The following is a 144,179-nucleotide window of genomic DNA, read 5'->3' as shown; positions in this document are numbered from 1 at the left end:
CCGACAATGGCAGAGGATTCCTTTACATTGAAACAGACAAACTGGTACACAGTTTACCTGTCAGCATTTTAACCGTTTTTATCCAGCTGCTAAGTAACGTTATCTGCTATCAAGTATAGTGTTAAATAGCCTCACATGCGGCAATGTTTACATTGCTTCTAACATAAGTTTATGAGCATCAGAGAGAAGCATAGACATTTAAGTGGCACCACAATCTGCGTTGTTATTTGTGTCAGATACAGATGACACTGTTAAAGACGGGTGACCAGTGTGAATAGGTAGACTGTACAGCCCTATCACGCTAGCTGGTACTTGCTCATTACATAGCAAGGTTACTCATGTTATAAATGAAAATTTGACTGGGTCTCCATCTCGACATGGATGATGGTATGGTATTACACAAATCAAGGACACGTAAATGGGAAATACAAATAATCTTGCCTTGTAAAAAATACTCGCTGCAAATCCTGGAGTACTTGGAGGGCTGCCAGTCCTTTCGGCTGATAGCAGCAACCCATCGCTGCCTTCTCTCCCCATCAAATGGGATTCGATAAAAAGATATATTGGCTTTACCCTGTCTATTAGCACAGACCACGGCACAACACGAAATAACCATTTTATTACAAGAACAAACACAAACACGTACTCGTTTGGCTTGCTGTCCGTCTACAGAATAGCTCTTCCGCCGTCCATCATGGCGTTCAGAATTCGAGTGAGTAGAACGTGACGTCACTTAGAAAGGGTCTATATCAGTGCTTGCTGCACACTTTAGTTGAGATGGGATGAATTATTCATAAAACAATACATTGCAATATGGTTTCTTGCAATACTTTATCAGTAGGCAACCCTGGCACAAATGCAGATTGCAGTTTGCTTTACTGTATACCAAAACAAGTATTTCGGTTATTGAACAGCTAAGAGTCAGTTTACTCAACTCTAGTTCAGTTTGTATTAAACTTGTGCGAGAGCGATTCAAAAGTATGTGGAACTGTCTGTTCGCTCTAATCGCTCTCGCGGTACTTTGATATCATACACCAACCGGTCTACAGCAGCGCTGTTTTTTTTTAAGTAAAAAACAAACAAACAGTGAGCAACTTGAAGTTGGCGTAACCTGAAGGGGCGTAGCTTGAAGTGGGCGTAACTTGAAGGGGCGTAACTTGAAGTCTTGCAGGTTGCAGACAGATTCTTTTGAAAAATGTATGTGCCCCTCTCTGATAATTGTAAATAATAATAATTATTATTATTAAAAATAGTATAATAGATAACAATACACTTATATACTATTGCCACTTACAATAGTAATACAAAAAATATTATATAAAAATTTTTTGGGTGGAACACGGAAGCATTTGGCGGAGATGATGTGGTAGGTGGAGTTTCCTTTGCAGCGCTATGTACGCAGCAGTTCGCTGCGAGTCTTCAAATTACAAGAGCAGAAGGTAACGTTAAACTAATATGGAAAAGTTACATCCGGCCAATTCCAGCGTTATGGACGTGACATTTGCAGTCAAAATGTAAAATATAAATTCTCAGAAAATGCATTTAATACCAATATATTTAAACGTTTGTTTATATGTCCATACTCCCTTAATAAAGGAGTCCAGAAATTAGAAAAATATCAGTCTACACATGCGTTTTATATTTAATATGAGGGAAATACACATGCGTTATGGATGTGACAAAAAAAGACGTGAGTTTGTGGGAGACTACATATTTAGGAGAGGAAGGAGCTCCATGTGACATTCCTGGATTTGGCTAATGCATATGGTTCAGTGCCACATGATCTTCTTTGGGCAACATTTGATCTTTTCAGGGTAGCGATGTCAATGACAAATTTAGTGAAAGCCTATTTTGGAGATTTGCAATTTATTTTCTCAACTCCACAATTCAGCACTACCTGGCATTGCTTAGAGGTTGGAATAATGGCAGGATTCACCATTTCTCCACTGGCTTTTACCATGGCAATGGAAGTAATCATTAGGGCATCAAAATGGGTAGTAGGAGGAGAGCGCTTGGCGTCTGGGATGCGACTACCACCAATCAGAGCATACATGGATGACATGACAACCATGACTACAACAGTAGCCTGCACTAATCGGTTATTGGGTAAGTTAACCAATAACATTGAATGGGCACGAATGCAATCTAATCCCTCTAAATCAAGGAGCATCTCGATAATTAAAGGCAAGGTAGTAGATAAAACATTCTTCATTAATGGTGAGGCAATAACAACAGTATCTGAGAAGCCAGTAAAGAGTCTTGGGAGATGGTACGATGGGGATCTAAAGGACACAGTTCGAGTGGGAGAAGTTAGACAACAAGCAGTGGAAGGGTTGAAGAGCATAAACAGCTGCGCTCTTCCAGGCAAACTAAAACTCTGGTGCTTTCAGTTTGGTCTACTGCCAAGGTTGCTGTGGCCACTGACTGTGTACGAGGTTTCTTTGACAACAGTGGATAAGCAGGAAGCGTTAATTAATTCATATACCAGGAAATGGTTGGGAGTTCCACGCTGCCTCAGCAGAGTGGGACTTTATAGTAAAGGAATATTGCAGCTGCCAGTCTCTGCTTTAACCAAGGAGTTTAAAGTGCGCCAAGGTCAGACTGGAAATGACCTTAGTAGAGTCATGCGACAAATGTGTAAGGGAGGCACCACCTGTGTTCAAAACTGGTAGAAAGTGGTCAGCAAAGAAATTTGTGGGAGAGGCAAAGGCTGCCCTTCAAATTAGTGATATTGTGGGATAGGTACAGCATGGAAGAGGGGGTTTTGGGCTCAGTTTAGCTCCTCCTAAATGGCACAAGCCAGCCCCAGCTCAAAGGATGAAGCGGATAGTCAACGACATGCGAAAGCAGGAGTAGAGGATGAGGTGTATAAAGGCCATTTCCCAGGCCAAGCAGGGAGAGTGGATGAGATGGGAGAGTGTGGAACAACGCAAGATGGGCTGGCAAGACCTCTGGTCAATGGAAGAGAGTAGGATCAGTTTCCTTATCAGGTCAACATATGATGTTCTCCCATCACCAAAGAACCTAAACCTCTGGGTAGGAGAGGATCCCTCTTGTTCTTTGTGTACATCACCTGCCACATTAAGGCACATTTTGACAGGATGTAAGGTAGCTCTTAGCCAAGGTCGGTTTACTTGGCGCCATGACCAAGTACTCCGAGGTTTGGCTTTAGCATTGGAAGACAAGCGTAACATGACCAATAAGTTGCCACCTGTTCTAGCAAAACATTACACACCGAAGACAATATTCCTCCGCCCAGGCGAGGAACCACCAAGAAAAGGTGTTAAAACCAATTCTCACCCAGGACAACTGGAAGCTGCTAGGGACTGGAAAATGCTGGCTGATCTTGATCAACGGCTTATTTTTCCACCTGAGATCGCCACCACTAACCTCCGACCAGATATTGTTTTGTGGTCTGGATCAGCGCGCATTTGTTCAACTGATAGAGCTAACAGTGCCATGGGAGGATGGTGTAGATGAGGCATATGAGAGGAAGAAACTGCGGTATGCTCAGCTGGCCACTGAAGCAGAACAGCGAGGATGGAGAGTCCAGTGGAAGTGGGTTGTCGAGGATTTGTGGCACACTCTACAACCCGGTTCCTCAGAGATGTCGAATTCAGTGGCCAAGAGTTGCGTCGCACAGTAAAGAACTTATACTGAAGCAGCAGAGAGGAGCAGCAACTGGCTGTGGTTGAGACAGAACGATTCTGGCTGCCTGTGTAAAGGCCGCCACGCTACGGTTTCGAAGAATTCTTGATGAACTTGAAGAGTCTGTTGATTTATTTGTATAGTTTGCATAGTAATTACAGTTATTAAGTTCCTGTGTATTTTGCGTGAATAAGGATTGGTGTTTGGTCAGATATTGTGTTTTGCGGTAGTATGCCATACGGAACCGTTGCCACTGGCCTGCTTTAACGACGGCAGTGGGGCTCGACAGCCTTAGTCAAACGGGTTGGCGCGTATGGTCGGGTTACGGAGAGATTGTGAGAGGTTGTGGTTAGGTCACATGTGATCTACGAAGAAGGAGCAACCTCAGCAGTAGGAAGGATGTAAAGGTAAGTAAGCTGGGCTGAGTTGAGTGGGGGACGGAGGGGGGTGACTCTGGGACACCAGAGTCACTGTCAAGCCCTCTTAAGGTGTCGTGGGCTAGTCGAAGAAACACTGAGGACGGAAGGTGCCCACTTGAATACCCTAGAGATGTCCCCCAATCCAGACGGTTGTCATGGGGCTACCGCTCTGTGGTTGCAGCCATTGTGTGTGCTGATGCGCAAATACACTGCAGCTATTAACACAAGACAGAAGGAGATTCACATCACCATATGGAAAGAAGCGTAAATGGATGGAGAAGCATAGGTTACTGTAAAGCTACGTCTTAGTTGGTGCTTATCTTGGCGAAAGCCGAGTACAAATCAGCATGAAGTTATAACATCTACTCTCGTGTAATGGAAATCTTTGTAGAAATTCTGCTAATTAAAATGCACAAGCCAAAAGAAGTAATACCAACTGAAGGGATGAGTGTTAGCTTTCTATAGAACATAATTTATTTATTTTATTTTATTTTTAAAAACATTGTTACGGATGTGACATATTTCCGTTATGGACGTGACAGTTCCTAAATCGACACTTGGCAGACGCTGGAAAATCAGAGAAAATAATTTAAAAACTTGAACCTACTTGTGTGTCTCTGTTGATTATTTGAAACAACAAACATCTGAGACATCAGTAAGGTAAGGCTGCACAATTAATCAAATTTAAACTGAAATCGCAGTGTTATAGATTAGCCTCCATTCACGCATATCTCTCATGCTGCTCAAATTTAACCAGCGTGGGCATATTCAAAACTCAATTCGGGCATGATATTGGTTGATAATGTGGTATTTACTATAGACCCCGAAAGATACGGAATTGCTAAGATACATCAGCAGCTATTTTGTATTTTTATCATATTGATATTCTCCGGAGTCGAGTTCGCCGGTTTCCCCTCAGTCCAAGGTTAGGTGAATTGAAACGCTGTCCGATTGTAAAAGTGTGTAGACCTGTGTCTATATAGAACAAACAGTCTGGAGACCGAATTGTGTCACAATTATCGCAATATTATGTTTTGTGTCAAAATGATCGCAATGTTTATACTCATTTTGCGTTGTTGAATGCGCAATCGTGCTTCAAAATAGCCACATTATTGCAATATTAGCCAATGCATTGTAAGAACAATTGAAAAGTTATTTTCTTAAGTCAAAATCACAATGACTACTTAATTTCAGTAGGCCCGATGTATGTGTTTGCCAAATTTATTATGGTTTGGATGTAAAGATCTCTTGACCACAGAGGGCGCGCGCTGGAAAGAAAGTTGTCACGAAAGGCGCGTCTCATATTTCTCTCGCTCTCTCTCTCTCTCAGAGACTGTAATAATGCTAACATTATGGTACTAGTATTAATTGATTTCTAAAATGTTCTGATGTACAGTAATAGAGATCAATTTAAATATGCAGGGTTTTTTTAACAGTAACAACATGTTGAACATGTTGAAAGACCCGGGTGGGTTTAAATAAGTTTGACTGCTTCCCACTCCATTTCAAGCAATAGATCGATTTATGTTGTACAGTTGATGAATTTATCTTTTCGTATTGATTTAATCAGAATGCTTCTTGATTGCCTTTGTTATGTGTCATTATATTGCTCGAAATAAATTCATTCATTCAACAAATATACGCGCGTGTCAAATCATGCATGATTTAATATGAAGCGTCCGTAACAGTCACGTCCGTTAGGCATAATTAGGTTGTTTAGAGCAAATAAGTGAGATGAATTGTCAATCATAAGTTTCAAATTAATTATAATAATTATTATTATACAATATAAACTTTTTCTTTAAATCGTTACGGGCGTGACAAATAACTGAAGCGATCGTGACTTCCTAAATATAACCTTTATACATTTAAAGGGCAATGCAGTTATAACAAAGTGGGTGTAATAAACCCTTTTATGTTGCAAAAGAATACAATGTCCATTCTTAAATATGTTCTTTGAACTTTAACTCAGACTATTAGTGAACTCCTTTACAACTATTCGGCAGCCATGCTATACACACCCTTACTTCCTTTTTCGCCTTCCTCCTACGTTATCAGTCACGTCACACACTCAGACATAACTAATCATTCTATTACATCTCCCCCTTTCAATCTGTTGTTTGCCTTATAACAAAACAAATGCTTCATTGTTACTTCAAGCATACATGCAACATTTAGGCAAAACATTTCCTTCCATATGTAGAACATACAGTCTCAAATAAACCCGTATTTACTTGGGTTTACTGTAAACTGTCTCTCTTAACATTTCTCAAAGTACCTATGCTATGTGTTTCTGTCTCTTATGTTTCTTTCCTCATTTATAGGTCCAGGACTCGTGGTGGTCTGCTCATCCTGCCAGACCTGGTTCTTATCAGTCCGTCAGGAGATGGATTTGTTCCATATTGTTCTGGAACATTTGGTGTTTTGACAGCACTCAGTGATGTTTGTAGTCCGGTCTCATGCTGTGGGGAATTTACAGATGTTGTTATTAGTGCTTTCTCCACTGGCACTTCCTGTAGGTGGCTTCTGTTTCGGCGCAACATACCCCCTTGCTCTGTCTCCAACTGATAAGATTGTGGTGTGACACTCCCCTTCAGTTTTGCCTTGATCTCCTCTGCTGTAGTTAAAACAAACCTTTCCCTTTTGACAGCTTTATTTAGCTTCCTGAGGTCAACACATATACGCACCTGTCCAGACTTTTTAGGAGCTGGCACTATCGGTGCACACCACTCTGTGGGCTCCGTTACTTTCTCTATGATGCCCTCGGCTTCCATCCTGTTCAGTTCCTCCTTCACAGGTGTCATGAGGGGGATTGGGATCCTGCGCGCAGCATATACTGCATAAGGCTGTGCATTTTCTTGTAACGCAATCTTCACTGGCTGTGTTTTTAGCAAGCCAACCTCCATTACAGCACTGTGCACCTCCAGGATTCTCTTCACCAGCCCCATCTGCTCAGCTACTGTTCGACTAAGTAGGTTGCTAGGGGTCTCTCCTCTGATAACATACACTATGAATGAGTACCGGTTATTTTTTAACTTTGTATGTGCTGTAAACTGACCGATACAGTCTAGACGGCCACCTGGGCTATTCAGTACAGTCTTAGCAGTGAGCAGTGTTTTCTCAGGCTTGAGCATTCTAAATGCTTTTTCAGTCATAATGCACACATCAGCACCGGTATCTATTTTAAAGCTAACCGGTGTACTGCCAATCTCTAATTGTACAGTCCATTCATTGCATGAAGTTGTGCTATTAACTGAACCCAGAAAGTGGTAATTATACTCTTCACAGTGTCTTACTTCACTCACCACTTTGCTCTTGCACATCTTTTCCCAGTGTCTCATTTTCCTGCATCTGTTGCATGAGGATTTCAACGCTGGACAGTCAGATTTTTTGTGCATTCCTTTTCCACATCTGCCGCATATTTTCTCTTTTCCATTTTCTCTGGCATGTTGTTTAAACTTTGTCCCTGGAGCGTGTTGCTTCCGATGTGTGTATCGTGTATGTGCTACCTCTTGAACAGCGCACGCAGCAGCTTCTCCTTGCGCGCTAACTTGTGCTTTCACCTCCTCCGATTGGCGGGTTTCTTGCACCATCGTCTCTAGTGTGAGATTTGAAATTAGCTGCAACTTGCGCGACAGCTCCTTGTCCTGGATTCCTACCACGATTCGGTCTCTAATGTGTTTGTCACGAGCAGCCCCAAACTCGCAATGCTCTGACAGTTCATAAAGGGAGCGGATAAAAGATTCCGCTCTCTCTCATGGACGTTGAACACGCTGATAGAAGCATGCTCTTTCGTGTATTACGTTTGGTATAAAATACGAATCAAACTTGCCAAGCACTAGTTCGTAATCCTCGTCATCTCCCTCCTCTTCGAAGGTGAATGAGCTGAAAATATGATCTGCTTCGCCTCCCAGGGCATAGATAAGGGTGCTTACTTGTACACTGCCGTCCTCTTTATCCAGTTTCGTCGCCGTTCTGTAACGCGTAAACCACTTTTTCCAGTCTGTCCATTCCACTGGTCTCTCGAAGCAAAAGCTTTCAGGTGGGTTAAACTTCGCCATCCCGACAATCGGCACTCTGACACCATGTAATAAACCCTTTTATGTTGCAAAAGAATACAATGTCCAGTCTTGAATATGGTCTTTGAACTTTTACAAAGACGATTAGTGAACTCCTTTACAACTATTCGGCAGCCATGCTATACACACCCTTACTTCCTCTTTCGCCTTCCTCCTACGTCATCAGTCACGTCACACACTCAGACATAACTAATCATTCAATAGAGGGAATGCGCGTGACGTCACCGTCAGCTGGAGTGATTGAGGCCACGCGAACTGAGTGGCAAGAAGACTGAGCGGCAGCATTGGTTTTCAGCGTGAATGACGTGAAAAACACAAAAAACACATCTAAAACGGGAAAGAGCTTTGCGATTGTGTCAATATGCTGAATTTAGTGGTAAAATCATTCTCTATATATTGTATTGTTATATATTGCAGTGACAACTCATCAATCAAATATTTACCACTGTATATTCTGTATAATTTGACATTTTTAAATAAGCACTGACAAAAAACTATACAAGTTTTAAGTCTAGACGATATGATGATATATATAACATTGATATAAGTGATCACCTGGATTTAGACCTGCCTATATTGTATTTATATAAAGCGTTCACAGGCAAATTTGCTGTATGTATTTCCCCGGTGTCAAAATCAGGCACATAAATGTCAGGAAACACGATTCCTGGCTGCATGTCAATATCCATGGATCACTGGATCTTTAGTAAGTTGTAAGGAACACTATATTGAGTCCAATCTTTAGTTTAAACTGATAATCGTTTGTTTTACTTGCCTTTTCGCAGTTTCCCCTATTAAATCCAGTCACGCAGCTGCTCTTCTGCCACTCCGGCTGAGGGGGCGTGTTCCGGCGGGAAAGTGACGTTAATGCATTCCCTCTATTACAGTGGGTGCATTTATCTCAGTCATGCTCCCATCTTTCTGCAAAATGCTTACTGTCAACATAAAGTATAAAAAAGGAGTCTTTGATCTCTCTTTTTAAAGCATGAAATATGTTTGTTTGAAAAAGCAATTTTAGTATCTGTGCACACATTATCTGAGGTGAATAAACACAGACATTTTATAAAAATGTACATGACAGCACATCAATAATAAAATACAGACCAAAATGGACAACTTAGAAAGGGTTTTGATATTTTGATAATAACTTTATTTTTTCATGGCAAGGTTGACATTTGCATGGAATCGCCCATCCTACCATTCTACTGTAAAAAAAAATGATTTCAGTCGCATTCTAAGTCTGACAATGTCATTTGTTTTTATCCAAGGCAACATCTAGTGAAATTAAATCTTAAGCCCATGTCCAACTGTAATCTGTAAGGAATTTATATCTTTGATTTCATAGTAACACTTTACAATAAGGTTCATTTGTTTATTTTTCATCTATTAACTAACATGAATTTTAGCAAACATTTTAATTGTATCAACATCTTTTCATAGAATGCCAAGGAAATAAAGGATAAAAAACAAAAACAAACAAGGAAGTCTTCCGCCCCTGCCCCTGAGGAGGTCTGTGCATGCCACTGAGGTTATTAGCCACTGGATCATATCCTTGTACAGTCAACCCAGCTAACACACAATGTAACAGTTACGTCCTTGCTGCCTTGCTGCCTTGCTGCTGGTTTGTGTCTGTAGCTTTGTATATCTTTTATGTTTTTAATCATTATTTACTACATTTCCCTGTTGTTTTATACTGCTAAATACAACTTACTCAACATCACATATTAACCCGTCATCGCTAGCTTCAATCTTAATCGTTGCTAGCTCAACAAGTTACTAATTCGCTAGCCTGTTAGCGTGCCATCCGTGCGCTCTTTATTTTTTTATTTAGCTTGCGCGCTCGCGTCTTTCACAAATCCATCAAAGCTGTGGTAAGTAGAATCAGTCAACAAACATGGTGAGTCATGTCATCTTCTCCTCTTATTGTCACTTGCATTTCATGTAACATGCATAGTATAGCCTTCTCCGTCTGCATAGGATTTACATGCGATAAATGCAGGGAGATAGTCAGGCTGACGGAGAAGATTTCAGAACTAGATACACGCATCCAAACTTTAGTTGAGGTTAATTGTAAGAGTGCAAGGGCTTTGGATACTACTTTGGATGCGATTAGCTTAGAGAACACTGTACATTGTTCGGTTCCAGCTGAAGTAGAGCCCGTGCAGCAGGGCAATTGGGTGACTGTGAGGCGCTGTAGTCGTGGGACAAAACACCAATCTTCCGTTCCGATTACAACATCAAACAGATTCTCCCCACTCAGTGAAACACCCACTGAGAATCTTGTTGAATGTGCCCTAGTTATTGGCGATTCTATTACACGGAACGTGAAAATAGAGACACCAGCCACTATAGTCACATGTTTGCCGGGAGCCAGACCGCGTGACATCAAAGCAAATTTAAAAGTGATGGCAAATGCTAATCGTAAATTCTCTAAGATTATTATTCACATCGGCACTAATGATTTTCAACTTTGCCATCGGAGATGACTAAAATTAATGTTAAAGAGGTGTGTGAACTCGCAAGTACGATGTCAGGCACTGTAATTTGCTCTGGCCCCCTTCCTGTTCGCAGGGGTGATGAGATAGTTAGCAGATTTTCATCACTCAATGGCTGGTTGTCTAAGTGGTGTCCGTAAAATAATATAGAATTCATAGACAATTGGAAAAGTTTTTTGGGCAGACCTGACCTGTTGAAAAGAGATGGTATTCATCCCTCCTGGGATGGTGCTGCTCTTCTCTCTAGTAATATGGCACATAGTCTTAGAGCTGAAACATGACAATCTGGGGCTCAGGTCAGGAAGCAGACAAACTGGCTAAATCGTTCGTCTGCCAGCTGTCTCACGTCACCAAGGTCAGATAAATCCCATCACATAGATGCTCTTTCACATAGATATCATCATATAGAGACTGTGGGCCCTATCTTGCACCCGGCGCAAATTACTTTGTACACTGACGCATGTATCATTCCTATTTTGCACCCGTGCAAAGTGGACTTTTCCCTCCACAGACACACGTCGGTTAACTAAGAAATACACTTGCGCTCCCCGGGGCGGTTCAGCTTAAAGAGGAGGCGTGTTCCGGCGCAAACTTTCCCTCATGCTATTTTGCTGTTCTATAAAACAATTGCGCCACTGACCAGAAAAAACCTAGTCTAAAGTATGTGGCGCGTTGCGCGTACATTCAGATGCTATTTTAAGTGCGCATGCTTGGCCATAATACAAAGTGTGAACAATGCGCATACATTGTAGATGATTCTCTCATCTACACAGATGCATTTAACTTTTTGCAAATTATACATTATTATAAGGAAAAATATTAAACCATGAGGGAAATCATTGTTGTGTCCATGACGATAGGGAAAATAGGCATAAAGCTTACACATTTACCCAAATTATTATATGCATGTTTAACCGAAGCTAATTTGGGTGGGTTTGTCCCAACCCCAATGTCACTTCTCTTTCTTTTACGGGCCTGGCGAGAACATCGATCTCCTCGACTGAGAACCGATTCTGAAGCGTGCCTGGTAAATGCACCGTTATAATAGTATTGCGCCATGGAACACGCGCATCTCGTTCATCATGCTCTTAAAGGGAAAATGATATAAAGCTCTTATTGGTTTGTTTCCCGTTATGCCCAAACCACACCTATGAATAATGAAGCTACTTCAGACCAACCCCTTTTAGATTTGCGCCAGGCGCAAGAGGCATTTATCCCGCCGGGAAAATAGCCACAGCGCCGGGATCCGCCCACAAAGTTACTTGCGCTTTGCGCTTTGACACTTGCGTTTCAGATCGTTAAAATAGGGCCCTGTGTCTGTTCCCCGAATTAGAAAATACAAAAAACTTCCAAACCCATCGAAGGGTAAAAATTTAAATGATGTTCAACAAATAAAAAACAGAAATAATACAAATGAACAAATGATAAAGCTTGGGTTGCTGAATATTGGATCCCTTACTTCAAAAGCACTTATTGTTAATGATATGATTACAGACTACAACCTAGATGTGCTGTGTATGACAGAAACCTTGCTAAAACCAAACAATTACATTATTTTAAATGAGTGCACCCCGCAAGATTACTGCTATAAACATGAACCTCATCTGAAAGGCAAAGGGGGTTGATGATGCTGTAATTTATAGTAATATTTTCAAAATTACTAAGAAGTCTAGTTTCAAATATAATTCCTTTGAAGTGTTGGTGCTTAATGTAACAATATATAGTGCAAATGATAAATCACGTTTGAGATTTGTGCTGGCTACTGTTTACAGGCCACCAGGGCACCATACAGACTTTATCAAAGAATTTGCTTGCTTTCTATCAGAGTAAGTACTGGCTGCAGATAAAGTCCTAATTTTTGGTGATTTTAATATACATGTAGATAATGAAAAAGATGTATTGGGATTGGCATTTAAAGACATTCTTAACTCTATTGGAGTTATACAATACGTGTCAGGACCTACTCATTGTCGTAATCATACTCTAGATCTAATATTATCGCATGGAATCAATGTCGATGCTGTTGAAATTCTGCAGCAGAGCGATGAAATCTCACTATCTAGTATCATGAAAACTTAATTTAGCCAAAGCTGCAAAGCCGACTCCGTGTTACAAATATGTTAGACCTATCACTTCTGCCACAAAAGAATGCTTTATTAATAATCTTCCTGATCAGTGTCATCATCTCAGCATCCCAGATAGCGTTGAAAAACTAGATATTGCGACAGAAACTTTTAACTCTCTCTTTTCTAGCACTTTAGACACAGTTGCTCCGTTGCGCTTAAAGAAGATTAAAGAAAATAGTCCAACACCGTAGTACAACAAGCACACTCAGGCCCTAAAGAGAGCAGCCAGGAAAATGGAGCGAAACTGGAAAAAGAAAACAAAACTAGAGGTCTTTCGAATTTCATGGAAGGAGAGCTCGATTGCATACAGAGAGGCCTTAAAAACTGCTAGATCTTCTTATTTTTCAACCCTATTAGAAAAAAAAATAAAAACCAAGCTACTTATTCGAAACAGTTGCTAAACTGACAAAAAATAAAGTTTCAAGACCAGAAGTTTGCAAGCAGCACAACAGTAATGACTTTATGACCTTCTTCACTTATAAGATTGATAATATCAGGGAGAAAATTATAACTATGCAACCGTCTACTACAATATCGCATCAGAGGTGCAGTGTAGTCTCACTGACAAAAATTCGATTCATTTATTGCTATAGGACAGGAAGAATTTTCTAAACTCGTTAAATCATCTAAATCGACAACATGTATGTTAGACCCTATACCGACTAAACTATTGAAAGAGATGTTTCCAGAGGTCATAGATCCTCTTCTTAATATCATTAATTCATCTTTGTCATTAGGATACGTATCAAAAACGTTTAAACTGGCTATGATTAAACCGCTTGTTAAAAAAAACGCAACTTGATCCCACAGAATTAGTCAATTACAGGCCGATCTCGAATCTACCTTTTCTGTCAAAGATACTAGAAAAGGCAGTATCTTCACAACTATGTTCCTTTTTAGAAAGAAATGGTATCTGTGAGGATTTCCAGTCAGGATTTAGACCGTATCATAGTACTGAGACAGCTCTCATTAGAGTCACAAATGCTCATCATCCGATCATGGTTGTATATCGCTATTAGTGCTACTCGATCTTAGTGCTGCATTTGACATTATCGACCACAACATTCTTTTAAATAGACTCGAAACTTATGTTTGCATTAGTGGAATTGCACTTGCATGGTTTAAATCATACTTATCTGACCGTCATCATTTTGTAGTAGTAAATGAAGAGATGTCTTATCGGTCAAAAGTTCGGTATGGTGTACCACAAGGCTCAGTACTAGGACCATTGTTGTTCACTCTGTACATGCTACCCTTAGGAGATATTATTAGGAAGCATGGCATTAGTTTTCACTGTTATGCTGATGATACTCAGCTCTATATTTCTTCACACCCTGACGAAACTTACCAATCCAAAAAATTAACGGAATGCATAGCTGATATAAAAAACTGGATGACTAGTAATTTCCTACTACTTAATTCTGAAAAAACAGAGATTCTAATTATTGGACAAAAAACTTCCTCACGTAATAACGTCTCGGTTACATATGGTAACCCTCGTTCCCTGAGGGAGGGAACGGAGACGTAGGTCATGACTGACCAATAGGAATCTCGCTAGAGAGGCCAATCTACTTCGAGTGAAACTAAAACAAGCCAATACACATTGGCGTGCAATCATTTGCATCAGCTGCGCGCCCTCGTTAGCGCGGGTATAAACGAGCAGCTGGTGCGATTGCACACTAGTTTTTTGCTGAGGAGCCAAGCCTGAGAAGCTGGCCGCCCCGGCGGGCGGCAGCGGATGTGGCGACGGGACCTACGTCTCCGTTCCCTCCCTCAGGGAACGAGGGTTACCATATGTAACCGAGACGTTCCCTATCGGTCAGTCACTACAACGTAGGTCATGACTGACCAATAGGAATCCCTACCAAAGCGCCACAGCCGCTGCACCCCATCCAGCGCCCCCGTGCAAGCCTCTACACCTTCTTGCCTGGAAGGACGATAGGCGGAGGCTTACACAGAGTGAGTCTGACACTGTTGTTCCGTAATAACCCATACAGTGAGATATTGGATAACACTGGGAAAGCGTGCCCTTTCTGTTTAGGAAGGAACGCTGCGGAAGCCACTTCTTCAAAGAGTTATGTGGAAATGCATATGGACTAGCCGAAGGCTGTACTGCATATGAAATAAAGGGTGACTTAGCCCAAGGGAAAGACACGGGCTTCCGATAGGAGCAGCCGTGGAATATACACATATGGGATCCCCGTAGGGTCACACAAATGGAACCCAGCCCAGATCCGGTTCTCAAGGATTCAGCGGATAAGGGCCTGGCGCCGGACGCTCCGCCAAGTCCGGGCCGAGGGGTTTTGGAGGACTCAACAGGTTTTACTCTGGAGCAATAAGGGTGCACAGTAGGGTGCAGCAAGCCGACAGAGCCAGACCTCTCAGTGCTTCTACCCGTCTAGGGTGAGAACACGGGAGGACACCGGCTCTACACGTAGGCTATAGTATCTATTGAACGTGTTATGTGTCGCCCAGCCCGCAGCTCTACAGATATCTGTTAGCGAGGAGCCACGTGCCGGCGCCCAGGAGGATGCAACGCCTCTCGTGGAGTGTGCAAGCAACCTGAGCGGGCAGGGCACGCCTTGTGCTTGGTAAGCCAAGGCGATGGCATCCACTATCCAGTGGGCCATCCTCTGCTTGGAGACAGCCTTTCCCTTCTGCTGGCCTCCGTAACAGACAAAGAGCTGGTCTGAGGTCCTGACGCTTTGAGTTCTGTCCACGTACATACGCAGAGCGCGAACGGGACAGAGCAAAGCCAGGGCTGGGTCTGCCTCCTCCAAAGGCAGCGCTTGCAGGTTCACTACCTGGTCTTTGAAGGGAGTGGTAGGAACCTTGGGCACATAGCCAGGCCGGGGTCTTAGTACCACGTGGCTGCCACCCGGCCCGAACTCTAGGCACGATTCGTCGACCGAAAATGCGTGCAGGTCTCCTACCCTCTTGACAGAGGCCAGTGCAACCAGCAGCAAAGTCTTCATGGAAAGAAGCTTTAAGTCTACTGACTGCAGAGGCTCAAAGGGAACATCCTGAAGTGCTCGAAGCACCAGGGAAAGATCCCAAGAGGGTATGGAGGGGGGTCGAGGAGGATTTAATCGTCTCGCCCCCCTAAGAAACCTGACGACCAGGTCGTGCTTTCCCACTGCTTTGCCATCTATGTGGTCGTGATAAGCTGAAATAGCGGCAGCATGTACTTTGAGGGTGGAGGGAGACAGTCTACGCTCCAACCCCTGCTGCAAGAAGGAAAGCACAGACCCTATCGGACATCTTCGGGGGTCTTCTCGGCGAGAAGAACACCACTTGACGAACAGGTTCCACTTCAGGGCGTAAACACGTCTCGTGGACGGCGCCCGTGCTGAAGTGATGGTGTTAAGTACCTCAGGGGGTAAGTCACCTAAAACCTCCGCGTCCCGTCCAGGGACCAGACATGGAGTTTCCAGAGGTCTGGACGCGGGTGCCATAGGGTGCCCCGTCTCTGAGTCAGAAGGTCCTTCCTCAGAGGAATGGGCCAGGGAGGGACTGTCACAAGGAGCATGAGTTCTGGGAACCAAGTCCGGGTGGGCCAATAGGGAGCCACCAGAAGGACCTGCTCCTCGTCCTCCCTGACTTTGCACAGTGTCTGCGCAAGTAGGCTCACTGGGGGAAACGCATATTTGCGAAGGCCCCGGGGCCAGCTGTGTGCCAGTGCGTCCGTGCCGAGTGTTCCCTCGGTCAGGGAGTAAAACAGCTGGCAGTGGGAGGTCTCTGAGGAGGCAAACAGGTCTACCTGAGCCTCCCCGAACTCTCTCCAGATCAGCTGAACCGCCTGGGGGTGGAGTCGCCATTCTCCCGGGAGCACAGCTCGTGATAGCTCGTCGGCCACACGGTTGAGCAAGCCGGGGACATACATGGCTCGAAGCGACCTCAGATGCTTCTGACTCCAGAGGAGGAGATGGCGGGCGAGTTGCGACATGCGACGGGAGCGTAGACCACCTTGTCGGTGGTCGCAACGGTCGCAGTGTTGTCCGTACGGACCAGCACGTCCCTGCCCTGTAGCCGTCTTTTCAAGCGGGTCAGGGCGAGATGTACTGCTAGCAACTCGAGGCAGTTGATGTGCCAACGCAGTTGAGGGTCCGTCCACACCCCTGACACTGCATGCCCGTTGTACGTGGCACCCCAGCCGGTGGCAGAGGCATCTGTGAATACCACAGCATGCCTGGACACCTGTTCCAAGGGGACTCCTGCCCGCAGGAACGAGGGGTCTGACCACGGGCTGAAGGTCTGGCGGCACGCCGGTGTGATTGCCACCCGGTGAGTGCCATGACGCCACGCCCATCTCGGGACTCGGCCGTGAAGCCAGTGCTGAAGCGGTCTCATATGTAGCAGGCCGAGCGGGGTTACCGCTGATGCTGCTGCCATATGCCCCAGGAGCCTCTGAAAGAGTTTCAGTGGGACCGCTGTCCTGCCCTTGAACTTGTTCAAGCAGTTCAGCACCGACTGAGCACGCTGCTCTGTGAGGCGCGCTGTCTGGGCGACCGAATCCAACTCCATACCGAGAAAAGAGATCCTCTGCACAGGGGAGAGTTTGCTCTTTTCCCAGTTGACCTGAAGACCCAACTGGCTGAGGTGCCTGAGCACTAGGTCCCTGTGTTTGCATAGCTGACCTCGAGAGTGTGCTAGTATGAGCCAGTCGTCGAGATAGTTGAGGATGCGAACGCCCTGTTCTCTCATGGGAACAAGGGCCCCCTCCGTGACTTTCGTGAAGACACGGGGGGACAGGGACAGCCCGAAGGGTAGGACTTTGTACTGATATGCTCGACCCTCGAACGCAAAGCGCAGAAATGGCCTGTGTCGAGGAAGAATCGAGACATGAAAGTACGCGTCCTTCAGGTCGATCGCTGCAAACCAATCTTGGGGACGGATACATTCGAAAATGCGTCTCTGCGTGAGCATTTTGAACGGTAGCTTGTGGAGGCTCCGATTCAAAACTCGCAGATCCAAGATCGGTCGTAACCCACCACCTTTCTTGGGTACAATGAAGTAGGGACTGTAGTGCCCTGACCTCATATCGGCTGGAGGGACCGGCTCTATCGCATCCTTCGCCAGTAGGACTGCGATCTCCGCACGCAAGACATGGGCATCGGCTGCTCTCACTGTAGTGGAGTGGATGGCCCGAAACTTGGGGGGACGCCGGGCGAACTGAATCGCATAGCCGAGCCTGATGGTTCGAATGAGCCAGCGAGACGGCCTGGGGAGCGCTAACCAGGCTCGCAGAGACCGTACAAGCGAGACCAAAGGGACCGTAGGCGTACCCGGAGTGGGGCAGCGAGGTGGAACACAGGGACGCAGCTCGGGAGGCTCTCTCTGGGAGGCGGCCCGTAGCGGGGTCTGAGTGTGCTGTGCAGCACTTACCTGGTTCCACGGGGCAGGAGGTGCGGGAGGCGGCTCGATGGCGTTCTCGGACCGTACGCAGCTGCCGGCTGGCGATAGAAGAGGCGGATGAGAGTGGTGAGGATTCTGACCCCCCACTACTCTCCGGGCCCTCTTCGGACCCCGAGATGATAGAAACTGCTCTTTTATTGAAAATTTGGGTACCGCTGGTTTTAAGGCCAGCGGCGGAACACAAACAAAACGAAACAAAGGATTTTCCACCCGACCCTCTTCCGGGGGAGGGAGCGATGCAGTCATCGTCTCCTGGAGAGCAGTCCCTTCCACCTCTGGGTCGCCCGTCCTAGGGCCGCTTACCTTTGGCTTTGCCGCCCCTCTTGGCGGGGGCCTGGACGGGCGGGGCGCCCTGCCTGCGACTGGCTCCACGGTGCCGCTTGGATGGAGGCTGCTGCTGCGGCGCGGGAGCAGGGGCAGACGCAGGCGGACGCCCACGGCGACGAGCAGACCGAGGAGCCGCGGGCGGTGGGGTGGAGGCAGCAGCTGACCGCCGCGGCAAGATGTGTCTAATGGCCTCAGTCTGCTTCTGTACAGCCGAGAACTGCTGGGCGAAGTTCTCGACCGCGTCGCCGAAGAGGCCGGTCTGGGACACGGGGGAGTTAAGGAACCTGATCTTGTCGGTCTCCCGCATGTCAGCCAGACACAGCCAGAGGTGGCGTTCCTGGACCACCAGTGTGGACATCGCACGACCCACTGACCGCGCAGTGACCTTCGTCGCACGGAGCGCGAGGTCAGTTGCGAAACGAAGTTCTTGGAGAACTTGTGGATCATGACCACCCTCGTGCAGGTCCTTCAGTGCCTTGGCCTGATGAACCTGCAACAACGCCATGGCGTGCATGGCAGAGGCAGCTTCCCCACAGGCCTTGTAAGCCTTGCCGGTCAGGTCCGACGAGTACTTACAAGCCCGGGAAGGAAGACACGGTTCTCCACGCCAAGTGGAGTTAGGGCACAGTTGCATAGCAACGGCCCGTTCCACTGGCGGGATACGCATGTATCCCTTAGCTGCCCCGCCATCAAGGGTGGTGAGGGAGGAGGATCCACCGAGACGGTTTCTGGCAGTAAAAGGTGCCGTCCACGTCCCTGTGAGCTCCTCATGCACCTCCGGGAAGAAAGGCACTGGGGTGGGTTGCTGAGAACCAGCGCGCGCCACCCCGAGATACCAATCGTCCAACCTCGAGGGCTCGGGACACGGTGGAGGGTTCCACACGAGCCCGATCCTGTTGGCGGCCCGGGAAAGCATGGCCATCATCTCCGGGTCCGACTCGGGCACCGCTGGCACACCTGAAGGAGGCAGCGGCTCCGAGCCGTCATCCGCGGAGAGGTCTGACCCACCCTCCGATGCAGCGATCGACATCTGGTCGTCGCAGGGAGCGCCGAACGAAACGACCGGTACACATCTCGAGGACGGTCCAGAACGTTCCGTTGGCAGCTCAACTGGTTGCGGAGCATGAGAGGAGTGAGGGTTCCTAGGGGGTTGGTTCCCCGAAGGAAGCGCGCTCACTGTAATCCTCAGGTCACCCGTGTCACTGCCCGAAGCAACCCGCGAAGGGGGGTTGGAACGAGGTGCAGGCACGGGGACTCCGCCCCTTTGCAGGAACGTGAGTCTCGACCTCAGCTCCGAGATGGTCATCTTCCCACAATGGGTACATGACTCATCCACGAACGCTGCCTGTGCGTGTTCGAGGCCCAGACACACAAGGCAGCGATCGTGACCATCCCGCGACCCCAGGTAACGACCGCATCCAGAAACACACAGATAGAATGTCATCTTGAAAAAGACGCAAACTATCTGTGTAAGCTCTTTTAGAGACTGCTCTCCTTGGTGCTGAAGCACGCAGGGGAACGGTCACAGCGAACACAGACAGGAATGTGCACCTGTCTGTGCGCGATTCTCTCTCGCTGGTCTTACCAGCCGTAAAAACGGCCGTTGAGCGCTTTAATCGCGCACCTTACCAGCCGTAAAAACGGCCGTTGAGCGCTTTAACCGCGCACCTTACCAGCCGTGAAAACAGCTTTTTTGTTTGCTCAGTTTTAAAACAACAAACAAAGAAGAGAGAGAGAGAAGAGAAAAAGACCGCTCGCGCTGTTGTGCCGTCACGCCCGCACCAAAGTGGAGAGATCCAGAAGAGACTTGCTTTCAAATTAACTCTGTTCAGGATACGAAGTGCTTGGCTCCGAAGCAAAAAGCTAGTGTGCAATCGCACCAGCTGCTCGTTTATACCCGCGCTAACGAGGGCGCGCAGCTGATGCAAATGATTGCACGCCAATGTGTATTGGCTTGTTTTAGTTTCACTCGAAGTAGATTGGCCTCTCTAGCGAGATTCCTATTGGTCAGTCATGACCTACGTTGTAGTGACTGACCGATAGGGAACCTAGAATACTGTCTGACACTTGATGGCTGCTCTGTCAAGTCCTCGTCGTCGGTTAGGAACCTGGGTGTGCTCTTTTATACCAATCTTTCATTTGAAAGTCACATGTTTAGTATCTGTAAAACTGCATTTTTTTATCTTAAAAATATATCTAAATTACGTCATATGCTCTCAATGAAAAATGCAGAACAATTGGTTCATGCGTTCATGACATCAAGGCTAGATTATTATTGTAATGCTCTACTGGGTGGTTGCCCTGCACGTTTAATACATAAACTACATTTGGTCCAAAATGCAGCCGCTAGAGTTCTTACCAGAACCAGGAAGTATGACCATATTAGCCCGGTTCTGTCAACACTGCATTGGATCCCTATTAAACATCGTATACATTTTGAATTATTGCTGATTACTTACAAAGCACTAAACGGTTTAACTCCGCAGTACTTGAGTGAGTTCTTAACGTAATATACTCCTTCACGTCTTTTGTGATCTCAAAATTCTGGCCAGTTGATAATACCTAGAATATCTAAATCGACTGCTGGCAGTAGATCCTTTCCCTATTTAGCACCAAAACTTTGGAACAATCTTCCTAACATTGTCCGGGAAGCAGACACAGTCTGTCAGTTCAAATCTAGACTAAAAACACATCTCTTTGGCTTTATAGACTTATAATATACATTATAGACTTCTGTAATTAAATTTTAGGCTGCATAGTTTAGATCAGCCGGAACCAGGAACACTTCCCATAAATCCTGATGTACTTTGTACATCATAAGAAGGATGGCGTCTACGCTAATATTAGTCTCTCTGTTTATTCCGAGGTCTACCGCAAACTGCCGGATCCAGGTGTAACGAGGGGTCTGAGGCAGTCGGATCCATTTGCAGTACTTTATTGAAGCAGGTAATGAAACAAGGAATTACTGACCTGAAACACCAAGGGAACATGTAGCAACATGCAGTGTGGCAAAACAGGGGAATTTTGGGCGTACTCCGCCCAGACCAGGAAGCGACTCCAGTCCTGTTGGTTCTCGTGATAGTACGTTCGTAGAAAGCGAATGAGGTCCTGGTTCATCCGTTCAACCTGACCATTAGCCTGTGGATGGTATCCAGAGGTGAGGCTGACGTTGATGTTGAGTTTGGAGCAGAGTTCTCTCCAAACGCGTGAAGTGAACTGGGGACCACGGTCGGAGACAACGTCCTCGGGGAGAGCAAAGAGACGAAATACGTGATTGAGAAGTACCTCCGCAGTCTGCATGGCAGTGGGCAGTCCCTTCAGGGGGATAAATCAACAGGATTTGGAGAAGCGATCCACGACTGACAGAACTGTGGTAAATCCCTGAGACGGAGGCAAATCAGTTACAAAATCCACGCCGATGTGGGACCATGGGCGTTGAGGCACTGGAAGTGGCTGTAAGAGACGGGCAGGTTTAAGGTGGGAAGATTTGACAGTGTTACAGATGGAACATTGATGAATGAACTTGATAACATCAGCCCAGAGTGTGGGCCACCAGTAGCGGTTGGACACTAGCTGTACCGTAGCAGAGATCGGGGGGCACGAAAAGACGACCCTCTGGACATTCTGTTGGTATTGGACGAGCTTGTTGTGCCTCGGTAACCTCCGAGATGATGTCCCACTGTACAGGGGCAACGATCAGTGAGGAGGGAAGGATGGGTCCTGGCTTGGAGATTTCGTTGAAATCCTTGAACTGGCGAGACAGAGCATCAGCCTTCCCGTTCTTGGACCCAGGTCTGTACGTGATCGTGAAATTGAAACGAGAGAAGAACAGTGACCAGCGAGCCTGACGAGCATTCAAGCGCTTGGCGGACCTGATATATTGTAAATTCCTGTGGTCAGTGAGGACGATGAAAGGTTGACGTGCCCCCTCCAACCAATGTCTCCACTCCTCCAAGGCCGCTTTCATGGCCAGAAGCTCCCTGTCGCCCACATCATAATTGTGCTTCGCTGGATTAAGCTTGCGGGAGTAGAAAGCACAGATAAACATTAGCGGGGTTACCGTGGCGCTGGGACAGAATCGCACCCACTCCAGTGCTTGAAGCGTCAACCTCAACGATGAACTCCCTCTCTGGGTTAGGATGATGGAGAATGGGTGCGGTAGTGAATCTCGCTTTCAGCCGGGTAAACACTAAAGTGCACTCGGAAGACCACCGGAAGTGCTTCCCTCCCCCCTGGAGAAGAGATGTGAGAGGGGACACAATGAGACTGAAATTACGAATAAACCTACGATAAAAGTTGGTAAAGCCCAGAAATCGCTGTAATTCCTTCACAGAAGAAGGTTGGGGCCCGTCCACCACGGCTTTGACCTTGCTGTCATCCATGAGAACCCCCTCAGCGCTGATGACATATCCCAGGAAGGCGATCCGGGTCTGATGGAACTAGCACTTCGGAGTCTTGGCGTATAACTGATTCTCAATTAAGCGTTTGAGAACGGTACGCACATCCTGGATGTGTGCTTCGAGGGTCTCTGAAAAAATCAATATGTCGTCAATATAAACAATAACCCTCTGATTCAGCATGTCACGGAAGATCTCATTAACAAAAGACTGGAACACAGAAGGACTATTAGACAGCCCGAACGGCATTACCCGATACTCATAGTGGCCTGTGGTTGTAGAAAAGGCCGTCTTCCACTCATCACCCCTCCTTATGCGAATGAGGTTGTAAGCGTTTCTCAAATCCAGCTTGGTGAAGTAACGGGCTGAGCGAAGCATCTCTAGAGCTGCAGGGACTAAAGGCAAGGGATAACGATACTTCACAGTTACCTCATTGAGACCTCGGAAATTGATGCAGGGCCGCAGACCCCCATCCTTCTTCTTAACGAAGAAAAACCCAGCGGACGCGGGAGATGTGGAAGTGGTGATGAAACCCTTAGCAAGCTGATCCTCGATATATGATTTCATGGCCTCAGTCTCTGGTTGCGACAGTGGATACACACGACCGTGCGGGGGAACGGCTCCGGGTAGAAGTTCAATCATGCTGTCACTGGACCGGTGCGGGGTTAGGAGTGAAGCCTCTCTCTCGCTGAAAGCCAGGGCGAGATCATGGTAGACCGCGGGAACTCCTTGCAGGTTCAATTTCTCGGAGGAACTGTGGCTCGATTCAGGACCACGGAGAGAAGGCAAGCAGTGAACCTGACAGAAAGGAGACCATTGAATAATTTTCTTCTCGGCCCAGGAAATCTGAGGGTTGTGTCTCTCCAGCCATGGCAATCCCAGAATTACTGAAGGGGTGAGCTGATCATGTAAAACTGAATTCTCTCCGTGTGACGAGACCCGAAGTTGAGAGTAAGAGGCTGCGAGATGTATTGTACCTCCCCTGTCCCCAGGGGGGGTCCATCCAGGGCTGCCACTGCCACACGAGACTCACAAGGGATGAGAGAGAGATGATTTGACAAGGCAAACTCTAAATCGACAAAATTCTCCGCAGCTCCAGAGTCAATTAAAGCCCTTGTTTCGCAAATACTTCCATTCAAACTAAAGAAAACTTAGAGAATGAGAGAGTTGGGAGAACTAATCAAGGGACTCACAGCAGAAGGATCTCTGGATCTGGGTCTCACAGGACAGGAGGCTCTCAGATGGCCGGCTTGAGCACAGTACAGGCATAATTTTGGAACTCCCTTGACTCAATGCGAGAAGCAGTTCACCTGGATCTTTGCCACCCGCGGGATGTTCAAACACCTCTCTGAATTGAGACATAAACACATTATAAGAGGGAAATGTGTGCTGACCTCCCAACCCGAGACCGGTCACCCATTCCAACGCTCTCCCGGTGAGTAGAGAACAGATGAACGAGACGCGGGACGCATCAGTGGGATAAAGCTGGGGTTGCTGGTTAATGAACAGATCGCACTGCAACAGAATCCTTTACACGGAGCCGGTGAACCGTCAAACTTCTCAGGGAAAGATAATTTGGGGTTGCTTGAAGTTGTACTCACGCTTGATGTTGAGGGAGCAGGTGCAGCGGAGGCTTGAGCTTGATTAGCGACCGCATTCTGCTGAGTGAGGGTTCGCACGGACCTCACAAGATCTTCGGTGAGATTCGTTAACTTGACCAGCTGTTGTTGATGAGCGATTAACACAGAAGCTTGGGAAGAAACCTCGGAAGCAAGACGCTGGAGGTCTGCTGGATCCTGTGGTGGTGAAATCATCTGTAACAAGGGGTCTGAGGCAGTTGGATCCATTTGCAGTACTTTATTGAAGGAGGTAATGAAACAAGGAATCACTGACATGAAACACCAAGGGAACACTGTAGCAACATGCAGTGTGGCAAAACAAGATTTCACAAAGGAACAAAGAACTGAGCAGTCCAGATAAAGGGCAGGTAATGATTAACAGGTGGAGGTGATGATACTGAATTGAGAAGCCAGGCAGGGCTGGATACTAATGATAGCAGCGGGGAGTGATGGGAAAGGTAGTTCTAGAACTCAGGTGACATGGAGCGAGTGAGACCGGAGAGAGGTGAAGGCGCACGCTCAGTGACAGCCGTGCGCTCTGTGACACCAGGCCATATCCAGATCTGATGAAGGACCTGCGCCTGCACACGACGACAACACATCCCTGAAGTGCCAGCCTCATCAACACTGTGAAGGCCTCATGGACACCTCGACAAACTCGTCTCCATACCGGCGTGATGACTCTGACCCCAAACAGATGAACTGGATAAATATTGTGAAAGTTCTGATCTCATCTGACTTCTGACCTGATTATGCCTGAATCATAATCATACAATGTTTGTTCATTGGCCAAAGGAGGACTGGCCCCCTGACTGAGCCTGGGTTCTCCCAAGGTTTTTTTCTCCATTCTGTCACCTGATGGAGTTTTGGTTCCTTGCCTTTGTCGCCATTGGCTTTCGGCTTGCTTAGTTGGGGACATTTCATTTTGTATTTAACAATACTATTACAACATTATTTTCCTGTTATCTCTGTAAAGCTACTTTGAAACAATCTCTATTGTAAAAAGCGCTATATAAATAAAGGTGACTTGACTTGACGTAATGTATTCATACTTTTTGGTCACGTCATGACTTTACTAATTGACAACGTAACTACAACGTCACATGCTTGTAATTTCATTACCATCATATTACCAACCCACTACGTCGTCAGTACGTCCTCCTAAGGTTATAAGATAACCAACAACGTTCCAGATACGTACTCTATTTGTAATAACTTGGTAATTTCATGACTTACTGGCAACGAAACTGCAACGTCACGGGAACGTAATTTCATTACCATCTTATCAGACTGCATTTCTATGAAATATTTGTTTCAATTGTTTGTTTAGTATTTGTTTCGTATGTTTGAAAGACAATAGCAAGTTTAAATGTACAAAAAACGTTAATTACTGTGTTTACCAGCAAACATGAGACACCAAACCTGCAGATCATTGCATCAGTCCAGGACATAGGACTATACAAGATGTGTATATTTGTTTTTGTTTTTGTACATCTGTGGACGTTCAAGACGTAGCTACAGGAAAACAACAGTAAACGTTGTGATCAAATAAGAACGTAAAGTTGCGTTATGAGTATGTTTTTTTCAGCAGCAACAAATAAATACATTCAAATAGCACGCATGCTTCACTTTTTTCCTGCTCTTCTAAACAGAAATAGAAAAATCGTAAAGGGTCAGGAAAAAAACCTATTTAAATATATATATATATATATAGCCAGTCAGTGCTTTCATAGCCAGTGCTTTTTTATATTAAAAATAAAGTCAAAAGCAAAGTGATGGTATAAAAAATATTTTTGAATAAAAAGGTTGTGTAAACTTGTGTTAAATTCTTAAACTAAGTGCCACTTTGTCCCACTATCACGTGCAGGGGGGCATTTTGCACGTGAATGGGTCATAGAACTACACAATAAGTTATAAATTCATGATTTAATATTAATGATATTTTAAATTATGTTATGAGGTTTAAAGATGAACTGAACTAAAAAAATCGACGTTGATACTTGTTGTTTATGACAATTAAAAGTAAATTACACTAAAAATTTTAACAAAAAATATCAATAGCTTTTTTTAAGCAACACAAAAATTGCGCTTGTTAGTATAAGCACGCTGGCAATTTCAATGACGTCACTGGCATGGTAGGACCCACGACAGCTGCAGGTCCTATAAACACAGACGAAAATGAGCACTTTTAACGGCATGGGTTACGCATTTGAGCCTGTGAGGGACAGTCCAGTAGTTTCTGAACACCACCACCACATGGAGGATCAGTTTCAGGCTCCACATACAGCACAGGATCGTTTGGGGCGAAGTGACTGGTGTGGGTGTGGGAGCTGCCGGAGCATGGACACTGCACGGGAGTCAATAGCATAGACAGTAAAAGAAATGGACACAGCGACCCCATGGATTTCAACGGAGAAGACTGAAGCCCGATTATTGCACATCCTGCCTGATGGCTGAGCGACTGCGCAGGCTCAAACTGAGCATGATGACAGTCTGACAGTTGTAAATCTTCTAGTAGCTGTGCCAAGACAAATCTGTATCACCTAATTCCTCAAAAACGTTGTTGAAATATTTTGTCCCGTTGCTTTAATGGTCTCTCTATTTATGGGCTTCTCCCTTGACTTTATGCCTCTATGTCCCCCCCATTGCCTCATATACAGTAAAAGATTGCCTGCGAGCTTCTCCTCCTGTCTATACGATAATGTCTCTATTGTGCGACAGAAAGTCGCGTGGTTATGACGCAATCGTTAGCCTATTTTTACAAAAACAGCTTCTACGGGGCCATAACGTAAGATACAAAGTAATGGAGCCTTTTATACATTGTCGTGTTTCTTTAGAAATAAATAATGGACAAATTAAGTCTTTGGACGCCTCAGATGTAAAGTTATTCGCTGTCAAAGTGACGCCAAAGTGAATGGGAGTCAATGGAATGCTAACAGCAGGTGAAGTTCTGCTACAATGGCGGCTCCAGCGAGGCTTCAGTTTCCAACTGATGGATTACCCCCTTGGTCAATAGGCTAGTTGCACGTGGCCGCCATGTTGGATTTCCGATCAGCGAGTGTGCGGTTGGACACTTCCAGTCTCGCTTTACGCCGGTGCAGGGAGCCGGAGAAAACCAAAAATGATCTCTTATAGTTGTTTATAGAATCGATTATATCACTTAAAATACTACTAAGATATATAATACTATCACACGAGCAAATGGCAGTTAAATGCATGGATGCATAGTCAGATTAATGAATGAAATACAACTGTTCACAAACAGAAGATTGTCTTGGACTGCACGCAATTTTTAGGATTCAAGAAAGGCGACTTGCCTTTCAGAGGGTGACAGCCTCATATCATATCAGCACTTCATTGTTGTGTGTCGTTACGTTTCGTCACGTTACAACAAAGCTTTCATGCATCCCCGTTGACCAAAAACACCCTGTTCTGTAGTCAGCATTACTTTATTTGGTAACATTATTATTGCTAACTGTTTGAGTTTTAGTATGTAATTTAAATGCATATAATTTTCAGTGTATTTCACCTATGCGTTCTATGCTATTACTTCATTTATTTTGTGCAAGTGAGATAAAGAGCATCTATTTCATTAATCATTATCTGTCTGGTGTTTATAATACAGTATTTTACTACGTGTAAAATATACACAAACTTAGCAATATTAAATTGTTTGTGTTAACTACAGTTAAAAAATTTAATTAATCGCAATTATTAAGATTTTTTTTCACCGTTGTTTTTATCTGTAAAGATAATTTATGCAAAGAAAGCATGTATGTAAAATATGTGATGATAATATGGAGGGAGCAATTGATGCAAGTAAGTGAAAATTTATGCGCAGAATTGAGAAAATAGTATTTATGGAGATAAATTGTAGCCTATCACACAGCAAACGTGTGAATGTTCAAGCGGTATTTTATGCAAACAACTCTGATCGTAGATGTTACTCTATATTGACAGTAGGCATAATTCTCATTGCATGCAGCATGAGTCCAAGACAATCTTCTGTTCGTGAACAGATGTATTTCATTCATTAATCTGACTATGCATCTCTGCATTTAATTGCCATTAGCTCGTGTGATAGTAATATATATATCTTAGTAGTATTTTAAGTGATATAATTGATTCTATAAACAACTATAAGAGATCATTTTCGGTTTTCTCCGGCTCCCTGCACCAGCGTAAAGCGAGACCAGAAGTGTCCAACCCCACACTCGCTGATCGGAAATCCAACATGGCGGCCACGTGCAACAAGGCTATCTGTTGCAGAGATGTCAACTTGGAACATTTGTTAATGGGCGAAAAATGCATCACCATGCACCGTTCATTTCGGATGCTGTGCGGTAAGAGAGACGTATTGGAGGTGGCTATGCTTTCTCTAAGGGATGTACGAGCTGGAGACGCTGGAGCGCCCCATAAGTAGTAGGTATGTACAGTGTATTTTTCGAATTGGCGACTAGGCTAACTTTAGGCTAGATTAACTTGTTATATGCTTTTCTCTAGACTGTTTAGGTTAACGGCGTACCGGCAGTTCACTCTTTGGGCGAGGGGGCATTTGGGAAGGAGGAATAGGATTCCGATCCCATCCTGTGCTGTGAATTAAATCAGGGATCTTTTCCCCTCAGCCGAGTACCAAGGATTCGAGTATGCGTTGGACTTGTAACTTGGCTAAATAAAACATTTGATGCAGACATTATCAGACGCTTCATGTACTCATTGACTTTTTCAACACGTCTCTCGTACCTAGGATTAAACACTAGAAATCACGACTAGATTAATTTTGTTGACAAGGCAGGGGGTAGAGAGAAAGAAATACAGATGATCAATTTGGTCTTCATTTGATATGTTTGATAAAGGAGTAAAGTTAGCCTAGCTACATTCTTGAAGTTATAATCAGCTAGCTAGCTAAATACAAAAAGACAGCAAGCTAGCTTTATATGAATTTTATTGACAAGGCACACCATGGCAACACTTTTTTTGTCATTTGTTTAATATTTACTGTAAGACATAGCAACCATTTTATTTTATGATAGACACATTCAATTATTGAAAGAGGAGGCATACCATATCAGCAATGGCAGTAATGCAAGGGGTTTTTGGTGTTCAGAAAAGTTGACATTTAGTCATCATTTTATTGGATAATATCAAATAATTGAAAGGTAACTTTACTAAGTATATAGCAAAAAAAACAAAATTTGAACTGATATTGCCATTTGAACTGAAAGAATATGGTTATGCAGTAGGACTATTATAGATAAACAGAACTATCTATATATGATGTTGTAGGGATTATACAATATATGTTAAATTTGATTTTGCTTTGACGGTTTTTTTTCTACTACGTGAACCGGCTTAGGTGTTTTGCCACAGAATGCTCTTTGTCAGGTTTGGTAAGCCCTCTGTTTTGGCCCAATGTAGGGTGAGCTTCCTGTTTCTGTTCCTGTATGGCAGCCTGTATGGTGCTGGACTCCCTCCGTCTTAAGATGGCTCAATTGGCCATATCCTTTCGGAAACTGTAGGCTTTCTGCTCTTTTATTTGTGCCACCACGTACTGACCGGCAGCCTTTGAAAATTGTTGCCTAAATCTGTGTCCACCTGTCTTGGTTGTTGCCCTTTCTCTCTCTATGTTGTTGTTGTCCAGTGCAGCCAGGCGAAGACACACTTCAAAGCTTGCATAGCTGAAGTCCTTTCTCTTCATTGCATACTTATTATAAAGAGCATGGACACTCTCTAATTCACCTCTGTGGATGCCCTCTGTCACTCTGTCAAGATTTTGGAGGAGCTGCCTGTTCAGGACAACCTTTTGGAGGCTATTAAAGGCTGCAGAGTCAGGACGGAGCCACGGGCGCCTGCTCTCCTCATCTGGGGTGTAGGGAGGGTGGTCACATTTTGTTATTGTTTCCCCGGTCACCCAGTCATGAGCATTTGTTATGTGGTGTAGCAGAGATATCCACCTTTCCCTGAGTCTTACTCTATCTCCCCCAGAAGAGGAAACAGAATACCACAAGTGATTAGTTATCATCCGGATCCACTCACTCAGGTCAGGATTTTTGCATCTTAAAATTTTCTTTTTTACATTCTTGACAATGTGCCACAAATCATACTCATGTTTGATTTCCTGGTGTTTCTCTCTTAGTACCTTCTGTACAGATGGGTGGCAGTCAGTGGCCAACACAGAGATGGAGACTCCGTGGTCCGCAAGGTTGGCCAGGCATCTCTCCGAACCATCTACCTCGAGCCAGTAGCTATTTTTCACATCAGTCACCCGCACAGTTTCCTGAACCACGATCATCTTTGATTCTGTGTCAAACAGAGAGAAGGTGCCGAAGGTTACATTATAGCCAGGGCTGTCATCCCGCATGTTGTAGAAATTTTAATAGTCATTGATCCCAAACAGGTATCATAAGAGAAAGAACCTATTCAATGTATAAAAGTATATGTGTGTACGTGCTTGTGCGTGACTTTTCAGGAACATATGGGACAGGACCTCTGACCTTAGGGACGGTCAGTTTTGGCCAGTTTATTTCAGTACCAGTTTGTGTCTTTAAGTAGAAACTGAACAGCAGTAAGGACCTTATCTGAGTGGGTGAAAGGTACAGCGGGTGAGGAGGAACCTTGAAAACAGTATAAAGGCTGTCTCATATCTTCCTGTTGTGTGTCACTCTCTTGCACAGCGTAACTTCTGTGTACTAGACTGAACCTATTCTTGCAAGAATAAATACTTTTCTTTTTATTAATTTGACTCTGAGTGTCTCTTACGCAGTGATGATGTTTAATAGAATTTTTGCCACAACAATTTGGTGTCAGAAGTGGGATTCCTTGGAAGTGCCTTCTGGACCTGAGAGCGGACGGTGTTTGGCCACCTGGACTGAGCAGTTCCAGCTCTACCTCGTAAGCTTGAGAAAGAGGGGCCGAACGCTGTCGGGTCCGGGAGGAGCTCCACTGGAATCAAAAGAAAGCGAACCCGTGGCAGCCAACATATCTCTGGTAAGAGACGTCTAAAATATTTTCTTTTGGGGAAAAGTATTTTGTTTCGGGTATAAAATGTGAGTGAACCATATTGGCTGAGGGCTGTTTCTGTGGTACATAATCTGAGATTAATTGAGATCTATGTATAGATCAAGAGGTTTCAAACAGATACGAGAGAAAATTATCTGAGATTAATTGAGGTCTGTAACAGATCAAGAGATTTCAAACAGATAGGTAACCTGAAAATTAGTTGTTCCACGACGGAGCAAATTGTTTTTAGGTACTGAAGCTAATTAGGGGGAACCAGAACAGTTTTTGGTAAACCTTAATTAGGAGGGCACTAATAGTGCAACCCGACCGATTTGGGTTAAAAGAAAAAATCGGGTTTGTTGGGGACGCCTAACAGATCAGGAAAACGCGCGTTGAAGAGAAATCCACAGAGAACAGAGAAGCAGCCAATATGGGGAAGTCTCAAGGTAAGCATGCAAAATTTGATACACCGGTTTTTCTATCAAATGAGAAAATGATGGGGGAAAATTTATGTTTTAGATATTGAAAAAACGGAGAAAATACCATGATTTCCCCAGGGAGGGAACACTGAGCACAACTAGACTGAAAGTAGTGCGAGAATCAGTTGAACAGGGCAGTGAGAAACAAAAAGGTTGTTATGGCTGCATTCAACATGAGTGATTAGGCAGATAAAAAAAGTTGAACTGCCAGGAGAAATAAAGTTTTTACTTCTTCATCCAGTAAATGGAAGCATGACATTAGATGTCTGAGAACTTAAATTTACATGATAAGGATTGAAGTAGCAAGCAGCTATAAGGCTGTCTGTGTGAAATAGAGGGAACTGTAAGTGAGAGACTTAATGGAAGAGGGAAGTGAAAAACAAAAAGGTTGGTGTGTGAGATATGTGTGTGGGGATTGTTAGCAAACAATCATGTACTGGTTAGATAATGAAGGAACTGGCATGTAGAGAAAAGAAAGAATTAGCATGTAGAACAGAGGATGCAGAAGGAACTGGCATGTAGGGAAAGATGGAAGAAATATAGTAGAAAACTATATGTGATGAAAATAAAATGTCTGACAGAATTTATGGAAGTCAAATTAACTGTTCAAATGGTATGAAAAATGAGTTTCAGAATAAAAATAAGGCATTGAGTATGATTAACGGGGATTAATGTGATATAAAGATAAGGAATGTTTCATTAAGCAAAATGGGGAAAAACTATATTTTCTGTATTAAATTCTATATTTTAATGGTAAAATAATGATTGAAATTAGGTTTAATTTTAAGTTTGACAACCATTGTGTTTTGAACCTAGGGTCCAGCTATGCTGGAGGTACAGCAACAGGGTTTGCTTATTCAGCCCGGTTTCCGGATATTAGATATATACTTGTTCTGTAATTAGGGTTGTTGATGATAATACCAAATTAGTAAAATGTAAAGACAACTTTGACCAAAGATTCTGGAAATCAATAATGTATAATGTTGGATATTTTGTTGATATTAAGTCATTGAAGACTAAAGTTAAACGAAAACTTTGTGAAAACAACATAGAATATTTTGAGCATTTCGATGCAGCTTATGAAAATTAATGTTCTGCCAAAAATAATGATAAAGATTATGATTCGGCTATTGGGATTGAATCCGCCACTGGTGGACTGTAAAAGAATACAGAGAACTGCTTATCAGCTCTGTTTGCATTCCTGAATGGGACACACTGCTTCAAGAGTGTGCAGTAAGTTGGAGCCGACAGAGAGTGCTTTAATTGTGGTCAGCAAGACCATTTAACACGTAAATGCCCACCGAGAAGGTGTAAAAACAAAGTGTAATTAAGTGATATAAATTTCTGGTGTTAATGTGGGCTTGAAAGTAGATCAGTGTTTAATATGATGATATTAACATTTTCGTCTGAGAAAGAACTAGAGATAAAAACAAGGTCAAGAGATTGAAGTCTTAAAGTGAATCATTTTAAAGAAAAGATCTATAATAGTAATTTTTAAAAGTGAATTGATGAATACAGGTTGATGTAAAATTAATGACTCCAACAAATGTGAGTTGCAAAATATATCAAAGTAACTAACAGGATGATTGTGTTGTAATTAAACATTTAAAAAAAGATTTTAGAGTATATAGAGAGACTAATCTCACAGATGATTTACAATAACTGCAAAAGTATCACAAGCAGAGAGTGCTTGCCTCGTCAAAAAGTAAATCCTAATTGGAGATTGATAAACTCCAAGAGAAAACTTAAGTAAAATATTAAACTATGGTAATTGAGATTGAGAAATGTGAAACGTTATTGAGAACTAGAATAATTATTTTTATGTAAGAACAAATAAGCAGAAGTAGTAGGCTACTGAATTAACGGTTGCTAAATGTAAAATGTGTTGAAAGGCATCTGATTAAACAAACAGCTTGAAAAGTTGACCATGAAAGAGCTAGAAGCTGATGTTTTGCTTTCAAAAGATGAGTCTGCTATTGGCTGTAATGAAACAGTTCGCTTATCTAAATCTGATGTGTGCTGTGGCTGAAACAGCCAGTGCGACAGAGACTCAATCTGAATGGAAATTTGTAATGTCTAGATTCCCTGACGTGGGCAAAGGACAACTGTAAAACTATGTTTATTTGAAAACACATGTAATTTCTGGCAAAGATGCCTTAAGCCGGGATAGAGTTAAAAGATGGTAGATAAAAGTTTGATGTTAGAAGTATATGAGAGAGCAGTGTACCAGTCCGAATGTCTCAGAGTCTCTCTAAATTCAATGAGTCAGCTAAAAGCTGTTATCTGTGATAATAAGTGAAGCACAGTGTTTCAGTTGAGAATCATAGACACAGAGATGTTTAAAGAAACAATTGCCGTTCAGAGGGCAATTTGTATTTGTAAATGTTTTAAATGTAAAACTGAATGACTTTAAAGAAGTCTTTAAAATAATAATACAGACCTTAAACGATGGAGGTGACATTTTGATTAGCGTATTTTAGGACCAGTAACAACTTTGTCTCATTTAGTCTCCACCATTCAGGACCGATGGCTCTGGCTACAGATGAAGTACACTGAATGTACGGTTGTGATCTAAATTCACTGAGTATAGTCTAAGTAGCTAGGTTGCTGCTTTTAAGATAGTTAATAGATTTAAGTGATTAAATACTGTTGTTATTAACCTGTCTCCCTGTGAACACTATTAGGCAATCGGAATGGCTCTGGTGACTCTTGAACGTGCCTTCCCTAAGCTCCAGAAAACAGCTGAGTTCTGTTGAAGAAAACTGATTGTATTGGGAAAGAGCGGTCACCAGTGTGTACGTGTGTACGAGTGGCTACTCAATGACGGGATGATCTTCCTGGCCAGGGGACAGCCTAACGCAGGGGGTCACGAACATTGGGCACCTCCGGATGGAGGTGTTATTTGTGAGAAAGGTATGAGAGTTGAGCGCTGATTACTGGAGGCCACCGGGGTCAGCAGAGCATTGAGAGGTGAGATGGGCTGTGAGGTGAAAATTAATGTTACGGCAGTCTGACCCAGAAATGTGAGTTCCTCTATACCACTCACCAGAAACCGCATTGATTGTATGGCTTGTTTTTCATTGTGACAAGTGTCTGCAACTATGCCAGGGGACGACACCCTGAAGAGAAGAAAATTAAAGATAAATAGCTAACGGGAGTGGGCTTTCAGGAGCCAGCTGATTCCATGAGGTGATTGCCATTATTTGCTGCGGAGACAGTAACAAAACTTAATTATATGAGGGACATGATGTTGGTTGCCATATGGGTAAGTAAAATGTATAGAAGAGTTAATTTTGAGCTAATATGTCTATAACATAGTTTTAACTCGTGAAGGGCGTTGGACATGGTGGTGGCTAAAGATGAAGACAGCTTTGTAGATTTGAGAAAAGTCTGGATAATAAAGCTGAATGGTAAAAGGTTAATGTAATGACTTTAATATTACATTTTGTCTAAATAAGCAGTCTTAGGAGGCTGTTGAAAAGATTATTTGTTTATAGTGAGAGAGACTGCTTGAGTGGAGGAAGGGATGGTAACTGTGTCTGTCTTTTTGTTATCGGCCTGCTAAAGAACAAAATAGTGATAATGAACCAAAACAACCCAGCTGACTTTTCTAAGATGAAATTGATCATGAACAGACATGCTTTGTAACTGGTTAAGAGACCATGTAAAATTAGGTAAAACCTACAGTAAAATGTGAAGTTTAAAATCTTACTTAAAATTTAAATCTTTTTAGAGATGATATAATGAAAAGCGAACATTGAAGATGAACAGTTAAAATATGTGTCTAATATGTGTGTGTGTGATGGTGACTGCACTCTATGTCTTGTATGGGTTAGTTTGGGGTACGAATACTGCGTCTGAATAGTGTGTAAATTGTGTCATTAGCCACTAAAATCTGGTAAGGCAAATGACAAATTTTAAAGAAGCTGTTAATTCTGTTGAGTCCATTTGATGAAAAGATAATGTAGAACATGGGGCGAGCTTTAAATGGATTAGTTATCCAGCTCTGTCTGCTACTGGTAATTATGAATCAATCTATGGATTAAAAGCATTTATGTAAATTGGATTTGTGAAGTGGTAGATCGTCGTCCATAATGGGTTGAGATAAACTAAAATGTTATAGATTTGAAGGCAATAACAAAGTGACATATTGGCTAAGTCAATATCAAATTATCCAGAGAGTCCTTCACATTTATGAATATTGTGAACAAAAGGGGGAAAATGTTGTTTGACTGACATTGACCAAGTCTGTACAGCACGACCTGACCTGACAGAAACAATTGATGACTTTGAAAATGTTAGTGGATGACGGGCTTAAGAGACCAAACAACAGGCCTGAAAAGCAGGATACACTGTAAGACTGAGGGCCGTTGCCCTCCAAATACTCTGATAAGAAGATGTGTTTGTGGCTTTAAGTAATATTTTTGTTTCAAGAGGCAGAGAAAGATGTCTGAAGGAAATTTGTCTGAAGGACAACGTTTGGGTTAGTGATGATGGCAAACTTTATCCAAACACCATTACGTTAGATTGATGCAAGAGTTGAATCATTGCATCAAAAGGGGGATGGTAACAATTGGTAACAATTTTGATAACAATTGACAAAGTATGGTTTACTAGGGGACAATATATGTTGGGAAGACACTGAGCTTGACTGGGTAAAAGCCTGGCAAGAAGCCATTCTTCTCCCTAACAAAATTGCTGTCTGTAAGTGTGCCGCACACGCTGATAACAAAATTGTAGGACTGTTTCAACAGGAGACGCCAGGGCAGATGCAGCAGCGAAGGCCGTGGCAGCACAGCAGACAAAAGAAACTACGTGTACTTTACTATCTGAAAATAACCTCGACATTTGTTTTTCTTTACAGAGCATGCAGACTTTTGATGCAGGGCAGAATGTGCCAAATAAAATAATGGTTATGGATGAATTTGACTTACTATCCTGGCCTGGGTTATTATTGTGGCAGAAAGAAACAGGGCCACACCTGCACAGCGCATAACTTAAAATTTTCCTTTTGCAGGATGTCAGGATGGATTGAATCAAACAGAACTGATTCTGTTCTAAATGTATAAATGTTGTCTTGTTTACATGAGCAAAGTGGGTTGAAGGTTTTTCAGAGGAAAAGAACTCTGAGTGCTATTAAGTGAGGAAGAAATTATTTAGTGATAAGATGATTTGTAAAATGAGAAGAAACAGAGTTGAATTGGACAAGTGTTGAGAATAAACTTGAAATTCTTTATGCATATCATCAGCAAGGTAAACAAATGGTGAAAATTCCACAGGTCACACCAATAGGCACGACCGGCCAGACAAGCGGTCACTAACAAAACCTTAAGGTCTTCATTCACAGGTCAAAGCAGGAGATGGTTCACTCCAGTAGGGGTACATCGTGATCTAAGGGGCAAATCTGGTAATGATCAGAAAATGGTTGGAGAGTGGGACACCTGGGTCGAAGCCTCTCACCTTAGACTACACCGACAGGCCTCAACAATCAAATATGAGGACAATGTGAGGGGTCAAAGGCTCGTGCTAGTAACAGCCTCCCTCACCGGCGAGGGAAAGACTACGGCAACGACTCGCAAAGAGTCACCCTGGTGAAGACGGAATGTCCATGGGGCAAACGAAGTGACCAACACACCTGAAGGAAGATTCACCAATTAATGGTTTGAGTTTAGCAAAAGAATCTGTTTTTGTGATGAGTTTGATGATTTTATTTGATTGAATCAAAATATGGCTAGATCAAATGATTTGATTGGTTAAAGATTCATTAGAAAATATTTCAGGTAAATTATAGGGATTATTATTGAAGAAACTTGATGATTAGGCTTTCCATTAAGGGTAAGAAAGGCCGATCATGGGAGAATATGTATGGTAATAAGCTAAAAGATGGTCCGTATTTGAAATATTAGATTTAATTTTGAACAACTACATTGGTTAAAAGAATGGATAAAAAATATAAAACCTTTTCTGGATAGATTTTATTAAATATGGTGTTAAATAGAGCTTACTAAGTAAAACCATTGGCTGAATCGAGTTAAAAGTTAAGAAAATATGGTTAGGAAAATGGAGGCGATGTATGGAAATGGGCGTGGACTGATGGTAAATGGATAAGATTGGTTAATCTTTGGGGGGTTGGGGGTACTGTACTACCAATTTCAGCGATAGGATTATCAATATTGTTATGTTTACCATGAATTATAATGAGTGTTTCCAGCTCAGTACAGAGACTGGTTAAAGCTGGGATGTCTGTTCAGTAGGATGAACAAAATATGATGATACAAGTAGTGGGAGCTACTGTGACATGTGTTAAAGTGTGTTTCCTTTTCTTTTTCTTTCTTTCTATGAATGTTTTTGATATGAACAGAGGGTTAAAAGCTGTGGTTATCCGCTATGTGATGACGTACAAGGAGAGGGGTCGAATTGAGGGATTTTATTCTACTTTTATTTCTTCGTATTTCTTAGCCTGTTGAAATGCCATGTGGGTTTCAAGATGTGTAATGATAACCAAGGTGTTAAATTGATGTGTTTCCTACTTAAACTATACACTATTTCTTGTTTATACTGAGGTGACTGAGGGTCCGACCTAGGTCGGGAGTGCAATAACAGTGCTTATTCATTCAGCCCGGCCTCAGATAAAGTCTTTACTTGCTTGCTAATAATTAAGGGACTATCCCCACAAAAACAGCCTAAGCTTTTTACTTTTCCAAATGTTATTTCACAAATGTTTAAGAGAGTGGTCAGTTATGTGAAAACCAGAGATGAAGAGTATAAGTGTGATGAAATGACTTAAAATTTGTTCTATTATTTTTATTATTATGATTGGGTAATCTGAATGATAAAAAGGGGGGAATTGTTGTAGAAATTTTAATAGTCATTGATCCCAAACAAGTATCATAAGAGAAAGAACCTATTCAATGTATAAAAGTATATGTGTGTACGTGCTTGTCCGTGACTTTTCAGGACATATGGGACAGGACCTCTGACCTTAGGGACGGTCAGTTTTGGCCAGTTTATTTCAGTACCAGTTTGTGTCTTTAAGTAGAAACTGAACAGCAGTAAGGACCTTATCTGAGTGGGTGAAAGGTACAGCGGGTGAGGAGGAACCTTGAAAACAGTATAAAGGCTGTCTCATATCTTCCTGTTGTGTGTCACTCTCTTGCACAGCGTAACTTCTGTGTACTAGACTGAACCTATTCTTGCAAGAATAAATACTTTTCTTTTTATTAATTTGACTCTTAGTGTCTCTTACGCAGTGATGATGTTTAACAGAATTTTTGCCACAACACGCGCATCCCCTGAGACAGTGATCGGCTTCTCACTCACAGCACTCATGACCCCCTCATTGTGGATAGCCCAGGCATAGTTAACCTCCGGTATGACTAGGCTTTCTGGATTTTATACCACTGCCTTTCTGACATGGCCTCCAAACCAACTGTTTCGCATACCTCTAGGAAAGGACTGCACTCATTCCCTGTAACAAACACAGCAGCCAGAACTGTGATGATGCACTCCATGACTCCCCTGATTTGATTTTGTGAATGCCAAATGTAATTATGGCCATCCACACAGTGTGTTTTTACATTCACTCCAAAACCACTGTTGGACAAAGCTGGTGGTTCTTCTAGGCATTTGCCACAACCCTCCCAGTGACAGATGGAAATTAACATTAACAACTGCTTGTTAGAGACAATGCTTTTTCTTTGCTCAATACAGTTTGTGTCTTCCTTCTCTACATCACTCTAACTGGCACTGTCATAACTTGAGAAAAAAGTCCTCATCGTGGTCCTCAAAGGACACCTCATACTCCTCTACTTCACTGCAGCTTTGCTCAAATGACACTTCCTGAGTGTGCTATGGTGTTGAGGATCTGGGGACTGATTTGTTGTCAGGGTGGCCAAAGTGTTCCAAAGCAGGGCAATAGAGATGGTCATTTTGATTTGATTTGATTTGATTTATTTCGGATTTAACAGACAACATAATCCAAAGGATAAACATGTTAAAGTGTAAACACTTATTTCCAACATGGTCCTTGGTGTTAAAACACTTAACACAAAACAAATACCTATTACAAGTCAAAGACAAAAACATTCAGCACAAATCATCCAAAATTCAAAAAACATTCTAAAATCATAAATTCCTAAATCACATAAAATAATCAGTCTACTCTAATTAAAAAGATTGGCTACTCTATTCCATAAAAAAGCCTTAGCCTGATGTCTAAAAGCCCCTCTAGTATTTACATTTGTGGGAAAGTGGTAAGTTATTCCATAATATTATACCTGTATAAAAAAAGAACTTCTAGCTGCATTATTGACTCTGGGCACTTTACAAGAACAAACACTGGCCCTAGTGTTATGATTATGCTGTGTATTAACCATTTTTATATGGGAGTATAAATATTTGGGAGCAGAGCCATTAATGACATTATACATATGATTCAGCTTTAACTGCTCCACTCTAACATGTACTGGCAGCAGTCCCACCCTTTTAAAAGCGGATAACATTATTTTGCATCACTTGTAGACTGTTTTTAAGTTTAACTGATAATCCACAGTACCAAGCAGAGCATGCATAATCGAAATGACATTGAATCAATGATACGACCAGTAATTTCTTGATAGAAAAATCTAAATGCCTTGTACTGCGATACAAGAATTTCAGTTTACCTGCACATTTGGATAATATTTTGTCAGCAATGGATTTACAGTTTAATGACTGCTCTAATGTTAACCCCAGGTATGTAACACTTTTCTGAGACACTATTTCAGTGCCATTGCATGTGACCGTAAGTGAATTTTTTCTAGACAACTTACTTTTTGTTCCAAATAAAATGGACTCAGTTTTTCCCAGATGTATTGAAAGTCTGTTGTCTATAAGCCACTTGCTAACACTATTTAATTCATTACCTAGAGTCTTCTCAATCTCACTGATATCATCCCCAGAGACCAACAATGCAGAGTCATCAGCATATAAAAGCAACTTACATTTCACTGCAGCTGGCATATCATTGATATAAACTAAAAATAAAAGGGGCCCAAGGATTGAACCTTGAGGCACCCCACAAGTAATATCCTGAGGATCCGATATGGTCCCATCAACATCACACACTTGAGTTCGTCCAGTGAGGTAAGAGGTGAACCATTTCACCGCAGTATTTCTGAAGCCTATACTTTGTAGCTTTGATAGTAATATTGCATGGTTTACAGTATCAAAGGCTTTTTGCAAATCAAGAAGAATCATATCCCACATACTTTCCTTCATCGAAGTTTTGTCGAATATAATCATATAAATGAATAAGACAGGTTTCGAAAGAGTATGCTGCTCTAAATCCCGACTGAAGTTCATACAGTAGATTTTGTTTGACAAGATACTCTTCAACCTGCTCATACACCAAACGCTCAAACACCTTCGATATGGCTGTCAGAATTGATACAGGCCTATAATTACCAACATCTGACCTACTATTTTTCTTAAAAAGGGGGACTACCCTAGCCCTTTTCATATCGCTTGGAAAGATACCCTGACTTAAAGACAAATTTATTATATGGGTGAGTACCCTAGAAATTACATTTGCACTATCACTCAAAAATCTGGACGGAATAAGGTCCTGTCCAGTTGCTTTGTTAGTTGACAATGTTAATAGACACAATCTCACCCTCTCCTCTGAGACAGGGCCAATCTCAAAAGCATCAGGAGTAACATGTTTATTTTTATAAAAAGAATTTACAAACGATGGGCCATATCTACCTGACACACTCGCCAACTTATCAACCAGACTGGCAGCAACTGTTGTAAAAAAGGTATTAAAAACACAAGCAACCTGCTGTTTGTCAAAAATCATTTTATCCTCAATAGCTAACCCAATATTACCAGACTTAGATTTAGATTTTCCTTTAACGGCCATATCACTAAGAACTTTCCATAGCTTTTTGGGCTGATGTGAGTTTGCCGTAATAGCATTGGCATAAAATTCGGACTTTGTTTTCTGTACCTTGTAACTAGTCTGATTACGAAAATATATATATTTATCGTAATCACAAGACAAAGTTGACCTCTTAAACTTTCTGAACCATTTATCACGTTGTCTAATGAGATCCAGAATGTCAGAAGTCATCCAAATTGCACTTCTCTGTTTAATTCTGGTCTCCTTCATTGGTGCAACATTATCCAGAGCGGCTAAAAAGTGCTGTTTAAACAAAGACCAAGCCCCATCAACATCATTGCTTCCTAAAACATCTGACCAATCCCTCCTGGAAAGACTTTCTTTAAATTCCTCAGCTATATAATGTTTTGTGCATCTGTACCTAATTGAACTATGGTTACCAGTCTTCAATAGTGATTTAGATATTTTGCGAGTGCAAAAAGTGACGTTGTGATCGCTCAAAGCAATATCAAGGACACCTGATTGAGAAATATTTTCACGTTCTGAAACTAATATTAAGTCCAATAGCGTTTGACTGTTAACAGACACTCTAGTAGGTTCAGTGATTAACTGTTGTAGGCCAGACACCTTGCAAAAAGTTAAAAAAGATTCTTTCAAGCTATTACTACGAGGCTGTAGTACATTTGTGTTAAAATCACCCATAATGATACATTATGCGGGCTCCTCGTCCGTGACAGGCAGGTCTTCTGGATCGGCTGCAGAAGCTGCAGCAGCCGCGTCCTGTTCCTCCATCAGCCAAATCAGAAGACCTGCCTGTCGAGGACGAGGAGCCCGGACTGGCTCGAGTTGAGGCGGACTGGTAGTGTCGTTCTCCCCGCTCGTGTCGGCAATCCGACATTTCACTATATTGCGGCTCGTAAAGATAGCCACGAACATCGGATTTGAGCAGAAGACTTCAAAATCATCTTCTTCCATATCATGTTTATTTCCTTCCATCATTGTCGTAACTTCCCATCTGGCTCCACAGTGCTTGTTAGCTTAGCTTCCAAACAAGATGGAGGATATTGCTATTGCTAAATATCCAGCTCCAGATTGCCAGTACTGCGGGCACCAATAAGTTGAGGAAGCTCAGGAGGAACTATTGTTGTTACTGTTGTATTGTTGAACTTTTATTGTTAACATAATTATTTTTGTTGATATCATTATTGAAATAAATGGTTCACATTTACTTTGTTTTCCTTATTAGTGTTTTATTCCACGTGTATGTTAGATAAATTTGGACGACCAACATTCCATCAGTGGAACTAATATTACTAACCTACTGTTACCTTACATGATAAAATACAACAACATAATAGTAATGCCTACATTGTTTTATTCTTATTTTGCAAATCCAAATTAAATTACAATATTCGGACTGAACATTCAACATAAATAGAAACGAGAAGTAATTCAATAATGATTTCGGCAACAAACTAGATTTTTTTTTCTGAATTTCAAACTCTGGCGGCACCCAACCTTGTAGGCGGTAGAGTGCTTTCTCTGAATCTGATAGGCGGATACCTCCTCAGCGTTGTTCTGGATTAGTGGGAGTGGCTTGCGGAGCTGTGCAATGTGGTGCATTGTGGGAGTTGTGGTTTTCAGTACAAATGCGCCCTAAAGTTACTTTCTGTCTTTACTCGGTCAAGAAGGCACCAAATTCGAAAATTGTATTATATTTCGGCTACATATATGACCCACTTTCAATAAAGATTAATGTTCCCACGGGTGAAATGCTCCTTTAAATGCTGTGTGCCTTTGAAGTGTTTTAATGCGCGTGCGCGTGAACATTCGAGTCGCATTGAAAAAGAGTGGAGCGCGTGCGAGAGCAGATGGAAACGAGGAAATGTTATCAACTGACAAACAGCAAAGATAGTGTCTCTCGCTGTTGTTTTCACTGCTTTCAGGTAAGTTTAGTAAACAAAATCACACAAATAATACAAACAAACGTTCCTGAAACCTTTCTTACGTGTAATTGATACGCTTCTTTTGAATATTTACTTTATAGAAATGGTTTTGTGTCTTCGAAAAAGTCCGTTAGCATCTCAACCTATTTCAGAAGAGGTACGTTAAAGGGTTAGTTCACCCAAAAATGATAATTCTGTCAGTATTTACTCACCCTCATGTTATTCCAACCCCGTAAGACCTTCGTTCATCTTCGGAACACGAATTAAGATATTTTTGATGAAATCTCAGAGCTGGATCACTCCTCCATACTAGTCTATAGGCTTCTTCAGGGATTCAAAGTTGCCAGCCCCGAAAAGTCATTAAAGACATCGTTAAAATAGTCCAAGTGACTACAGTGGCTCAAACTTAAGTTTATCAAACGACGAGAATACTTTTTGTGCGCAAAAACAAACAAAAATAACGACTATTAACCACTATTCAATATTATTTCAACTATTAATTTCCTTCTGGGCCTCGAGTCAGTTGACGTAGTGTAATAGCGTAAGCTTCTGTTGTTGTACATCACACGCATCACCCACATGACCAGCGTCGGCCAATAGTGAGCCTACGTGTGACGTAGCTCTACGCAATCATACTAAGTTAACTGACTAGAGGCTAACAGAGAAGGAAATTAATAGTTGAAATAAAGTCATTATTTTTGTTTGTTTTTGCGCACAAAAAGTATTCTCGTTGCTTGATAAACTTAAGATTGAGCCACAGTAGTCACTTGGACTATTTTAAAGATGTCTTTAATGACTTTTCGGGGCTGACAAGTTTCAATCCCTGAAGAAGCCTATGGAGGAGTATGGAGGAGTAATCCAGCTCTCAAATTTCATCAAAAATATCTTAATTCGTGTTCCGAAGATGAACGAAGGTCTTACGGGGTTGGAACAACATTAGAGTGAGTAAATACCATATACTGAAAAAAATATGGACAAAGCGTCAGTGACATCACCCATAGACTTTCTGAAGAACGGTTTTGAGGCCGTTTATGGGGGGTATGGGCGGCGCCATCTCGGAAAATCTTTTCAGAAAGGATACAGAGGTGGTATGATGTGTTGCGTCAGATCATGGCCGAGGCGTCAAATTTCAGGAATTCCACTCGCCGAAGCCCGTTATCAGCTGTCAATCAAGCTGTCAATCAAAGTTAACCACGCCCTTATGTGTCATACATTTTATATCTAAATACGATCTAAACTAACAAGTTAGAAAAAAATTCACCCCCCCCCTCACAGTTGTCAGGCACTCGGAACCCATCGAAAAATACAATAAAAGTCCATGGGACCAACCTGTAAAAACATGAATTTATGCTGTGAAAACAGACATTTTAACATGGGGTCTATGGAGAGTTGCTCCCTTTTGGGACCTGCCCCTATTGGATTTTCGATGTATTGCAGTTTTTCACACTTCCATGTAGGCTTCATTTTTCAGATTAGAATGTTGCCGCTTGGTAAATACTGACAGAATTTTCATTTTTGGGTGAACTATCCCTTTAAGGCTAACTCTATAGACTGGAGTTCTTGTTTATATAAGTTTGGGGTTTTAACCACATCTTTGTGTAGATAACAGTTTTTGATAGTTTTGTTTTGCGGGTAATTTGTCAATGGGTGATTGGAGGTAAGCTTATTTATTTAACCTAAAATAATGCACTGTACTGTTATTCAGTGACGTCAGTTATAAATATTTATTAAAAAATATGTGATTTCAGGAGGGACAGGAAAAAAAACTCCACAACAAATGGTGAATTATTGTTTAATCATGATAATAATTTCATATCCATTTATTTCACAATATACAGTATATCTTAAGATTTATATATTTTTTTTCTTTTTTTCTGCATTTCACGTCTGTTCTAGCTTGGTTCCTTGTAATAAACCCTATGTTCTATTGTTAATCCTATTTAACATACTATTTAACATACTAGCAACATGTTGGTTCTATAACAAATTGCATGTTATTTTCCGATGTTATTTGCTGATGCTGCACCCCCTGTCCAAGAAAATCTCCACAGCTATGAACCATATGACTAGTAAGCAAAACCTCAAACATACAGTGCACTACTGTTCAAAAGTTTGGGGTCTGTAAGATTTACGCTTTTGAAGGAAGTCTCACATTTTAAAATCATTAACACCAGTTTTTTTCTGTAAGATTGTCCTTGAGAAGCTTGTAGGCTAAATAATCAGCTAAATAATAGGTGACAAATATAATGTTTTAATGGTCATATTTATAATAATTAATGTAACTATGATAACAGCATATCATGGTCATTGGTATATTTTATTTTATTTCTCTAGGTCTGTTTTGAATTATGTTGGCCAATGAGACAGACACAATACTGTCCAACTCAAAGGTATTTATTTATTTGTATGTATTTTTTTACTGATAAATACTGAAATTCTTTTTACTAATAAATGCTGACTGTGGTTCAGGGGGTCGACAGATATCTGGGGTTTTTCACAGATATCTGGCCAGCTTACTCATGACTCATACCCTTAGCCTTTAAAATGTTTGAATTTATATCCCCAATGCAATATCAGGGGGTAAATATATCATTAGAGTTCTTAAAGTTATGGCTATGCTCTTGTCACCAGATGATATATAATCCCTAGCGTTTTGAACACGCCTCGTCCCCTGCTGCCCCGGGCCAGCGGACCTCATATTATATGTACACAACGAATTCAGTTTTGTAGCCTAACCACCATTAACACCATATAATAGCAAGCTCCGTGTTTTGTTACTTTCAATAATAAGCAAGGTGTCATCTTTCAAATTCTATTTTTTGATCACGAAATTCAAACAATAAATGGCGTTTTGGCGCTCTTTGATGTGGCGTGACAGATCACTGTACTAGCTTATCATTTCAAGCGGCAGCACTAGTAAACGCGATGTAAGGAACCTGGGTCAGGCTTTGGGGATATGTATTCACAAATTAGTAATTTTAGAATTAATAATTATTCATAAGGGTTTGACCCAGATAATCATACATGTTAAATCTCCCAAAAAGGGATAATATGTTCCCTGCATCTGCATTCATATATGTACCTAGACATTCAACCACAAAGGACTATAATTAATTGCATATGTAGACTATATTTTACAGACAGGTTATTATCAGCTCAATTGTATGTCGATACTTAATCAAAACAGATTATAATTAAATATTTAATATATCAATTATGACTATCATAGATCGATCGTCAGGGTAATCTTTAAGCGGATTAATTTATGATCGAATCATCTGCTTGTCCAGCAAAACCTGCTCATTCGATCTCAATCAAACCTCACAAAAATTATCCTACTTTATAGACTTTCAAGGGAAGCTATTCCTCTGGCCACAAGGAATAACTTTCCTGTTCTATAACGATACCTCTTTAAGTATCCATAAATTTGTAAAGCACGTAGCTTTGGATCGTATACATCAAAGGGACATGTATATGAGCCTAGAGACAGAATCAATAAACGAATATAATGAATTTAATAAAGGCAAAATTACGTATACCGGTTATAACAAACAATAAATGTATTTACAAACACAATAAAGGCAATGACACAATGAAAGAGAATGCAGCAATAAAGAGAGGGAGAGAATGAGAGAGAGAGAGAGAGAGAGAGAGAGAGAGAGAGAGAGAGAGAGAGAGAGAGAGAGAGAGAGAGAGAGAGAGAGAGAGAGAGAGAGAGAGAGAGAGAATCTGGAAGGATCAGTGGCAAATTACAGACCTTAAAACCTTTGAGAGACAACACGGGGAAACACATCTTAAAGCTCCAGTAGGTAGCTTTTGTAAACAAATATTTGTTAAAACTGTCATTATGTCCTGAAAGTAGAATATGAGACAGATAATCTGTGAAAAAAATCAAGCTCCTCTGGCTCCTCCCTGTGGTCCTACTGCCATTTGCAGAAATACACCGCTCCCGGTCAGAAACAACCAATCAGAGCCAGGAGGAATGTCTTAGCAGTGTCAATCACGCTCGTGTACGCACTGCTCACCCCTCTCTTGCACAGCGCGAGCGCGTACCGTTGTTCGTGACTCTCCTGTTCGAACTCGTTCATTCAACGAACGAAATGACTCGAAAAAAGATTTGTTCATTTGGATGAACGAGTTCGAACAGGATCACGGACATGCATCACAGAACAGAGCAAGGCAAGCATTTGTGCTTATAAAACTTAAAGTTTTTTATTTATTTTTGAAATGACCGATCGTTTCGCTAGATAAGACCCTTATTCATCGTCTGGTATCGTTTAAAGCCCTTTGAAGCTGCGCTGAAACTGTCATTTGGTCCTTGAAACGTTTGTGTCCTATTGAAGTCCATTATATGGAGAAAAAGCCTGGAATGTTTTCATCAAAAACCTTAATTTCTTTTCGACTGAAGAAAGAAAGACATGGACATCTTGGATGACATGGGGGTGAGTAAATTATCAGCAAAAGTTTTTTTTTAAAGTGAACTAATCCTTTAACGTTATCTCAGTAGCTATTCATAACTTATAGATAGAGTGCAACCTTATAAAGTTACATGTATTGCAAAATACATAATGATTTGAGGACCAAGTTTGTAGTCAACGTATGAGCAGGCCATAGTCAATGTAAAGCATATTGTTGATGTTTATTAGTGAATGTTCCATAACTGTTTATAATCTGCCGTCATCGGTGGTCCTGCTTACTAACCTGCGCGTTCACGGCAGGCTCCGCTGTGGGGGAGGAGCTGTGGGGGAGGGCTGTAGTGCAGCAGAAAGCAAGGGGGTTGGACCTGTAGGTTGTGCTTCTTCAAATTTTCAGGCTAAGTCAACATTTTCTCAAAACTCCCTACTGCATCTTTAATGCTCTGAACACTCGAAAAACGAATATACTTGCACATGGTTCTCTTTTGTTGCTGGAAACGGCTGCGTGGGTGAGCGCCCTCGTTTCGTGTGTGTGTGTGTCGTCGGAGCGTCACGTGGTCTGCAGATGGTCTGGAGCGCACACTTTCAAACGAAGGTTTAAAGGTCTCGGATGTAAATTACCAAAGAAACGATTCAAGCTAAGTTCACTTACTCGTCTGAGGAAATGAACAAAGTAGAAAGGAAAAATAAAACTTAAACAAACAAAGGAAAAGATCCCCGGAGGGGATCACGCAGGAGTTACATGATGCGAGGAAGAGGAGAAGTAAGAGAGAGGTAGAACAGGGGGGTCAGTTATCTTAAAGAAACTGAAGTCCATACCTCTTTGGGGAGTCCTGGCCTATGACATTCAATGAAACTTTGGCGGGCAGAATTTCTTTTGTCTTGTCAGGCCGGTCATTTAGATGTTTTATGGCCGTGCCCGAATTCGGTCAGAATGATTCCAAAATTTGGTCCAGCATAGTAAAATACATTTTACGGTATGTCCATATACATATATGGCTTGGTCAAGTTGAGAGATTTCGTTTGATACCACTCAGTCTGTGTTTGTTACGCATACAAGGATATATATTATACTCTTAGACTTTTATAGAAGTCAGCTAGGTTCAACTACATGTAACCCCCCTTTTCTTTGGGAATTTCTTCTCAAATTCCTTTTAGGTCCGCTGAGTCTACCCACCAGCTGTTTAAGGGGGGCTGCCAACTTTGAAAATCCCTCCACAAAGCGCCGATAATAGCTTGCGAAACCGAGGAAAGATCGTAATTCAGCCAGGTGTCCAGGGCGTCTCCACTCCTTGACCACCTCTATCTTGGCAGGATCCGTGGCAACTCCCTCAGCAGAGACCACATGCCCCAAGTAACTTACCTGGTGCTGGAAGAAGGGGCATTTTGACAGTTTTACTTTTAGTCCCTGTCTTTGTAGACGGGAAAACACCTCTCCCGGTCTTTCCAGATGCTGCTGAACAGTGTTAGAGAAGACAATCACATCATCCAGGTACAGTAGAACGGACTGGTATCTGCAATCACCGAACATGCGCTCCATCAGACACTGGAATGTTCCAGGTGCATTACACAGTCCGAATGCCATTCGGTTGAACTCAAACAGGCCGAAAGGTGTACAGAAGGCAGTCTTTGATTTATCCTGCTCCATCATTGGAACCTGATTATATCCACTTGCAAGGTCCAAGGTGGAAAACCATTTCGCTCCTGAAAGAGCATCCAAAGATTCTTCTATACGGGTATGGGGATATGCGTCACGGCGAGTTTTTGCGTTTAACTGCCTGTAATCTACACAGAGGCACAAACTCTCATCCTTCTTGGTCGCCAAGACTTTCGGAGAAGAATCTGGACTGCGAGCAGAAGTGGTGAAAGAGGGAAATGAAAAAGAACACCTCTAACCCACAGGCTACATACATAACTAACAGTCCTAGGCCCTGTCCCAAATGGCACACTCCGGACTTGTGGACTTCCTCAGAGTCCACACTTCGGTGACGTCATGTAGTGCAGACCTATAGGGCCCTTAGCGCGAGTCCGCGAGGGCGCATTGAGAGGTATTTTTGGGACAGACTCGATCGTCACGCCGAAAACAGGAAGAAGGTCTCAGCTCAGACGTCTAAGCTGAATAAACTTAAAGGTCATCTCATCAGTCCCTTTATTAGAAAAATATCACAAATATCCTTAAAAAAAATTAAAGATTTATTTTATTTTCCCAAATCTTATTTCCATGTGAACTACACAGCCTGCTTTTACAGTTCTATAATTGTATATGCCACCTGGGCATTAGAATAGATGTCATGGTTATGTAAATTATCAATACAGTTGTGGCGCTGGGGTTCTGGCACTGGGGTTCTGAAACTGGTGGTGCTGCGGGTCTGCAGCTGGATATATCTCAAAACAACCCATTATTCGTTTTTTTGTTTTGATATTAAAAAACGGACAACGAAAAACAATCTCGTTATCCGATTGTCCTTGATGTGTTTATAGATGGAAATCAGAAATCAAAATACGTATATATAGTCGTAATCCTTAATTCCATAGATATAAACACAAATGGCGGCTCTGGTACTGGATGACGTGATGACGTACTGACGTACTGACGTAGTGTGTGTGTGTGCGCGTTGGGTGCGAAATTCAACATGGCAGCGCGCCGCTGCTAGATAAGACAAACAAACTTTGTATTTTTTTTTTTTTTCTTTACAACATCACCCGCGTTAACCCTAACTTAAAACCTGGATTTCAACTCGGAACTGGACCAACTGGAGGATTACATTGACCATCACTTCAACAGACTCTGTAACGTTGCAATGGGCCGATCAAGCAAAGCCAAAAAACCACGCACCTCGGATTCACCCTTATCAACCGATTCACCGCCGTCACCAACATCACCAGCTTCCACGCCGATCAAAACAAACTGCTGTTCCGACGTACTCTTATCAATCAACGAGCGCTTAGCTAACCTGGAATCTAGACTCTCACTAATCGAAGTACTGCACAAAGAATTTCAAAACCTCCGCCACAGCCTGGAATACAGTCAACAACAAGTCGATTCGCTCACTGAAGAAAACAAATCACTGAAAAGCTCCGTGGACACACTCACTACAAAACTCTCAACAGTAAACAGTCAACTTACCTCCGTCACCGCTGAGAACAAAGCCATGCAAGAAACCATCCTGGATATACAGTCACGCAGTATGAGAGACAATCTAATCTTCTCCGGCATCCCTGAATCATCCACCGAGGACCCCGAAAAATCTGTTAAGGACTTCCTGATCAACCAGCTCAAACTTTCACCAGAGACTGTAGAGCACATCACTTTCCATCGCGTTCACCGTTTAGGACAGAAACACATCAACTCCACCCGTTCCCGCCCCATCATCGCCAAATTTGAACACTTCAAACAAAAAGTACTGGTACAGCGACAAGGACGACAGCTCAAAGGGACTCATTACGGACTCAACGATCAATATCCACAAGAAATCATCCGCAGACGTAAGCTACTTTTCCCCATCCGTAGGACAATGATCAATCAAGGTAAAAAAGCAATCATCACAGTGGACAAATTATATATTGATGGACAATTATTTAGAGACAAAGACACTACTCCCTGGCTTTACTAATAATTGAAAATAGCAATGTAACATTTCCAATCCGTTTATGCTCAATTTATAGTCAATTCATAATCTTCATATTCTTTCATTAACCCAATTGCACCACACACGCACATTGTATTCTAAATGCACCTAAATAGCCTTGCTCACTGTTTATATGTTCTGTATTTGTTGTTTATAGGTATCCCTGTTTTATTTGTCATTTGTTGTTATAGATTTACACACACACACACACACACACACACACTCAACCACATTCACATCCACACACACAGACTTATATTCACACAAGGTAACTATGAAATATACATTATAGGTTCATGCAATTGAAATTCATAACTTGGAATATTCGTGGTGTTGGTTCACAAACAAAAAAAAATAAAGTTTTAAATTACCTAAAAAATACACAAGCGGATATATGTCTAATACAGGAAACACACCTCTCTCAATATACACAGAACAGCTTAAAAACTACACATTTTAACCACTGTTTTTCCTCCCACTATAATTCAAAACAAAGAGGAGTATGCATCTTAATAAACAAAAAAATACAGTTTAACCACCATACAACCATTTCAGATCATGAAGGCCGTTTTATCATTATTAACATTTCAATCAATAATAATCCAATTACAATTGGCAACATTTATGGGCCAAACTCTGATGATTCCTCCTTCTTTGTAAATTTCTTCTCTTCTCTTTCAAACATTTCTAACGGTCCAATAATTATAGGGGGAGACTATAACACTGTAATCAATCCATCACTTGACAGGTCAAAACACACAGGAAAATCTGGGCAATCTTCCAAAACAATAAAACAGTTCATGAGTGATTTTGGTCTTTGCGATGGTTGGAGGCTACAACACCCACTTGCCAGAGAATACACCTTTTATTCTAATGTCCACCAAACCTACTCCCGCATTGATTTCTTTCTAACCAGTAATTCAATCATACCAAATATTTTAGAAACCAAAATACATCCGATCATTATTAGCGACCACTCTGCGGTAACTCTAACATGGAACCTATCTGCAATACAAAAGCACCCCACCAGATGGCGTTTTAATACATCACTCTTGAAAGATCCAGAATTTGACAGCTACTTCAAGAGAGAGTGGACATCCTTCCTTGAAATAAATGACTCTCCAAAGTCATCAGCATCGCTACTCTGGGAAACATGGAAAGTAGTTTTACGGGGGAAAATTATTTCATATTCAGTACATAAAAAAAAAAAGGACAGAGAAAGAGAAACCCAACTGGAAGAAAGAATAAAAGAATTAGAAATTTTACATGCAAATAATCAATCAGAAAGCATCTATAAAGAAATTAGAGAAAAAAAAATATTGCTCAATGAAATAATAAACAAAAGAAACCAGTTTCTGATTCACAGGCTCCGTCAAGAAACTTTTCACCATAGCAATAAATCCGGAAAATATTTAGCCAGTCAAATTAAAAGAAATAAAGAAAGAACAGCCATAACCTCCATCAGAAACTCGGCAGGGAAGCTAACCAACTCACCAGTTGAAATAAACAAGATATTTCAAGATTACTATACAAAATTATACTCATCTGATCTTGATCCAAACCAAGAAGACATAACCCAATTCCTCGATAACACCATTCTACCAAAACTCAACATGGAACAAATAAACACACTAGAATCACCAATCACTGAAAAAGAACTTCATTCCGCATTGAAAAGCATGCAAAATAATAAAGCACCAGGTCCGGATGGCTTCCCTGCTGAGTTCTATGAACATTTTTGGTCAACTTTATACCCACTATTTAGCAGAACAATAACAGACATAAAACATAACGCAAAATTCCCTTCCCACATGAATACAGCACTTATATCACTCATCCCTAAACCTAACAAAGACCACACCTTCACATCCAACTATCGTCCTATCTCACTTATGAATGTCGACATAAAAATTATTAGCAAAGCACTAGCCCATAGAATTGAACAAATTATACCGTATATAATCCATCCTGATCAGACCGGCTTCATAAAAGGTAGACATGCATCTAATAATACCCGCAGATTATACAACTTAATGCACTACTCATCAGTACAACAGAAAGATACTCTCATTACCACATTAGACGCCGAAAAAGCTTTCGATAGGGTCAACTGGAAATTTTTATTCACCACGTTACAAAAATTCGGCTTTGGAGAGTCGTTTATTAACTGGATCAAGATTTTATACACATCACCATCGGCCACAGTAACAACGAACGGACTAACATCACAAAGCTTCACACTGCACAGGGGAACGAGGCAGGGATGTCCACTCTCTCCATCCCTATTCACCATTTTTATTGAACCTTTAGCAGCAGCTATCCGTCAAAACCCAGCAATCAAAGGTATTGAAACACCACAACAAACACATAAAATCTCACTCTATGCAGATGATATCCTACTATATATACAAGAACCCCTAACATCTACTCAAGAAATAATTAAAACAATTCAGTCCTTCTCAAAAATATCCGATTATGCAATAAACTGGAATAAATCTTCCACCCTCCCTTTACATAAAACCAAATGGGATGTGGCTCCCCAGCAATCACCAATACCTATTTGTCAAGATCACATCACTTACTTAGGCATTAAGATTTCCTCCAGACTGTCAGAGTTGGTAACACTCAACTTCACACCATTGCTAAAAAAAATAGAAGACGACTTGCTCAGATGGCTCAATCTCCCAATCTCCATAATCGGCAGGATAGCAGCAATAAAAATGACGATTTTACCGAAAATTAATTACCTATTCTCAATGATTCCAACCCACCCCACACTCACCTGGTTTAAATCACTAGACTCCATTATAACTCGCTTCTACTGGAAAAATAAAACGCCAAGGATAAAACTCACTACACTTCAAAAAAGTAAGGTTCAAGGAGGACTAGAAGCACCAAATTTCCAATATTACTCAATGGCTAACCAACTGCAATACATATACAAATGGATTCGCCCCACCCAATCTGATATTGTATGGCTAGATATAGAACAATCATTATGCAAAGAATTAAATATAGCTGACATACCATTCCTCACCAAATCAATTAAACAACACACATGTTTTAAGGCAGTAACTATAGCCACCACTCTGACAGCCTGGTGGAAATTTCACCAAATCACTAATTCTACATTAGCTCCATCTAACCTCACCCCACTGTGGAACAACCGTGACTTTATAAGCAATAAAAAAACATTGAACTTTCACACATGGGCGGAAAAGGGTATCACCCACATTAAGCATATTTTCAAATCTAACACATTTAGACCATTTCCGGAACTGGCCCAGGAGTATGGCATCGGGAACAACGAATTTTTAAAATACCTACAACTCAAATCTTCTGTTCTGACAAAAATAAACATCAGAGACACAAATTTAGAACTTCCACCGGCAATATCAGACTTGGTCAACATTTCCTCTCCAAAGAAACTTCTCTCTAAAATATACAAAATGATCTCAAATCAACTTCAGACCATATACTTACCAACAATAAAATGGGAAAACGATCTATCAATAGCCCCTGATGCCAACTTCTGGACCCAAATCTGTAAAAACATCTATCACATGTCCAAAAATTCGAATCTTCAGTTAATACAATACAAAATACTTCACAGAACGCATTACACGGGCAATAGATTAGCTAAAATGGGATTCACATCAGAAATTTGCACACATTGCAATCAAAATTCTACAGATACATACATTCATGCAACCTGGCACTGCACTCCAATCAAACACTTTTGGGAAGAGGTCACACAGGCACTATCAACTATAGTTGGCTGCCACATCCCAATGTCGCCTTCCCTTTGCTTGCTGGGGGACCTCACAATAATAACTGATAAAACCATAAACTCTAAAATACTCCTCACAGCTCTAGCCATCGCCAAGAAAACTATCCTCATGAACTGGAAAACCAGAAATAAATTACACATTAACATCTGGAAAAATCTTATAACAGACTTCATGGCAATGGAACTCGCATCTCCCCTTCATAATAACACATCTGAAACTGATCCCTGCCGTCCAACACTTTCTGACCTCTTACAGCTATGAATCCTTTCTCTGTTTTCAACTCTGACTTCTCTCACCTTCTTACTCAACCCACGAATATTCATATTAGTTGTTTAAACTTGTTTCTGTCATCATTGTTATTGCTATCTTTACTGTTACTGTTATGATTACTATTTTCATTTTTTTTTTTTTTTTTTTTTTTTTTTTTTTTTTCATTGTTGTAACTACTGTTGTTGCTGTTTTTTGCTCTTACCGTTATGATCACCACTGCCATCATCATTGTCGTTTATTATTATTATTAATATTATTATTATTATTATCATCATCAATATTGCCATTGTCAATGCTGTTTTAGAATTAGATATCATTGTCATCACTAGTGCAATAACTTCCCCCTTATCTCTTCATGGGTTTTTAATGCACCACAACATAGAATAAAAAAAAAAAAAATAAAAAAAAAAAAGAAGGATTAAGGATATATGGAAAAACCTCACAAACACCAAGGCAGGCTAGACAGGCGAGAAGTGGTTTCAACGGGACAGCATCTCTGTCCCAATTTGAGACACTCTCGCACTGTACTCCCTATTTTAATGCACCTTAGACATTGCACATAACACACATAACACAAAAAAAAAATAATTAAAAATTAAAAAAAAAATAGGAAAAGATATGGACTGATGAGATGAGGGGGAAGGTTATATTATATTATCTTATATTATATTATCTTATTATGTCGTATTTTATGCAGGATTGACAATGGCAATTATTACATAGGAGGAAGGATGGAAGTAAAAAATCTACCAACACAATATTGGCAATATGGTGGTAGTGGGAAGTGGGATGGTGATGGTAATAACAATGGTAATACATAATAAACGGTTACTTTGTTTACGCATACACACACATACACATAACCACACTCACACCCGCACACATACACACTTAAACACTTAAATCACTCTTGTCACTGCTGGAAGTATGGATTTACAAGATTGCTCACTACTGCACTATGTTGGTTTGTTTGTATGTATGCCTGATTGTTAAATAAAAAAAAAATAAAATAAAAAAAAAATAAAAAAATCAATACAGTTGTACATAATAATACATAATGTTCAATTTTAACACAAAAATAAAATGTAAATGAGTTTAAGAAAAATGTATAGGTTTCAATATTCATACTACGTTCCCTTTCAAGGGAACTCGAGCTGCGTTGAGACGCGGTGGGAACGCTCTGCGTGATTGCGTCGTGAAGCACGTGTATAATCAGTCCAATGGAAGAGCGAGACGTCATAGGCGGTGACGTCATAGACCAGGAACCCAGAACGCACACCAGAAAACAGACCGCGGCAGCTTCTGTTGCCTTCAGCAAGCGATCTGTGTAGTCTGTCCTGCTCATATTTATTGTTGTCTGTCAAGTTGCAATATATATATATATATATATATATATATATATATATATATATATATTATGGCAAAAGAGAGCAAGCAGCTTTTGTGTTGTTCCCTGCCCACGTTATATCACGGGTGGGGACACACACATCAGCTTTTTGTTACTATTTGGGAGTGGAGCATGCCACAGTCAGTTCTCGAGGGGGCTGACTGTGAGCATTGCGAGAAGCTGTCCGTGAGGACGCTCCGCTCCCGCCGGGCGTTGTTCGAGGAGGACGGTTCGGTTCGCGCTCCCCGCGCGGGTCCCGCTGTTACCGATGCACGGCGGCGACTCGCATTTTGGGGTTCGCAAACGGATCTGACAGCGGGGGTTGGGACGGGCCCCGCCCTATCTCAGCTTTCACCTGCCAGATCCAGTGCTGGCGATTTCCAGTTCCGAGGAATTGGTATCGTTAGTGTTTTGTTTAGAAAAAGAGAACAAAACAAATAAAGATATTAAGAAAAGGCAGATGTTTGAGTTTTCAATAAATGAATAAATAAGTCAGCTCATAACTCTGTTGAATAAAGAGGAGCTTTAAAAGGAGGTTTATCTAGTGCTGTTGCTAGTTAAATATTTTCTGGCCAGCTGAACATTATGAGAGTGAAAATAAAAAGAGTTTATTAGATGAAATAAATCTAAAAACAGAAAAACTCTGTATCTCAGCCTCCTCGTCGGGGACTGCCGTTTTTTCCCTATCTCCACACCACACTGAGGTGTCGAGATCGTGGAATAAGTCGGTTTCTATTTTATGTGTTTAATGCCCAACGTCTAACTATAGTAATGCTATGGGTATTAAGTATCATGGTATGACAGTGCCTCGGGTTAAAGAGATGCTTGCTAGCTTTCTCTCTCCCGAGTCGGCGTCATCATTTTTAACCCCGACGTTACCCACCAGCCATCTAAATACATTTTTTTTATTAGGCAACGCTGGTGGGTAAATTATAAAGACATGGATGAATGTGAGGTTGTGAGCACTGACGCTATTCGAGAATTGCGTCGTGCAAAAACAGATACAAAATACTGGGGAGGGACGGTTTCGAGAAATCGTTTCTCCTCTGCGTCCTCTGGGTGGCGACTCTCTGAGGAGGGTCGCAGCACGGCCAGTTCGGTTGTTTTCCTGCTGGTGGCCACGGAGTGATATATTTATATATATATATATATATATATATATATATATATATATATATATATATATATATATATATATATATCTATATATATATATATATATATATATATATATATATATATATATATATATATATACGTTTTTCTGATTTAAAAATAAAGAAAAATAAGATAAAATTATGTCTGTTCTTCTGGACGCTCCGCTTTCAAAAAACTAAGAATAAACCGTTCAGCGGCATTCCAGAGGTTTCTTCCTCACCAATCTAATGTTCCTGAGACTGCTGGGCGGAGCAGTCTCAGTCTACTAAGCTCCTCGCAGCACAGAGTGCAAGAACGAGCATCGCCATTTGGGCTCCTCCACAATCGAAGGGGACTTGGGTGGCGGTAGCAGTCTAGCCAGTTAGAGATATGCAAGATCTGAGGACTATTTTATCTATAAAAAAGCTTGGACAATAGGAAGCCCTGACGCTAAGGCTATCAGGCTTCTAAAGGGTGGTCCCCTCCGGGGTAGGGATGGTTTTGAGAAAATCGTTTCTCCTCGGCGCCCTCTGGGGTGCGACTCTCTGAGGAGGGTCGCAGCGCTGCCAGTTCGGTTTTCCTGCCGGTTCGCCGTTCAGGACACCAAGGTGTCAGTGTCCCCAAACGATCCTCCGAGGGGGGTCGTAGAGCAGTCAGTTCGGTTTCCCTGCTGGTTCGCCGTTTCAGGGTGCCGAGGTGCCTGCTTTTTCCAATGATCCTCCGAGGAGGGTCGTTGGAACTAAGTTATTTAAAGGGAGGCAAGATCTGAGGACTGTCGTCATCTCTAATAAAGCTTCTGAGGGCTCCTCCGGGGCAGGGACGGTTTTGAGAAATCGTTTCTCCTCGGCGCCCTCTGGGGTGCGACTCTCTGAGGAGGGTCGCAGCGCTGCCAGTCCGGTTGTTCCCTGCCGGTTCGCCGTTCAGGGCACCGAGGTGTCAGCGTCCCCATACGATCCTCCGAGGAGGGTCGTAGAACGGTCAGTTCGGTTGTTCCCTGCCGGTTCGCCGCTTCAGGGCACCGTAGTGACTGTTCAACCAAATCCAGAGGCCAGTCTTGAGAGACTGGTTCCCCTAGTAGAATTTCTGACAGCGTGGAAACTACTGCCACATATTTCTCGGTGGGTCCTGCACACTATAGAAAAGGGTTCAGAATTCGGTTCTTGTCCGCCCAGATTTCTAGGGGTCCTCCCCACTGTGCTGGACCCCGAGCAGGCTTTGGTTATGGAGCAGGAAGTACTGACACTTCTGCAAAATGAGCTGTAGAAGGGGTTCCTCCTCCCGGCAGACAGTCAGGGTTTTACTGCCATTACTTCATTGTTCCGAAAGAGGATGAGGGGTTGCGTCCTACTCTAGACCTGCGTCAATTAAACAGCAGGTTTCAGAATCTTAAGTTCAAAGTATGCTTACGCTAAATATGATTGTGTCACAGATTCAGTCCGAGGACTGGTTTGTCACAATAGACTTAAAGGACGCTTACTTATCTATCCATCCTCATCACAGGAGGTTCTGAGGTTTTGCTTTCAGGGGCGAAGCATACCAGTATCGGGTTCTTCCATTCGGCCTAGGTTATCACCCCACACCTTTTACAAAATGCGTGGACGCAGCTCTGGCTCCTCTGAGATTCCAGGGCATTCGCGTATTAAATTATATCGACGATTGGTTGATTTTAGCTCAGTCCGAGCTTTTGGCAGTTCAACATCGAGATGTCGTTATGTCCCACATAAGGAGGTTGGGGTTGCGGCTCAACACCAAAAAGAGTGTACTCCTCCCAGCTCAGAGGACCACTTTCTAGGTGTATTATGGGATTCGACAACAATGCAAGCACGTCTGTCTCCTGCACGTATTTCTGCGATTCTCACAGCCGTAAAGAATGTAAAACTAGGTCAGTCACTCACTGCAAACAGTCTCTGAGACTGTTGGGGCTCATGGTAGTTGCGTCTAACGTAGTTACTTTTGGCCTTCTGTACATGAGACCCCTGCAGTGGTGGCTCGGGACCAAGGGGTTTTCTCCGAGGGGAAATCCGTTTTTCGCATGATCAAGGTCACGTGGCTATGCCTTCGTGCCTCGGTCATGTGGAAGAAACTTTGGTTCCTCGCCCAGGGCCCAGTGCTGGGTGCTGGGTGCTTCTTGTCGACGCGTCACGCTATCGACGGATGCTTCCCTCACAGGATGGGGGGCGGTCATGAGTGGCCGCTCGGTGAAAGGTCTTTGGCTGGGGCTCATGGCAGTTGCGTCCAACGTAGTTACTTTTGGCCTTCTGTACATGAGACCCCTGCAGTGGTGGCTCGGGACCAAGGGGTTTTCTCCGAGGGGAAATCCGTTTTCGCATGATCAAGGTCACGCGGCTATGCCTTCGTGCCTCGGTCATGTGGAAGAACCTTGGTTCCTCGCCCAGGCCCAGTGTTGGGGGCTTCTTGTCGACGCATAATGCTATCGACAGATGTTTCCCTCACAAGTCGGGGGCAATCATGAGTGGTTGGTCGGCGAAGGGTCCGGACAACACACTGATGGTCTCGTATATCAGAGCAGATATCCTGTTGAGGCAGGGGCTGTGGCCCGGGGAATGGAGACTTCACCCCGAGGTGGTGGAGCTTCTTATGGAGAACTTCGGTCAAACTACAAGTCGACCTTCCGCATCGCTTGTACAATGCATTGCCCTTGTGGTTCTCCCTCACGCATCCAGCTCCGCTTGGACTGGATGTAATGTAATAGGTGTGGTTGCCGCTACACCTATACGCTTTTCCCGATATCTTTGCTCCTGGGAGCTCTGGAGTTGTGGATACTGTGGGCTCGGCCTCTGAGGGGGCCCAGCTCATAGATTCAGGTTTCTCGACCGAGGTTGTGGAGACCATACTCCAGTCTAGAGCTCCCTCCACGAGAAGACAAATATGCTGTTCTCTGCCTGGTACAGAGAACGCCTTCTGAATCTCGTTTCTGCCCTGTTGGTACAGTACTTGATTTCTGTAATGAATTTTTCTTTGCTGGGCTATCTCTGAGGAGAGATCCTTAATTTCGTCTTCTCCGTGGTACATGGCTGAGGCCTGCACGTACTTGGATTTGCACCTGGTTGGTGGTAGTATTTCTTCACCCCAGATCGGGTTGTATTTCTAGGTCCCTACTAAATGTGCGGGTCATTTGTGCTCCAGGCCTTCTGTCCTCCACCTTTAATACCCCAGATCAGGAAAATATTAAATCTGTTATGCCCTGTCCGGGCTTTGGATGCTTAGGTCCACAGAGCTGCTCAGTGGCGTTTATCAGAACAATTATTTGTCTGCTTCGGGTAACCTAAGATAGGTTGCCCTGCATCTAAACAGATAATGAGCAAGTGGGTAGTTGAGGCTATCTCACTTGCTTATGAAACGGCCGGACAGCGTTCACCTGTGGCTGTTCAGGCCCATTCTACAAGGAGTATGGCTGCCTCTAGGCTTTAATTTTGGGTGTTTCCCTTCAAGATATTTGTAATGTGGCAGGCTGGTCCTCACCTCATACATTTGTCAGATTTTATGACCTACACCTCTCCACTCCCGGGGCTAGGTTGCTTGCTTCTAGTGTGCGCAAGGACTTCACACAGAACGGGCATTTGTCTTATGGCGTAGTGGGTATGGGGTTCCCACCGCGTCTCAACGCAGCTCGAGTTCCCTTGAAAGGGAACGTCTCAGGTTACGTATGTAACCCTGGTTCCCTGAGAGGGAACGAGACGCTGCTTTCTCCTGCCATACTTCCTGCATGCCCTGATCGACTTGCTTCAGGCTTTTTCAGAAGCTGCCGCGGTCTGTTTTCTGGTGTGCTTTATAGCTTCCTGGTCTATGACGTCACCGCCTATGACATCTCGCTCTTCCATTGGACTGATTATACACGTGCTTCACGACGCAATCACGCAGAGCGTTCCCACCACGTCTCAACGCAGCGTCTCGTTCCCTCTCAGGGAACCAGGGTTACATACGAAACCTGAGACGTTTTTATGACTCAGTAAAGCCATGACATTAGGTTCTATTTATGTAATGAATCATAATGCGATCGTATTGTTTAACACACTATTATTATGTTTGAGATATCAACCACTGGTCGATAATGTTTGTATAAACTGTAAGGAACAACTGGTAAAATGTACGCCTATATCATAAAGCCATGTTAACAGTCTGTGAGCAAAATCTCCTCCCATCCGTTTTCTGATTGGCATTTCGAAAGAATTCCTGGGTAGTTAAAGTGCGTGGAGCCTGCATCTATGCGGGCTTCGCGGACGACCACTTCAAGGGTACAAAGGGGGCGCTGCTGAGCACACTTCAGAGCGTTAAAATGCTAAATGGGACGGCCTACGGACTCGTAGACTCGGCGACCACGCGCAATTTAAGTCCACGAGACCGAAAGTCCGCATGAAGTGCGCCATTAGGAACAGGGCCCTAGAAAGACACGATACACAGTATAAAATTCAAAAGTACAGGAATACATCGTGTTTACATTTCAGAATAACTCATTTCTGGGTTTTAATATTAGAAATGCATATACGTGTGTGTGTTTTGGAGAGAGCCTTCTCAGTCTCTTCGGAGAGCCGATTAAAATCTCTCTGAAGCTCGGACCTAGAGCTAGGGGGAATGTGTAGACTGTTCTGGCATCGCTCTGAGTGCCATAATAGTGTCGAAAGGGCCATCTTCCCCAGACTTTTTGGCACTGAGCTGGTTAATTATTAGACAGAGTCACAGTTTGCAGTTTAAGGAAACTTAGCAAAAATGTGTTCATTAACAACGATGATTCAGCTTACACGAATCATGATTCATCCAGACGCATACGCTACAGCGATCATCTCTTCCTCAGTTACACCATAAACATGAATGGACACCTGAGGTATGTTGAAAGATACAGTATACTTACTGAAAGGCATCAAAACTCGTGTAATCGCTCAATCAGTGTTTCAGCAAATGAACTGTTCAGGCTAGTCATCCAAATGAACTGTTGCACTAAATAAATGCACTATATTAGTATATATTTTACTCAACCTGTTAATGATATCTTGATTATTTAATAGGGATGGGCGATACCAGACTTTTTTAATTCGATACGATACCGATATTTTTGCTTCAATTTTAACGATATTGATATTGATACCGATACCGCTTATTTTTTTAATTGTACATGCGATTTTTTGTAAAATTTGATCATTACACTTACATGCAAATTACATCCACATGACACACTGGCCATTCATAAATTTATTACATAAGCAAATTTGACAACAAAATAAATAAACATGTTTGAAATACAGTATTTTAAGTCAAGTCAAGTCAAGTCACCTTTATTTATATAGCGCTTTTTACAATACAGATTGTATCAAAGCAGCTTCACAGTGATAACATGAAAATAATATAACAGAGTTTGTTTCTAAAAGAAAATTGAGTCAACGTCCACCTTAAGCAAGGCAGATCAATAATATTATTGAATATTAAATGTCCCCAACTAAGCAAGCCAAAAGCCAAGGCAACAGTGGCAAGGAACCAAAACTCCATCAGGTGACAGAATGGAGAAAAAAACCTTGGGAGAAACCAGACTCAGTCGGAGGGCCAGTTCTCCTCTGGCCAACGAAGGAACAGTGCATGATTTATGATTCGGGCAGCATTACAAGTCAGATTGGATCGGAACATTTAGAATATTTATCCATTTCCATCTTTTGGAAGTCCAAGTAATCACGCCGGTGTTGAGACGAGTTGTTGAGGATCAGTGCCGTCCACCATAGAGGGTCCATATCGCCGGTGTTGAGTCGTCTCTTCACAGGCTTTGTGATTGGCGTATCTGAAGTCTCTGTGAAAGGCTGGATACAAACTGGAGCTGACGAACGCCGTTTTTCTCGGGACTCGCGTCCCGAGATAACAGCAGAAAAGCAAAAAGGGAAAATAATTAGCGTAGCTGCTGTTCATAATGATTTCCATAACACGGGCGTAAATGATAAAAAACATGAAGACAGTGATTCTTGCGTCCCAGAGTCACCCCCCTCCGTCCCCCACTCAACTCAGCCCTGCTTACTGACCTCTACATCCCTCCTGCTGCTGAGACCCAACCACAATCTCACAATCTCTCCGCAACCCAACCATACGCGCCGACCCGTTTGACTAAGGCTGTCGAGCCCCACTGTCATCGTTAATGCAGGTTCAGTGGCAACGGTTCCGTATGGCATACCAACTACCGCAAAACACAATATCTACCCAACCACCCGTCATTCACGCAATATACACAGGAACGTAATGACTGTAAATACTATGCAACTTATACAAATAACCTACAGACTCTTCAAGTTTTATAATATTAAATGCATTTGATCTGATTCAGCAGTGGTATAAAAGGTAAGCATTATGTAAATGCTTGGCTAAAGAGATGCGTCTTTAATCTAGTTTTAAACTGGGACAGCGAGTCAGAGCTTCGAACAATATCAGGAAGGCTATTCCAGAGTTTTGGAGCTAAATGTGAGAACGCCCTTCCTCCTTTAGTGGACTTAGATATCCTAGGAATGACCAGAAGCCTCGAATTTAGTGATCTTAAAGAACGTGATGGATTGTAGGGCGATAGAAGGTCCATTAAATACACAGGAGCTAAACCATTTAGGGCTTTATAGGTCAGTAATAGTACTTTGTAATTGATACGGAACTTGATAGGTAACCAGTGTAGAGATGATAAAATTGGTGTTATATGATCATATTTTCTTGACCTAGTAAGAACTCTAGCAGCTGCATTTTGCACTAACTGTAGCTTGTTTATTGAGGATGCAGGACAGCCAGCTAATATAGCATTACAATAATCTAGTCTCGAGGTCATGAATGCATGAACTAACTTTTCTGCATTTTACAAAAAAAATATTAAATAAAATAATACATTATAACAAATATTAATAAAATAAATACCAACAACATAAATTGTTCATATTTGCACTTTATCAAACATTTCTTGCTTTTAAACAGGCCATTTTTTCTTAATTTTCAACTTTCTACATATTTTTCCTATTTAGCAATGTTCAGATAGACATTTCAATTTCAACGTCTTTATATTTTTAATTGCTGATAAAGATTTTCTTATCTTTAAGCTTCAGATTGGTGTTAAGGAAAAGTAACACCACGGTTCGCTTTCTTTCTGCCATAGTAACCTTTCTCTGCTGAAGTGTGCAACTGTGCGATGTGTGTCGTGTAGGCTACATGATGTGTCGTGTAGGCTACATGACGTGTCGTTACGTGTGGGCAGGGCACGTCGCTCGCTTCTCTCACGGGCCAGCTAAATATGTCAGGGAGGGGTGTTTTCTATTTAGCACAAATATTAAACAGAAGTACCAAAAACACACAGAAGTTATTAATATAATTTTAATATCGATATTTTTGTAGAGGTATCGCTACCAAGTAAGTAGCTTGTGAGTATCAATATATCGATACTGCAGCATCGATGTGCACATCCCTATTATTTAATGTAGGTTTAAAATATCTTTCATGAAAATGACAGCAGCTGTGTAAATATCTTCTTTTTAAACCTTGCGAAACGTTTAATTGTAATTGAATAATTTAAAGACAAAAGACACAATTTTTTCATTAAACCACTGTTTAAAAAAAGAACAAAAAAACGCAATTTTAGCTTTCTAAACCCCACCGAACCGAGATGTCAAACCCGTGGGAAGAACCAAACCGTCAGTTTTGTGTATCGTTACACCCCTAATTTACATGGCAACAGCTCATGATGAAAATTTTCAAGCATTTATATACTACTAATAATAATGTTAATATTAAGCAAAGTTATAAACAAGATCTTTAAAATATATATATATATATATATATATATAATTACATGTCTTTATTATTAAATGACTGAAATTATGAAATAGTTTTACTGTTATCTGTGTCTTTCCTTCTACTTTACAGCACATAACTGACAGGCTTTCCTATGTGATTGATTCAAGTTCTCTTACGAGAGTATCTCTCGTACTGCGTAATATCTTACGCTACGGGGAAAACCTCTTTTCCACGAGATATTGAAGCCAAAAATTATCCTTAATTTTGAATCAATGTAAAATGCGTTGTGGCAGCATGCAGACATAGGCAAGACTATGCCTATCGTGTGCCTATTGGCTGACCTGCGGCAACAGCAGTAGCCTATCGAGAGAGGCCCTGCGTGGAGCCATATCCAATGGAGGCGCTTCGCGCCCACTACCTCACGTCCCGCCGAAATAGGCGTGGCCTTGACCTATAAACAGCTCGACAGGCTGATACAAACTGATTTTCATCTCTTCAGCGAAGCTCTCGCATCGCTGGGTCCAGAATGAGAAGCCGCGCCGTCGAGAACAAGCCTTCTGCGGGACGAGCCTTGAACCTGAAGTCGCTGGCCTTCACCTCGCCGCCTTCAGTCGCTGTACCTGCTTCGCTTTCCGGCGTCAGTATCCTTTTACTCTGCTGAGAGTGTGTGTTTGCCGACGCGACTCACACTCTCTCTCTTTATCTAAAAGAGCAGCGACTTTTTAAAGATGCTTTGTTCCTGTGGCTCGTGCCGAGCCGCACTCAGTGACGGGGACCGCCATTTCATCTGCGTTTCCCGCCTGGGTAAGGATCATGCAGCTCTCGCGCTCGCTGACGGCGGCTGCCATCATTGCGAGCTATTGCCATGGTGACTCTGAGGACTCGCCTGGCATTTTTTCTCCAAGTCTGCACTCCCGCCTGCTGTAGTGCCGCACCGTAAAAGCACCGTACTCAGCGGGTCCCCAAGCCTTCTCCAGCCCGTGAAAGCTTGCCGGTTCACCCGCCAGCTTCACCAGCTTCAATCAAGTCGCTCACTGACGGACAACGGCCGCCGTGCGCCGCCGCTTCCGCCATTAATGATGACGAGATAGCTGCATCTGTAGAGAAGGCCAGGTACTTTATCCTGGCGTCGGACAGTGAGGATTGGGCGAGCTCTGTGGACCTCCCCCCTTCTGCCTGCGAGTCGTCAGGGAAACAGGCAAGCATCAAAACCGCGGCTAGCTTTCTTTACGTTATAAGAAAGCTATCCCGCCCCTCGTGGGCATGCGTCACCGGCGAAATGAGGAAAGAGTGTGTTTTAGTCCCGCCGAGGCCGGACCAATCTCCATTTCTCAAACATTTCTCAGCTCCTCTTAGTTTGAGCAGCTGAAAATGTCAATATTGCAGCAATGAGCCTGTTGTATAACACGCACGCCTGCAAAAAAACGCTGACACACACAAAACTGTGATGACGCTCTCTTATCTGCTCAAGCTAAATTTAAGCTTATGTCGTTTCCCCCTGTGGCTCAGTGGCGAAACCCAAAGCCTTCGCACGAGAGAACCGTGTTCGATCCCAGCTCTCGCAGCAGATAAAATTTAGTCTCGCCGCAGCCAGACTTCCACCAAAACTTTTCGCTCGCTCAGTTACAGAAAATGCGACTGTTCCAGTGTATTTTGCAGTAAATAAGCCCGTACCATGGCCCGCTTGCTTGCACACAAATGCCGTTTCCACGGCGACCCAGAAAACACTACACACTGCATGTACCACGGTTTCTGTAAAACGATAACAGAAACCAACCAGCTCAGGCCGACGGTGTTTTTCAGTGCAGTGAATGTGCACGCTGTCCCACGGCACCAGAGACCACGCTTTCGCTCTGCCGGCTGCGGCCCCCCTCGTGTGGGCCCCGGCAGAAAGATTGAGATAAAGCCTGAGGCCTCAGAGTCTTCCTAGCCTCCTACGAAAACGACGGAGTTTAAGTCTCGCCGCGGCCAGACTCCACCGAAACTTCTCGCTTGTTCAGTTCCAAACAATGTGACTGTTCCAGTATTTTTCGCAGTAAACAAGCCGGGACCACAGCCCACTTGCCTGCACATAAATGCCATTTTTACAGCGACCCAGATAAATCTCAAAAAGAGTGTATTTTATGGTATTCCGGCCACGGCCGAGGTGTTATGAGTGTTAAAAGAATGCCCACGACTCAGTGCCCTCTCCTACACACAGACACAGCCCGCCACAGTACAGGGCTCGCACAAATAAAACCGACTCATGTCGATTGTGTATTAAACATAGTGAATGTGCCCACGACACTGTGCCCACAAACACAACACGATGCATGTCCCACGTTTTTGGTAAAAACGAAACCAACACACATTCATTCAGCTCAGGCCGACGGTGTTCTCAGTGCAGTGAGTGTGCAGCTGTCCCGCGCCTACATTTCCTGACAGACATGTTAAACCCCACGGGGTTCACCCCGCTCGCTCTCCCGCTGTGATCAGCACGCCCCCTGCCTCGAACACAGTGTTTACGTTTCAGCACACCGGAGCTCTTCGGTCGTCACTACGTTGCGGCCAGAGCCCAGATCTCATTCTACCTCTAGCTATTCATGCAAATGCATGGGCAAAGCTTCCCGGGGTGTCAGAATGAGTGCTGAACACTATAAAAAGAGGCTATTCGCTGCAGTTCGCTTGACGTCCCCGTCGTTACACGGCGCGTGTCGAAACTAAAGATAAAGATTTTCTTATCTTTAAGCTTCAGATTGGTGCAAGGGCGTAGGTTTAGGGGGGGACGCTGGGTACTAGTCCCAATCAATATTTTGAGATGACAAATTTGTCCCCACCAATATTTAGCAAGCTCTTTTGAACTGCTATTTTTATATTTGCGCTGCATTTGGATCTTTGCGCTGCTATTTGGATCGATTCCAACGGCCAGGACGACTATACAGTACAATACGCCGTAATTTGATTGGCGGCGGGGTATCTGACAGGCTACACGCGCGGGCCGGGACTACTTTTTGTGCTTGCACTCACTGGCAGCTAGCGGGTGGTGTGTGTGTGTGCGCGTGACGACACCGACGGTAAGTTACCTGAGCTGCCTGTCTTTCTGACTGCCATATACAAAGGCCAGAGTAAAACATTTTAATATTCCGTTTTTTTGCCCCTTTTTGTACTTTGTAGATCATGTCACCCAAGAAGAAGAAAGGGGACATACGAAGCTTTTTCATAAAGCAGAGTGTAAGTAGGCAAAATAACTAGCCACACAAATAACTAGCAGTAGTAGTGACTGACCAGGCTTTCAAATGCAGATTCTACTGTGGAAAATAGTATTAACTGGTGATCCTGGTTACCCAGGATATTGTTACAGTTAAACCTAGCTTCTGCAATCTTTCAAGATTAGGAGCATTAATTAGGGGTGTGCAGCACGGATAGACTCATAGAAGTTGCGCTATCATGATAGAATGCTACGTTAGCAAGTCACTGAATGTTAATTAGCCTACCTTAACTTAGAATCTTGCAGTCAACATAAACAGTGGATCATCTGAGACATTTTTCGTTTCTACATTCTGTTTATGTAATGTATTTGTGAGTGTAGCCTACTTGCTAGACACATGTGCTGGAAAAACATGTTGGCAATGTTAAAAAGGCAAAAGTTAACACTGTTGGTTATTCAAATATAATGAATCATTATTTGATTGATAATATCCAAATAACAATATCTGGTAGGAGGTTTAAACTTGCTAGCCATAGGATAGACTACAAAATTAATTAACCATTTTGTATGCAGGAAAGACCGCATCAAACCACAACAGATTTACATTTATTCATTTAGCAGACACTTTTTATCCAAAGCGACTTACAATTGAGAACAATAGAAGCAGTAAACCTATGATAACAATATGCAAGTTTTATGACCCTTCCCAGTTTAATCTAATGCACTTTTTTTAAAGAATAGAATATATCAATGAATAGAATTTGATATAGAATAGAAGATACAATTTTAGTATTAATAGAATACTGTAATAATGGATAATAATAATAATGGATTTGTTAATCCACAAAACCATGTCCCCTTCATATTTAAATTGCTTTGAAATATAAACATGATGTGTTGAATGCATACTATGATATGTGTGTATTTTATTCATAAGTTTATTTAATTACATATAGGAAACTCTGACATCTTGTGAAGGTGTCATAGAGCATGTTGAGGAAGAAGTAGCTGGACCTTCAGGGCTTCAGGTGAGGTCTTAAAGTGATAAATCATCTTAAAGTAAAGGTCTTAAAGTGATTATGTGCTGAGATATACTACTATTGATTAATAGCAAATTATTAAATATAAATATAGTCTACCTGTTTTATTATGTGAAAGTGAAGTAAATTGGTACTAGTATAAAAGGATATCAGTGTGTATAAAAACCAGTGTGTGTTTTGTTTGCTCTTCAGGAGACAGTCAGTGAGAGCAACAGCGATCCTCAAGCAAGTCAGTGTAGCAGTGTCCTGGACTTGGGAAGCAAGCCATACCAGCCTGATCCAAAATTCATAAAAGTACAGAAACTTAGAAACAAGAATTTAAGGTTTCAGGCAAAGTGGTTTAGTCAATATCCATGGCTGCATTATAGTCCTACATTGCAGAAAGTTCTTTGTTTTGAGTGTGTCAAAGCATACACCATCAAAAAGACCACTCTAGAGAAAAGAAATGACCCTGCCTTTTGCTCTAATGGGTTTAACAATTGGAAACGTGCCGTAGAATGCTTCAATCGTCACAAGAGAAGCAAAGCCCACCATCATGCCATTACTGTCAATGCACTGGAGCAAACTCCAGTGCAGACACAAATATCCAGTTCAATTGCTAGATTACAGGAGGAGGCGAGGTACTGTCTCGAGCAAATCATGGGCTCTTTGAGATATCTAGCAAGGCAGGGAGTTGCCTTTCGAGGACATGAGGTTAATGAGGGTAATTTTTACCATCTTGTGAAATTCCTTGCAACCAAGGACCCTATTTTATCCTCTTGGTTCAAACGTTGCCATGATTATATCAGTCCACAGTGCCAAAATGAGTGCTTAGCTTTATTTGCCAACACAATTGTGAGGGAAATTGCCTCAACAATCAGGTCCTTGTCTGTGCTACAGTTTTCAATCATAATGGATGGTACTCAGGATATACAGGGGAAAGAGCAGGTTTCCATATGTCTCAGATATGTGGATCAAGACCTTGTGCCTCAGGAAGTGTTTGTGGGATTGTATGAGGTGCTAGGGACAACAGGTGAGCAGATGGCTAAGCTAGCTATTGATGTGCTCCTGAGATTGAATATTCCAATCTCTGGCTTGCGAGGTCAGACTTACGATGGAGCAGCCAATATGTCAGGGAAATTCTCAGGCGCACAGGCAGTGTTGAAGAGAGAACAGCCATTGGCTTTGTATGTGCATTGTGGTGCACATTGTGTGAATCTTATAACACAGAGTGCTTGCAGTGCCTCTACCTTACTACGTGACACATTGCAGTGGGTCCATGAGTTTGGAACTCTGAGCAACCAATCAGGGAAATTCAAAGGGGTATTGGCTAGCCATCTAACATCTGAGGGGCCTACCAAAACAGTTAAACCTCTGTGTCCAACTAGGTGGACAGTGCGTGGTCAAGCTGTTGATACAGTTCTTAGCCAGTATGAGGCTGTGTTGTGTAGTTTGGAGGAAATGGCCTCTGTTGGTTCTCCAAATGGCACTAGAGCCAATGGTCTCCTAGATCGCTTCCAGAAGGGTAAGACTGTTCTTGGACTGCTGGTAGCATCAGAGGTGTTGGGAGAGCTTGAGTGCTTAAACAAATCTTTGCAAAAACAGTCCCAAACAGTTAAAGGCATGCAAGCTGCTGTTGACTATGTTAGTTCAACTCTTCAAGAAAAAAGGAGTGAGGAAAAGTTTGCAGAAGTGTTTGAGAAGGCAGTGTCAATGGTAGACTCCATGGGAATTGAACCTATTCAACTCCCTCATCAAAGAAATCCCCCCAAAAGATTCACTGGCGGGGCTAGTCAGCATAAGCCAAAAACACCAGAGGAATACTATAGAATAGAATTTTTCAAGGTGTTGGACAGTTTGGGCACTCAGTTCAAGGAACGGTTTAACCAACCAGACTTACAGAAACTGAAACAGATCGAGAATGTTCTCCTCACTGGGCAGATGGATGATGTGATTGTACAGTATCCAGAAATAAACAGGGATATTTTGAAGGTTCAGCTACCAATGTTTCTTTCAAAGCATACAATCACATCAAGTGATGAAGCTGCATGCATTCTGAAAGCAATGCCAAGTGAGGTGAGAGGCTTATTTGATGAGGTTGAGAAGCTTGTTAGGTTGTTGTTGGTCGTCCCTGTGGCCTCAGCTGAAGCTGAACGAAGCTTCAGTGCACTGACGAGACTGAAAACTTGGTTACGATCTACCATGTCTCAGCAGCGCCTTAATAATGTAACTGTATGTCATGTACATCAAGAGGCCCTTGACAAAGTGGACCTCAACGATGTAGGCCAACAGTTTGTATCTGTAAATGACAGACGTAGGCATCTGTTTGGAAAGTTTAGATAAAAGGAAGGAATCAAGAAAATGCAGTAAAATGTGGAAAGTAGCCATAATGTAGTTATACTTTTGGGTGCCAAATAGTAGAATAAAGATGTTTTATTGCTTTGTTTTTTTGGTTTATTATTATGCTCCAAAAGTTCTCAAAGTCTACCTCTTGCAACAGTGTTTTTGTGTAAGTATAAATAGGCTACTAACGTACATAGTAAATTATGTTTGTTTGTTAAACTGTATGGTTGTTCAGCATTTCTCATTCCCAGGAGTGTGAGTATTTGTTAGAGGTACTGGAGGGTAAAAAGTGTTTATAATAGAAAAAGGTTATTATATTTATTTATTTAGATTTGTTTTGCTCCACAAGTTCTGAAAGTACTTCCTTGTGACAGTATTTTTTGTTAGTGTAAATACTAATGTACATAATAATTTATGTTAAATAAAATTTTTGGTTGTTCAGCATTACACAGTCTCAGGTTTTTATTTTTTGAGAGTGCATTTTTGAGATTATACAGTTATACTAGCTCTTTATGGACAGTATACAGGATGGTGTATCGGGGTCAGGATACAATATAATGAGATGAAGTAGATTCACTTCTGTATTGTGATATTCTGTATTGGCAGCAGTCTGAAATGACAAAGGAAATCGCCATTGCACTGTTACTTATGGGGGGGGGGGGGGGGGTTGGGATGTCCCCACCAAAGCTGAGACCAAACCTACGCCCATGGATTGGTGTTTAGGAAAAGTAACACCACGGTTCGCTTTCTTTCTGCCATAGTAACCTTTCTCTGTTACTTTTTAAAGTAATGCATTACAATATTGCGTTACTACCCCAAAAAGTAACTAAGTACGTTACTTAGTTACTTTTTATGGAACGTAATGCATTACATTACTTTTGCGTTACTTTTTCTCACCTGCATGGGCTTGTTTGTTTGTTTTTTAATAACAGCTAAAACAATCTATTTTTGCCAATTGTGAAGGCCCTTTCACATCAAAAGTTAAATGAATAAGCCTAAGGCTGAAGGAAATGCATATTTACTACTGTACAGTAGAGGGCGCCGCCCAACAAACCTTTCAGCTGCTGCTGTTCTTGATTAAATAACAATAGGATACAGGAGAAGGAAGTTCAACACTCTTATTTCTAAACCTAATCTAAAGTCATTTTTGCTTATTAGTATGGTTGAATTAGATCATTGTAGGTCAGCAGCAAAGACATTGGTTAATAAAGTGAGATTAAATACATAAAGTATATTTGTGTAATTTAAGATAGTTAATTATAAAACTTTTGCACAAAATTCTGAGATTGCATTTGACTGTTTTTATTCATTTTGAGGAATACTGAATGTTTTTGTGCAAGCGAGATGAGTAAATGCATGTTCAATGCAAATGCACACAACACCTCACTTTATTTCTCTCAACATGGGGACAGGAGAGCTGTCAGTCAATAAATGTGAAAAAGTAACTAGCGTTACTTATTTGAAAAAGTAACTCAGATATTTTGTTGTAAATTGAAAAAGTAATGCGTTACTTTACTAGTTACTTGAAAAAGTAATCTGATTACGTAACTCAAGTTACTTGTAATAAGTTACCCCCAACACTGCGTGTAGGCTACATGACGTGTCGTTACGTGTGGGCAGGGCACGTCGCTCGCTTCTCTCACGGGCCAGCTAAATATGTCAGGGAGGGGTGTTTTCTATTTAGCACAAACATTAAACAGAAGTACCAAAAACACACAGAAGTTATTAATATAATTTTAATATCGATATTTTTGTAGAGGTATCGCTACCAAGTAAGTAGCTTGTGAGTATCGATATATCGATACTGCAGCATCGATGTGCACATCCCTATTATTTAATGTAGGTTTAAAATATCTTTCATGAAAATGACAGCAACTGTGTAAATATCTTCTTTTTAAACCTTGCGAAACGTTTAATTGTAATTGAATAATTTAAAGACAAAAGACACAATTTTTTCATTAAACCACTGTTTAAAAAAAGAACAAAAAAACGCAATTTTAGCTTTCTAAACCCCACCGAACCCAACCGAACCGAGATGTCAAACCCGTGGGAAGAACCAAACCGTCAGTTTTGTGTATCGTTACACCCCTAATTTACATGGCAACAGCTCATGATGAAAATTTTCAAGCATTTATATACTACTAATAATAATGTTAATATTAAGCAAAGTTATTAACAAGATCTTTAATATATATATATATATATATATATATATATATATATATATATATATATATAATTACATGTCTTTATTATTAAATGACTCAAATTTTGAAATAGTTTTACTGTTATCTGTGTCTTTCCTTTTACTTTACAGCACATAACTGACAGGCTTTCCTATGTGATTGATTCAAGTTCTCTTACGAGAGTATCTCTCGTACTGCGTAATATCTTACCCTACGGGACGGGGCAAACCTCTTTTCCACGAGATATTGAAGCCAAAAATTATCCTTAATTTTGAATCAATGTAAAATGCGTTGTGGCAGCATGCAGACATAGGCAAGACTATGCCTATTGTGTGCCTATTGGCTGACCTGCGGCAACAGCAGTAGCCTATCGAGAGAGGCCCTGCGTGGAGCCATATCCAATGGAGGCGCTTCGCGCCCACTACCTCACGTCCCGCCGAAATAGGCGTGGCCTTGACCTATAAACAGCACGACAGGCTGATACAAACTGATTTTCATCTCTTCAGCGAAGCTCTCGCATCGCTGGATCCAGAATGAGAAGCCGCGCCGTCGAGAACAAGCCTTCTGCGGGACGAGCCTTGAACCTGAAGTCGCTGGCCTTCACCTCGCCACCTTCAGTCGCTGTACCTGCTACGCTTTCCGGCGTCAGAATCCTTTTACTCTGCTGAGAGTGTGTGTTTGCCGTCGCGACTCACACTCTCTCTCTTTATCTAAAAGAGCAGCGTCTTTTTAAAGATGCTTCGTTCCTGTGGCTCGTGCCGAGCCGCACTCAGTGACGGAGACCGCCATTTCATCTGCTTTTCCCGCCTGGGTAAGGATCATGCAGCTCTCGCGCTCGCTGACGGCGGCTGCCATCATTGCGTGCTATTGCCATGGTGACTCTGAGGACTCGCCTGGCATTTTTTCTCCAAGTCTGCACTTCCGCCTGCTGTAGTGCCGCTGTAAAAGCACCGTACTCAGCGGGTCCCCAAGCCTTCTCCAGCCCGTGAAAGCTCGCCGGTTCGCCCGCCAGCTTCACCAGCTTCAATCAAGTCGCTCACTGACGGACAACGGCCGCCGTGCGCCGCCGCTTCCGCCATTAATGATGACGAGATAGCTGCATCTGTGGAGAAGGCCAGGTGCTTTATCCTGGCGTCGGACAGTGAGGATTGGGCGAGCTCTGTGGACCTCCCCCCTTCTGCCTGCGAGTCGTCAGGGAAACGGGCAAGCATCAAAACCGCGGCTAGCTTTCTTCAGGTTATAAGAACGCTATCCCGCCCCCCGTGGGCATGCGTCACCGGCGAAATGAGGAAAGAGTGTGTTTTAGTCCCGCCGAGGCCGGACCAATCTCCATTTCTCAAACATTTCTCAGCTCCTCTTAGTTTGAGCAGCTGAAAATGTCAATATTGCAGCAATGAGCCTGTTGTATAACACGCACGCCTGCAAAAAAACGCCGACACACACAAAACTGTGATGACGCTCTCCTATCTGCTCAAGCTAAATTTAAGCTTATGTCGTTTCCCCCTGTGGCTCAGTGGCGAAACCCAAAGCCTTCGCACAAGAGAACCGTGTTCGATCCAGCTCTCTCAGCAGATAAAATTTAGTCTCGCCGCAGCCAGACTTCCACCAAAACTTTTCGCTTGTTCAGTTACAGAAAATGCGACTGTTCCAGTGTATTTTGCAGTAAACAAGCCCGTACCATGGCCCGCTTGCTTGCACACAAATGCCGTTTCCACGGCGACCCAGAAAACACCACACACTGCATGTACCACGGTTTCTGTAAAACGATAACAGAAACCAACCAGCTCAGCCCGACGGTGTTTTTCAGTGCAGTGAATGTGCACGCTATCCTGCGGCACCAGAGACCACGCTTTCGCTCTGCCGGCTGCGGCCCCCCTCGTGTGGGCCCCGGCAGAAAGATTGAGATAAAGCCTGAGGCCTCAGAGTCTTCCTAGCCTCCTACGAAAATGACGGTGTTTAAGTCTCGCCGCGGCCAGACTCCACCGAAACTTCTCGCTTGTTCAGTTCCAAACAATGTGACTGTTCCAGTGTTTTTCGCAGTAAACAAGCCGGGACCACAGCCCACTTGCCTGCACATAAATGCCATTTTTACAGCGACCCAGATAAATCTCAAAAAGAGTGTATTTTATGGTATTCCGGCCACGGCCGAGGTGTTATGAGTGTTAAAAGAATGCCCATGACTCAGTGCCCATTCCTACACACAGACACAGCCCGCCACAGTACAGGGCTCGCACAAATAAAACCGACTCATGTCGATTGTGTATTAAACATAGTGAATGTGCCCACGACACAGTGCCCACAAACACAACACGATGCATGTCCCACGTTTTTGGTAAAAACGAAACCAACACACATTCATTCAGCTCAGGCCGACGGTGTTCTCAGTGCAGTGAGTGTGCAGCTATCCCGCGCCTACATTTCCTGACAGACATGTTAAACCCCACGGGGTTTGCCCCGCTCGCTCTCCCGCTCTGATCAGCACGCCCCCCGCCTCGAACACAGTGTTTACGTTTCAGCACACCGGAGCTCTTCAGTCGTCACTACGTTGTGGCCAGAGCCCAGATCTCATTCTACTTCTAACTATTTATGCAAATGCGTGGGCAAAGCTTCCCGGGGTGCCAGAATGAGTGCTGAACACTATAAAAAGAGGCTATTCGCTGCAGTTCGCTTGACGTCCCCGCCGTTACACGGCGCGTGTCGAAACTACGGTAAAAACGAGGTAGCTCATCTACTTCGAGCCGAAATAGCGAAACTACTGAGCAAAGGGGCCATAGAACCTTTATCTCAGGCTCAGAGCGAAGGGGGTGTATACTGCAGATATTTTCTGGTACCGGAAAAAGACGGGGTCTCAGACCCATTCTAGATCTGCGGCAACTGAACAGAGTGCTTGTGAAACGCCAGTTCAGAATGCTTACAACCAGGAAAATCCTTGCGCAGTTCGCCAGGAGGACTGGTTTATGTCGATAGATCTGAAAGACGCTTATTTCCAAATGCAAATAGCGTCACGTCACAGGCGTTTTCTTGAGATTCGCCTTCGAGGGCCAGCAATATCAATACACAGTCCTGCCGTTCGGCCTGTCCCTGGCACCCCGTACATTTACGATGTGCATGGACATCGGGGACATCGGGCCCCTGAGACTTCGGGGCATGCAAGTTTTGAACTACTTGGACGATTGGCTGATTCTAGCTCGATCACGCTCAGAGCTCATAGAACACAGGGCCATATTACTCGAGGATCTCGAGAACCTGGGTCTAACAGTCAATTGGGCGAAAAGTTTGCTGTCTCCCAGTCAGAAAATTTATTTTCTGGGAACAGTGCTGGACTCGCTGTCCATGACTTCAGGCCTGTCGCCGGAGCGCGGACTGAACTTTCAGTGCGCCGCGAAATCCTTCCGCCGAGGCACTATAGTCCAGCTCAAAAGGTTTCAGAAAATGCTGGGCCTTATGGCCTCAGCATCTTCGGTACTCCAGCTGGGTCTGCTTCGCATGCGCCCACTGCAGTTATGGCTGAAAGCGCGAGTTCTACCCCGGGCATGGACCTCTGGTCTGTTTCGCCTCAAGGTCGATCTAAAATGCGTCTCAGCTCTGGAACCTTGGAAAGCAACCGACTGGTATCAGTCAGGTGTGAGTCTGAGGACTTCCTCGAGTGTGAAGGTGGTGTCCATGGACGCCTCCACCTCGGTGTAATGTTCCAATAAAGCAACTTAGTTTCTCAAAGTCTGAGCTTTATTAACATCAAGCTTTTCTTACTGTAACTTACATGCAAACACAATGTGACTAACGTTACTCTCCAGATAAATGTCGACTAGCGTTTTTCTTTGGATGTCTGCAACTTGACCCTTAGCAAACACTCGATCGCCACCTAATGGACTAAAACATATTACCTATAACAACGATATAAACTGTTTTATATCACATCACCCTTCCCTATGAGTTACTTAACAAATGTAGCATTGAACTGTGAAATTACAATAGTCAGAAAACAACATTTGTTTACATTTTTTTTTCTCTCTCAAAGTCTTTCTTTATCTTGCAAAGTCCTTGAATCTCTTAGGAGTAGTGACAATTCGTCCAGACCTTGTTTGCACTCTTTTTGGTGAACTAACCATGGTGTGGCTAGAATCAGACTCAGGCAGATCAGTTCCTGGTTGTTCATACTGCACTGTACTGTCTGGGACGTTATCCGGCTCAGTTACAAGTTGATTTTGACCACGAACTTCATTTTTTCTCTGAGTTTGTTGAACTGAAATAGATGCTGGTTCAGTGTCACTGACTGTAGGCATCAGGTGTCGTCGATTTCGTCGAAGTACTCCAGTTTCAGATTGGATGAGGTAAGACCGTGGTGATTCACACTTTCTGAGAATAGTCCCGGATCTTATCCAACCTCTTTCAGCATCCAGCTTGACTGCAACAGAAGTTCCAGGTGGAATCTCTGGTAATGTTCTAACACCGTTTCTTTTGTTGTAATACTTCCTGTAGGTCCTCTTTGCATTTTTATCAGCCTTTCTTACTTGACGCAGATCAGGCCATTCAGGTCGCAGGTGAGACTCCAATGTGGGAACTGTAGTTCTTATTTGTCTTCCCATCATCAGCTGTGCTGGACTTACGCCTGTAGCTTGAATGGGTGTGGCTCTGTAGCTCATCAAAGCTGTGAATGGGTCAGACTTTTCAGGATCCTTTTAGCTGTTTGCACAGCCCTTTCAGCTTCTCCATTTGACTGGGCATAATAAGGGCTCGAAGTAATGTGCTGAAAATCATAGTCTCTAGCGAAGTCTTTGAAAGCACTTCCACTAAACTGTGGGCCGTTGTCAGTAAAGAGAACATTGGGACAGCCCCATCGTGCAAACATGTTCTTTAGGCACGCACGTGTTGTTTCACCTGACATGTTTTGAAGGTGAGCAATGTCAATATATCTTGAAAAATAGTCCACGACTACCAAGTAATTTTGCTTATTCACCTCGCAGATATCAGCACCGATTCTCTCCCATGGACGGTCTGGCAGTGGAGTGGTTAAAAGTGGCTCCTTCCTTTGGGTAGGTCTTGATTCCAGACAGTCCTTGCAGCTGTTAACTAGCTGCTGTATTTCCTGACTTAAGCCTGGCCACCACACACTACATCTGGCTCTCTCTCTACATTTCACAATGCCTTGGTGACCGCTGTGCAATCTTTGCAGTATGTCAGACCTCATATTTTGGGGAATTATGATCCTGTCATCATAAAGCAGTAGATCCTGGAAAATTGACAAATGATGGCGTGCACTGTAGTATGATTTTAAGGCTTGAGGGACATTAGCTGCATACCTGGGCCAGCCATCAGTCACATACTGCCTCACCTTTTGTAGCTCAAAATCCATCTCTGTCTCTCTTTTCACAGATTTCAGCTTTGTGGGAGAAATTGGCCATGCACCACTGACAGCATTCTCATAGGCTTCCACTTCTTGAACTAATTCAGAGACCACTGATGAAATGGTTGGCTGAGGGTGTCGTGAAAGCGTATCAGCGACCACCAGTTGTTTGCCAGGTACATATTGTGCGACAGGATTGTAACGCATCATCCGCAGCAACAACCTTTGACATCTCAGTGGAACGGAATCAAGATCCTTTGCGTTGATCAGTGGAATCAGTGGCTTATGGTCGGTTTGCAGGATGAAACTTTCCAATCCATACAGAAATCGTGAGAATTTTTCACAGGACCACACGGCCGCCAGACACTCTTTTTCGATCTGGGCGTACCGTTTTTCAGCATCGGTCAGCACCCTGGAACAGTAAGCCACTGGTTTCAGCTGTCCATCATGGTCCTGCAGCAAAACGCCTCCAAGACCGTAGCTGCTCGCATCTGCGCTGACGACTGTGGGCTTTGTAACATCATAGAATGCTAGCACAGGAGCTTTAGTGATTAGGTGTTTCACGTTTTCAAAGGCCTCTTCTTGTACAGCACCCCAGTACCATACTACATCACGTTTCAACAGCTCGTTGAGAGGTCGAATAACCTCTGAGAGATGAGGAACATACCTGCCCAGGTAATGAATCATTCCTAGCATTCTCCGTAGGTCTGAGACGTTCTTTGGCGTTTCAAGGTGAGTGATAGCTTCGATTTTTGCTGTGTCTGGGCGAATGCCCTCTTTGTCTATGACATGTCCCAGGTATCTGAGTTGACTCTGACGTAACAAGCACTTTTCCGTGTTCAGCGTGAGACCAGCCCGGTCAATGGCTTCCAGAGCCTTCTGCAGTCGCTGCTCGTGTTCCTCTGGAGTGTTGCTAAATACTAAAATATCGTCCATGAAGACTGCAACTCCTTCAAGGTCTTTGAGGTTTACCGACATTTCCCGTTGGAAGATTTCGGGTGCGCTGGTGATACCGAACGGTAGCCTGCGGAAAAAATATCTACCAAAAGGAGTAATGAACGTTGTCAGTTTAGCACAGTCCATATCCAGTGGAAACTGCCAGAAGCCACTAGCTGCATCAAGAAGTGAGAAAACTTCGGCGTGTGCTAGCCTAGGAAGGATGTCGTCAATTGTTGGCAGCACAAATTTCTCTCTTTTTACAGCTTTATTTAGTTGTTTTAGATCCACACAAATCCTTATTTGCCCTGTCTTTTTTGGAACGGCCACCATAGGGGCGCACCACTCAGTTGGCTCAGTGATCTCCTCAACAACACCACATTGTACCATTCTCTCTAGCTCCGCCTTGACTTTTGGAAGCAAGGGCACGGACACCCGTCTTGCAGTGTGCACACTGTATGGTACAGCATCCTCTTTCAGGCAGATTTTAATGGGTTTTGTCTTCACTAATCCCAGTTCAGAAAAATAAATGGGTCGGAGCTCTTCTAGCCTTTTAACTATACCCATTTCACTTGCTGCATCACGACTAAGGAGATTGTTTACATGAGGACCAGTTACCACAAATGCTTCAAAAATATACTGCTCATCTTTAAAGGTAGTCTTAGCTCTGAACTGACCTTTGCATTGCAATATTCCCCCTGGGCTCTCAAGTTTCACATTGACTTTGTGAAGTTTTGGTTTATACTTCAAAACTGAGAAGGTTTTCTCGGAAATGACACTTATGTCAGCGCCTGTATCAATTTTAAAGTCTATGTCGGTACCCTGAATTGGGAGTGTGACAATCCAAGCTCCACTTTTGTCATCAATGTGAGTTAACTCACCCAGGAAATGCGTTACATTGCTGCCCTCTTGTGGTCTGCTGACATCATGGATTTCCCGGGTTCTACAAACTGCAGCGAAATGACCCTTTTTCCTGCATTTGCGACACTCAGCACTTTTTGCTGGACAAATTTCACCTTTTCCATGATTTCTGCCACATCTTTTACATCTCCAGTCATAAACATGCTCATTTTGGTTTCGTTTTAAGCCACGGTGCTGTCTGCCTCTTTCACTTTGGTGGAATTTCCCCCTCGCGCCGGCGACCTCGCTGATTTGAGCACTGACGCTGGCAGCCTGTTCATTAACGTGTCCACGGACCTGTTCAGACTGCCTCACGAGCTCTACGGCATTTCTGAGTGTCAATTCGGGTATTAATTGTAGCTTTTCTGACAGCTTTCGGTCCTGAATCCCGATCACGAGCCTGTCGCGAATATTTTCATCTTTAGCAGCACCAAAGTCACACGTGTTTGCTAGCTCGTGGAGGCTACGAATGTACTCTTCGGCCATTTCACCTGGCTTTTGAGCCCTCGTGTGGAATCGTGCGCGCTCGTGAATAACATTAACTCTGGGTACAAAGTAGCCATCGAGCTTCCCGATCACAGTTTCATAGTCCTCTCGTTCTTCCTCCCCAAACGTAAATGTCTGATACACTTGTTCAGCTTCTTTTCCCAGTGAATAAAGCAGTGTACAGGCCTGTACGTCCGCCTCTTCCTTATCAAGTTTAGTGGCGGTCCTGTAGCGGCGAAATCTCTGACGCCATTCTGGCCATCGTTCGGGGTGACCAAAATCAAAACTGTCCGGGGGCTGAAACTTTGCCATGGTGCTAACAGCGCTCCACTTCTGACACCATGTAATGTTCCAATAAAGCAACTTAGTTTCTCAAAGTCTGAGCTTTATTAACATCAAGCTTTTCTTACTGTAACTTACATGCAAACACAATGTGACTAACGTTACTCTCCAGATAAATGTCGACTAGCGTTTTTCTTTGGATGTCTGCAACTTGACCCTTAGCAAACACTCGATCGTCACCTAATGGACTAAAACATATTACCTATAACAACGATATAAACTGTTTTATATCACACTCGGGATGGGGAGCGCTGCTCGAGGACGGACCGTTCTTTGGCCAGTGGTCAGAACGGGAAAAGCTTCTACACATAAACTGTCCGGAAATGATGGCAATCGACTGTAAAGACCCTGGGGCGGATCTAATCCGTGGGGAATTTGCATATCATAATTAATAATTGGTAATTAATAATTATTCATACATGTTTGGATTAGATCAGTCTTACATGTTAATAAAACTCCCGATAAGGGATGATATGTAATTTTACCTGCATGCATGTCTGTGTATCCTTACACTTAACCACAAGTTGATTGCAATTAACTACACGGACCACATCTTACAAAACAGGCTAAATTAATTAGCTCAATTGTCAGACTAATATTTGTGGGAATCCACAATATCATCTTACTTTATAGGATTTCAGGAAAAGCAATTCTGTGGCCACAAGAATTGGGTTTCCTGCCCTATAAACACATACTCTTTAAAGTATCTTTAATTTGTAAGCTTGTTGCTATAAGATCTTTTGACACTTAAGGGACTTGAAAATTAGCAAAAAGGCAGTACATCAATCAAATGAATATAATGAATTTAATAAGGCAGAACTACTTATTTATTTACTACGGTTACATGGGATATATGTATTTACAAACATAATAAACAACAAAACACGATAAGGCATCGATGAACGAGAAATGCATAGAGTGTGGACAATGGAAACACGTGTGAGAGGGGAAGAGGGAGAGAGAGAGAGAGAGAGAGAGAGAGAGAGAGCATTGGCAACATTCAACCTGACAGTCCCCTGTCTGTAACAACACGAAAACATCATCTTAATGCTTCTTAGAAGCTCTATAAAGAGATATACTTAAGTTTCTGGGTCTCTCTGTGTCGCGGCATTCCTGCGCGTGCGTGAGCGGAGTCCTTTAGGAAGCGTCACTGGGTGCTGCTTGGCGCGCGTGTTGAACGGAGATTCCAAGTCTTTGGGGTAACATTACCAAAGGAAAATAGTTCGGCTAAGTTCGTTTCACTTTGTGGAAGTGAACAGAGTCGACTACGGAAAACAAAACTTTGACTAACAAAGAAAAGAAATAAAGATCTCTACGGGGAAATCACGCGGAGTTAACGTCGAATCTTTGCATGGCTGGTGAAGAAGCGTGTGTGCGTCTCTCGCCACGTGGTCACGTGCGCGTGTTTCTCCTTCAAAACAAGCGCGCGCTCGTTTAAAGGTCCCTTGTAGATGGATTTGCTGAAGAGACATGTCACGCGGTGTTCTTTTCACACGTCGATTGGAATTAAACACGGAGACTTATCTAAGACTGAAAAACACAAACTAGACAAGAAACAAATAAAAGAAAGGCGAAGAGCTCGCCCGGAGGCGAGACGTTACATTATGACACTAGGACAAGAGGGTAAGAGAGGGATAAACTGGTATTCAGTCCTTTTGAAGACCTGACGTTTCCGCCTTCTTTTGGAAGAGGGTCCAATCAGGAGCTGTCCCTTTGGAGGGAGATTTTATGACCCTTCGTGTAACCAGGCATTTAAATCTCTAGTTTCATTGGGTGTTTAAGAGAAGAATCTTCACAATTCTTATAATACTAATGTGTCACAAAGTTTAGCAAAATGTAATGTCAATTAACAAATGGGGAATGAAGATTGGAGTTTATCGAGACCAAACTTGCCACAAATGGATTTGGTTAAACATTAGTTGGCAAAGTTTAAAACATTATCGCATTAGAGTTGTCGAGAAACATAGACCAAACCACAAAAAGGCACCTCATGAAATAGGGAACTTAGATACATTGTTCATACAATTCTCAAGTGGATATATAATAGCATATATATATTTGAATACAGGATTCATTTCTCCTCCTTGGTTAGAATTCAGAGAGAGCCACAGTTCTGTGAACATTCCTTTGGGTCGTAAACGCTGTTATCTAAGAACACCAGTGATGTTAGTTTTGGTCTCTTTTCACTCCAAAGATGGAAAACATAGTAAACTATATTTTACTGGATATTACTGTACGTATTCTGATTGATCACACCGAAAGCATTCTGGAGGTGTCCAGAACTATGTGTACAAGTTATGGGAATAGACAGTTATATTTGAAATGCATAATGAAGGTATTTATAATTCACTTTAAGCTACGATAAAATCATAGTCATTCCAATGTGACATGGGCACATGGACACAAAAAAACACATCGAATATGTCTGGTTAAATGTCTAAAAAGAGAAGTTTCTTTCTCTTTAGAATCACCTTCTTTGGGACATTCCAGTCAGTCATAAAAATGTCTCGTAACTGGACACCACGCTCTGTCCTGAGCGGGCTTCACTTGTGGGGGATGCGTGTGTGGTTGTGTGTGTGTGCGTGCGTGTGTGTGCGTGCGTGTGTGTGTGCGTGTGTGTGCGTGTGTGTGTGTGTGCGTGTGTGTGTGTGTGTGTGTGTGTGTGTGTGTGTGTGTGTGTGTGTGTGTGTGTGTGTGTGTGTGTGTGTGTGTGTGTGTGTGTGTGTGTGTGTGTGTGTGTGTGTGTGTGTGTGTGTGTGTGTGTGTGTTAATTTGTTAATTTACATCCAGGCTTTTTGGACCATTCCTCGAAATGGTCTTTGTTCTCCGCCTGATGTCAAGCTCAGGGCTTTTCACCCGTAGACTGCAGGGTTACGGAAGTACTCTCCTTCCTTCAAGAGCTGATGGATAAGGCCAGAACCCCATCCACGCTAAAAGTGTATGTGGCAGCCATAGCGGCGTTTACCGACGTCTGGCCAGTCACTGGGGAAAAACGACCTGGTTGTGCGAATCCTCAGGGGAGCTCAGAGGCTGAACTCTCCCAGACCCCTTTCAGTCTCTGGGTGGGACCTTTCTACGGTTTTGGAAGCCTTGAAAGGTGCCCCATTCGAGCCAATCGATTTGTCAAACATGAAACATCTGTCTTTCAAAACGGTGTTGCTTATGGCTCTCGCTTCAGTGAAGTGCATCTGGGACTTACAAGCGCTTTCGGTAAGCGTGACGTGTATGGAATTTGGCCTAAAGACTCAAAAGTCATACTCAAACCAAGGCACGGGTACGTGCCTAAATCCCTTAACACACCGTTCAGGGCCCAGGTTATTTCTCTGTCCGCCTTCCAGTTCATAATGAGGAGAAGGACGAGAGTTTGAAAACCAGTTTGTATCAGCCTGTCGAGCTATGTTTATAGGTCAAGGCCACACCTATTTCGGCGGGACGTGGCATAGTGGGCGCGAAGCACCCCCATTGGATATGGCGTCAGGCAGGGCCTCTCTCGATAGGCTGCTGCTGTAGCCGCAGGTTGCCTATGTCTGCATGCTGCCGCAACGCGTTTTACATTGATTCAAAATTAAGGATAATTTTTGGCTTCAATATCTTGTGGAAAAGAGGTTTTCCCCGTAGCATAAGATATTACGCAGTACTCGTTACGTTAGTAACCGAGTACATTTTCTACCATTGTATTTATCCAAATGCGGTTTGTGAATGCATGGACATTTTATATTTGGCATTAACTGTTAATCTTATATGAAAATGACAAGAAAATGTGACAAGTTCACGGGACTTGCCATATTAAAGGAATATTCAGAGGGGCGAGTTGAAATAATTTATTTTGGTCAATATCATGCCCCAAATGTTGTATATTGAGTAGGACTGCACGAAATATCGTTTTAGCATCGCGGTCACACAAGGGGTTTATGGATATTTATAACAAAAATATAATTACCTTAAATCAGCCAAGAGGTCACACCTTTATGTTTTTCTACTGATCTTCTACTGGTCACACGTTATCATGTAGAGCGAATTCACAGGCAAGAATTCACCAGACTTGAACTGGAATGCAGTAAAATACAAAAATGTTTGCAAGAGCTATAGCATTTCCAATCTCCACATTCAAATATAAATGAATGGAAGTCTATGGAATGAAAAGTGAAGTCTGACCACATGAGAATAGCCAAACAGTATAGATGATTCACAAAATTATACACAAAGAAATGTGCATGATTGGCCAAAAATTGTACTGTTCTCAACAAAAATGTGACCCTATGAGTTTGGTAATTTGTAGAATAGGATTTGTGCATAAGTTTGGAAACATTACTGTTTTTAATATTTTTTGAAAGAAGTCTCTTCTGCTAATCAAGCTTGCATTTCTTTGACAAAAAAACAGTGATGAAATTGTGAAATATTATTATAATGTAAAACAGCTGTTTTCTATGAGAATATAAAGTGAAATTTATTCCTTTTTATAATATTATATCATGTAACACTGAAGACTGGATTAATGATGCTGAAAAATCAGCTTTGCATCACAGGATTAAATAATATTTTAAAGTATATTAAAATAGAAAACGTACTTGGTTACTAACGTAACCTCGGTTCTCTCTAGAGAGGGAACGAGTACTGCGTAATATCTTACGCTATGGGGAAAACCTCTTTTCCACGAGATATTGAAGCGAAAAATTATTCTTAATTTTTAATCAATGTAAAACGCTTTTTGCGACAGCATGCAGACATAGGCAGACTTAGCCTGTAAGGCAGGAACCTCTAGGTTATAAAACCTTATAAATGTAAACGGCGAGGCCCAGCCTGCCGCCATGCAGATATCTTGCAAGGAGATCCCGCTAGACCACGTCCACGACGAGGCCATACCTCTCGTGGAGTGCGCACTGACACCAAAAGGACACTGCAGGCCCATAGAAGTGTAAGCCAGCACTATGGCATCAACTATCCACCTGGATAGGCTCTGTTTTGATGCGGCCAGTCCCTTGGGGCGTCCACCAAACAAAACGAAGAGCTGCTCTGTCTGTCTGAAGACCGACGAGCGGGACACATTAGCTCTCAGTGCCCTGACAGGGCAGAGGAGACTCGCATCCTCCTCTTCATCACGAGCCGGGAGGGCGCACAGGGATATAACCTGGGCCCTGAACGGTGTGTTGAGAGATTTGGGCACGTACCCGTGCCTTGGTTTGAGTATGACTTTCGAGTCATTAGGCCCAAACTCCATGCATGACGCACTTACTGAAAGCAACGACCAGGTCGTTTTCCCCAGTGACTGGGCAGACGTCGGTTTTGCAAACGCCGCTATGGCCGCCACGTACACTTTGAGCGTGGATGGGGTCCTGCCCTTATCCAGCAGCTCCTGAAGGAAGGAGAGCACTTCCGTAACCCCGCAGTCTGCGGGTGAAAAGCCCTGAGCTTGACACCAGGCAGAGAATACTGACCACTTCAAGGAATAGAGCCGTCTAGTAGACGGGGCTCTAGCCTGCGTGATTGTATTTAACACTCCCTCTGGGAGGTTAGCGGGTACCCGTTGATGGCCCATGCATGTAGGGACCATAAATCCGGGCGAGGATGCCAAATCGAGCCCTTTGCCTGAGAGAGGAGGTCTCACCTCACCGGTATTGGCCACGAGGCAGTGCTGGTGCGCCGCATCAAGACTGGGAACCAGTTCTGGTTTGTCCAGAGCGGAGCCACGAGAAGCACTGGGCATCCGTTTTCCCTGATCCGTTCTAGCACCTGAGGCAGGAGCGAGACGGGGGGAAAAGCATTGAGGGGGCAGTGGGGCCATACGTGGGCCAGCGCATCCCTGCTCTTGGAGAAAAAGTTCTGACAGTAAGCGTTTTCTTGGGATGCGAACAAGTCCATCTGCGCTCTGCCGAATGTGTCCCACAGCAGTTGGATCGTCTGCGGGTGCAGCGACCACTCCCCTGCTGGGACATTGTTTCTGGACAGACGGTCTGGTCCCAGATTCAGGCGACCAGGCACATGCGCTGTTTTTAGTGAAAACAGGTTGTGCTGAGCCCAGACCAGGAGGCGTTCCGTCAGCCTGTAAAGGTTTTGGGACCTGACGCCACTCTGGTGATTTATGTATGCCACCACTGACATGTTGTCTGACCGGACTAAGACATGGCGGCCTTTTATCTGGGGACAAAAGCGCCGTAGCGCGTTGTCAACTGCTAGCATTTCTAGACAGTTTATGTGCAGTTGCTTCTCCCGTTCTGACCACTGGCCGAAGAACGGTCTGCCCTCGAGCAGCGCTCCCCATCCAGAGGTGGAGGCGTCCGTGGATACCACCGTCACACTCGAGGGAGTCCCCAGACTCACGCCTGACTGACACCAGTCAGCTATTTTCCAAGGTTCCAGAGCCGAAGCGCATTTCATGTCGACCCTGAGGCGAAACAGACCAGAGGTCCATGCCCGGGGTGGAACTCGCACTTTCAGCCATAACTGCAGTGGGCGCATGCGAAGCAAGCCCAGCTGGAGCACTGACGATGCCGAAGCCATAAGGCCCAGCATCTTCTGAAACCTTTTGAGCGGGACTATAGAGCCGCGGCGGAAGGATTTCACGGCGCGCTTAATGTCCAGTTCTCGCTCTGGCGATAGACGTGCTGTCATAGACAGCGAGTCCAGCACTGTTCCCAGAAAATAGATTTTCTGGCTGGGAAACAGCGACCTTTTCGCCCAATTGACTGTGAGACCCAGATTCTCGAGATGCTTGAGCAATGTGGTCCTGTGTTCTATGAGCTCTGAATGTGATCGAGCTAGAATCAGCCAATCCCCCAAGTAGTTCAACACTCGCATGCCCCGAAGTCTCAGGGGAGCGAGAGCCGCGTCCATGCACTTCGTAAATGTACGGGGTGCCAAAGACAGGCCGAACGGTAGGACTGTGTATTGATAAGCCTGGCCCTCTAAGGCGAATCTCAAGAATCGCTTGTGACGTGACGCTATTTGTATTTGGAAATAGGCGTCCTTCAGATCTATTGACATAAACCAATCTCCTTGGCGCACTTGCGCGAGGATTTTCCTGGTTGTCAGCATTCTGAACTGGCGCTTCATAAGCACTCTGTTCAGCTGTTGCAGATCTAGAATGGGTCTGAGATCCCCGTCTTTCTTCGGTACCAGAAAATATCTGCTGTATAGCCCCCCTTCGCTCTGAGCCTGAGATAAAGGTTATATGGCCCCTTTTCTGAGCAGTTTCGCTATTTCGGCTCGAAGTAGATGAGATACTTCGTTGTTCACCGAGGTTTCGACTCGCGCCGTGTAACGGCGGGGACGTCGAGCGAACTGTAGTGAATAGCCTCTCTTTATAGTGTTCAACACCCACTCTGATACCCCGGGCAGCTTTGCCCACGCATCTGCGTGAATAGCTAGGGGTAGAATGAAATTCGGGCTCTGGCCGCAGCATTGCAGCGGTTGCAGAGCTCCGGTGTGCTGAGACATAAATACTGTGTTTACAGCGTGCGAGGCGGGAGGCGCGCCGATCACGGCGGGCAGCCTAGTCGCGCTCGAATTCTCTATGACCGGTTGTGGAGAGAGAGCGAGCGGGACAAACCGCGTGGGGATGAGCGTGTCTGTGAGGGAATGTGGCCGCGGGACAGCGGGCACATTTACTCCACTTATAACACCGTCGGCTTGTGCTGACTGAATGTGTGTCGGTTTCGCTTTTACAGGAACCGAGGGACACGCATTGTGTAGTGTTTGTGGGCACTGTGTTGTGGGCACATTCACTACATTGTTTGCACAATCGACCTGAGTCGATTTTATTTGTGCTAGCCCTGCGCTGTGGCGGGCTGTGTCTGCGTGTGGGAATGGGCACAGGGACGTGGGCATTCTTACAACACTCATAACACCATCGGCCGTGGCCGGAACACCAGAAAATACACTCTTTATTGGATTTATCTGGGTAGCCGTAAAAACGGCTTTTGTGTGCAGGCAAGCGGGCAAATGAACCGGCTTGTTGACTGCTAAATACACTGGAACAATCACATTGCATGGAACTGGACGAGCGAAATGGTTTGGTGAAAAACCGCAGCGGGATTTGAACACCGTTGCTTTCCTAGAGAGGCTAGGAAGGCTTTGAGACCTCGGGCTAGATTTCTATCCTCGGCCGGGGCCCGCGCTGAGGGGGGCGGCGTCCGGTAGAGCGAGAGCGCGGTCTCTGTTCTCGGGCCTGACGGCGTTGAGAAGCGGCGGCGGCGGGTGGTGCATGCTGCGGCTGGGAGCTCCGGGCAGGCGGCTGTTTAGAGCGACCTGTTGAGGAACTAGAGCGCTTCGGGAGGAAGTGCTTCATAGCCTGCGATGTCTTTTGAACCTCTTGGAATATGTCCGCGAAATCTTTGACGGCAGATCCGAAAAGGCCAGTTGACGAAATGGGCGCGTCGAGAAATACAGCGCGCTCCGCTTCAGTCATTTCAGACAGCAACAACCAAAGATGTCTCTCAGCCACGGTGAGAGAGACCATGTTCCGCCCAATGGCCTGTGCAGCTGATTTCGTAGCGCGTAGAGCCAGGTCTGTAGCGCTCCGTAAATCCGCAACGCTGGCGCCTCCCAGTCGAGGCCGAGGTTGCCGTATATGTCGCAGCGGTGAACACACACACACACATACTTGTATGGAAAGGATATGACGCCGGAAAGCGTAGCAGGTACGGCGGCTAAAGGCGGCAATGCCAGCGACTTCAGACTCAAGGCTCGTCCCGCTGTATGCTTTTCCTCAGACGGCACGGCTTCTCACTCCGGATCCAGCAATGCAGATGCTTCGCTGAAGAGATGAAAATCAGTTTGTATCAGCCTATCGATCTGTATTTATAGGCCAAGGCCACGCCTATTCTGGCGGGACGTGACGTATATGGGCGCGAAGTGCCCCCATTGGGTGTCATGTCTCGCAGGGCCTCTGTCGATAGGCTGCTGCTTTTGCCACAGGTAAGCCAATAGGCACGCAAGCTGCCTTGCCTATGTCTGCATGTTGTCGCAAGGCGTTTCACATTGATTAAAAATTAAGGATAAGTTTTGGCTTCAATATTATGTTCAAGCTTCTGGGGAAAACCTTGTTCATTTAAATGTTTATAAACCTGTTAGCATACTGTTTTTTTCTGTTTGTGCTTTGTTCTATAGTAAATTAACTGAATGAATCAAATTCTGTATCTTTCGTATGTCGTTGAAAAAGTCTCTAAAATAGTTTTGGGCAAATGAGGACAAGTTAAATTAGACCACTGCATGTCCGCTCATATTATATTAATTAAAAACTAAAATGACCAAATGGTTACCAACACGCGACTGTTGATCCACGACGTTGTCACGGCGTGGCAGTTACTGACAACGTTACAAAGTTACCACTTTTCCGGCTGTGTCGCCACAACTAAAGTTTGGTCACCATATTATGTTGCAGTTACGTAACAGTCACGTATTTTTGTTAGCTGGTAATGCTGTTTTAAAAGCAGGTTTATTCATGCGAAAAAATGACAATTATTTAATTTAAGAAAAAAAGGCATGCTGCAGGTCGATACCAGTGAATGACACCTAGTTAAACTAGATTTTTCGTGGTGAGTGACTAATTCAGAGAGAATGCATTCAGAAACTGTGCAGTTACTATTTCGTAAACTCACACCTCCACGTTTGCCTGAGGTATTCATTTTTTGTTTAGATATTCAGAGCAGACCTGATGTACTCAGCTAAACGCACTACTCTCTGCAGAGCTTTACAGTCTTTATTAGTGCAGTTCCCATACCGCACCGAAATACATTGAGTTAGTTTGCTTTCTATTATCGCTGTTCTATGTAGCATACCCAACAAATTGTCATTATTTAATTGCTCTAAAGAAATCTGACACGTAGCATATAGCAAACATATTTGTTGAATTACAGTGGGGGCCAATTAATGTCTCTGGAAACTTCTAGAGAGAGCAAATCATTAAGTGGAGTGGAGCCACACTTAATTTCATTAGACCACTTTAGACATTCTACCTACTATAAGTAACTTTGCAACTACATGTCAACTAACACTCATTTGAGTATTAGTAGACTGTCTGCTTAATATGCTAACACTTTAATTTGATATTCCCTAACTGACATTCTACTGACTATAAGTAGGCAAACTTTGCAAGTAGGCCTATAACCTAACAGTGTACCAATACTCTAATGAGTGTTAGTATATAAATAAATAAAATTAAAATGTTAGTAAATAAAGTGTGGCTCCATTTTATGATTTGCTCTCTTTAGAAGTTTCCGTAGACATTTCTTGGCACCCACTGTAATTCAACAAATATGTTTGTCGATACATGCTACGTGTCAGATTTCTTCAGAGCAATTAAATGCTGGCAGTTTGGTGGGTGTGCTATATACTAATAGAACAGCGACAATAGAACGCAAACTAACTCAATGTATTTCGGTGCGGTATGGGTACTGCACTAATAAGGACTGTATATCACAGTTTATGAATTCGCTATTTCCTTTCTTGTCTTGTGTGTGTGTGTGTGTGTGTGTGTGTGTGTGTGTGTGTGTGTGTGTGTGTGTGTGTGTGTGTGTGTGTGTGTGTGTGTGTGTGTGTGTGTGTGTGTGTGTGTGTGAAGGTATTTTTGGTGCAAAACAACTGAACGCCTGTGACAGTGAAATTTGTAGTTGTAGAAAATAGCCACACATGTGTATCAGTAAATTTGAAGTCACAGAGAGAAATGTTTTAAGAGTTGCAAACTTGTAGACTTTTTTTTTTCTCTCCCACAAACACAACACAACAGTTACACCTTCTCAAATTCTTCATTGCAGGTGCACAAATCCTATTCTACAAATCTCAAATTAATAAACTCGTGCGCTCGCATTTTTGCTATAGTTGCTGCAGTGAATATGGTGCAAAACGTACCTTCATAGGTGTGGGCGGGGGCGCTGATCACTGCGGCTGATCTATCACCAGCCACGTCTGATCCAGGGCCGGCCCTGGCCAATTTGCAGCCCTAGGCAAGATTTGACCTGGTGCCCCATGCATCACAGCCCATTTCACCCTGTCATTGTGTTCATGATTATTTATCCTGTGTATATATATATATATACACACACACACACATTACAGCCTAAACACAAATAGCAAGAGAATTACATCTAGCATTCAAGATTATTTCAAGGCAGATTTACAGTTTTGTTGCGTTTATAATTTTTTTCAGTATATATAGCTGCTCTGGATAAAACAGTGATGTCATCGTCCAAATGTCATTCATGCACAAACTATTCATTGAGCGCTAGCAAAAGTGTTTGTTTTGCAGTTGATGGCAGCAATCTTCCACTAAACAATGGCACTTTTCATGTTTTCACCATGAAAGAAACTGCGAAATGTCTTCTTTAATGTTAATTTTACATAAAACATTGCTACTTTTAATAAACCTGTAGCCTATATAAATATCATTAATAATTTTGGCAAATAAATCTAAAAAATGCCATATATCCCCTTCAAAACTGCAGAAAAGTAGAGTAAAACAATAATTAATAAAAGTGATAGTGAATGCTTCTAAAAAAAACTGACGTGATTGTTACAAATCACACTGTCTGTGGCCTGTTCTGAGTCAGAACTCAGAACAACTGTTAGCATAAAGTTTAAAGTAAAAATAACGGCCATTAAATTATATATCTTACTACTATGCAATTAGATAAACTGTTAATTCATTACATTACCTCTGTCTTTATCCCCTTTTATCCTCTTCTCTTCCGTTTGGCACTGTATCTATTGCAGACTCTAATGCTAATTTAAAATGTCATGTAAATTTGGCCATCCGTCACAATCAGGTAATTTTCACCATGTCTAGACCTAGCTCGAGCTGCCAGGCCCGTTTCTACGGGGTGCTTGAGTGTGTTAAGTGCCCTCAAACGAAAGCAATTCTGTCTACATTGGATGCAGCGAGGGGCGACGCTACACAACAAATTGCACTTCAGGCACTCGCTGGGCGTGGGAAGAATGATCCGCTGGACCGGAGTCGGGGGACTTAGTTAAGTTTTTGTGGAGTTTTTTTGCTTTATTTTGTAGTATTTTGAATTGATGTTTTTAAAATTTTTAAAATAGCTCATTTTGGCGCCCCTAGCATTTGCCTATTCCGCCTATGCCACGGGCCGGCCCTGGTCTGATCAGCAAGCCAGCTGCAGCTGATCAGCTATTTAATCCCTCTGTTTTCACCTTGTCTTTGTCAGTTCGTTGTTGGATATTTCCGCTTGTCTCATGTGCCCGTGTTTTTCTGCCTGTCTCCAGTTCTGTGTGTTGTTCACTTGTTCCTGCACTGCTGATCGTCTCATTCTCCTGTCTCCACTACTACCCGGACTGTCACGGACCACATCTCGCACCACCTTCATTCTCCGTTGAGACTGGCATTCCCACAGCATCCCTGTGCTACCAAGTGACTCCTGCTGATTATCATCTCATCTTCCATCCTTCATTAATAAACCTACCTTTTACTTGCATTTGAATCCTCAGACTCATTATTCGTTACAGAACGAACTGACCAAGATGGATCTAGCAAGCAGTTCTCTTGATCGAAGTGACTTCCTGTCCCATAGCATCACCAGAATGGACCAACAGGAGGAACATCTGGCTGTCACTGGACATGCAGTGCAATCCTTGGTGGCACAGGTGTCCGAGCTCACCCAACAGCTCCAACACCTAGCTGGTCCCACTGCGCCCAGTCCACTGCCGATTCCCCACTCTCCACCAGCACCCAACCGTCAGCCTGAACCACGTCGGCCCTCTCCGGAGATGTACGCTGATGAGCCTAACTTTTGTATAGCCTTTTTAACATAATGCTCTATGTTCTTTTACTTGCAGCCACAGACCTTTGCAAACGGAGGAGTCTAAGGGGGCCTTGGTCACAGGATGAGCAATGTTGTGGGGAACGGCGGTGTGGGAAAATCACCATCGATGCTGTTCCTCGTTCCACACATTTACCTTCGCCAGGGTAATCGCTCAGTATCGGATAACTTCATCGAATTCCGTACCCTGGCTGCTGAGTGTCACTGGAACGAGGAAGCGCAGTTGGACATGTTCCTGCATGGGTTGGCTGACCGCATCCAGAAGCAGATCTTCACACTGGACCGACCCGGGAAACTCGACGGGCTCGTCGAGTTGGCACTGAAGGTGGACGCTCGCTTACACCAACTGGAGTAGCAGACGAAGGCGGCCCAGTGTCCCGTGAGCGTCGTAGATCTTCACTCCAGCGGCAGTGATGCGGTCAGCCCCGTCTCTGATCTCGAATCCATGCAGGTGAGTAGGGCTCGGCTTTCCCTGGAGGAGAGAGAGCGTCGGAGATCCAGGGGTCTTTGCCCTCCGCTCTACTGTGGAAGAGCCGGTCACTACTTGAACTTGAGCCCGGCAGTGAACAGGTGGTTACTGTCGGGAGGGATCTCCATGAACAAGACCTCATCCTCTACTCTCCTTCTGGTAAGACTGCTGTGGGGTACCTGGTCCAATCCCATGCAAGCCCTTCTGGACTCAGGAGCTGAGGGTAATTTTTTGGACTTCACTTTGGCTCGGATACTCGGATTACCCATCGTCACTCTCAAGAACACCATCGCAGTCAATGCACTTAACGGTCAAGAACTTCCAGCCATAACACACTGCACTCACCTCCTGACACTAATCACATCTGGCAATCAGACGGAACAGATTTCATTCCTCCTTCTGGAATCACCTATGGCACCCATTGTCCTCGGTCACCCCTGGCTGATACACCATAGCCCGAGGGTTGACTGGGGCACAATTCTGTTTCAGCCTGGAGCACTCAATGTCATAAGTCATGTCTTGTGTCTGCTTGTTCGTCTGTGTCCAGTTCTGTTTTTCAGAGGGAGGCGGCGAATTTATCTAACGTGCCCCCTGAGTATCACGACCTGCAGGAGGTGTTCAGTAAGTCCCGTGCTGCTTCTCTTCCTCCGCATCGTCCCTATGACTGTGCCATAGATGTACTTCCAGGTAAGTCTCCGCCTAAGGGGAAACTATACTCGCTTTCCAGAAAGGGAGGCCATGGAGAAATATATTTCTGATTCTCTAGCTTCCAAATTCATCCGTCCTTCCTTTTTTCCAGCAGGGGGTGGGATTCTTTTTTGTGGGTAAGAAGGATGGATCTCTGCGACCGTGTATTGATTACCGAGGGTTGAGCAACATCACGGTAAAGAATACTTATCCTTTGCCGCTGATGTCTTCAGCCTTCGAGCGGTTGCAGGGAGTCTCCATCTTCACAAAACTGGATTTACGTAATGCCTATTATTTGGTTCGCATCAGAGAGGGGATGAATGGAAAACCGCGTTCAACATCCCCAGGGGTGACTTTGAATATTTGGTTATGCTGTTCAGGCTGTCCAACTCCCCAGCGGTTTTCCAGACACTCGTCAATGGCGTGTTGAGAGACACGGTAGACCAATTCATATGGTCGTAGAGATTTTAAACTGAATATTAAATTAACAATGTTTTTAACATCTAACCATAAAGATATGAATTATATTAACATATCGTGATAAGTTCTAACACTTCCTTTGGTCTTATGTCTGAGGATGACTAAAATTTCCAAGATTCTAACAATAAATCTAAATTGAGCTTACTTCCTTTTTCTCTAGGATGTAGCCATCAGATGATGTCAAACCTCCTAAACATTTGACTTAATATAACTTTGGTAAAAGGACTATATATTTGGACTAACCGTTATATTGTGAAATGATTGATTGAAATATTAACCCCTCACAATGTTTTTGATGATACAGGATATTTTGCTGATGTTACTAAACAAAAGGTAATGAAAGTGGGGGCTTGCTTTGACAATCTAACCAATCGTGATTATGGAGAGCGTGACATGTTAGTCATGATGATTCTGTTTTGAGATGTCTGGGTTTGAAAGCTTGTGATAATGTATCATGTCATATTATAAAAACTGTTGTATTTGTGTTGACTGGTGGGATTCTCAATGGGATTTGCCTGAGATCCACCGGCCTTTCTTCTTCTAGGGAGATTCTCTGAGAACTGCTCGAGAACTTTCCTGGCCGTGATTAAAGCATTTAAAGGACATTTGCTGTAGTCTGTCTGATATTTCTGCTGTGCATCAGGCTAGGTTTAGGGTAAGTTAGAATTAATTCAATGTAAACTCGGCTGTAGTCGACTGTAGACTCGCTGGAGTATAGGACTAGATGGATCTTGTAGTCGACTGGAGACTGGCTGAAATTTAGGTAAAAGGCTGTAGTTGACTGGAGACTCGCCGAAGTGTAAGTTAGAGTAGTTAGGTTTAGGGAAAAATCCACTACAGTTACATTGTCTTGTCTGAGGGAGTGCGCATGGATCCTGACAGGGTTAAGGCTGTGATAGATTGGCCAAGTCCAGATTCCCGGTAAGGCTCTACAGAGGTGTCTGGGGTTCGCCAACTTCTATCTGCGTTTCATTCACAATTTCAGCCAACTAGCCGCCTGACCGCCTTGACCTCTCCTATACCCCTTTTCCACCAAAAAAGAACTGGTTCGGAACTGGTGCTGGTTCAAAGTTAGTTCAGAGTTGGTTCAACTTGCGAACCTTCTCAGAACCGGTTTGTTTTCCCACTGACTAGAGCGCCCAGCGAACGACGTCGTTACGTCACTGTGTACGTCGCCATACAGAAACGCTAGCAAGTACATTATTTTGGGATTATCTCTAACTTGTGTACCATGAAGGCTTTAAAAACAATTGAAATAAGTAAGTCTTTTAATCTTTTCCTTTGATATGTAATCATTTCTGATTAGTTATGTAGCCTACCTCTGTCTTGTGTCTTTTTTCTTTCCGTTTATTTGTTCTATGTTTTGACTGTTTTCTTCTTTGCTTACATAATGTTTTCAATAAAAAAATAAAATTTAAAAAAAGCTAGAAACGCTTGCGCCAACTTCAAGCATAATAATTACAATGGTGGACTACATCGTGTTTCTGCAAATGTTTCTCCTGGCTTTGCGGTCATAAAATATGTTTAGGACACATCTAAACCCGCCCCCAGCCCCCGACGTAAGCATGACACGGTGGTAAAAGAACGGTTCTCTGGTTCTAGTCCAGCAAAGAGTTGGTGCCGCTTTGGAACCAGTTTTCCTGGCCGAGAACCGGTTCTTTGGCTGTCGAAACACAAAGAACCGGTTCGCGAGTAGGCACCGGCTCCGAACCGGCTCTCAAAATGCTTTGGTGGAAAAGGGGTACTAGAGTGACGTTCAGGTGGTCCGACACAGCCACAGTGGTCCTGTGTTCGCCAAACTCAAAAGTCGCTTTGTTTCGGCTCCCATCTTAGTCGCCCCTGATTCCTCACGATAGTCCGTGGTAGAGGCGGGGGTAGGTGCAGAACTTCTATCTGCGTTTCATTCGCAATTTCATCCAACTAGCCGCACCTCTGACCGCCTTGATCTCTCCCAGAGTGACGTTCAGGTGGTCCGACACAGCCACAGTGGTCCTGTGTTCGCCAAACTCAAAAGTCGCTTTGTTTCGGCTCCCATCTTAGTCGCCCCTGATTCCTCACGTCAGTTCGTGGTAGAAGTCGACGCGTCAGAGGTGGGGGTAGGTGCAGTGCCAAGATGCATCCTTGCGTGTTTTTGTCCCATCGTCTATCACCTGCCGAACGTAACTATGACATTGGTAACAGCGAGTTGTTGGCGTTGGAGGAGTGGCGTCATTGGTTAGAAGGGTCGGGGTACCTTTTATTGTTTTGACCGATCACAAGAACCTTGAATATATATTAGATCTGCTAAAAGACTCAACTCCAGGCAGGCTCGATGGGCACTTTTTTCACACTTTCATCTCTCGTACCGCCCGGGATCCAAAAACATCTAGCCTGATGGGTTGCTCCAACCGCTGTCTGTCCCTTTGAGACCCTGGTCCCACATAGCACTAGATTTTGTCACCGTCCTCCCGCCCTGGAATGGCATGTCGGTTATTTAAACCGTAGTGGACCGGTTCTCGAAGGCGGCACATTTCATTCCCTTGCCCAAATTACCCTCTTCCAAGGAGACAGCGGTGACTGTCGTAGATCACGTCTTTCGTTTACATGGCCTCCCTATGGACGTAGTTTCCGACAGGGGGTCCCAATTTGTGTCCAAATTCTGGCAGGAGTTCTGTAGATTACTAGGAGCTACAGTCAGTCTGTCTTCGGGTTATCATCCCCAGAGCAATGGTCAAACCGAGCGAGCCAACCAAGATTTGGTGAGAGTCTTATGATGTTTGGTGTAGGGCTCGACCGATTATCGGCCTGGCCAATTATCAGGGCCGATATTAAGCATTTTTATGGTTATCGGTATCGGGCATTTTCAAAACCGATTTGCAGATAAAATAATTTAATTTTGAAATGAGACAAGAACAATGATTTGATTTGTTGGGAGTCACGAGTCCGGCCAATCAACGCGGAAAGCTAAAGGGACTGAAAGTTTTGCACTCTCACACCGAAAGCACTTGCTGACTGAAACTGCTTCACTTAAGGCAACAGTAGACTTTGCTGTAGTAGCAATAAATTACTACACTGAAGTTGCAAAACACCTCAATATAATAGAGCCCATGTGATTTCCGCGATGCAGAAAACACAGACGGAATCGAGGAATCCAGTCATAAAAACGGAATTTACTGTATAAAGCGGAATGTAATGGAATTTGTCAACTTTTTCATGAATTAATAAAAAGCACGTCAGTACAAATCAAATCGAACTTCAAACCGCAAAAAGACTATTTAAATATGAATCCTGCGTGTCTCTAAATAAATGGCGCAGACACGTGATTTCATTTACCACACACACACAAACACACACATTGGAGCAGTGCACGCGTGACGCTTGCACTGTTTTCAGCCTCAGCCACATCATTATATGAGGACATGATTGCATAAACATCATCTCCAGAGCCGCTTAGTCACTTCATGAGCTTTTTAATGCTTCAACTGAGAAAAGTTATCGTCATATCATAAACACACAGAAACTCAAAGATCTCCTTCCGGGGCTTCCGGGCTGTGAGAGGAAGCTGGCTCAGCTGGATGCCGCTTCTCAACCCATGTGTTTTAGTTATTTGTTATTTTAACATTTGTTTTACTCTGTTTCCGACTTTTTAAATGATTTAATTGCCTATTAGGCCTACCTCTCATCTCAACTTTTAAATGTGAGGTTCCTGTTGAGCTTGGGCTGCTGATCGTTTTTGAGTTGATTCCTCTGCGTTCTTCTTGTTTAGTGTGGCGAGTGGCGGGTGCGGCACCTGAACGAGGCTGGAAACTGTGTCATCTTCAACCTGAAGTCGGTGTATGTTTGTGTGTGTGGATTCATTAAATAGTAGAATAGAAGAGAAGAGAACGTGTTAGTATTACTGAATCAAGTGCTGCCGAAAAAGATACGTCTTCAGCAGTTTCTTGAAAGTGGCTACTGACTCAGAAGCTCATGTTGAGTTAGGCAGATCATTCCACCAACAGGGAACAGTCATGGTAAAGGTCCGAGAAAGAGATTTTGTGCCTCTTTGAGATGGTACCACTAGACGACATTCGCTAGCAGAGCGCAAGTTTCTGGATGGCACATAAGTCTGAAGTAATGAGTTTAGGTAAGAGGGAGCAGTGCCAGTGGTTGTTCTGTAGGCAAATGTCAGTGCCTTGAATTTAATGCGAGCGGCAACTGGCAACCAGTGCAATTTTGTGAGGAGAGGAGTGACGTGTGCTCTCTTTGGCTCATTAAAGACTACTCTGGCTGCAGCATTCTGGATCAATTGTAGAGGTTTGACAGAGCAAGCTGGAAGACCAGCCAGGAGAGCATTACAATAGTCCAGTCTGGATTGAACAAGTGCTTGGACAAGGAGTTGTGTAGCATGCTCTGTAAGGAAGGGCCTGATGCTCCTAATGTTGTGCAAAGCAAATCTGCAGGACCGGGCAGTTCTAGCAATGTGGTCTGTGAATTTCACCTGATCATCACTTACAACCCCAAAGTTCCTAGCTGATGGAGTTATGGATGACGAGCCTAGCTGTATGGAGAAGTTGTGATGAAGTGTTGGGTTGGCCGGGACCACAAGTAGCTCTGTCTTCGCAAGGTTTAGTTGAAGGTGGTGGTCCTTCGTCCAGCCAGAAATGTCTGTCAGGCAGGGTGAGATACGAGCAGCGACCGTCGGATCGTCAGGCTGGAATGAGAGGTAGAGTTGCGTGTCATCAGCGTAGCAATGATAGGAAAAGCCATGTTTCTGAATCACAGATCATAGTGATGTAATGTAGATGGAGAAGAGGAGTGGTCCAAGCACTGAGCCCTGAGGCACCACAGTAGCTACATGCCACACCTCTCCACGACACCCTAAAGGACCTACCTGAGAGGTAAGACTCGAACCATTGGAGTCATTGGAATCAAGGCTGTGGAATACCAACATGATAAGGCTGTAGAATACCAACATGATAAGGTACTTATATTCTGAACTTTTTTCATTGGATCATCATCTGCCTCCCAGCACCTGTATTATTAAAACCAATAAAATCATTCAAACTTTTGCATCGGCCAAGATATTTGCATCATGGCTCCGGCCGATGTCTCTATCTTTCGCCTGTTGGAATAAATGTACTTCATTACTCATCTAAGCGTTCAAGACATCGTAATTCTCTTGGCATCTGTTCATCTAACCTACATTTTCCTCAGAAGACGTTGCAGAATCGCGTAAAGAATGCAAGTTCTAAAATTAGACTCGCTCAATTAAATGTGCGTTCAATGAACAAGAAAACCGCGCTGTTTCACAATATAATACTGGACAGAAAACTTGATTTTCTCTGTCTCTGTGAGACATGGAATCAACCAAATGACTTCTACAACCTTAATTTAGCCAAACCACCTGGATTTACATTCTTTTCTGAACTTGCAGAACTATTGACTATGCTAAGCCCTATTTGTCCAGACATGCTGCTAATAGGGGACTTGAATATTCATGTTGATAATCCTGACTGTTCCTCTGCAGCTGCCTTCCTGCATATGTTAGAGTGTTTAAACTTCATTCAACATCTTGACTTTCTCATAAATCTGGACATATATTGGACCTGGTATGTTCTGTGGGTATTGGTATATGTGACCCGTCACAGAAACCAGGGACACAAGTCGGCAGCACAACTTTCATGCAAAATGAGAAAGAAGAGTTTTTTTTCAAAATTGGTGATTTTCAATTTTTTGGAGAATCTGTTAATTGAAATCACGAAGAAGCCTCTCCATGTTTGAGATAGCAGTATTGGTATATTTAAAAGCTTACATTTAGAGGTTGAAATCGGCTTGTTTTCGGAGATTCTAGCATGCAGTAGGGGCGTGGCGTGTCATTGTCTGTGTGTATTTCCATACTGAATAACCCGGCGCTTTTGCCCCCGCCCTCCAAGTCAACCACATGGCTACTTATTATGCTGTGCTCTGGCCGGCTCTCTCTGATATCAAAATTCAATGAAGATGGATGCCGCAAAGATTGTCGCAGACGAGATGAACCGTCTGGCAGTTACACCGAAAATGTTTTCGCCGCACTTCGTGGGCTCGGGAAACTGAACCGGAGGTATGGGCGCAGCGCGCGCGCCCTCAGTGCTTCAATACGGCGGCTCGGCTCGCTGACAGTGGTGGCTGGCTGTTTCATATGTGACGGAGAATCGAAATAGAGGATGCAGTTAAGACCTTTGCTGCGATGAAGGCCTGCCGTGCGTGTTTCTGAAATGTAAGTTAAGCTTCATTTGCTCTTTAGTCGTTATTTAAGATGCTGAACCTGCTGATGATATAATGTGCTTGCGGATATTTCATTTGTGTGTGTATACGCACATAAGAAAGTGGTGTAAAGAGATTTGCAACAGTAATTTGAGGAGGTGAAATGTGATTATTTGGAAAATTGCAGAAATGACTGCTTAAAGAAAAATGCCAGCAGGCATTTGCCTCCTACATAAACTTTAATATTGTTGACATTTTGGGCACACGAGCGTTGCGCACTATTTGCGCTATATGTAGGCCTATGGCTTATTGGTCTTTGTTTGTTGTTGCTGGTTTTGCGTTATATGTATATGGCATTCAGAGGTGGAAAGTAACGAATTACATTTACTCGCGTTACGTAATTGAGTAGTTTTTTTGTGTACTTCTACTTTTTAAAGTAGTTTTTAAAATCTGTACTTTTACTTTTACTTAAGTACGTTTTCTTTGAAGTATTGTACTTCGCTACATTTGAAATCATATCCGTTACTGAGTAAAAAATAATAATACAAGGGGGGGAAAAAAAATCACACACTCCGGAAACTACTGAATTGATTGAAGGGCGGGAGAACAAACGCGCAAAAAAGGTGACGCCCAGCTGAATCGGAAAGCTAAGCGCCAAGCGAATTATGGCCAGTATGAAAAGTAGAAAAAAAGCGTGGTTGTCCTCGAGGATAGATATCCCATTTGCAAAAAATGTGGACGCAAAGTGGCTGCAAAAAGAGGATATAGGACACCATCCCTCCTGCAGATAAAGGTATGTCCCGATTTACGTGATGCAAAGGGAATCCCGGAATCCAGTCATGAAAATGGAATTCACTTAATGCAGATGTCACGTAAAACATGTAAAATAATGGATGGATGAATACATGGAAAGTAGAACTGTGCAATAAATCCAATCGTGACATGGTCTGTGAATATTTAAGCTAAGCACAAAAATACTGCAAGTAAATATATAACCCTATTGTTCTGCTGAGCTGCGTTTGTCTACTCAAGTACTCGTGACGTTCATGGTGTTTTCAGCGTCTCACAAATAATTTGAGGATATGAATACATGAACATTTCCAGAGCTGCTCTGAGAGAACGCCTAATGAGCATTTTCATAATTTTATTTGAGAAAATCCATTGTCAAATACACTTTTAACAGGTCTTCACAACCCGTCAAAATAAAAGTTCGGTTTTACTAGGAGAAATTATGACAGAAATATATTACTCTTGTAGGCATACAGTAGAACGCAGCCTACTTCTCAAAATAATAATAATAATAACAACAATAATAATACATTTTATTTGAACATTATTCAAAGGAATATTTTTTTTTGTCCATGGTTTAATTTAGTAAATCTGTTTTTGCAGCGCTTCCCCCAAAAATAAAAGGACAAAAGTTTAAATTTACAATTGATTACCACCATTTTTGATAATATATTTGGATTAAATCATAAAAAGTAGGGGTGTAACGATACACAAAACGGACGGTTCGGTTTTCCCACGGTTTTGACGTCTCGGTTCGGTTCGGTTCGGTTTAGAAAGCTAAAAAAAAAAAATAAACAGTGGTTTAATGAAAAAATGGTGTCTTTGTCTTTAAATTAATTCAATTACAATTAAACATTTTGCAAGGATTAAAAATCTACTAATGCTGTATAGGGAGCCGCACATTACTATAACATTAAAGGTTAACAACAGAGCCTAAATTTAGATGCTATTTATTTTTTAGATATAATAATCAACACCCAACACATTGTATGAAAACATGTAAACTGAACATAAGGCAGTTTTTGCATTAACTTTACTCTAATTTGTTATTGAAATATAATAATTTACACAGTTGCTGTCATTTTCATTAAAGATATTTTAAACGTACTTTAAATAGTCAAGATATAATTAACAGGTTAAGTAAAATATAATAGGATAATATTGTGCATTTATTTAGTGCAAGAGTTAATTTCTCTAGGAACCAACAAGTTGTGGACACTTAATCACTAGCCTGCTGAGGTAAATATAATGCTAGTAACAAGCTATGCAGTTTTATTGACGTCTTTGCGCTGATGAAACACTGATTGAGCGATTACACGAGTTATGATGCCTTTCAGTAAGTATACTGTATTTTTCAACATACCTCCAGGTGTCCATTCATGTTTATTCTGTAACTGAGGAAGAGATGATCGCGTTTACTCGCGTTTACTCCGCGCTGCCGCTACTGTTACAATCCGTGGTGACAGATAGTTTTAAACTGTGGGTACAGATTGTCAATTTACATCCAAGTGGACAGATTGGTAAACTGTGCCTAGTTTTGTAAAACTGTGCACACGGTAGTTTATTTTTCTTCTTGTAATGAAGCTTGGCTGTCCATCTAGTGAAAAATGTTGGTACTGCGGCCAAATAAAATCTTACTGAAAGCTCATTTTTTGAGATATCAACCTAAAATTTGGAACACAACTTCTTCAGATTTTTGGCTTACATTTTCTGGCAGTTTTAGAGTAAAATATATTTTGTAATATATATATTTTATATAAAATATAAATAATTATATTTTTACATTGTTCATTTTTATAAACTCTAACTTGTATAACTTTTTTTTCTGTTTCACTTTCATAGCTTCATAATACTTCACTTCAACAATAATCTGGCAAATGTCTTCTTTAAAACAAGACCAACCATAGGTCTATATTCCAAAGCATTCTTGAATTACAACCATTTAAGTTTGAATAGGGATTTTCATGTCTATGCGAAAAAAGGGGGAGTGACAGTTAAAGGGTTAAACGATATTAAACTATTATATCTATATCTATAATATCTAAAATATAATTTATATATAGAAACTCTCCTACAGTCCAGTCACCATCGGTCGCGACTCGCACGTATTTTCATTTAAACGTCACTCACTGACGTTTTCCTAACCAGAAAAAAAACCGATTGCCCTGCTCTGCCTCTGATTGGCTAGTACTCATTGCCATCTGGGTCAGAGCCAATTAGAAGCAGTATGTGGGTGGGAAAAAAACTCTGTGTATAGGGAAAGGGGAGAGACAGAGGGAACAGGCAAGACAAACTCCTACGTTTAAATAACATATAGAAAATATCTGCTTGACAACGAGCTGAGAACAAGCCCAAATAAGCAACTACACTTTAGAAACTAGCCCAAAAAAAAACGCGACCCGCGACTACCAATATTTGTAAGCGACTTTACAGAAAAACAAGCCCAAAGTCGCTTATAATAAGCGGACTTGGCAACACTGATTCCAGGTCAAATCAATGAGCCGGGCTGGGCGGGGCCGGGGTAGCTTGCAGGGCGGGACGTGTTCGGTACGCCATGAGAGTATCGCCATTCGAATCGTGGGTTCTGTATCGCGGTTCTTCGGTTTGGTTCGAATATCGTTACACCCCTAATAAAAAGAAACATTAATTTTCTGAATAAAATACATTTCATAGGACAATATTATTCTTAAACATTTAAATAAATTATTAATGTTAAAAATAAGTTGTTAATCTAATTCATTATTAATTATCGAATTTAATTGATTAGACATGTCTTATTGAAATTTTAATAAACAAACAAATTATTTCAAGTTTGTTATAATAAAAGCATTTGTTCAACCAAAAAAAAATCCTGTTTTCATCAATTTAACTGTCATTTTAACTGATGATAATAATAATAATAATAATAATAATACCCATAATTTAATAATACAGTTTATTTAATTAACAATTGATTAATACTGTAAACCGTGATATTTTCTGAGACGTTACCATACTGTGAAAATCTTATACCATGACAACCCTACACGGGAGGGTCCCCCACCCCACCCCCACTGTTAAAAAAGTAACTCAGTAACTTTTACTCTGAGTCAATTTTAAATGAGCTACTTTTTACTTTTACTTGAGTAGATTTTTAGACCGGTACTTTTACTTGTACTTAAGTAAAATTTCATTGAAGTAGTAGTACTTTTACTTGAGTAGAATATTTTATTACTCTTTCCACCTCTGATGGCATTTTGGTCTTTGTGTGTTGTTGCTGGTTTTGCGTTATACTGTATGTATATGGCATATTGGCCTTTGTGTGTTGTTGCTGGTTTTGCGTTATATGCAGGCTATATGGCATATTGGTCTTTGTGTGTTGTTGCTGGTTTTGCGTTATATGTATATGGCATATTGGTCTTTATGTGTTGTTGCTGGTTTCGCGTTATATGCAGGCTATATGGCATTATTGGTCTTTGTGTGTTGTTGCTGGTACGTTGCAAATAGAGGGGCTGCACAATTGTTTTTCGCCTAGTGCGGCAGAAGTGCACTCATTCGAAGTGCAAAAAAAGCTGTAAAGCACATGGAGGAGCTTTACAGGGGGTATGGCTTATCTAAATGAGATGTAAATGAGCCCTATTGTCACCCCCAGCAGCAGAGACAGGTGAGAACTGCACAATCTTTAGAGCTCGTTTTCTCCTCTTTGAGCTTTTTTAAGTGCCTACTTTAAAATGGCCACAACTTCTCCAAATATTATCAGATTTCCACATGTTACACATCGTTGGAAAGCTTGGATATTACACTCTCAGAATCTATGAATAACTCAAAATGCCCCAGAACCGACTTGTGTCCCTAGTTTCCGTGACTGGTCACATATGTGTCGGCCTTTCGATGCTGGCCGTGGATTCCGGGAACTATGATTAATTGTTTTGCACGCACTCCACTCCAAATGTAGTCTTCATTTCAACAGCTTTATTTTCCTCACATTTCTAAATCAAGTTCATATTTTCAATAAACAAAAAAACCAAACAAAGTTAGCGAAGTGGTCAAAAAACTGTGAGAAACCACATTCCCCAAATCCAAACATTTGTTCTTTCCATAGTCACTTCCTACTCCGCCCACACGCGGTGACATATATTCCTAACCCGCACAGGTGTATGATAATTAACTAAATAAGTACATAAATACAAATACGCACATACTAGATAATAATAACAATAATAATAATAAAACAAATACATAAATTATAATAAATAAACTCCAATACAACACTTATTATAGACAAACGGCAACAACATTCCAGCCCCTAATTCTTGGCTTCCAAGAATTACAACAAATATTTCAGTAGCCGTACCAAACATGAAGAAAATTCTCATTTCAAGTCCATATTGATAGGTTTAAATCCCAAATAAAAAAAATGTCCTTTAAATGCTCAAAATTGTTCAAAAAAAGTTCTTTCAAAAAAGTCTTCACAAAAAAAAAAACAGATGCTATGCACGTGTATGGCATGTATGTAGATTTATCAGTATATATGAGTCAGTATAAGTGTACAGTCAAAAGTTGGAGTCAAATACTTGACTGTAAAGTTCAGCATGCTGCTTCCATTAACAGACAAAGCTTAGTGATAGGTCTTTCTAGTTCACTTGTTTGGGTCTTCAAACGCACACGACGAACAAATCCTTTGGAATCAGCCAACGTTTTTATAATGCGCCCCATGGGCCAAGAGTTTCTTGGTGCTGTTTCATCAACTACAAGTACGAGATCTCCGATGCTGAAGTTTCGGCATGGTTTATTCCATTTCTGGCGTTGCTGCATTATAGGGAGGTATTCTTTCACCCACCTTTTCCAAAATGAGTCAGCTAAGTATTGAACTTGTCTCCAGCGTCTTCGAATATACAAGTCTTCTTTCTTAAACAGACCAGATGGTAAAAACGGTTTTGTTTTAAGCTGTATGATGTGATTGGGTGTCAACGCTTCAAGGTCTTCTAGATCATCTGAAGATGGAGTGATCGGACGGTCGTTCAGTATTGCTTCTATTTCACATAAAACAGTATGCAATGCTTCATCGTCCAGCATCTGCTGTTTCACTACGGAGTAAAGCACTTTCTTGACTTGCTGGATTAAGCGTTCCCAAACACCGCCATGATGGGCACCATGAGGTGGGTTGAAGGTCCATTTCATGCCGCTGTTGCTAAGAGATTTTTGAAACTTACTTTGATTTAACTCTTTCAAAGCATTTTTTAATTCCCGATTAGCGCTGACAAAATTGGTAGCATTGTCTGAGCGAATTTCCTTCACTTGCCCTCGTCGACATAAGAATCTTCTGATCACATTGATACAAGAGTCTGTATCCATAGTATGGGCCATTTCAATATGAACTGCTCGACATGTCAAACATGTAAATATAACACCGTACCTTTTAACAGTGCTCCTTCCTCGCTTAGTTTCGATGGGGCCGAAATAATCCATACCAACGTATGTAAATGGAGGATAGTCCACAGAAACTCTGTCAGCAGGTAGATCGGACATTTTTTTGTTCACCTGGCTTTTGTCCCTTTCGCTGACAGATCACACATTCTTTGATAATTTTCCTAGAAGCTGAGTTAGCATGAGGAATCCAGTAGTGCCGACGAAGAGTTGAAAGCATGTGGTTTCTTCCTCTATGCCCTATTTTTTCGTGTACGTGTCGGAGAATGAGTTTTGAAACATGACTCGATTTTGGTAAAATGACCGGATGTTTTACCTCTTCTGGCAAAGCTGACTTGCTTAACCTGCCACCCACTCTCAACAGCCCTTCATCAATCTCTGGGTCCAGTTTATACAAATTACTGTATCTTTTTTGAATGCCTCTTTTTAAAGCAGACATTTCTTCGCTGAAATGTTCTTTTTGCACAAAAGATACAATGGCTTTTTCTGCCAAAATCAAATCTTCAACACAGAGCATCGGACTCAGATTCTCAGGTAACTGTGACTTTGTTTTCTTCTTACAACTTTGTTCACTGAGTTGGTTCTGCATTTTTTTCTTCTTCACTTTCCATTTCAGCACTTCCAGAAACTTACGAATCCATGCTACCGCTCTTTTCAGATGAGTCCAGTCCGAGAAGTAATTCAAGAGCTGACTTGTTGGAGGTTCCTTTTGATCAGTCACAGTAATACAAGCACAGATCTTTTCTTTCACTTCTGGATCTTTATCCAAAAGCAAGCTCACCTCTTCCTTTGTTTCAGGCCATTGCGATGGTGACTTTAAGAGGAAGTCAGGTCCGTTGATCCAAACTTGAGATCGAAGGAATTCTTCATTTTTCATCCATCTTGAAGCTGCATCTGCAGGATTTAGTTTAGAGCAGATGTACTTCCACTGTGAGGTCTTTGAATGGGTGTGAATAATGGAAATTCTGTTTGCTACGTACGTTTTGAATCTTTTCGTTGTGTTAGCTATGTATTTCAGTACAGTAGTAATGTCTGACCAAAAGAAAGATTCATCCAGATGAAACTGAAACTGCAACTCCGCTTTCAACATCCTGTCTAAGCGTACAGCTAGGACGGCTACTGCCAATTCCAGTCTTGGTATTGTTGTTTGTTTAAGTGGCGCTACTTTGGCCTTTCCTATGGCAAATGCTACATTAACTTCTCCTTTGTCATTGAGAAGCCTTAGATATGGCACAGCTCCATACCCAGCTTCACTTGCATCCGAAAAGCTGTGCAACTGTGCGGATGCTATGCTGCCGAAATCTTTGCATGTGAAGCATCTGTTCACACTAAAGGTGTTTAAAGGAATCAACTCATCAAGCCATCTTTGCCACCTTAGAGCAATATTCAAAGGGACTCTTTCATCCCAAGGAAGTTTGATCCTACACAGATCCTGCAGAATTTGCTTAGAAGAAAGAATAATGGGTGACAGAAACCCTAAAGGGTCATAAATTGAACTCACAATGGATAAAATACCATGTCTTGTTGTTGAATATTGTTTGATTGCCATATTGAAAGTGAACGCATCCTTTTCTACGTCCCATTGAACACCCAAAGCTCGCTCCATGGGAAATTGGTATTTACTGAGGTCCAGTGTCTTCACTGTCTTGGCTCGGTTTTCCTGAGGAATTACACTGAGAACGGAACGGTCATTGCAGACCCATTTGTTAAGTCGAAGACCTCCCTTGCCACACACCTCTGTTAGTTGGTGATACAGAGATAAAGCTTGGTCCACTGTATTTGCTGCTTTTAAACAGTCATCGACATAGAAATTCTGCCTGATGGTGTTAATTACATTGTCTGCATAATCATTTTGGTTATCATCAGCTGTTTTTAGCAAGGCAAAGGTTGCACAGCTCGGTGATGATACTGCACCAAATATATGGACAACCATTCGGTGCTCTTCGAGGTCCTTTGTAATGTCTCCATCTGGCCACCAAAGAAAACGCTGGAAATTCACATCTTCCTTGGCCACTCTAACCTGGTGGAACATCCCTTCAATATCAGTCATAAAGGCAATAGGACCTTGACTAAATCTAAGTAGAACTCCTACCAAATTATTGTCAAGTCTGGGCCTTGCAACAGCTCTTTATTCAAGGAAGTCCCACCAAATGTTGACGCACAGTCGAACACCACACGCAGCTTTTTGCGTGGGTGCCTAACTCCATGATGTGGTATATACCACAGCTTTCCATTTGCTAACTCCAGTTGATCGCTTGGTACGATCTCTGCATACCCCTTTGCAATCACATCGTCCATAAACTCCTTGTATTCAGCAAAGAACGTCATGTCTCTTTTGAAACTTTTTAACAAGTGCTGTGCTCGTTGTTGTGCCATGCTCTTATTGTTTGGCATTTTTACATTGGACTCACGAAAAGGCAAGTTTAAATAGTAATGTCCATCTTTGATTTCTGCAGTCTTAGAGATCGTGTCCATGAATTGTCGATCTTCTACTGACATTTCTGTCTTCTCATCATACTGCTGTTCAATAAAATCTTGATTATACGGTTTGATCAAAAGTTCCTCCAAATGTTCAATGGACACTCTATTTACTTGCATTTCAGGGGCAAGATCCTCAATATCAGCCATACCATGATTAAGCGGACCATTAATGACCCAACCAAGGAGAGTTTTCACAGCATACGGTCCACTACCTTCACTGTTGACTACTCTCCATGGTTCCAGTGCCTTTGGTACATTGACACCTATAAGCAGCCCGATGCTAGCATTTATTGGCGTCAAATCAACATCCTTCAGGTAAGACCACTTTCTTATGTCCTTTTCTTTAGGAATGTTGTCTTTTGTGACTGGGATTGATTTCTGAGTGTATACATCCGGTAACTCTAGGAATTAATTTTCCTTGAGCGCAGCCACCTCCAATCCAGAAACTCTGTAACTGTGAACAAGTTTCTCCTGACCCATAGTTTTTAAAAGTATTTTCATTTTTCTTCCTGCTGCATTCAATTGAACCATCAATTCTTCCGTGCAAAACGTTGCAGAACTACCAGGATCAAGGAACGCATACGTCTGCACAACTTTGGTTCCCTTACTCAATTTCACGTTAACAGGAACTATAGACGGAGCACAATCATTTGAACCAGTCCCAATATACATCCCCTCTTTCAAGGAAACCAATGCACTTGACATTTGATCTTTTGAAAAGACTTTAGGAAATTGGTCTTTTCTTTGATTTTCCTTACTCTCAATATGTAGAATAGATGGGTGAAGTTGGTGACAAATCTGACAATTCTTGCAGTTTTGGCAGGTTTTGCTCATATGCCCATGTCCCAAACATCCAAAGCACAAACCTTTGGCCTTTATGTATTCCACCTTTTCTTTGTTAGTTTTACCTTTGAATGCATCACAAACTTCCATTGCGTGGTCTTTGCCACAAAACATGCATGGCTTTTCCACTGCATTTGAGGCAGTATGACTCACTTTCGGCTTGTCGTTCATCTTTTCTGCTACTGCAGTAACTGTGGTAGCAAAACTGCTGCCTCTGCTGGCAGACTTGATACTGGGCTTTGCCATAGCGATTACTTTAGAGATTCCTCTTCTATCTGATGGGCTTTGTATGTCACCAAATACAGGATCCAACGCAGCTCGTGTTTTTTTTTTCAATGAATTCAAGAAGATCTTTAAACTTTACTTTTTTCTTGTGACTATCCTGTATACTGGAAGCAATTGTTCTCCATTTGTCGCGAAGCTTGAAAGGCAGCTTGGAAACAATTGTTCTCAAGTTGGCTGAATTTTCCAGCTCATACACAAAATTAACTTCTTGCATTGTATTGAAACAGCCACGAAGAAAGAGTGCATATGAGCGTAGCGCTGGTCCATCCTCTGCTCTTAAAACGGTCCAATTCAAAGCCTTTTCCGTGAAAGCAGATGCAATCTTTATATTGTTACCAAAATTCCATTCAAGTTGCTGCTTTGCTTCCTTATATCCTCTTACAGGATCCATGTGCATGTAACTGCGAACCAAATTTTTGGGTTGTCCAACTGTAAATTGTTCTAAATAATAGAGTCTGTCTTGCATACTCTCAGTCTTGTTTTCAATACCCTGTTCGAATGCTTTAATGAAGGATCTGAACTGCAGAGGATCTCCTCCGAACACAGGAATTTCCCTCGTTGGAAGAAGAGATGATTGCTGTTGCTTTATCAACAAAGAAGTTAATTCATTTTGTTTCTTCAAAACATCTTCAAGAGCTGTATTGCATAAAGTAGACAAGTCCCTTTTATGTTTCTGAATTGTTTCATGGCTTTGATGTTTCTTAACAGTTGGAGTAGACCTACACCTTTTTGCTTTATCTTGACTTGTTTGAACCTTTGGTGTTCTTGCAGGTACAATAAATTCAGTTGATGGATAAGTGCTGCTTGTGTCAGACTTTGCATTTCTTTTTGTGCTTTTCAAGCTCATTTTTTCGAGAAGTGATTCAGATTTTAAGAAAACATTTACCTTTGCATCTGCTGCAGCCATTTCAGATTCTAAAGCAAGCTTTTCTTTTTTAGCTTTTAATTTAGCCTCCTCCAAATCTAAAATATGCTTTTGCTCTAAAGTTTGGGCTTTAGCTTTTAGTGCAGCAGGTTCAGCTTCAGCTTGTAGAAAAGCAGCAGAGGCACTCGTTTTGCTTTTAGAAGAAACTCTAGATGATTTTAGGGAAGTACTTTTAGAGGACTTGCCAGTGGCCTGAGATACACTATCATTAGGCCCAACAGCACCTTCCACGACATCCTCAATTGTACCTTTTGGATCTTCACCCATCCATGTTTCAATTCCATTCAGAAATTCCCTGAAGAGAATTAATTTCGGCTCATACCAGTCTACGTGGTCAGCCTCCCTTTCATCATCATTCAACAAACTTTGCACAGACACTTGCAATTCCATAAAATCCGCCAACACGGTGTTAAAGGTTTCCACATGTTTAGCAACAGTTTCTTTATTTTCTCCAGCTTCAATCGCGGCATTTATTTCGTTTCGTTTTCTCGTCAAGACCCCAAGCTTTCCTCTGCGAGATGCAAGCAACTTAAACAATTCCTTTTCTTCCATAATCGCTTTTTCAGCCACATCTTCCATTATCCATCAAGAATAAACTTAATTTCATAAAATCATGCTTGTGTGATGACTCAACAACATTCCGTTGCCAAGATACATAAGCGCGGCGGCTTTACGAATTAAACTGTTCACCATGTACTCACGAAAATCCACAATCCACGTTATCCTTTCGCTCGTAGTGCAAACTCCAAATTCCTTCAAGTTTTTTTACTTTAATGTGTCGGCCTTTCGATGCTGGCCGTGGATTCCGGGAACTATGATTAATTGTTTTGCACGCACTCCACTCCAAACGCGGTCTTCATTTCAACAGCTTTATTTTCCTCACATTTCTAAATCAAGTTCATATTTTCAATAAATAAAAAAACCAAACAAAGTTAGCGAAGTGGTCAAAAAACTGTGAGAAACCACATTCCCCAAATCCAAACATTTGTTCTTTCCATAGTCACTTCCTACTCCGCCCACACGCGGTGACATATATTCCTAACCCACACAGGTGTATGATAATTAACTAAATAAGTACATAAATACAAATACGCACATACTAAATAATAATAACAATAATAATAATAAAACAAATACATAAATTATAATAAATAAACTCCAATACAACACTTATTATAGACAAACGGCAACAACAGTATAGATCAGCTTTCAAAAGATGAAGTTAATTTTAGTGATCCAATAGAAATTATTATGTCTGCATCAATATTCTATCATAATATATATTATTCTGTTGTGTTTCAGAATATCCACAAGGGAAACCGGAGACATGTCTGCACTGTTTTTTTAGACTGGTTTACTCGGCATACAGCAACAACCAACAACACGGGGGTGCCCTCTAGTGGCCTTCAGGTATTGTAACAACTCAAATACATTACATCTCTCCCTCCTTATTTCAGTTACCCCGTTATTTATTTTTTTCTTTTAACATAATAACCTCATTCATACGAAATAACAAACAGTTAGGAGCCAACAATTAGTAGTTCACTCTCAAGCGATAGTACTCGATGTGTTAACTTAACTACTCCCTCACGAGTAAGTAACACCTTAAACACATTCAACAGTGTATAGAACATTTAGAGATTTTACAGATCAAGTCTGTTTGGTGGTTTACGGGTTCTAACAGGGAATCTTCTCACATTTGGGGAAGAAGCAGTAGCTGGCTCCACAAGCTTGGTTACCTGCTGATCTAAAGCATTTGGTTCAGTGTCATTAGATGTTACAGACAGTTCTTGCCCCTTAATACCCAGTGTTTGTGATGTACTGTTCTCTGATGACATTGGTTCTGTGTTTTTTGTAATTTCTGGATGACAGTCTAACATTTGATCTGCATGTCTTTTCCAGCTTTGTGAACAGTCCACCTGAACTGTGTACGACACTGGTCCTGACTGAGAAGAAACAGTACCGGTTTTCCACTTCTCCTCTCCCCGTCGATAATCTCCGACCAGCACTGAGTCACCCACATTGAAATCTCTGTGTTTGGCATGGAGGGCACGGTGAGAACATTGTACTTTCTGTGCTTGCTCCACAGTCATTTTCACACTTGGTTTCAGTAGATCCAGCCGTGTCCTCAATCTGCGATGCAAGAATAGCATAGCAGGTGCTTCTTTTGTTGTGCTATGTGGTGTATTCCTGTACTGTAACAAGAAATAGTCTAATCTCTGCTGTAATGGTACTGGTTCTTCAGATGCTTTAAGTGAGTGTTTAAAAGTCTGCAGGAACCGCTCAGCTAGTCCGTTGGTGGCTGGGTGGAATGGTGCAGAGCGGACGTGTTTAACCCCGTTTGATTTCAGAAAACATCCAAACTCCTCGGAAGTGAATTGTGGGCCATTGTCACTAACTAGTGTTTCAGGTAAACCGTAGCGACTGAATAGACCACGCAGCACTTGGATTGTCTTCGAGGAAGTTGTCGAATCCATCACATGGACCTCTGGCCATTTTGAGTGTGCGTCAACAACTACCAGAAACATTCGTCCTTCGAATGGACCAGCAAAGTCGATGTGGATCCGTTGCCAAGGAGCTTCCGGCCATGCCCAGGGGTGAAGAGGTGAGAGACACGGAGATTTTTGATTTTGTTGACAAGACATGCATATCTTTGATTTCTCTTCAATTTGTGAGTCAATATTTGGCCACCAGATGTAGCTACGTGCTAGAGCCTTCATTTTTACCACACCTGGATGTCCTGTATGTAAATCCTCCAACACTCGTTGTCTCAGATTTGATGGAACTATAACTCGCTGTCCCCACATCAGACAGTCCTGCATCAGTGAGAGTTCCTCCTTTCTTGTGAGGTATGCCCTCAGTGCATTTTATGAATCTTTTGCAGATGGATATGATCCCGTGGATACCATCTCTTTCACTCGACAGAGTATCGGATCTGCTCTGGCTCCTTTATTGATGTCACTGTTACGCACTGGAAGTGTATCCATTTTATTTATGAGGTAAGTGCCCACTGCATCTTTCTTGTCTCTGTGCTGTACCGGCAGTGGCAATCTCGATAACCCATCAGCATTCCCATGGTCATTAGCACTTCTATATTGAATGGTGTAGTTGTGTGCAGCTAGCAGCAGAGCCCACCTCTGAAGTCGTGCAGCAGACATGGATGGGGTTGCTTTGTTCGGATGAAGTATGGTAGTAAGCGGACGATGGTCTGTTAATAATGTGAAGTGACGTCCATATAGGTTAAACCTGCGTGAAGTTGGCCCCCCACCCAACGCAAAACGTCGTCAAACTATACTCAATCGTTTGTGCTCCGTTTGTGCTGGTTTGTGCTGTAAAAAGTTTCGTTTGTGCTGTTTCGGTTTTTTAGATATTAAAAGAATATTTTTAGGTCATTCTGAGGTCACTCAGCCCCCCCACATGCTCCAAATTCACCCAAAATAGGCTCGTTCGTTTGTGCTTCGTTTGTGCTGGTTTGTGCCGGTACAATTTTCGTTTGTGCTGCGTTGGGTTTTAAAATATCGGAAAATTGAATTATAGACGATGACGTCACCAGCCCCCCACATGCTCCAAATTCACCCAAAATAGACGCAATTGTTTGTGCTCCGTTTGTGCTGGTTTGTGCTGTAAAAAGTTTCGTTTGAGCTGCTTCAGTTTTTTAGATATTAAAATAATATTAGGTGGTCATTTTGAGGTCACTCAGCCCCCCACATGCTCCAAATTCACCCAAAATAGTCTCGTTCGTTTGTGCTTCGTTTGTGCTGGTTTGTGCCGGTAAAATTTTCGTTTGTGCTGTGTCAGGTTTTAAAATATCAGAAATTGAATTATAGACGATGACGTCACCAGCCCCCCACATGCTCCAAATTCCCCCAAAATAGTCTCGTTCGTTTGTGCTCCGTTTGTGCTGGTTTGTGCTGTAAAAGGTTTTGTTTGAGCTGCTTCAGTTTTTTAGATATTAAAATAATATTAGGTGGTCATTTTGAGGTCACTCAGCCCCCCACATGCTCCAAATTCACCCAAAATAGTCTCGTTCGTTTGTGCTTCGTTTGTGCTGGTTTGTGCCGGTAAAATTTTCGTTTGTGCTGTGTCAGGTTTTAAAATATTAGACGTTCAATTATTGTTGATGACGTCACCAGCCCCCTCACATGCTCCAAATTCACCCAAAATAGTCTCGTTCGTTTGTGCTCCGTTTGGGCGAGACACTGAATGACAGAGAATTATAGACAGTGCACCAGCCCACTTTTTTTTAACAGTAGGCTAGTTAAAGTAACAAGGTAAGACCTAAAGAATCGGCAAACCAAATCACAATATTCACTTAGGTTATGTTATCCTGTGCGTTTTCAACTTTTAACGAACACTGCGGATACAGGATGTGGATGCAACTTCAAGGTTAGTGTTTTTACTTACTGTATGTTGTGTTTTGTTTATAACATATATGAAAATTGTCACAAATACACGCACCATAATCTGTTTGCTGTGTTTATGTGTGTAAAGGCCTATTGGCTATGGCGTCAAAAGTTTGGATTCTTCTTTTTTATGTCTCTTAAGCTCACTTTTTTGATGAAACATATATATTATTACAATTTAAAGTAGCTATTTTCGGTTTTAATATAATTACAATGTCATTTAGACTGATGTAAAAGCTGAATTTTATGTATCATTAGACCTACTCCAGTTTTCGATATCACATGATTCTTTAGAAATCATAGTAAAATGTTGATTGTATGCTCAATTATTATTCGTGCATGCTCAGTTAAGAAAGGTTCTTAATTTTGATCAATGTTGATCAACTTTTTATTAATTTATTACTTCCTTGCTATATAAAAGTATTATTTTATATCACTTAACCAAAATCTTTGAATTGTTGTATATATTGGTTTTCAGAAGAAGAAAAGAACAACAATAAGCAGCACAACTGTTTTCTGAAGGATCATGTGACACTGAACTAATGATGCTAAAATTCAGCTTTGATTACAGGAATAAATTACACTTTACTATATATTCACATATAAACCTGCAGTATTACATTGGAATAATATTTCACAATATTACTGTATTTTTGATAAAATAAATATAGCCTTAGTGAGCATAAGGGAACATTAAACTTTGAGAAACATTAAAAAATAAACCTTTTAAATCTTTTGACTAGGCTGCTGTCTGTGTATTTATGTGTCTGTGTGTATATCATTTAATTACTACTATTATTATTATTATGTATGAGGAAACTCATGACTCAATTAAGTCAAAATGATTTAACTTTTGAAATTTAATTATTTACTATCGAACATCCATTAACAAAAAAACAAAAAAACTTTAAAAACTTAAACTTAAAAACACTTAATACTGACAAGTTTAAATCTGTCTTCAAACCAAAGATACCACACAAAATAATAGACTTGACTGCAAACTTCCATAAAATAGCACAGGAGTAGGAAAACAAGGGTATGTGGCATAAAAAGTTCAACCAAAATAATTTAACTTGTGAAATTAAATATAAATAGTGCAATCAGTCTTTTGTGTATAATACAGCATGTGGGCATATTTTGTTTTTATCTGACGCTGCTGTCACTCCACTTCTCAGGTCATCATACATCTCCCAGACACATGGAGACCTCCTGCAGTAGGCCACATAATGCCCAAGAGCATCCTGGGTTAAGCCTCCTCTAAAAGCAATGACTGCCCGTAGAGTAAATCTCTTTCCCTGGAGCATCAGATTGGAGGGAAATTCACTCAAAGGAAATTCTGTGGAGTTGCTTCCCAGGTCAGTGTCAATCCACATAAGTTCTCCCAAACTGTAACTGTGTGAAACTTTCCCTGCACAGAGCACTTTTTCTGAGGTATCTGTCTTGATTGCAGAGGGACACTGTGACAGACTTTGGATCGGCCTGAGGCAGGGGGACTCCGGAAGGTCAAGGCCTTCTTCCACTGCGGTCTGAAGATGAGCCATGCCAGAAGCCTGCAGTACAGCAACAGAAGTACAAACAAATGCAATTTCCCTTGTGACTTGTTTGCTGAGACCACAATACTGTGAGGAGCACTGTTTTGTTAATGAAACACAAGTGCGTTTTGTCATTGACTTTTCAATGATAGTGGAGATGTGGCATTGTGCATCGATTTGGAGAGCACCCGACTTCAGTCGGACAGCTTTGAATATTTCGCTCAGCTGTTCTGCCCTCTGTATGTAGGCCTGTGCATTCAGACCCTTTGTGGTGATGGATTTCACTAGCTGGAGGAGGTTGTTGGAATCCTCATTGCAAACAATATTTTCAAAAGTGACACTATCACAGTAAGCACAACATAAGCATTGACAAAAAGCATCAAATGCACATGTGTTAAGCACAGATATTCTTGATTTCCTGAGTTTAACAGGCTGTTGATTGTTTCCATTTTTCAACAGGTCCACTTTTAGTCTTTTCCCTCTCACAGATGGATCTGCATGGAGCCATTCAGGACAAGGAGAGAGGTATGAACTCCTCTTCCTCTTTTTGGGTGGAACCGCTAAGCCTCTCCAGTTTTCAACAGCTTCTTCATCTGCTGGATGGATGTTTGTGACGGTGTCAGACTTCCCAGAGCAGGAAGCATCCATCTCTGGCCTTCCATCTATCCTTTAGGTTGCGGTGGGTAGTGGATTGACTCCTGTGTCGATCACTGTCGCAACAGCCTCATCCTCTTCACCTTTTTCCACACTCTTTTGTTTTGCAGAAAAAATACGCATGTTGCCTTCAATGAAGGACAGATGTCGAGCAATGAATCGATCCACTCGAATAGGCATGTGTTCATGCTTGAAAAGGCCGCGTTTGATGTTTTTGAACTCAGCTTCGACATTGGCTGAACTTGCGGTGATGTTGGAGCTCCGGAAGTGAGGGATCATTACCCCTGTCCAGAGAGGTAAGTAATTTGCAAGCCAGATTATATTTGGAATAATCTCAGGGAGGAAGTGCATATTGTCATGATCACCATTAGATGTGGCAAGTGATCTGCTCTCCTCACATATGTCTGTTACCCACTGCCGCAGGTCTGTCTGTGTTTGGTCACATGGATCCACTTCTTCCAGGTCCGCACCCTCTACATCTGGAATGATGACACGCTCTTCTGCAATTCGGGCTTTTAGGTATTTCTTGCACCTTTCAGAAATGAGGGGGGCTCCAGAGCTGTCACTACCCTCTGTTTCGCTGAGAGCCACAATAGTAATGCATCTTAGTAGCTCTCTTGCATCGTCCATGGATTGTGACATGAGAAGCTGAGCTATTGACCTAACAAAGAAATCTTTAATGCGATGTGTTTTTTTTTTCAAGCAGTCCCACCGGCAGATCATCTTGATGCAGTGTGCAACATCAACCCGCACGAAACAAGGTGGGACTTTTGCTGACTGTCTACCGAGTAAGACACCACAACACTCATTGATGTAGGTCTTAAGATCAGGATGAGAAGTAAAAGCCTTGACCAAAGCTCCGAGCAAAGCCAGAGAAAAGTCACTCACAACCTCTTTTGGAGTAGGTGCACCTGCGCGTATCCATTCTGTCAGCCAATGTGTTATGGCATTAACATCATGTCTCTCTGACAGCATTTGCACCACTGGGACACTTGAGCTCTCACCCCCTGCCACAACACCCTGATATAGGAATATATGGCCAGACTTGCCATTTGGTCTCTGTAGTTTCCTCACCACTGAGCCAGTTGCATCAAAACTCACAGTCGGGTTAGTAGATGTCTTTGATAATGTCTTGTACATATACATTTGTGTTTGACTCCAATAGTGACAGAAAAACTTGTCTAGTCCAATGTCTTTAATGCTACCACTGTGAGGTGCACTGTATTTTAGCATCTGCAATGACAGAATAGGATCCTTGTCGCCTAATTCTAAATCATTTCTCTCTTGCTTTGCTTTGCGCAGGGTGGCCAAATTAGGCAGATGACTTGGCTCAGGATCTCCAAAATCCATCAGCTTTGTTGCCTCTGATGCCCTCCATACATGGGGTTCCTTTCTACCCTCACACAGTTCTTTGGATATCTGCACACGCAAGTTACCAGACATCGCACGTTTGGAACAGCCAGTGTGCAGGGAGTCATCAGTGTTTTTAAGTGAACACCTGAACTTCATTTTGCTGTTTATTTCAGGCTTTTTGTCACATTTTATGTGAATGTGGCCACGACACTCCTTACAGCTGCCTCTGATTACAATAAATTTGTCTGTGACTGATGGATAGACCTTGGCTCTTTTAAAAGCAAATGTGCAGGGGCATTTCACTTCTTGCCAAATGTGATGATTTATCACATGCGTCCAGATACCAGGCTTCAAAATTGTGTATTCCCTTTTTTTTGTTTTAGAGAACTTGTTTTTGTATGTTACTGTTTCAGGCATAAATTCAATCCATTTCTGAAATGGAACTTCAAAATCAAAAGTGCAGCAATCTTTTGGACTGGAGGAAAGGGACCCTGGCTCAAAATCAGTGTCATCACTACTGCCACTTGTTTCATGATCACTTTCATGAGTAAACCCTAAAGCAGTCCAGATATTGTGTCTGTTTAATTTAACAAAAGTGTATAGTGCCTTTGCAGTGATCTTGTTGTCTAGCTGTTTACTAAGCTCTGTCCAGATGCTCTGATTAGGAGTAGCTATGTTGCCATTTTGGACTATGGCCTCTTTTGATGAACACAGGACTGTGAAAATGGAATCCCTGTCGACTGCTGGTTTCTTGGGCATCTGGCATAAGCACAACATAATTACCCTCAATTATCCTGACTCCAAAAAATATCATGTACAGCATAAATTTGTTTTAATATATTACTGTATTGGTCTGAATATAAGAATAATAGGATAATATAATATAGTAAGGATAATGTAGATGGATAACATACCTTATATTAGGACCAATATGGTATGTTGACACCTAGATTGTCAGTATTGAACCGAAAACTCATTGCTAACACTAATATCACTAATTTAGCTATGAAATGTTAAATACAGTTGCACATGTGACCCATGGTCGTTTTTTAATACTAAAAGGCACATTTCTGCAATTGTAATCAGCATTTCATAGCTAAATTAGTAACATAAGTGTTATTAATGAGGTTTCTGTTCAATAACAAGTAACAAGCTCTCTTGAATGCTGTACAATTATTCTTGAAGCTACTAATATTGTAACTGACAGTTTTAAAACAATGTATACTTACATTGGCCAGAAATTTGGATTAGTAACGACTTTTGTAGTTTGATTTATATCGACCTTTTCTCCACCAACTCTACAGCATTTTACACAAGAGCATTCTTGAACAGAAGTGTCACTTGCCCCTAGTGGTGGCAGTGAAGTGTAGCAGATGAGACTCGTAAAAATAAAATACAATCAGAAGAGACTGAAGTGAAGATAATTGTTTATTGAACAAATTATGTAATGACAGAACATCTTCGTCAATTCTACTTTAAAAGTGTGCTCACCTCGAGGATAGTTTTGCTGTTCTCTTGGCCTCTTGGGGGCTTAGTGACCTCAGAATGACCACCTAATATTATTTTAATATCTAAAAAACTGAAGCAGCTCAAACGAAACCTTTTACAGCACAAACGAAGCACAAACGAACGAGACTATTTTGGGTGAATTTGGAGCATGTGGGGGGCTGAGTGACCTCAAAATGACCACCTAATAGCCTATTATTTTAATATCTAAAAAACTGAAGCAGCTCAAACAAAACCTTTTACAGCACAAACGGAGCACAAACGAACGAGACTATTTTGGGTGAATTTGGAGCATGTGGGGGGCTGAGTGACATCAAAATGACCACCTAATATTATTTTAATATCTAAAAAGCTGAAGCAGCTCAAACAAAACCTTTTACAGCACAAACCAGCACAAACGGAGCACAAACGAACGAGACTATTTTGGGGGAATTTGGAGCATGTGGGGGGCTGGTGACGTCATCGTCTATAATTCAATTTCTGATATTTTAAAACCTGACACAGCACAAACGAAAATTTCACCGGCACAAACCAGCACAAACGAAGCACAAACGAACGAGACTATTTTGGGTGAATTTGGAGCATGTGGGGGGCTGAGTGACCTCAAAATGACCACCTAATATTATTTTAATATCTAAAAAACTGAAGCAGCTCAAACAAAACCTTTTACAGCACAAACCAGCACAAACGGAGCACAAACGAACGAGACTATTTTGGGGGAATTTGGAGCATGTGGGGGGCTGGTGACGTCATCGTCTATAATTCAATTTCTGATATTTTAAAACCTGACGCAGCACAAACGAAAATTTTACCGGCACAAACCAGCACAAACGAAGCACAAACGAACGAGACTATTTTGGGTGAATTTGGAGCATGTGGGGGGCTGAGTGACCTCAAAATGACCACCTAATATTATTTTAATATCTAAAAAACTGAAGCAGCTCAAACGAAACTTTTTACAGCACAAACCAGCACAAACGGAGCACAAACAATTGCGTCTATTTTGGGTGAATTTGGAGCATGTGGGGGGCTGGTGACGTCATCGTCTATAATTCAATTTTCCGATATTTTAAAACCTGACGCAGCACAAACGAAAATTGTACCGGCACAAACCAGCACAAACGAAGCACAAACGAACGAGCCTATTTTGGGTGAATTTGGAGCATGTGGGGGGGCTGAGTGACCTCAGAATGACCTAAAAATATTCTTTTAATATCTAAAAAACCGAAACAGCACAAACGAAACTTTTTACAGCACAAACCAGCACAAACGGAGCACAAACGATTGAGTATAGTTTGACGACGTTTTGCGTTGGGTGGGGGGCCAACTTCACGCAGGTTATAGGTAAGTATGAAACTTCCGTACTCCAAAGATGATTCCTAGCGCTTCACTTCTAGTTGCGCATAGTTTTGTTCAGGTTTACTCAGAGTTCGTGACGCGAAGGCTATGGGCCTTTCCCGCCCATCCGGCATCATATGGGAAAGTACGGCTCCTACCCCATATGGTGAAGGATCGCAGGCCAAATGAACTGGGAGTCTTGGATCATAATGTGTGAGTACACTGGGTGTTAACAGCTGATTTTTAGCATCTTGGAACGCTTTCTCACACTCTAGCGACCACTTCCATTTTACTTCCTTGTGTAACATTGCATTCAGGGGGTGAAGAACTGGGGCCATATTTGGCACAAACCTTGCATAATAGTTAACCAGTCCCAAAAAAGATCGTAATTGGTTGACATTAACAGGAGCTGGTGCTTCGGCGATGGCCCGCAGTTTGTCTGGAGACTTGTGAAGCCCTGATGCATCGATCACATGTCCTAAATATTCCACTGAAGTTTTGAAAAACTCACTCTTCTCTCTTTTCACGGAAAGCCCGCATTTCTCCAGCCGGCTTAATACAGCTTCCAAGTTAGCTAGGTGATGAACATTATCTTTTCCGGTGATCAGGATATCATCCAAAAAACAATGTACACCCGGTAGCCCTTGTAGCACTTGTTCCATGACTCGTTGAAATATCGATGGAGCTGAAGTGATACCGAAGGGTAATCTGTTGTACACGAACATCCCCTTGTGGGTCGTGATGGTTAGATATTTACGTGAATCTTCATGCACAGGAATCTGTAGGTAAGCATGTGAGAGATCTAGTTTGCTAAATCTTTGTCCTCCAGCCAGTGAAGCGAACAGATCTTCAATCCGGGGTAATGGATAATGTTCTGCACACAGAGCTGGATTCACGGTTATCTTGAAATCACCACAGATCCTAACGTTTCCACCCTTTTTTACTACAGGTACGATCGGGGTTGCCCATTCACTGAATCGCGCAGGTGAGATGATTCCTTCCTTCAATAAGCGCTCAATTTCTTCTTCCACCTTGGGTCTGATGGCGTACGGTACCACCCGAGCTTGAAAGAATCTTGGCTGGGTTCCTGGTTTCAGATTCAAGGTCGCTGTATACTCATTGAATGTCCCTAAATCTTCTTTGAATACTTTGGCATACCTTATTAGAAGCCCTTCGAAGGTTCCTTCATTAACTTGATGTACTGCTCTTACAGTTCTTATCTCACGCCAATCTAGACGAATTCTGCGAAGCCATTCTCGTCCCAACAGAGGAGCTGCGTTTCCTGCAACAACATACAAAGGCAAACGTACGTTTTGTCTGTTCAGCTTGACACGCACTTTGATGCCGCCTTCTGGTGAAATGACCTCGCCTGTATACGTCTTGAGGACAACGTTCGTCTGGCGTAATCGAACATGACTCAATTTATCTCTGTACAGTTCACCTGAGATAATAGAGACCGCCGCTCCAGTATCCACTTCCAAATCGACTTAGTCTGTCCCTTCCATTTTCCACTTTTTCCTTTTCCTATAGTTTTAAATGTTTTCTCCTCTGTCTTATTACCTTTACACATTCGTGCAATGTGGCCCTTTTTTCCACACTTGTGACACACTTGATCTCGGTAAAAGCACTCACTTTGGATATGGTTGGGCTTTCCACAGCTATAACATTTTTCTTTTGACGATTCTGACGACAGAGACATGGCATTTACCTTCAATGAGTTGCTCAAGTGCTGTCATTCTCTAGATACAGCCTCCATTGACATCGCTATATCCACAGCCTTTTTATACATGAGCTCCGATTCAGTCAATAGCTTCCTTTGTATTGACTCGCTACTCAGGCCACACACGAATCGGTCTCGCAGTGTGTCATTTAGATTGTCGCCAAACTCACAGTGCTCCGCCAGTTTCTTTAACACCGCCACGTATTGTGCGACACTTTCCCCCTCTGCTTGATTTCGTTTGTGAAATTTGAACCTCTCGGCAATCACAATGGGCCTGGGGGTAAAATGTGCTTGGAGGGTGTTCACAATCTCATCATATTCCAACTGGTGCAATGAGACTACGTAAAAGTCCATAAGTCGATGCCCCCATTACACTGAGAAACACTGGCACTCTTTTCCCTTCACTAATGCCATTAGCCTCTACAAAGTGTTCAAAACGTTCAACATACGTAGGCCATTGTTCTCTTGCCTCGTCAAATGCCTCGACCTGTCCGATGATCGTAGCCATCCTTTTTGCTCGACCGATGACTCGATATTGACAGTGGGTCCTTTATTCTCGTCGCCAATTTATATTATGTCTGCATCAATATGCTATCATAATATATATATTATTCTGTTGTGTTTCAGAAAATCCACGAGGGAAACCGGAGACATGTCTGCACTGTTTTTTTAAACTGGTTTATTCGGCATACAGCAACAATAACAACCAACAACACGGGGGTGCCCTCTAGTGGCCTTCAGGTATTGTAATAACTCAAATATATTACAGAAATAATAGGAATATTGATCCTGAAAGGATTTCTTACCTTGTTGCGGAGCTTCCTGTGCTTGGCTCTGTTGACTGTTACAACCAGTGAAAGAACAAGTTGTATCTTTTACCAAGTCATCTCCCTGGTACATAAATGATTTACTTGCACTTAAAGTTGAAGGAAGAAAGATTGAGTGGTTGTATAAAAAATCAGGCCTCACCGTTCACAAACTAATGTTTGAACAGCACCAGTTGCAGTATCATCTGCTTTGAAGACTAGCAGAGAGGCATATTACTCTCATGTTATCAATAAAGGTGCTGCTAATCCTAGGACGTTATTTAAGACAATTGATAGCCTTTTTAAATCCAAAAAGAAAACTGTTTGTCCTTCTGATGAGATGTGTAATAATTTTAACTAATATTTCCAGAGAAACATCAGAGTATTTATAGGTCCATCTCTTTTGACTCTACTTTGTAGACTAGTTAGTCTTATTCAAAAAACTCACTCTCTACTGCCCTTTCGAACTTTGTTACTGTCAATGTAGACAATTTCTTTAAATTGATCATGACTATGAGTTCATCCACATGATTTCTTGACCCCTTGCCTACTGAGGTTCTAAAAAAGTGTTTAGCACATGGCTGCCCTTCCATCACTGTAATAATAAACAACTCCCTAGCCACTGGCCAGGTTCCTCCAGCCCTTAAGGTGGCCGCTATCACACCAGTTCTAAAAATAAACTGGTTGTGATGTTCAAAATTTAGCTAACTACAGGCCTATTGCGAACCTGCCCTTTGTGGCAAAGGTTCTTGAACGAGTTGTTGGTCAGTTACAGCAATATCTGCAGGGGTTAAATTGGGATTTATTATGTGGGGGTGCTCTCCCTTGGTGGGTCCGGGTGGATGGATACGTACCTTTTCTCTGCTGGAGCCCTGTGAATGCACTGTAACGTTGATGAACCACTGATCATCAGTGGAATGCACTGTAACATTGATGAAACATTGATCATCCTCTCTGCTTGAGTTTCATGAGAATACAGCAGCGCTGGTGCAGCACGGAGCACTTTTTCCACTTGAGTCTTGTGACGTATTGCTGCGCTGGGAGACCCGAATTCTTTCTTTCCCACCTAGGCCCTGTGAAGAGGAGTTCCCTGGGGACCCACCATTGAGTCACGTGGCTTACTAAATAAAGACTGTTTCTAATAGACCTTCTTTTATATATCAATAAAGCATTCATACTTTATTACTTGCCTGCCTGTGTGTTCTTGTGGTGTCGGCTCCTCACGGGGGTGCACAGTTGAGGGGCGAGAGTGGACATTTGGTGACCACCTCGACCTGTGCCGGTGATACTATTTGCACATAGTAGTTTAAAGGATGATAAAAATAGTATTAATATTAATAATAGCAGCCTTATATTAAAAGCAGTAGTAGAGCTGGGAGCTGGGAATATGTGTTTTGGGCTTGCCAGTGTGTTCTCCTGGAGTTGACCAAGCTAGATGTGGTCTATGCTATGTGCTGCCTTGAGTTCAGTAAAGATTTACAAGATTACTAACGTCTCCTCATGTTCTTCAAAGATATTACACTGGCGACGAGCGGACTCGAACCGACTGTGTGCAGATAAGTCCATATGATGCGACTGTGAAAGTGAGTGAAAATAATCTGCATCTGGAAGCGAACATGACAGCACTCGGCCGTATCGAAGAGTTTGATGAATGTTCGAGTAACTCTTTTGAAGAATACACGGAAAGACTGGAATGTTTTTTTCATGCAAATGATATTGAGGATGATGCAAAAAAACGTTCCGTTCTGCTCAGTGTGTGTGGTGCAAAAACGTATTCCACGTTGCGTTCAGTGCTTGCCCCAACGCAGCCCTCTACTGTGTCTTATACAAACATTGTCGCTGCCTTAAAACACCATTACAGCCCAGCGCCATCAGAGATTGTTCAACGTTTTCATTTTCACAATTGTAAACAGAAATCTAATCAAAGTATTTCAAACTACATTGCTGAGCTTTGCCGTTTGTCTGTGCACTGTGCTTTCGGGGATCAGTTAGAAGCAATGCTACGTGATAGAATCGTGTGCGGGGTTATGGATGAAGCGTTACAGCGACGCCTGCTGGCTCAACCAACACTAACATTTAAAGAGGCAGAAGAAAAGGCACTGGCTATACTGAAACAGCTTTGTTAAATGCTCGCCTACTTCGTCAGCATCAAAAAAATCACGGCTGGAGGACGATGTTCATTATGCAGCCCATGCGCAGGCATCAGTTCATAAGACAGCAGCTTCAAATGAAAATCCTAAACGTGACAAGCCATGCTTCAGATGTGGTGGTCAGCACACCCCACAAGCCTGTAGGTTTTCCACTGCTGTATGCCATTACTGTAAAAAAAGAGGACACATTGCTTGTGTGTGTTTAACAAAGACTAAACATGGTACTGACACGGATTGCAGCCAGCACCACAGCAGAACGCTACACAAACATTATAACTCACACAGAGCTAAATGATTATTCCATTTACAGCACCACTAATAAATCAGGAAGAGGGGGGCAGAGGCCATATCTGGCCACTGTTATACTAAACAAACAAGCACACACAATGGAAGTGGATTCAGGAGCGGCCTGTTTCTTGATTAGTGAGCCCACCTACCACTCATTGTGGCCTTCACAACCCCCTGAAATACATGCCAACAAGGGAATACTTAAAGGCCATCTTTCAATTTAATTGTATAACTTAATTTATACAGAATCTTGTATGAAAATGTCAATTTTAAAAAGACATACATAAGAATACATATGTTTTACAACACCCACAGGAAGAAATTAAGAAAAAAGTGTACCGATTCTAAGCTAGACAAAAAAAAACGCCCTTTTCCAAATAGGCGTTGCTGCCCTGGTTCTCAGTGTGGGTTTACGTAGTCTGAGAGGTGGTAACAGAAAATAGAGCTTGTAGTTATTGTTATAGTTGAGTTGGTTTGAATTGTAACAATGGTGAATTCTTGTGTTTGTTTTGGATACAACCACTTCAACTTGTCTGGTCATCGGGTCCACCGATTTCCAAACAAGAAACACAAAGATTGCCGTGGTTGGATACGTTTCGTCCAGGCAAAGAGAAGCAATTTCGCTGCCTCCTCGGTGACAAGACACACGGTGGTATGTGAAAAACACTTCACACCGGACAGCTTCAACCAAGGAGATCTTACGGAATTTCGCATGGGATTTCGACAAAGAGAGTGGGTTAGGCTGGCAAATGGAGCTGTGTCATCGGTGCATGCAAGTCCACCAGCAAAATCTGGCGGGAGTGAAGAGTCTAACGTTAACGTTAGCACTAGCAGAGAATCTGCGCATCGAAAACAGGAGCTTTGCACAGTAAGTCTTATAATGCCTTATATGTTGCATCGAAATGTAGCTCTGCATGTAATTTCTGCAAATATTTTTCTTGACGTTATAATGGATTAGTCTTGGCATGACTTTTGCTGACTGTAACTGTTCTGACTTGAGAAGTTGGCACCATGAAGAGACGCCGTCAGCTTACTCTTGTTACGTTAACCCCATGAATCTCTTTAATAATAGCAATACAAATACGTCTTTTTTCCCTGCGGGACGGGATAAGACACAAAATCAATGCATCTCTATTATTGTGCGGGAATAAATTTGTGGGCGGGAGTGTAACACATACGTTGCGGGAACGGGTGGTAATGGTCAGAAATTCGGCGGGCGGGAACGGGTGGTAATGGTCAGAAATTCTGCGGGCGCGGGCGGGAACGGGTGGTAATGTTCAGAAATTCGGCGGGCACGGACGAGAACGGTCTGTAATGGTCAGAAATTCGGCGGGCACGGGCGGGAAAGGGTGGTAATGGTCAGAAATTCGGCGGGCGCGGGTGGTAATGGTCAGAAATTCAGCGGGCGGGAGCGCAGGACTCTAAGTTACCTTCTGACACTTATTCTATTGAGTTAATAAGATTATCTTTTTGGAAACCAAAAAGATAATGCTTTACAAGTAATGCTTTACAATATTAGTTTTCTGGTTTTCTTAGTTACATCGAAGTTGCCTTGGTTTTCTTTGACTAATCAAAGCTGGTATCAACAGGGCACATGCGAGGGGATGCAGCTCGGGACTATTTTGAAAAGATTAGCAGTCTTTTAAATAATACAAGAATGGGGGATTTTCATGAAATGACTACATTATTTAAAGTTCAAAGTTGTAATTTTGGTCTGTTTTCAGATTTTGGGAGAGAGTGTTGCCAGCAAAGACAGGGCGGGTGCAACTGCCACTTCAGATCCTGAAGCTGATGGAGATGAAGTCAGTAGAAGTTATCGTGGATCACAGTGCAACATAAGATGTTTACTTCGTTCATTAGGTAGTTAGCTTATATCTAGCATTCACCATACATGCCATATACAATCAAAAATAAGGATTACATGTCAACATTTTTCATGATCTCCATGGTTACTATTTTGTAATTTACACTTTTCAGACAGTAAACATTAAAAATTATGAACTTTATAATGTTAGAAAAATATATTTTGTACTGGGTTGCATTAGATAGTGCATGTGTTGTTACCAATGAATGTACAATGGTGAACAATTATTAAGATTAATCTCTTTCATCTAAGCTGTTCACGTAAAGCCTCAGATGGTGGCTGTGGGGACTCAAACCGAAAGGTTTGAGCATCGCAGATCAACTCCACTGGCCAGTCCTGAACAAAGTAATGATGAATGGTCATTTTCTGATATCATGAACCATTCTGGTGATATGTCATGGAGTCTAGGGGAGGAGATGTTGAGTGAGTCCTCTGAGGAGGAACCAGAAGAGCTGGAATCTCTCAGTGACCCAAAGTAAAAACCTTTTTATTAATGGAAACTGTTTCTGATTGTGTATCAAAAATGTCATAGTCAGAATTAATGTGTTTTTAACTTTTCTTGTTTTCAGTGCTGTTGACAAGTTCATTGTTTGCCAGAGGCAGTTGCTGTCCTTGTTCACGGTTTGCCCTGCATGCTGTGGGGAAACCCAGGGACACATAATGCACCCGGAAGGAACCTTCATAAAAGTTAAGCAGGTAATGTCTTAATGTCAACTGTCTGTGAGGAGCTGAATTATAGATTGTGAATGTACAGTATGTATATTAATTATTTGTGTCTTAACTATACAGGCATTTCACTGCCTCATCTTAAAGCTGCTTGAGTCTTGAATCTTCTCTCATCTTTCAGGCCTGCGGAACTTGTGGTTATGAGCGTTACTGGCAAAACCAAGAAAAGGTGCATCGAAACATGCCTGCCTGCAAGCTTTTACTCAGCGGTGCCATCCACTTCTCAGGTTGCATGGCAACTCAGACCATCAGGATGCTAAAGCTGTTTGGACTGCAGTGTATAAGTCCCGGCACTTTTTTCCGCCATCAGCGCTATTACACTATCCCTACTATCGTGCAGGCCTGGAGGAATGAGCAGAGGGGGATCATCAGGGAGTTGAAGGAGACTGGAGGTGGATTGAAGTCCCAAGCAGCTCTTGGTGTGAGCTAGAGGGTCTAAAGCGGAGTATGCAGTTCCTGATGGACCAAGACATGCAAGTGTCTGCTCTGATAACAGACAGAAATCGGCAGGTAATGATGCTAGGAGAGATCTAAAGCTGAACAGTATTGACATGCACAGTATCACTCAAAATAAATTCTAAATTCTATAAAATCAATTTGTGTGTTCTTTGTTTTAGGTGGCCAAGTGTGTACGTGAGAAAATGTGTTCAGAAGGAACAAGGCATTTCTTTGACGTCTGGCATATTGGGAAAAGTATGTATTGTATATATTGTATGTTGGTAGTTCTATATAACAGACTTGTTTTTTGTAGTTAAGTTCACTTTCCTAATAATTAGTTTGCTCTGCTCTGTTTGTCTGCTCTGGAACAGGTGTACAGAAAGCACTGAATGCTGCTGCAAAAGAGAGGGACTGTGAGGATCTGAAGCTGTGGAGGCCAGCTATTATCAACCATCTCTACTGGACCGCAGCTTCCACACCTACAGGAGATCCAGATGAGATGCAGGCAAAATGCCAGAGTATGATAAATCATGTACAGGACATACATGAACACAGCACTCCTGCATTTACCGGCTGCGCACATCCACCGTTGGAAGGAGAGGCAAGAAACAAGGAGTGGCTTGAACCAGGTACAACATAGTAGCCTATGTTAAAAGATGTCAAATGTTTTGAGGCTAAACTTTTTTCAGTGCTTGTTAAGTTTAGTTTGGTTTTATCAATTCGTAACCCCATGTGTACTAATAATTACTTGTGTTATGAAATGCAACAGACTATATGACAGAATATGTTTTATTCAAGATCACCAGCAGCCACTAAACTGGAGAGTGTAGCTGCCAGGAAAGCATTGGTAAAGGATATTCGACAATTGTTGCCTGAGCATCAGACATTCTCCCTGGAGGCCTACCATTCCCTCATTCTGCACTTTGCTCCCAAAAAAACTGGCTTTTCTTTTCTTGGGATGTACAGCAGGTAGTGTTATCACTTAAGTATCGATACTAATAAAATTAGGGGTTTTTTTTAGTGCTGGGCAACGATTAATCGCATCCAAAATAAAAGTTTGTTTACATAATATGTGTGTGTACTGTGTATAATTAATTTTTATATATATATATAAATACACACATATGCATGTATATATTTAAGAAAATATGTTATTTATATATAAAATATTATATTTATATATAATATTAATTATGTATAAATATATATACAGTATATACATGCAAATGTTCCTTAAATATATACATGCATATGTGTATATTTATATATAAAAAAATTATTATACACAGTACACACACATATATTATGTAAACACAAACTTTTATTTTGGATGCGATTAATCGTTGCCCAGTTAAAAAAAAAAAAATCAGGATATTGCAATACTTTTGTAGCAGGTAAATGATGACAGAATGAATATTGCTAAAAACTAATGCAGTCTTGTATAGCAGACCAAAATGTTATTGATTGATAACAGCATTACATATTGTTTGCAAAAAAATAGTTGCAAAGTTGAGTCATTGTCTTAGACCCATTTGAACTGAAAACATTAATGTCATGTATTTCTGTTGCATTTCACTGCATTGGGTTAGCTTTGGAGACCTAATGTTCTATTTACCTATCCTCTATAGACTTCTCTTGGCAGCCCTACATTTCAATAGTAATGGCAACAGAGATGTAGCTCGAACCAGTGAGGGTGAGGCACACTACGCCGTTCGCTACCCGCGGTTTCGGAAAGGTGGCTGGGTAGTCCACCCCATCAAAGAGAAACCATCTTACGGTTAGTAGTTTCACTTTGTTTCTCAATATCTTTTTTTATGTGAGTCAACCATGTTATTAAATGTGTTCTAAACATCTCTCCTCAAGGATACGCAACAAATCTTATGGTCTCTCTGGTAGAGGAATACTCCAAGTCACCACAGGCCCTACAAGAAAGCAGTGCTGTCTTGTCCTCTGCTGCCCCGCCCCCCCTCACCAATTCCCTCCAGAAGGTTCCCAAGGATGAGGTAGTCAGCCTCCATCTCGCACGACACTCGCGTTTTAACACGTAATAAAAGATAACTTTGACCAATACAGTTTGTTTCACTATGAATTTATTAATCGTCTTCCAAGTGGGGCCACTGGAAACCTTTGTACGTTTGTCCCTCCTCTGCAAACTGCCTCCTTATTGCTGACACAACACATGAAGGTATGGCTTTCCTAATGTCCCTGCCTAGTATTCCGTACGCCCAGCGGACAACCTGCCTGTATGCTGTGTATCGGAACTGCCTGTGGTGGAGATTGGGACCTAATTACATTTTGATCATACCATGTTTTCATAGTAAACAATACCAATGGTAAATATTGAATGTCCTCTTGGCTGATATTCTACTGTACTACACAACACCAAAGTTGTTTTTATAGTAAGTATATGGAAACCACTGAGTTTAAAAACCTGCTTAACAGGATTTACTATTTTGGTGTAGAAAAGCTGGTTCTTTAAATTGCAGTGTGAAATAATTTGTGCTCAAAATATACTCTGGCCTGCTGGCTTGGAGAGGGCCATGCTCCAGTCTGAAGTTCAAGTATGCTATCTGCAGCACAAAAGGATTCATACAGGATGCTTCAAACCCTGGATGGAGTGTGAGGCAGGTAATGTCTTCTGGGGGATCTAGGTTTTGGACAAGGGACCAATAGGCTTCGACCTCCCTACAGCACACACTCTCCACTGCTGATGGCATAGCCTCACATCTATCACACAAGTCTCTGTTAAACAAAATGTGCCAAGATAAACTCACGCATTTATCTGCATGCATTACACCCAGTCCACGTGACAATAAAAGATCCTTGTAACAATGACTATATTTACATGAACAGCATATTCCCGTCCTAACCGGAACACTAAATGCTTTCATACACATACTCCGCACTACATGCGAGCTCATTTACATAATGTCCGTTGGAAATACTAGGGGAGTAGTATAACAGCCGGCTAAGTTTGGAAAATCTGGGATCTAAATTAAACATTTTAAGACGCATGTTGCTAGCATAGAGGGTGACAATATACATGGATGCTTGAAAAACAACAAAGTCGACAGCAATATTGCTAAATATGATTTATTAAAGATAGTGCAATGTGATAAACATGGAGACAACGTTATCCACAATTAGCTATAGCCTGTGGTCACTCACCAAGACACATGATCAATCCTCCACCGATTCTCCTCACACCACAACTCTATCTCTCTCCTCTGTCCATTTACCCTTCCCCTTAACTCTGCCTGACCCCTCTCTCGCCTAGGTGGCTCATAATTATAAGGCAATGGCCCATCGGAAGAGTTGACATGAACCCCTACTGCAACCTCTTCAATGTCTGACTCCATTACGAAGAGATGAGATTTACCGGCGGTTGCGTCACGTCCGATCAGAGCGTTTTTGAAAGCGGAAGTAATTTTAATCACAATTTCTTTTAAAAAACTTTTTTAATGCACATTTGTGATTAATTTCTTCACGCAAATCGAGTTCCTACACTATTTATCAACACGTCTATTCACAGGGATCTTCAACTTGAAAGATGGGCTTTAAGCAGTGGTCACAGGCAACCTTGGAAGTGAAAGGAAAAATATTTGTGGAAGTAACATACAAAGGAACATGAAACACACTGCCTTTGTTCGTCATCCAGGGCCAGGGAACTAGTCTGTTGGGATGGGACTGGTTTGATGCACTGGGAATATCAGTGGAAGGTGTGCACAGGGTACACCTGCAGTCCATGGAGCAAATACTGGCTGAATACTCAGAGGTTTTTCAGGACATTGGGGTTTGCCGGACTTGAACTTGTTCGCCATGCAAAGATGGCCACACCTATAGTGGCTGTAGCAGAAAAAGATGGGGGCCTGAGGATTTGCGGTGATTAACGTTGTACTGTGAATACAGCTGTTAAGCCAGATGTGTACCCTATACCCACAGTATCTGAAGTGTTCTCGAAGCTAGCTGGAGGAGTAGTTTTCACGAAACTTGACCTGAAACAGGCTTATCAGCAACTTCCAGTGGATGATGACGCAGCCGACTTACTGACTATTAACACTCACCGTGGGCTTTTCCGGGCTCTACGGTTGCAATTTGGGGTGTCAACGGCCGTTTCATAATATTTCAAAGATTTATGGACACTTAGCTCGCAGGAATTCCAGGAATGCAACCATACCTGGATGACATCCTGATTTCGGGCAAAACCATGGAAGAACACTATGTACGGCTACGGGCCGTACTGAAGTGCTTCGCTGAAGCTGGGCTGCGACTAAAAAAGGAGAAAAGCATTTTTGCTGCTAATCAAGTGGAGTTTTGGGGGTTTAAAGTGGATAAAGATGCCATCAAACCAACCCCGGAAAAAGTGGATGCTATCCAAAAAGCTCCGCGCCCACAAAACAAAACAGAACTTCAGGCATTCTTGGGGCTGCTTAACTTTTACAGCTGTTTTCTTCCCAATAAGGCCACCGTCCTGGAACCCCTGAATCGCCTTCTAGACCAGTCTGCTACTTGGCAGTGGGTTGCGAAGCACAAAATGGCATATGCTCAGGCGAAAGAGTTTCTGCAAACGTATAAATTGCTAGTCCACTATGATGAAAAGAAACCCCTGGCAGTGGTTTGCGATGCCTCACCTATGGACTTGGGGTTTATTGTTCCACATGGAATGTGATGGCCAGGAGAGGCCCAGTTGCTTTGCTTCCAGAACAATGTCCACCACAGAGCGGAATTATGCCCAAATTGATAAGGAAGCATTGGCGGTTGTTTTTGCAGTCAGAAAGTTTCACCAGTATCTCGCAGGCCGCCATTTCGTGATTTTTACAGATCATAAACCCCTGCTGGGACTCCTGCACCATTCCAAGCCAATGCTTACCATCCTTTTCGCCATGGATGCTACGTTGGAGTTTGATCATCGGAGCTTACGACTATAGTAAGTAAGGAAGTAATTTTAATTTATAAAGCACATTTACACACAGCGCAAAACTGACCAAAGTGCTGTACAATGAATAACTAAAAAGACAAAGAACAAAAACACATGGAATCAATAGTCATAAGCATATAAAACATGAATAAAAAGAAAACCTTCAATATGAGGGCACACAACACAGAAATACAAAGAACAAACAGGAGTGCCAGGTTAGGGAACAAGGAAGGCCATGGAATAAAAATGAGTTTTTAGCCTGGATTTGAATACAGCAATGGAGGGGGCAGATCTAATATCCTAAGGGAGCTGGTCCCACAACCGTGGAGCAGCAACTGCAAAAGCTCTGTCGCCGCTTTGTTTAAGCCGTGGGCGCGGCACAAGCAGGAGCCCTTTGTTTGAGGATCTCAGTGACCTTTGAACTGAATATGGCTGTACAAGGTTGGTGATATAGGTTGGGGCGAGCCCATTAAGTGCCTTAAAAACAAACAGTAAAACTTTAAACTGAATCCTAAAAAGAACTGGGAGCCAATGCAAGGAGGCCAGAGTGGGGGTGATGTGCTCATGCCTCCTGGTGCCAGTTAAAAGATGCGCTTCTGCGTTTTGTACCAACTGCAAACGTCTAAGTGATGATTGTGGGAGGCCAAAGTAGAGGGAATTACAATAATCCAGCCGTGATGTAATAAAGGCATGGATAACTTTCTCAAGATCGTCATGAGATAGGAATGACTTCAGGCGGGAAATCATTCTGAGCTGGTAAAAACTATTCTTAACAACAGAACTGATCTGTTTGTCAAGGCAGAGTTCTGAGTCAAGAATGACACCCAAATTTCTGGCATAAGGTTTGATAAATGGGGTGAAGTGACCTAAATTTTGTACCACAGTCCATCTTGCCTTGGGAGAACCAAAAATAATGACTTCTGTCTTGTCACTATTTAACTGGAGAAAGTTGTTAGCCATCCAAGTTTTGATGTCTTCGAGACAGACCAAAAGAGATTGTATGGAGTCCCTAGATTTTAGGGGCAAGTAGAGCTGTGAGTCATCCGCATAGAGGTGAAAAGAGATGTTGTGCTTCCTTATGATGTTACCCAGTGGGAGCATATACAGACTAAAAAGCATAGGACCCAAGACGGACCCCTGAGGGACCCCATATGAAACGGAAGCCGAAGATGAGGAGAACTTGCCAATAGATACTGAGAAAGTCCTATCATTGTGATAGGAACGGAATCAAAGTAATGCCCACCTTCTGATCAAGACGAGTAAGGAGGATGTTGTGATCAACGGTGTCAAAGGCGGCACTAAGATCCAATAATATCAGGATGGCATTATCATCTGAATCTAGTGTAAGAAGAATATCATTGGTTACTTTGAGCAGAGCTGTTTCAGTACTATGAAGTGATCTAAAACCTGATTGAAAAGGTTCTAGTATATTGAGGGTGATTAAGAAGGGGAGCAGCTGTGACAGAACAGCTTTTTCCAGAACTTTAGAAATAAAAGGAAGCTTAGAAATGGGACGGTAATTATTTAGGCATTTAACATCGAGATCATGTTTTTTGAGCAGGGGTTGGACAACCGCATGCTTAAAACACATAGGGACAGTACCGGAAGCAAGACATGAATTTAAGATGACCTGAATGGAGGGGCCAACTACATCAAAGACATCCTTTAAAATAGAAGCGGGGATAGAATCATAAGATGAAGTAGTAAGTTTCATATGTGATACTAAATTCCTCAATTCAGTGAGAGAGATGGGCTGAAATTGGTTAAAAATAGCTAGTACACCTGAGCAACCAGGCGGAGTAACAGGTGAGGTGGGGGTAAACACTGATCTAAAGTTCTCAATTTTATTAGTAAAAAACTTAAGAAATTTCTTGCAGGTATCAGTGGATACATCAACAACTTGGGAGTTTGAGGGATTGATAACAGAGTTTATAGTGCTAAATAAAAGTTTTGGTCTGTTTGAGTGTTTACTGATCAAATCAGAGAGGTGCTTTGCTCTGGCTATTTTTGTTGCTGCCTGAAAAGAAGCTAATGCAGATTTAAAAATTTGAAAGGAAACATTGAGATGATCCTTTTTCCATTTCTTTTCAGATTTACGACAGGCCTGCCTAAGAGAGCGTGTATCCTCGTCTAACCAGTAATGGGATTTTAATTTGGGGCGGGCGTATGTGAAAGGTGCTACAGAGTCAAGTATGGAAGAACAAGATGAGTGAAAAAGGGTAACTAATTCATCCGGACTAGAGGAGAACGATGCCGCTGTTGCAATAGTAGATGCAACATTTTCACTCAAAAAACAATCAGAAAACTGAGCTGCACTACGAGAATGTATCTGGCGAGAGTAATGATCCTGAACTCTGACAGTTTGCAGGGGACTGAAAAGGGTGACGTCAAATATAATGGGCTTATGATCAGAGAAAGTGGCCTCCTCAATCACAATATTATCAACAATAAAACCATAAGATAAAATTAGATCAAGTGTATGTCCCAGTTTTTGAGTAGCTTTATCTACATGTTGCGTAAGGCCAAAGGCATCTATTACACCACAGAATTCGCGAACCATAGGTCTATCCGGACAACAAACATGAATATTGAAGTCACCAAGTATAAGGAGACGATCATACAGTGACACAAAATTGGATAGTAAGTCAGAGAATTCAGTTATAAAGTCTTTGTCTGGCTTAGGGGGCCTATAGATCAGTACACAAACCAATGGTGACATAACAGATTCTATAATTACACATTGCAGTTCGAAAGTGGAAAAACTCCCTGCAGACAGTGACCCTAATTTAAAATTGTGACCGGTCAAGGAAACTAGGGACACAAGTCGGTTCTGGGGCATTTTGAGTTATTCATAGATTCTGAAAGTGTAATCTCCAAGCTTTCCAACGATGTGTAACATGTGGAAATCAGATAATATTTGGAGAAGTTGTGGCCATTTTAAAGTAGGCACTTAAAAAAGCTCAAAGATGAGAAAACGACCTCTAAAGATTGTGCAGTTCTCACCTCTCTCTGCTGCTGGGGGTGACAATAGGGCTCATTTACATCACATTTAGATAAGCCATACCCCCTGTAAAGCTCCTCCATGTGCTTTACAGCTTTTTTTGCACTTCGAATGAGTGCACTTCTGCCGCACTTGGCGAAAAACAATTGTGCTGCCCCTCTATTTGCAACGTACCAGCAACAACACACAAAGACCAATATGCCATATAGCCTGCAAATAAAGCAAAACCAGCAACAACACACAAAGACCAATATGCCATATACATATAACGCAAAACCAGCAACAACACACAAAGACCAATATGCCATATACTTATAACGCAAAACCAGCAACAACACACAAAGACCAATAAGCCATAGGCCTACATATAACGCAAATAGTGCGCAACGCTCGTGTGCCCAAAATGTCAACAATATTAAAGTTTATGCAGGAGGCAAATGTTTAACATTTATTTATTGAGGAGGAATAACCCCTTGAGATGGACCATCTCGTTTTCGAGGGGGTCCTCAAATTTAGATACAAAAACTGACCTTACAACAGCTGTCAAATAAGACATAACAAAAAACAAAACAAAAAACAAATACACAATAAGAAAAAAAAACATACTTTACAATAATGGTAAGTACAGAAATATATAACTAAAACCAATACAAACAAGACATTCACTCATCCAAGACTCTCTAAAGGTGACGCACTCATCCCTAAACAAAGTAAACTGGCATTTTTCTTTAAGCAGTCATTTCTGGAATTTTCCAAATAATCACATTTCACCTCCTCAAATTACTGTTGCAAATCTCTTTACACCACTTTCTTATGTGCGTATATACACACAAATGAAATGTCCGCAAGCACATTATATCATCAGCAGGTTCAGCATCTTAATGACTAAAGAGCAAATGAAGCTTAACTTACATTTCAGAAACACGCACGGCAGGCCTTCATCGCACCAAAGGTCTTAACTGCATCCTCTATTTCGATTCTCTGTGCCAGTTCATGTTCTATGGAGATTGTTGCCAGTCCATTAACTCTGTTCCCTGTTCACAAAACGTTCCCCGTTCAAGGCAATCGGGACGTCACATATGAAACAGCCAGCCACCGCTGTCAGCGAGCCGAGCCGCCGTATTCAAGCACTGAGGGCGCGCGCGCCGCGCCCATACCTCCGGTTCAGTTTCCCGAGCCCACGAAGTGCGGCGAAAACATTTTCGGTGTAACTGCCAGACGGTTCAGCTCGTCTGCGGCAATCTTTGCGGCATCCATCTTCATTGAATTTTGATATCAGATAGAGCCGGCCAGAGCACAGCATAATAAGTAGCCATGCGGTTCACTTGGAGGGCGGGGGCAAAAGCGCCGGGTTATTCAGTATGGAAATACACACAGACAATGACACTCCACGCCCCTACTGCATGCTAGAATCTCCGAAAACAAGCCGATTTCAACCTCAAAATGTAAGCTTTTAAATATAGCAATACATCTATCTCAAGCATGGAGAGGCTTCTTCGTGATTTCAATTAACAGATTCTCCAAAAAATTAAAAATCACCAATTTTGAAAAAAAACTCTTCTTTCTCATTTTGCTCGAAAGTTGTGCTGCCGACTTGTGTCCCTGGTTTCTGTGACGGGTCACAATTGTTCCTAAAAACAAGAGCCACACCACCACCTCTTCCAACGCACCTCGGCGTGCTAATAAATGAACAATTAGTTGGGCAAAGTTCACTAAAAACAGAAGACTGGCCAACTCCAGCGCTAATCCATGTCTCGGTTAAAAACAGGAAATCCAGATTATGACGAGAAAAAAAGTCATTCAGAATGAAAGTCTTGTTAGACGCTGAGCTGCTATTGACCACGGCCACTTTTGCATTTGAGTAAACCGCAGCCTGGGGGCAACGAGAGTATTCAAAAGGGCGGATGTTCAGCGAGTTTACCCCGCCGCTACGGATACGCAATCTCAATTGAGCAGGGCTAACGGGCATTTGGGGTCGATGCAGGGTGATGTATACATGACAAGTGTACCTCAGATCCCAGGAACGTCGAGTCAGGTACAGATCTTTCCGACCTAGGATGTCTGCAGAGAGCTGGCAGGGACCTAATTGTGCGGGAGAAGCACTCGCTCCTGTCCTGATCTTCACCCGGACGCCTCCACGTTTGCCTCGACGCCTCCGACGCTTCCTCCGGTTAGAGATACAGCAAGGTAGCCGAATGACGCACTCAGCGATGGGGTAAATAAACGGAGGGTGACATCCGTTGTAAGGAACAGGGGTCACCAGTGCGTTTCTGAGATCCAACAAAGTTTTCTGATCTTAGGACCTTGGAGCAGCAACAGTAGCAGCAACAAAACAGTACCGACATAGCGTAAGTGACAACACAAACAAACATAGTAGAAGTTGACGGAGCTGACGGCAAGCCGACAAACACACTGGCGCCATCATCGCACACGTCACATCTGGCACATCTGGTACATCGGCATCCTTGGCCGACTATGAGCTGTGCTACAGACCGGGCAAACAAATGGGCAATGCTGATGCCCTGAGTCGCTTACGCTTGCCGGCATCTGATGCTGTTACACCACCACCATTGGAAGTGTTGCTACTTGAAATGGTGTCAGATGCACCTATGCATGCTGAGCGAATTGCTAACCTTACACGCAAAGACGCTGTCATAGCACGAGTAATGCGTTGGGTGCTGCATGGGTGGCCGGCTGATGTAATGGATAGCCGGTTCAAACCATTCCTTTCACGCCGCCATGAACTCTCTGTTCACAAGAACTGTTTGCTTTGGGGAAGCCGTGTGGTTGTTCCTTGCTTGGCAAGGAGAGAAGTACTGGCTATGTTGCATGACGCGCACCCGGGTATGGTACGCATGAAGGGACTCGCAAGGAGTTATGTGTGGTGGCCGAGCATGGACCGAGACATTGAGGAGACTGTCAAGGCATGTGAAACCTGTCAGATGTCACATCATGCACCTCCTAAGGCGAAAGTGCACCCTTGGGAGTGGACGACAAAAAGATGGTCCCGGCTGCATATTGACATTGCAGGCCCTTTTCAGGGCAAAGTATTTCTCATAGTGGTTGATGCACATAGCAAGTGGCTGGAGGTGTCTCTGATGAGTTCCATGTCATCATCAGCCGTCATCAACACACTGAGACTACTTTTTGCAACACATGGTTTGCCTGACGTCATAGTCTCAGA

At 42.5% G+C, this 144,179-nt stretch overlaps 2 long non-coding RNA genes across 2 annotated transcripts; both read left to right on the top strand.

Annotated features, from left to right (window-relative positions):
- The first annotated feature begins 38,534 nt into the window (after window positions 1-38,534).
- LOC143696949 (uncharacterized) lies at window positions 38,535-138,104 on the top strand. The gene is made up of 2 exons (XR_013186095.1): window positions 38,535-38,888; window positions 138,005-138,104. It is a non-coding gene; the product is annotated as an uncharacterized LOC143696949 (long non-coding RNA).
- LOC143697063 (uncharacterized) lies at window positions 121,330-121,953 on the top strand. The gene is made up of 3 exons (XR_013186162.1): window positions 121,330-121,406; window positions 121,594-121,788; window positions 121,860-121,953. It is a non-coding gene; the product is annotated as an uncharacterized LOC143697063 (long non-coding RNA).
- Window positions 138,105-144,179: the final 6,075 nt, after the last annotated feature.

This window comes from Siphateles boraxobius, unplaced genomic scaffold, assembly GCF_051911475.1.
Source record: "Siphateles boraxobius isolate OS27281-9 unplaced genomic scaffold, OSU_SipBor_1 31, whole genome shotgun sequence".
In the NCBI taxonomy this organism is placed as follows: domain Eukaryota; kingdom Metazoa; phylum Chordata; class Actinopteri; order Cypriniformes; family Leuciscidae; genus Siphateles; species Siphateles boraxobius.
Note: the sequence above shows the minus strand (reverse complement) of the source record. Positions and strands in the feature narration are given on the sequence as shown.